At 44.2% G+C, this 144,179-nt stretch overlaps 1 protein-coding gene and 1 long non-coding RNA gene across 2 annotated transcripts; one reads left to right on the plus strand and one right to left on the minus strand.

Annotated features, from left to right (window-relative positions):
• Positions 1-16,714: 16,714 nt before the first annotated feature.
• On the minus strand, positions 16,715-111,531 carry RDX (radixin). Its single transcript, XM_074957778.1, has 14 exons — positions 111,340-111,531; positions 90,271-90,345; positions 69,369-69,452; positions 62,553-62,648; positions 49,920-50,194; positions 43,718-43,801; positions 43,120-43,266; positions 41,466-41,562; positions 40,140-40,303; positions 27,551-27,681; positions 22,344-22,504; positions 20,808-20,900; positions 20,142-20,396; positions 16,715-19,096 (listed from the first exon to the last, which is right to left on the minus strand). Exons 2-14 carry the CDS (start codon positions 90,280-90,282, stop codon positions 18,932-18,934), a joined length of 1,764 nt encoding a protein of 587 aa, XP_074813879.1. The 5' UTR covers positions 90,283-90,345; positions 111,340-111,531; the 3' UTR covers positions 16,715-18,931.
• Positions 111,532-123,805: 12,274 nt separating this feature from the next.
• On the plus strand, positions 123,806-125,958 carry LOC141981808 (uncharacterized). Its single transcript, XR_012637928.1, has 4 exons — positions 123,806-124,379; positions 125,102-125,137; positions 125,241-125,298; positions 125,856-125,958. It is a non-coding gene; the product is annotated as an uncharacterized LOC141981808 (long non-coding RNA).
• Positions 125,959-144,179: the final 18,221 nt, after the last annotated feature.

A 144,179-nucleotide genomic window follows, 5' to 3' on the forward strand; every position in this document is an offset into this window, starting at 1 on the left:
TGCAAGAAGTATCAAAGTCTGCAGGACCTCTCTTCTGCCACCCCCCCGGGCGATGGCGTAATGGACGCTGAAGGTATGCCCAGAATGCCACTACGCCACCCAGCAGATGATGTGCCAGGATACAACCACCAGGGAGGCAGAGGTGGCTGGCTGCGCCTGCATTGAGTGTGCCGTAATCTGACCAGGCGGTGTGTTGTTGGGACAACTTGTACCATGCACAGATGCAGGCAGAGACCCACTTCGAGATACAATGGGAGGAGAGGACCTGACCTCAAGATCCATCTGCAATGGATATGAATAGGGATGGAGAGGCATGAAAGACACAGGTTCCATCAAGGTAAAACACAAAAGTGTGTGGTGGATGTCGAGAGAGTGCAGGGTCCTGTCTGCAGGAGTGGCGTGCAGCTTAGGATGGGAGATCGGGAGGTGAATTGACTGGTTGAAGTAGAACTCTGAGACTACTTTCAGGAGGAATTTGGCGTGAAGGTATGTATGGGGTGGGGGTGGGGGATCATCATGACTGTCAATTTGTTGATCTGCCAAGCAGAAGTGATAGCTACGAGCAAGATGACCTTCATGGAGGGGTGGGGGAGAGAGAGCAATTGGTCAGAGGCTTGAAGGGGAGTCTGATGAGGGTGGAGACAAGATTGAGATTCTGCAGAGGGTGGGGGTTGACCAACGTTGGGAAGCTGTTCGGCAGCCCCTTCGGGAAGCGGACAGTGGTGGGGTGAGTAAATACCAAGCAGCCGTCCACAGGGTGGAGGAAGGAACTAAGCACTGGCAGGGGCCCAAGACAGAGCTGAGGGTAAGACCTGAAGTCTTAAGCTCCAGGAAGTAGTCCAGGACGGTAGGGACGGAGATGGTGTTAAGGAGGGGGTGATGGTGCTGAGACCAGGAGGTGAAATGTTTCCATTTCTCCACTCAGCATGTTCTTGTGGAGGCCTATTTACTGTGCATAAGGATGTGGTGCATTGGTGTTGAACAGGCGTTGTCTACATGCGATCCCCGTCCAAAAACCAGGATGTGAGGCAAAGAGGGCCAGGAATGGTGGACTCTGTTCTGGTTGAGGAGGTCCAGGACCACTCAGAGGCAAAGTGGGCAGCAGGCAGAGAGTCTGAGGAGATCTGCAACCCAAACTGATGGGGCCAGAACAGAGCTACCAGGATGACCGTGGCCCAGTCCCAGCAGATCTTCCAGAGGACCTGGAGAATTGGGGGGAAGGTGTAATGGAGTTTGCCCCACCAAGTCATGCCCCTTGATCCTCCGGGAACAGTAGAGTGGGAACTTGCCTTTGTTGTGTGTGACAAAAAGGTCCCAGTGCGGGGTACCCCAGGTACTGCAGATGGAGTGGAGAGCAGGATTATGGAGCTCTCACTTATGATTAAGGTACCAGGTCAGGCTGAGCACAGTGGCCAGGGAGTTTTGTGTGCCCGGGAAGTATGCTGTGTTGAGTGTGACATGGTGGTGGATACACCCGTTCCAGAGACAGATGGACTGTGCATAGAGTAACAGGGATTTGGTGCCCCTGCCTGTTGATGTAGGCCACCACTGTCATATGGTCGGAGAGGAGCTGAACATGACAGGCATGGATGAGCAGTAGGAATGTGGGGCGGGCCAAGCAAACCACCTGCAGCTCCAAGACATTGATGTGCATGTGGGCCTGGAGCTGAGTCCAAACTCCCTAGGTGTGTGCTCGTTCAGGTGATCACCCCAACTGGCAAGGGAGAGGTCCGTGGGCCAAGTGGCGGTCAGGACAGGAATGGCAAAGGGGGTGCCAATCAGCACCTTGGAAGGGTCGATCCACCAGCCAAGGGAGGCCAGAACCAAGTGGAGGACAAGCAACGTGGAGTCCAGGTGAGCATTATGGGGTCTGAATACCAACAGGAGCCATATCTGGAGGCAGCGCAGGTGCAAGCAGGCATGCAGCATCACATAGGTGAAGGCCACCATGTGCCCGAGGAGGCAGAAACAACAATGCACCATGGTGCGTGGGTTGCAGTGTAAGTCCACCACCATAGCTGTCAGGGCAGCGAAGAGATCTGCCAGGAGAAAGGCAAGAGCTGCCATGTAATCCAGGGACACGCTGATGAAGTTGATTGTCTGCGTTGGGACAAGTATTATTTCTCCTCAGTGATACAGAAATCAAGAGTGGTGAGGAGAGAGTGGAGTGCTCAAATGGCAGACATAATCTCGGCATGGGAGGGCTCAACCTTAAGCCAGTATCCAAATAAGGGAACACGGAGTACCCCAGATGCGTCAACTGTGCTGCCTCGACCATGAATACTTCTGTGAAAGCCCATGGGGCCGTTGTGATGCTGAAGGGGAGAACTCTGAACTGGTAGTGGTTGTCACTCATGTGAAAATGAAGAACCTTGTGGTGGTCTGGGTGGAAAGTTTTCATATCGAGAGCTGCACACCAGGCTCCCTGGGGAAGGGAGGGAATTGTCGATGCAAGTGTCATCATAAGGAATGTGGCCTTTCTGATGAAGGTGTTGAGGAGGTGGAGATCAAGTATAGGGCTCCTTTTCCCTTTTTCGAGATGAGAAGTACAGACAGTAGAGTCCCCTGCCAACTAAGAAGTCGAGCAGCGGTTCTACTGTGCCCTCTGCAAGGAGGGCATTCACCTCATGTTGTAGGAGTTTGCGACGGGAGAGTCCCCCAATAAGCATCCAGGGGGTGGGGTCCCCAGTGTGGAGGGAAGGTGAGAAATTGACAGAGTAACCATGCTGTATGATCTCCAGGATCCAACGGTCCATGGTGATCTTGCCCCAGTTGTGGGCAAATGGGGCAAGACGGTCCTCAAAGGTGACAGGGTGGCCAGGGATGATGACGTGTTCGGAGGCTTGCAGCTTTTGACTTGCACATCAAAACTGGGCCTTGGGTTACTGCCAGGCCAAAGAGGAAGAGGTGGCTGTGGCAGGGGCCAAAGGGGGCCCACTGAGACTGATAACGCTTCTGCAGGGGTTCCTGGTATTGGTGATAGGCGACCTGATATGGTGCATGTGACCAGGGATGGAAGGATTGCTGCTGTTTCCAATGGGGCATCGGGGTGTATATCCCGAGAGACTGAAGCATCACCCTCGAGTCCTTCAGGTAGTGAAGGGACTCAATTAGTCTTCACTGAGAAGAGCTTGTCCTCAACAAAGGGGAGGTCCCGGATAGGGTGTGGACCTCCCGTGGTAAGCCGAAGGACTGCAGCCACGAACACCTGGCTCATGATGACACCTTGTGGCAAGGGAGCTGGAAGTCGTGTCTGCGGCATCAACAGCAGCTTGGAGGCTCAACTTGGCCGCCAGGTGGCCTTCCTCCACAAGGGCTTGGAAACATAGCCGTTTGTCCTGCGGCAGGTTGCCCAGTAACTCTGCTAGCTTGGCATAGTTGTTGAAGTCATATTTTGCCAGCAGAACCTGGTAGTTGGCAATCTGAAACTGCAGCGCTGCGGAGGAGTAGACCTTATGGCCCAGGAGGTCTAGGTGTTTGGGCGCCCGATCCAGAGGGGTAGAGCTGTGCAAGTGGTGTTGCGCCCGCAGGGTAGCCAGGAGCACCACCAAGAAAGTGAGGGGAGGAAGGAGCAGGTGGGAGAAGAGAAAGTCTACCCTCTTCGAGGGGACACAATACCGGCATTCTGCCCTTTTGGGCATGGGGGCACAGGAGGCCAGCGTGTGGCAGACTGCTTGCGCAGGCTGCAGAATAATATTGTTAATGGGTAGCGTAATGTGAGATGGCCCAAGGGGCTAGAGGATATTCAACTACTGGTGGTGTTGGTCCTGTACCGCCTCCAGGGTTACGCCCAAGTCAATACCAACCCTCTGCAGCAGCTCCTGGTATTGCTTCTGATTATCCGGAGGCAAGAGGGCAGGCAGGACTCAGGTGTCACCCAGAGAAGAGGCGGCGGCCATAGGGACTGGTGGACTCATCAGTATCAGCTCCACTTCTGGGTCGGAGCTCGACAATTCTGGTGCAGGGGCCAGGACAGAAGAGTGTAAGGCCTGAGAAGCCAGGTATGTCCGGAGGTAAAGGTCCCAGGTCAGTCAGTGCAGCCAGGGGCTCAGGGCCCTGGGGGTCTGCTGGGCCTGAAGGGTACTGGTACCAAGGTGGTGGTGCGGGGGTATTCCCTGATGAGTCCAATGTCCGTGCCCGAGCCCGAGATTTGCCTGGAAATGGTAGAGAAGGATGATTCTGTCTCTGAGAAGGCATCAAAGTCTGAGGTCCAGTAGCAAGGGAGCCCTTGGTATCGGTGGTCTGCGACTGAGAGCCAGGAGAGGCAGTGCACCAGGAGAAGCAGTGTGTCCGCTAGAGTGGGGGGTTCTGGTAATGTGACCACGGAGGAGGCGGGTAGGGGTAGGTCTAGGTGTGCTGAAGGAAGGAGGGGTCAACGCATTCAGGGGAAGTCTCTAGGACAGCTGGGGGAGCACGGTGGTGTCTGTGTGCTGAGTGTGGAGACACTAGCGGTGCGTACCCTGAATCGGTCCCAATGGGAGGCTGGTGTGTTGGGCGGTGGTATCGTCACATCTCTCTCCCTCTTAGGTTTACCCTCAGAATAGGGAAGCTTAGGCAGCAGCGCAGCAGGGTCCGCACGTGATGTCTCGCCTGACCTGGTGCGGCTCAGGAATGGAACGCTGCACTTGGCGGCAGTTGCGGCTATGCTCATGAAAATGTTTGTGGCTCCCATGTTTGGGCTTGTCCTGCACAGGGGGTACCACCGGATCTGGGGCATGGGATGTGCTAAGCGGGGGTACTCACCGCCTGTGAAGGGTGATGGTCCTGGATGGACTGTACATGCAGCCAGAAAGCCCACTCCATGAGGAATTTATGGAGGTGGAGCGGACAAGCCTTGCGGGTCTGCGGTGGGAAGGATCTACAAATCTCGCAGCGAGATATACTTCCCTGAGGGAGTAAAAGCAACATTGGTGCTCGTTGCTCACTGATAATGAGCGAGGGCACAACACACAGTTGTTGAAGCCCGGAATGTGTGGCATAGTTCCCTGGGAACTGGGGGGGGGGGGGGCGGGCCCCGAGCGGGGTGAGCGGAGACTAACTACAAGAAAACAAGAACAATGAACTATGTAGAATAGACGAGAACGCTCTCGCAGCCAAGCTACAAGCATGGAGGAATGAGGGTTCTGACACCCACCACGTGATGGCAAGAGGGAACTGTGTAGTCCTACACAGCCTCATATAACCTCACCCGGAAAACAAGGCAACGAACGATGCACGTGCAGGTCAACAGACACGGCTACAGAAATCTTCTGGCTCTAGTGCATGGCGTGCTGTTAAGAGAAGATTCCTCACAGTTGTAGGTTCACTGTACAGGTTTCAAAATGAACCAGAATAAGATAGCTAGAAGGACTCTTTTCCCCACACCAGACACCACGTTTTAAAATAGAGAATGGCCTGGTGGGGCTACTTGATGATCCCTCAAAGTTATCTCCACTGATTCAAGATTGGACCTCCTTTCTCTCTCTGGGTGTGTATTGACACTTCATAGTCCTACCCAAGTGAGGGGAATTGTGACTCTCAAAAGGTGCAATTTTCTCTCTGATCCCACGTTGCTCCATGGGAGAAAGTGAGCTACTCCAGCTCTCAGGGCCATCTCTAGACATTGTGGTACCCTATGCAGCCCTCCCGTGGCAGGGGGGTGGGGGAAGCGGCTGGCCCCAGGCCTCCGCAGGGGCAGGGGGGCTGCGCCCAAGGTCTGTGGGGGGGCAGGAGAAGGTTTGGGGAAGGGCGCTCCTCCCCTGGGCCCGGCCTCCTCCCCCGGGGGTGCCACATTCTCCCCTCCCCCACCCATTGCTTCCTGCGGCTCCCCCGTAACCTTCCCCCACCCTAGCTCATCTCTGCTCCACCTGCTCCCCTGAACACGCCGCTGCTCTGCTTCTCCCCCCTCCCTCTCAGGCGAGGGAGAGGCAGCGCGTTCAGGGGAGCAGGGGGAGTGGAAGGGAGCAAGGGAGGGGAGCACAGGAAGTAACGGTGGTGAGGGGGTAGAGGAATGGCTCCCCGCCCCAGCTCGCCTCCGCTCAACCACCGCTACCTCCCCGGAGCGCGCTGCCGCTCGGCTTCTCCTCCCTCCCTGGCTTGCCGTGCCAGACAGCTGTTTGGCGCATGGCAAGCCTGGGAGGAGGGAGGGGGGAGAAGCCGGGGGGCAGGTGGATGGGAGGCGAGCTGGGGTGGCAGGGGCACATTTCTAGGGGCAGCCTGGCCGGCAGAATGCTGCCCCTAGAAATGTGCCGCCCCAAGTACCTGCTTGTCTTGTTGGTGCCTAGAGCCGGCCCTGGTCAGGGGACAGGGGACGGTTGGATGAGTTGGAGGTTTGGGCGGGAGGGGCGGTCAGGGGATGGGGAACAGGGGGCGGTTGGATAGGGCAGAGGTTCTGGAGGGGGCAGGGGATGGGGAACGGGTGAAGCAGGAGGAGGGTGGGGTCCTGGGGGGCAGTTAAGGATGGGAGTGGTCAGGGGACAGGGAGCAGGGGGTGTTGATGGGTTGCGGGTTCTGAGGGGGACAGTTAGGGGGCAGGAAGTGGGAGGGGGCAGGGGCCAGGCTGCCTGGGGAGGCACAGCCTTCCCTACCTGGCCCCCCATACAGTTTCGCACCCCGATGTGGCCCTCGGGCCAATAAGTTTGCCCACCCCTGTAGTAGGGGAAAGTCAGCTTCAACCCAGACTCATCTAAAACTTTTTCTGGAATCACTGTCATCATGTTGTTGGAGACCAATTATTAATTACAAATGTCATTTAAATGCATCTTTTTAAAAACTAAGTTTAGCACCTAGGGTGCAGTTTAAACAGATCATTTTTCCCTGGATGTTTTGCACTAAGCATCACAACTTGCATTGCTAGACAGAATCTTTTCACTAGCTTTGCCTCTGATGGATCCATAAGTCCCTTGGAATATTTCCCTCAATACTACTGACATGTTGTCACCATGCCTCGGTGGGTCACAGCTGAGGATGACATATCCTGAATATGCTGAGACTGCTGAGAAATAGGGCAGACTCACCCCAAACTGGTGGTTATTCTATCAAAAGATTATACCAAGCCAGTAACAAAACTGAACTTGTCTCTCACCACACTGGTTAACAAGAAGTCAAAATGCAGTCTCCTTAGGCATTCCAGCCCTTGGCTCACCACGCAGATACTAGACTTCATGATGAATGGTTACTGAAAAACAATTTCATCAAATATAGGGTCCTTCTAATCCCAAGGGATAAGACAGCTACGTTCCGTAACTGGTGTTGTTTGAGATGTGTTGCTCATGTCAGTTCCATTGTAGGTGTGTGTGCTCACCATATGCACCGATGCCGGAAGTTTTTCCTTAAGTGCTATCTGTAGGGGACTGGCTCTGGCACCCTCCAAAGTGGCGCACGTATGCACCAGTATAAGGGATGCCGCTGGCTCCTCCCTCCCTCAGTTTCTTCTTGCTGCAAACTCCAACAGTGGGGAAGAAGGGCGGGTCATGTTACGTAACAGTTACGTAAGGCAATTGTCTTTTCTTCTTCGAGTGCTTGCTTATGTCCGTTCCATTGTAGGTGACTTCCAAGCGGTACTGGAGGCAGGTAGGAGTTCATGGACGTATTGATTGCAACACAGCTCTTCCAAACCCAGCGTCATCTCTGGCCTGCTGAGTCATGGCAGAATGAGACATGAACGTGTGCACCGAGGACCACGTTGCAGCCCTGCATATGTCCTGGACAGGGACTTGTGCCAGGAAAGCAGCCGAAGATGCCTGCGCCCTTGTCAAATGAGCCTTCACTATCGGAGGAGGCAGAATCTGCACCATCTTGTAACAAGTACGGATGCAGGCGGTGATCCAGGTTGAAATCCTCTGTGAGGACCACCGGCAAGGCCCTTCCTCCTGTCAGCTATCGCAACAAAGAGCTGAGTCAACCTGCAGAAGGGCTTGGTGTGCTCTAAGTAGAAAGCCAGTGCATGGCTGACATCTAGCATATGCAAACACCTCTCCTTGCTGGTTGCATGAGGCTTTGGACAGAACACCAGAAGGAAAATTCCTGGCTGATATGGAAGTGCAGTACCACCTTTGGCAGAAAGGTTAGGTGGGGCTGCAGCTGCTCTTTGTCCTTATAGAACACGGTGTATGCGGGCTCCGAAGTAAGAGCTCTAATCTCGGAGACTCATCTCGCTGAGGTAATAGCTACAAAGGAATGCAACCTTCCACGACAGGTTGGGGTTGGAATAGATGACCTCCTAGCTAATACTAACACTAATACCAACACTAATCTTCTATGATTCTGTGATAGATGGGAAAGGGAACAAGAAGCCAAAGGCTCAAAGGGCAGACCTGTGAGCCTGGAGAGGACTAGGTTGAGGTCCCACTGGGGGACTGGGTCCCAGGCTGGCGGAAAGAGTCTTTCGAGGCCTTTCAGGAACTTAATCGTCATGTCATGTGAGAATACTGATCTACCCCGATGCGAGGATGGAAGGCTGATATAGCCGCCCGGTGAATCTTGATCAAAGAGAAGGTGAGACCCTGGTGCTTTAAGTGAAGCGGTAACCCAGAATGGATTGCAGAGACGACTGGGTCGGGGAGATACTCCGCTCCACTGCCCAGCAGGAGAAATGCTTCCACTTTGCCAGTTAAGTTGCTCAGGTGTAGGACTTCCTGCTCTCCAAGAGAGCCTGCTGCACCTGACTACAGCAGGCTTGTTCCTCTGGATTCAACCATGCAGCATCCAAGATGTGACATGGAGTGAGGTGAAGTTCAGGTGCAGCAGCCGACTGTGATCCTGCAAGAGCAGGTCTGGGCAGCTGGGAAGTGCCCATGGGTCTACTACAGCCAGGTCCATGAGCATGCTGAACCAATGCTGGCGAGGCCATGTTGGGGCAATCATAATGATCTGTGCCTTGTTCCTCTTGATTTTTAAGAAGACTTTGCTGATGAGTGGGATCAGTGGGAAGGCGTACATCAGGTCTCCTGACCAAGGCAGGAGAAAGGCATCTGAAAACGAGCCTCTCTTGAGCCTTGCAGGGAGCAGAACTGATGACACTTTGTTCTGTCCGGTGGTGAACAGGTCCACTTGGGAAGTTCCCCACTTCTGGAAGAGCATCCTGACAACCTCTGAGTGAAGGGACCACTTGTGGTGAGCGAATAAGGACCTGCTGAGGCAATCTTCTAGTGTGTTCTGGATGCCAGGAAGGTGTGAGGCTTCCAGGTGGATCGCTTGTCGGATGCAGAAGTCCCACAAGTGAAGGGCTTCCTGGCACAGAGCTGACGAACGAGCTCCCCCAACCTGTTGACACAGAATATGGAGGCCATGTTGTCTGTCAACACCTGCACTACCCTACCAGATAGGTGGGGAAGGAACACCGCGCAAGGTAGATGGATGGCTCTGAGCTCCCTGACATTTATATGAAGTGTGAGCTTCTCTCTCGACCATAGCCTTTGTGTTCGCAGTGTACCGAGAAGTGCTCCCCATCCAAGGTTGGACGTATCCAATATCAGGGAGATTACGGGTCGCAGGCTCACAAATGGCACTCCTTCCAACACCAACCTTGGGTCGGTCCACCATTGTAGGGAAGTAAGTACCCATGGCGGGATCATGAGGAGCTTGTCCAGGTGATGTCTGGCCAGGGAGTAGACCAATGCCAGCCACATCTGGAGGGGATGTAGTTTTAGTCTCGTGTGCCGAACAACGTATGTGCTTGCGGCCACGTGCCCCAATAGTCTGAGGCATACCCAGGCAGTGGGGAGCGGGTGGCAGTGACGCTGACAATCAGATCTGACATTGCCCTGAACCTGAGCTCTGGCAGGAAGGCTCTGGCTCGGGTAGAGTGAAGGACCGCCCTGATAAACTTGATCCTTTGAACAGGAACCAATGTTGATTTTTGTTTGTTTATCAACAGGCCCAGAGCTTGACAGCTTGACACTGTCGCGATGCTGCGCTGGACCTGTACTCTGGAGCAGCCCTTTATGAGCCAGCCGTTGAGGTATGGGTTGATCTGGATTTGCCGACATCTAAGGTAGGCTGCCACTATGGACATGCACTTTGTAAACACCCTTGGTGCCATTGCTGTTTAGCTGGTACCGGGGATGGAGATCAGCGCCAGTTGGAGGTTGGTGCCAGTGGCACACTCCACATGGAGGTTGCGGCGCTTGGAACAGAGTCTGATCTCGTCGGCTCCAAGGCCGGTGTGAGGGCCAACTCCACAAGGAACGCTCAAAGACAAATGTCCTGTTCCTTTTTGGTTTGCAGCCTGAAGTTCTTGCAAATGTGACACTTGTCACTCACGTGGGTTTCCCCTAAACACTTCAGGCAGCTTTTATGGGGTTCACTGACTAACAGGTTTTTTGCAGCAGTCACAAGGCTTGAAGCCCCAGGACCGGGGCATACCCCACCCCTAGGCTGTATGGGACTAACTAACTACTTCTAGCAACACTAAGGGAACTATTAACTATACAACTTTTAACAACTATACACAATGAATTTGCTACTAGGCACAGTTGAGATAGGAAAGCTTGCCGAGTCAAGGAGATGTTCCAGCACCGTCACTGGTGGTAAAAAGGAACTGAGGGTGGAGCCGGCAGTGCCCTTATACTGGTGCATACGTGCACCAGAGGGCACCAAAGCTCATCCCCTCGGACACCACTGAGGGAAAAACTTCCAGCACTGGTGCATGTGGCGATTGCACACACCTACAAAGGAATGGACATGAGCAAGCATTTGAACAACCACCATCATTTAGCCAGGTCCATATATAACTCTCATCTTACCCAACAATCACGCTGATGCCAATCCTTTAGTAACTAAAAACTAAAGGTTTAATAATAAAAGAAGAGAGGAAGAGAGTTATAAATGGTTAATAGATCATATACATACAAGTGACTGCAAAGTCCTTATATCACGTTTGAAGCAGTGATGGAATAAACTGCTAGCTTGCAAAAGCTTCTCTGGAATTACACAAACAGGTTGGGGGTCACCAGTTCTTGTTTAGAGCTTCCTTGTAAGAAATCCAGTCTAGAGAAATGAAGCAGGAAATGAAGACAAAATGGAGATATCTCACGTGCCTTTTTATATCCTCCTCCATGTGCATAGAATTTTACTGTTCCAAACAAAGCTCACAGCCTCGATGCCTGGAAAACTCCTGGCCCAAGATGGAGTCCAGGGTCACATGACCATATCACATGTCCTTACATAGTTTACTGAACCACAGGGGATGGCCACTGACCCCTTGGAGTCTGAGGCATCTGTAGGAAGAGCTATCTGGGTGGAATAAATTTCTTTTATAGCCCATTGTGAGAGCTAAGTGTCCTTGATGGGCCATCGATACATAGCTGTCTGTCCTTAATGTAAATACCAACTGGTGGGTATTACCCAGGAATACAGCATATGTGTAGGATGCCAGCACATAGCCAATATTCATAACTTCAGATACACAAAGATATACATACATATAAACAGGATAATCACACTTAGCAAATCAGAACTTTTCCATTCTCTTCCCATGCCACTATGGTATAACCCGTGCCTCACCATCAAGGCCAACTCCATGCTTAAAATAATTTGGATAGAAAAAGGATTAACAAAAATTAAAGCTATAATACAAGATGATAGAATTGCCTCCTTCAGTTACACGTGTAACAAATATCCACTGTCTCACAGTTTCCTTTCTTTTAGCGGCTACGCTCAAGGATTCATGCAAGGATAAGGGACAATTGGTCTGTTTCAACTCCTTCATCTCAATATGGAAAGAAAGGCACTTTAAAAATGATTTATAAGTGGCTTAATGCTGTGCATTATCCTCTCAATCTCAGTGAAAAAATGAGGGGGAAAAAACCCCCTCAGCCTTACTATCACAACAGAAACCTGGGAGGATATCTGGCTTAATGTGAATGATACTTTAAGTTCTTTATCCTTGCAATTCTTCCAGAACAAGATATTAAAAAGGTACTACTGGATTCCAGAATTTTTAAGGGTAGACTGACAACAGAGTTAATAGCGGAAATGCAAACAGCCACATGCCAACTTTTCACATATCCTCTATGTCTGTCCAAAAAAACCAAACCCAAAAACCAAACCAAACCCAAAAGCCCCCCCACCAACCATGTGTTCTGGAACACCATATTCTGTGCTCTCTCAAACACTTTAAGTGTTGCTATCTTTCCTTCTGAAGCTTGTGTATTTTAAGAGTGCTGGATTAGTTGGTATTACCAGTTAACATTAAGAAATAGATTGCAGTAACTATTTCAGTGACTAAGATTTATTTTGAGAAAATAGATATCTGCATTTCCTCCCTCATACACAAAGAGCTCTCTGCTACTGAATATTGCATTTTGTCCAGATTTCGCAAATAATGTTGAATTTTGTAAAATCGTGACTAGTATGGAAAAAGTGAAGAAGTGTTGTTTACCCTTTCACACAATACAAAAACCAGGAGTCACCCGATGAAATTAATGGTCAGCAAGTTTAATACAAACAAGAGGAAGTACTTTTTCACACAGTGCACAGCTAACCTATTGAACTTATTGCCATGGGATGTTGTGATGGCCATAAGTATAACTGGGTTCAAAAAAGAACTGCATAAGTTTGTAGAGGATAGGTCCATCAATGGCTATTATTCAAGTAAGCAAGGGACACAAGCCCATGCTCAGGGCAACTCTAAACCTCTGACTACCAGAAGCTGGGAGTGGAAAAGAGGGGTGAATCACTCCATAATTGCCCTGTTGCACTGCCCCTGAAGCACTGTTATGGGGAAACTGGACCATGGTCTGATCCAATACGGACGCTCTTCTGTTCTTAACAAGAAGGAAGAAATGAAGCAATGGAAGGAAGCATAAAGGTCAAGAACACAGGAGGTAGCAGACTTGGTCTCAGATCTTGCAACGAGTTCTGCATGCATGCATTGCTGTACCTGCTTGAGTCACATCTATGTCAGTGGTGCTGCATGTAGGTGCAAGGGTCTGCCTGGCTAGAGCTCATGAAGGATTAGGACCCTGGGTAGCTCAGAGCACAATCTGAAATAGTACAGGCTGGAATAGTTTGAAAAGCACCCTAAGCTACAGCACATCAGGAGCTCAATATTTCAGAAGAGAGGACCATGTATTTGGATGCACTTTATGGAGGGAATACTAAAGTGTTAGTTGAATTTTAACCTCATTTCACCTTTGCAACAGAGAAGGAAATCTTTCATAAATGAAAAGAAATTTGTTCATTATATCCAAAATGCATCATGAAGGATCCTAGTATCTGTTGAAAAGTGGGCTGTAGGCTTTCATAGAGCCTAGCGTCTGAAAGCTCAGATCCCAGTGAGAGCTGAGGTATAACTGGAAAAGCATGTTTAAAAGAAAAGGCAAAATGGTTATCCTACCTGTAAATTTCAAGTCTTCACATCTGAGCCACCCATTCAGAAAACAGGGATTGTTCCAAACTCTTTGCTGGCTCTCACACACAATGACCAGTCTGTGCTAGGAGCTTTTGCACTAACCAGGTCTCCTCTGTTGATGTACATTTCCATCTCCACTTGTTTCTTCTCTAGTATCTAAACACTATTCCTATGCACAAAAACACTCAGTGACATGTTATTTAATAAAGCTATTATAAACTCCACAAGGGATTCTCTGGATTAGTGGATAAAATTCCCTGTTAACTATTCCCGTTTTTCCTAATTTCTGTCTGTCTGTCTGTAGAATGTGAGCAACTTGAGTATAAACTATATCTTCCTATCTGGAAAGTGCCTAGCACATTGTAGGTGCTACATAAACAAATAAGCCTAATTATTGGATCGGACTCTCAATACCAATGAACTACACATTTCTTTCTTCACTACTACCTACCTAACACCTGGGCTTGGGCTTTAATACTAAAAAAGAAAGGGGAGTGAAGAAGCTGAAAAGAAGTCCTAAACACAGTTCTTTTGAATTACTCCACCTATAGGGTGACCAGATGTCCCGATTTTATAGGGACAGTCCCGATTTTTGGGTCGTCTTCTTATATAGGCTCCTATTATCTCCCACCCCCTGTCCCGATTTTTCACATTTGCTATCTGGTCACCCTATCCACCTATGATGTATTCCTTAAACATAGCCAGATCAAGAGGCAAATCAGTCAATAGAGATCACCAATTATCTGACAAATTTCTTCAGCTGAAACAAAGTCAGCTGAGCCACAATTCCTCTCAAAGAAGTCCAGCCTAAATATATCATTGGAAAAATAAAACTGGGCAAATTGTTTTGTTGGTTCCTCTGGAAAGTCAAATTAACAGTGGAAATTAAACTATGAACTGTAAATCAGTGTTTTATTATTCAGTATTAATCATGATTCATGTTATAAGCTGATCCACAACTGGTGTCAGGAAGAAATATTTCTCTCCCCTTCCCTATAGATTATATGCATTATGGGGGTTTTACTTCCCTGAGGCATCAGTCATTGATTACTGTTGAATATAAGATACTCGCCTTAGATACCATGATTAGAGATGCCACAAAAGCACTTAGACTATAGGTCTCATTCATCATGAAAAGTCCCATGTTTCTAAAAGATGTTTGTAAAGATATTCAACTATATGGATTGGGCTATTTCCATTTACTTCAAGGAGCCTTTGATCAGGCCTCTTGTAACGAAGTTTTAATTTTTCTATCACATTTTAAAGAGATACTGTCCCAAGGATAGATTACTTCTTTATGAAGGCTAGAAACAGCTTTAGGGGCTAAGGCTCAGTTATGTTTTTTGGTGAAGTCTCCATAAATGAAATATGAACAAAACTGCTTTAGCATTCAGAAGAGACCAGGAATTTAGCTTCTCCAAATTTGAATAGATGTGGAAAAATGTTCCTCGTGTTTTTCCTTTAGAAAACAGGTTTTGCTGATGATTTTGTTGATTTTAAGTCCAATACTTTAAATATGATTTTTAGAAAATAGAGTTTCTCCTCCTTAGAAGCTTTCAATTACTTTGAAACAAGACACTCAGAATCAGGAAACAGTTTTCTTTCTTTCATGGGTTTGAGCAAATTATTTTAAATGACTCTGGAGACCATACTTTGAGAATGAGGAGAAACCAGCTTTTAAGCTGCTGTTTCAGGGTACTATCCCTATTCAGGAAAGCACCTAAGCACTTTCCTGAAACGGGAACTTACTTCAGCACAATGCTTAAGTACTTTTCCGAACTGGGGTCTAAATATGCAGAGACATGAGCTATAGAATGATATGGTCTTGGATTTCCACCGTAATTCCATTTTGGATAAAATGAACAAAAATGCATGAATGTGTACCTGGAGAACCTGTCAACAAAAGAAAATTTATGTTTTGGAAATATAACTATGAAGGGGAGAACACTTCTGAATAAGCTGAATTTCCCTCTCCACCCAACTGGGAATCTATTAAGTCGCTATTAAGTAAATTAACTCGGTGCACTGCACAGGTGCAGACACTGTTGGTGTTCCAGGGGCTGGAGCACCACAGGGAAAAAAAAAAAAAAAAGATTGGTAGAGAGCACCCACCAGCAGCCATCCTCTCAGCACCTCCCCCTCCCCACAGTGCCTTCTGCCAGCCCTGCTGATCAGCGCCTCCCACCCACCGCGGATCAGCTGTTCCGCGGCATTCAGGAGGCACTGGGGGGGAGAGGGGAGGAGCGAGGGCAAGGCACTCTGGGGGAGGGAGCAGAGCAGCAGTGGGAAGAGGCAGGGCAGAGGAGGGGCGGGGCCTTGGGGGGACCGGGGCGGACCTGGAGGAGAGCATCCCCCGGCACATTAGAAAGTCGGCGCATATAGTGAACAGGGAGTATGGGAATGTTTCTAGCCTCCTTTTCTCTCCTCCCCATGAAAGAAAAATACCTTCAAAGCATTTGCCTCCCAATGCAACCAAAATATTCTCTGAGGTTGGCATACCTATGCGGGAGCACTCTAACAATGGGGCATTTGGAATCCAACATTTCATCAGAAAGGGCTCTAGTTAGGGGAAAGGACAAAATCAATCTACATGTATGGTAGAAAAACAAAAGCATATATTGTGTATTATATGTCCTTTCATTTATTTTAACAACTCTGACATATCTAACAGAATGGAGTGCTCTGTGTTCGAACCCATGCAAGGCCAAAGAGAAATGAGAGTCTGAACTGTATGTCAACTGAGAGGAAGCCCGATTCATGTGCAAATTCTTTAGCAGATTACTTTGTCTAGCCGTTTTTGTGGAAGAAGCCAGAAGCAGTGCATGTGCTCCACATTAGTGAAGAGGATGGTAGAAAAGGCAAGCTGGCTTATAAATAAAAAGCATCTTTAAGCATCTCTGTATTTGAAAGAACTATCCAGATAATATATGCCATGTTAATAAATAACATTAAAAATAATAAAAATGTTAAAGACAAGCCAGTGACCAATTAAACTAAACTTTACTTTGCCTGAGGCTAAGTACAGTTCAGGCAGTGATTGAAAGTTCTTACATTACCCTGCAGCTCTTATGTGGCCAAATTTGATCTTCTTGTCTCAAAAGAGCCAATTTACTCTGATGATTCATATCCTCTTGAATCAGCAATCACCAGTTTTTCCTCCCAGTTGTAGGCCGTAATTTCTGAAGCAGACTATTATTCTTTGGGGATTTAATTTAAAACCATTTTTATTTTACTTTGACCACAATGTGAAATTTTAAGACTGATGATGATCCAGAAGTTATTCACTGCTATGAAAAAAGCTATTGCAATGAGTTTAACAGATTTGCCAGGGTAAAGTACATTAAATAACAACAGTGGACCTCAAAGAAATTAACTATATCTCTTTATTGTTAACCAATTCATGTTATCCAAAATAGTAGATGTAATTGTAGCTTAATTGTACAACACAAAACATGATGCTAAGGGGAAAACATGTTGAAATTTACTTCACCAAGTACTCATTAAATGCATTCATAATAGCTCTGTATCAATAAGTGTTCCCAACTATTGGTAATAACCACTCTGGATCATTGTGAAAATCTACATTTCAAATAGTTGTTCCTGGTTATTTAGAAAAATTCACACAGCTTTATAAATGGATTAGATCCATTTTAATTCTAATCTATACATTGTAGATTTATGAACAACAAATTTAACTGGTATTTTTCAACATTGATAAACTGATGTAGTAATGTTAGTGCACACATTTCAGGAAAAACCATAAAAATCCACTGATAGCACAGTATTTCACCTGCTATGGCAAATGGTTCTAACACTTTGGAAATTCAAATGCTCATGCACGAAGCCTGAGATACACGAACTGTTTTTTCAATGCACTGCAAGTAGAAACACTAGACTTCCACCAACCCGTGTTTTGAAGTATGGGCACAACATTTGCACACCAGTCTTTTCAAGGTTAACCAGCTATTTTTAGCCCCACAACCCAAAATATATTAAATCAACTTTATACCCTTTTCCATGATATCATCCCACAGTGTGTCTAACTCAGCAAAATCAAAAAAAGCTCAGTTGAATTGTTCATAAATAACTTGAACCTATTGTCTCTGAAAAAATGTTTAATAAAATGGCATATTTTAATAGATAAGTGTAAATTTATGAGTGCATAATACCAAATGGAAGATTGCTGAACCATCCTCAGAGAAAGCAGGGCTTTTTCCAGCTAGACACTAACCAGGGTACTATAAAGTGAAGAATAATTGCAGTCCATGTTAGTTGTAAAATAATTTCTTAATTTATAAATTTCTTAAAGGAAAGACTCACTTTCTATGAACTATTTGACCCTCTAAAATTAAGAAAATTCTCTTGTTTAAATCTCCTTTTCCAGAGTTTGAGACAACTGAGCAACAATGATCAGACATCAGATACAATAACAATTACACACTGGCATCATTGAGAAATGAAGCTACAAGCCTCTTTTTTTCCCCCAATTATGGGTATTTTCATTTGGTACAGAGAAACCCATAAACACAAACACATTCCACACCCCTCCCGTAAGATAGTATACCAGTGACAGGTTACAGTTTTAATGTATATCATATCATTTTATAATTTAACTCAACAAAAAGGCAGTTAAACAGTATTGAGCACTATAAATGCTTCTTGAAGTAAAACAAAATCTTAAAAGTAAAGATTCCTATCTTTCTATAGTATCATAAGATGAAAGTCAATTTGCACACTCAAGTTTACATGGTGTTTGAAGGACCAGTCATCATGTATATAGTAGTGAGGTAGGATACTGTCCCCTCCTTGGGACTGATGTTTTCATATGCTCCCTTGCCAGAAAGGTCCAGGTTTTTCTGATTGCAATTAAAATAATAATAAAAAAACAGGATACAAGATTCTTGTATTTTGTTCTTCTTTTCTTTGCTTTATTAGAACATTTCTACACATCTAAAGTGAAAAAGTAATACTTATTTAGGCCAATCGCAGACAACTGCTGCCTACAGGTAGTGTTCCATTTTAAAATCTCTGCTGGAACCTACTACCTGCCATCTAGACCTTTGTGAACAGGTAGGCAAAGAAAACCATCAATGATGACAGGACATGAAACACCCAGAGAATTCAGCTCTGTGAAAAAATGATAAAGTCAGCAATATCAAACTCCTAAGGAGATGTGGCTACATGGGAAAATGTAATTTCAAACTGCATCACACTGAAATAGTATCTATCAGTTTTAGGTTCTGATCTAATCTCCTTTCTGACTTTGTGTTTTGGTAATACATACACACTTGACAGTCATGATAATAGTAAGTGCCAGTCTTCAAGAGAACAAGCAGCACAAACTATGAAAATGGAAAATAAAATGTAAGACAATGGAAACCTTCTGCCCCCATTCCTCTCTCCCTCCCCAAAAAAGCCAAAGATGACAGACTGCCTTATTGTTGAATGGGTTCCCCTAAATTTGTCTTTTACCACCACAGTCAAACTGGTATAAGTGCTTTGGCAAAGTGGGGTACAATCTTCAAATCTGCAAAGGCCTGCTTTTTTCTCTGTTGGTGGTTCAGCTTTACGAAGAACATATATGCAAAACAACAGCTCTCACATTGCCTCAAACTCATCAATACGCTGCTTTGTATTCCCTTGTCGGATTTGTCGAAGAGTCTTGTACTTGTCACGACCTGCTTTAACATTCTCAGCATGGAGGACATCATTTTGTGTTTTCTTGGTTTCATCTCTGGCTTGGGCCAACTCAGAACTTAGTGTCTGTGGGAATAAAATATTTGAGTTTCAGCATTTTCACTCCTCGGCACCAAGACTTAGGATTTCCTGACAACATATGATCTACAGTCTTGGACAGGGATTTGCTAAATGCCAGCTATAGGAATGCTTCCTGCTATGCTCAAGAAAGAAGTGAAAATACCTGACTGTGCTGAAGCTGTTAGATACATCATGCAGACTGAGAGGTTAACAAACCTGGAGGCAAAGGGTCTTCACATTCTAATATCCAGGAGGAAAATTCTAATAAGAGCAAGGAACATAGTCTGGTAGGAGAAGCTAGGGCTTGACTTTACTCTAGTTTCTACTTAACTGAAAGGTAGCAGCTATTTACTTCTCTGCTTGAGTACCATGACCATCAAAGCAGGAGGATATTTACACATTTCAGAAAATATTGTTTGTTGGTAAAATACTGATACTGAGAAAAAATAGGAGCTCACGTTTGTTTTAGTATCTTTATAGAAAAACGGTACCTTTATGTTGTATTAGTAAATTGTCCAATGACAGATTACTTTTTTAAAAAAGGACAGAAAAAAATGAAACATTATCTTCTAGAGTCTAACTGTTTGAATGGAGATAAAATTCTCTCCTAACAGGTTTATGTTTTTACTTTGCTTTTTACATTTCTAGATACTGTGAGTTGCTGCTGAGAAACGCAAATAATACTCACTGAACAAAACACCAGTTAGTATGGTACAACAATTTTTGGTTCAGAAATTAAAGGATTAAGTTTTAAAGATTATAGTGTACTACAGGGGAATTTACATTTTTAATATTTGATTGTAAATATTTGTGGTAGTGCAGCATCACATTTATATGTACACTTTTTAAACTATACACAGAGTATGTTATTCTACTCCAAGTCTTATTTACTCAGTTTTGTGCAGTTTAGTTACAAATCTAGTAAGTGATAAAATATGCGAAGGAAACTACACATTACAGTTTCACTTAAATGTGCTGCTTAAATACACAAGATTTTCAGCAATTAAGGAAGGCTTAATTATACCATTAATGCAACCACAACCTTCATTACCTGGAGCTGTTTCTTAACACGTTCATTTTTCTGTGTCTCTGTTACCCGTTCTTCCTCACTTCTGTGGTTCATGACACCATCAGAAGACAGTTCTGCACTAGCTTCAGCATTGTTCTCATCATGTTCATCATGCTCATTCTCTGTTGGAGGAATAACTGGTGGTGGAGGAGGTGGTGGTGGTGGTGGTGGAGGAGCAGACATTACAGTCTTCAGTTCTTCTTTGGTCTTTTCCAAATCCTCTTGGGCTGCAAAAGCCTAAATAATAATACTAGTACTTAGCATTTATATAGTTTCACCTTCAAAGTGATCTAAAAATAATCCAAGAATTAAAAAGAAAATAGTTTAAATGTCTACATATATGGTAACCACTCCTTCTGTACACTAGCAGAGTCATTTATAGACTGAAACCTGTGAGGATATAAGCCAGAGTGGAAAGGAGTTCTGATGAGAGTATTTTTCTCCACATTGATTTATCGCTCAGTATTCTGAAATTAAATAGATATTTTGTATGGTTTGAAGAAGTTGGAGGACTAGCTCTTTTGGGGTGAGATTTTCAAAGGAGCCAAAGGCAGACATGTACCCAACCTCACTAAATTTCAATGGGAATTGTGCACCTAACTCCCTTCTTTGAAAATCCCAACTTAATACACAATGAGAGTTTATTACTTTGTGCTGCCATTCTGAGGCTTCCTCTTCCTTCTTCTTCTTGGCCTCCTCTAGAAGTGCAATCTTGGCAGTGAATTCAGCAAGTTCTGCTGCCTAAAAACAAGAGAATTAAACAAGCAGAAAGATTAATTTGCTACTCTCAGGGAGTTGGAGTACCGGGGTTGACCGGAGAGCGCTCTGCTGTTGATTTAGCAGGTCTTCACTAGACCAACTAAATTGACCCCTGCTGCATCGATTGCAGCAGCGCTGATCTCATAGAATCATAGAAGATTAGGGTTGGAAGGGACCTCAGGAGTCATCTAGTCCAATCCCCTGCTCAAAGCAGGACCAACCCCAACTAAATCAAATCTAAATCTCCCAATAGTGAAGACCAGCCCTCAGTGCTATGGTAACTCTCCTTCTCACTCTCAGGCCTATCTGTTACAGATAGGGGGTCAGGGTAGGGCTGCTCCTACACTGGAGGAAATTCTCCCTGGATAACTATGGTGCCTTTATAATATAGTGTGTACAGGCCAGGGCCTGGAATCAACCTACTATATTTTCTTACTTTCTACCCTCAGTGATGGAAAAGGGAAAAAACTTACATAGTTGTAGTCAAACATAACATTTTCTTAAGCTTAATTTTTTCCCATTTAACAGAAAGATCAGCCTCTCAATGGGATGAAAATGACTGGCTATCTTACAGTGAAAGAAACTAAGGGAAGCCATTCTGGTTCTCAACCAGATGAACCTGAAATATTAGGCGGCGGTTTGTTTCAGAGTGGCTATATAGGACGTATCTGTGAGGGAAGCATACTATGGCTTTCCTGTGTCCGCCGCCAAATCTTATTTTCTGCTGTGGGTAGCAATACAGTGGGAGATAGCCATATTCTGGCAACTTCTCAACAGTGATCTCTATGATAGCAGAGTATGCTGATGTATGCCACCCATACAGGTAATTTTAGTTATTATGAAAAAATACTTCTACATTCTGGGTGGGATTTTCAAAAGCGCTCAGCACTGGCCAACTCTCCTCCCAAAAGAAGTCAGCAGGAATTTTATGATTGATTTCATTGGAAGCAGAATTAGGCAACACTGAATTTTCCTGAAAACTCACCCTGAAATTTTAATGTACAATTTCTTTAAATAATACAAGTATATTAGTGTAATATGGTCCCATAATGAGCAATCGAGCACAGCATGTTACCAGACACTAAAGGACTGCAATGGCTCCTGGAGGTGACTGTGGGAAAACCTACAAAGGATGTCACTACATGCTATGAGTAAGATATTTCACTATAAATTCTATGTACTTGTTGGCATTTTAAATTTATTATTAATAATGAACAGGTCAAACTATTGTGATTGCCACTTATGTAAAAGGTATCAATCTGCTTATCAAAGCTGGAATCTAATGGTCAACGTAACTTACAGGTACCTATGTTCCATCAAGGAAGAGTATCTGTTTCTTTCAACAAAAAGGTAATTAATGTCAAACCCCAAAAGGCTGTATTTTCAACTTATTGAAATAACTGTAACTTGATTTCAACTACTTACTAGCTGCTCCTGATTCTTCATCTGATCAGCAGCCTGTTTGGCTAGAGCAGCTTTAGCCTCTTCTGCAGCTCGACGGTCTTTTTCCAGGCGCTCTGCTTCTTCTTTTGCTCGCTTTCGTTCTTGATCCAGTTCTAGAGCTTTTCTTGTCTGTTCTTCCAGGTCTGTCCAAAGGAAGGTTCACAAAATACACTGTTCGTTGGTTTTTGTACTGATAAATATAAATGTATCAAATTTTATATTCTCTATTAAGTCAATAAATTACCCAAACTGTAAGTTATTTAAAAAGTTGGCCAAGATTTTAGGGTGACTAAGGTTCGGCTCCTAAAGTCCATATTTAAGCACCTAAATAAGTGGTCTGATTAAAGCCAATGGGAGTTGCTGAGCATTCAGCACTTTTGACATTCAGGACACATTTTTAAGGTGCGTAAAGTTAGGCTCCTGTTGTTTTTAAATCTTGGCCATTATCTTTAACTGTTCATCACATAGGACTTGATTTTCAGAAGCCCTGGCAGTTTACAACACAATTTGCAGAGAATAAGAGGTGGGGTGGCTCAGCACCTCTGAAAATTCTTTATCTCCTTATTAATAAAATAAGGCTTAAAGATACTTTCATCTCTTTGGAAAGGAAAGGCGTATATGTTAAATATTTTGCCATGGCATTTCACATAACCATTTTAATACAAAAGATAAGCGAAAAGCCATTATATCCCACTCAAATGGGTAGCAACCATTCCTTATCCACAACAGAGGAATCTGCTGGCCATTTTAAGTAAGCATCTCTACTACTAGAAGATAAGAGCAGTAAGGTTCAGAGAGCTAGTCCCTGGAAAACAGTGTTTTAACAGAATTTATGCCACAAAGTTTTCTAAATTTATTATTAAATTGATAGAGATCTCAATGCCCACTTTAATATTAGACAATAGAACAGATTCTTAGATTTTGAGAAAAATGACCAGAAGCAAAACTTAAAGTTACACATTTTAAAATTCCATAACATTTATTGGACACCTTCTTGTCTTAGTTGGCAAGGTGCAAAACTGACAATTATTGGAAGTGCGGTGGAGCTAGCGGTAATGTCTTTTGTGATTTGGCAGACAAGCAATAAGAGGACTAGGGATTTACATAACTTAAGAATATGGAGCAGCAAGTTACTAAGAAACTCCAAAATAGTTACGTATTTTCACCAATTTCAAAAATAAGATATTTAAAAATGTGTTCTATCAAACACAAAGAGGCTTCCTTTGTGAAAATGGACAAAAAGTACAGTTCCAGCTATAAAAGATTGATATATAGCATGCATATATATATGTGGCAGAAATCACTGTATATATGTGATTACTTAAAACAAAATGAAAGAAACATGCAGAACTTAGTAATATGTGAACATTTTATTTCATATTAAAAATTTCAAAAATAAAAACTGAATGTATTGTTTCAGAAGTTTGTTGGAACTTGTAATGACTTGCTGGCAGTAGGGAAGTTTGAAGTGAGGACATACTTCTTTTATTTGTATAGTTTCTCTTTCACTTTTTTTTTGCTAACTTCTTAATCAGTTTCTCCTTTCTATTTTCTTTCCTTTATGGTAGATTTCTATAGATAAATATTTATTACTATTTTTATTATTTGGCCTACCTGAATGAAATTTTTAGTTCCAAATAATTTAAGGATTATGAAGAATCAATTCTTTAAAAGAAAACTGGGAACAATAGCCACTGGGAATAATATTAGAATAGAAGCAAGACACAGTTTGGCGCAATGGTTCCAGGGTAAAAACTTATTTCTAGCAGATTATATAATTTTTAAAAATCTACTATAGTACAAAGCTAAGTGCTTTTATACTATTTAATTCCAATTAAAATTATATTTTAATTTTACAGTGTTTCAACAGTCCCTTTCAGTCACATAACTCACCTCTAAAACTTAATGTTCTTATGCCCTAATACACACTCTTGTGTACACTCCTTGTGGTAAGATCATTCAGTAAATTATCACAAAATTAGAAGGTGGGGATAGCAGCACTGCCTATTATTAAGGTGCCTGATGCTTCCCATTATAAGATCCTGTTGTCAAAGTTATATGCAACTGACAAATTTTAACTGTTCTAGCAAAATTTTCCACGCCTAGTATCTGCCTTAAGGCTGAAGTCTTTGGAGAGTTAGAGCCAAAATGGTTCAGCCATTTCTGAGAACGATGTTAGCGGCCATATTAAAAAATTGCAGTGAACTTCTATAAGAGACATTCTAGAGTCCCCATGATTTGGAGAGGGGATTTGAAGTTTGCCAGGGGGCTAGCTGTTTTGTCAGGGACGTGTTTTTTGCCATCCTGGTGAAGTTTCACCCAAATTTGGCCAACGTTTCAGTCTTTGAAAAACTGCAGTTTGCACATGCTCAGTAGACAATTATTACAGCTTCACAACTAAATTCTCCAAAGATTCCAACCACACTGTTCATGTTCCAGTCTAGGGATGCAAGGGCAAAGCAGGACTCTCCCTGCAACTGCTGCTTGTGGCTGCTTCGGGCCAGTTTGGAACTGAAAGCAGGGAGATTGTATTCCCTGAACTCTCAGTGCTCCCTTAGCTGGGCTCAGGCACCATGATGAAGGAGGCTGTGCAAACTGAATCCAGAAAGGACAAGAATCAGACCTAGTATAGGGAAAGAAGAGAGAAAATGAGACTGGGACTTTGGAGATTGGGTGGGGAGAGACTCGGACTGGCTAGGCTAAAAGACTGGCAGCCAGAGTGGGGGAGCTGGGACTAGTTGGGCAAAAGGGTTGGAACTGGGGGCGAGGAGGAAGGGGGTGCAGAGGACACTAGGGGCCAGATCTGCCAAGGAGACAGAATACAGGGGGAGAACTGGGACTAGGTGGGCAAAGAGACACGGAGCTGAGGACGAGGAGGCTGAGATTGTTGAGAAAACTCAGACAGCGAGACTGGGGACTAGCACAGGGAGAAATAAACCAAGGAGGGATGACTGGAAGCAGGAAAGAGGGGAAGATTACACATAGATCAGACTAAGAGAGACTGGGAGTGGCGAGCCTAGTGGGGTAGACTAGAACTGACTGGGCAAAGAGACTGGGATAAGGAAGAGGGGTGGGGAATAGACAGTATTGGGACAAGGACAGGTTGTAAGGGACAAGGTGGAAGAGGCAGGCTTTGAGGGAACTGGGGCAGAAGAATCTGTGACACTGGAGCACAGTCTCCTCCAGAACCTACAATGAAACCCAAGATTTCTGAATCTCACCATTCCTCTGCTGTCAGCAATACCTATGAAACCCACTGGCAGCATCTCATCCATCTTGAACACTGGTTATGTAGAGGATGATAGCCTACTACTATCAGTTACCGCTTTAGCTCAAGTGGCTGAGCTCTGTGTGGTGGTTCTAAAGGTTCTAACCCTGCAGATCAACCAGCTGGGTGTACATGATGCATTTGTTTTTTCAATTTGCTTTTTTAAAAACCTAGGTGTAATTACACACAAAATCCTACATTAAAGGAACATTAAGGTTTAAATTTGAGCACTCAAAAATGAAGACAGCCAGAATTAAGGTTGTCTGTGTAACTGTAATTCAGATCCCTGGTATGCAATGCACTATGATACAGTCTAATTATAAGATCACAGGACCTTGTCTCATTCAGTGCAGAGGATGGATGAGTAAATCAGGGTAGTGTAATGAAGGAGACTGTTGTCTAGGCCTCAGATGGTGCAGAATTTGAAGGGTATGTAATGACTCAGGCAGGGGATTGCAGGAAGAGAAAAGATGGTGTCACAGTTAAGATAGTTGAATGCTATCCTGGAAAACTGGATTCTATCTTTGCTTCTGCCACAGAGTCCCAGTGTGGTACTGGACAAGTCACTTAAACTAAACATGTCAAACGTGGTGGTAATTGTGTTCCTCATTATCTGGGTGCCCCAACTGAGATGTGAGGGGTATGATTTGCAAAAGTACTGAGTACTCTGAGCTGAAACGGAAATCAATAGGTGCTGTGCTTTCAGCATATAAAGGTAATGGTAAGTACTCTGAAAAATCAGGTCCTAGGCACCTGAAATTGGACACCCCAATTTAGTACATGCATTTGACCTTAACTTTCTCTCTGCCTCAGTTCCCCACCTGTAAAATTGAGATAATACCACCCCTTAACAGGTCTTGTGGAGATTAATGTTTGTGAAGCGCACACATACAATAGTAGTGAGCATCACAGAAAAGCCTATGAAAAAATTAATAAATCTGTCTTCAGAACAGGGTTTGAATCATGTGCAGAAAATACGGCTAAGGGCCACACTCTTATCCATGAGAATAAAACAAAATATTGAAAAATGGCTCATTCAGCGAGATAAGGCTTCATCCAGGCTGGTAGGGTTTATTCTTCTCAGACTTGAGACTAGGTCAGGATAAAACCTTAAAGATGCTGGCCTAGGAAAGACTGTGGGGCTGAGCAACTTGTCAGCTGCAGCCCAGAGAAGACAGTGACAGAGACACTAAGAAAGAGAGACAAACTGCAGCAAGCAGGCTGCCTCTCCCAGCTTAGAGATGGAGTAGCTGGGCAGAATAGAGCTTATTAAAGTTTTCAAGGAAAGGTTAGTGTTTAGGTAAGGGGAAACTTGTGTACAGAACTTTGTTCTATCCCTTTGCTCTGCGTGTTAGGTACCTTTGGGTGCATAAATAATGCTTTGTTTCATTAGGCTGTTTTTGAGTCACTTTAATCAGCTGCTGTCATAGGCTCTCAGAGAAAAAGAGCTTATGTGGTTAGTAAACAGGGGACTGCAGCCCAGAGAACCAGACTAAAAGTGGTAGGACTGCATGGTTGCACCTAGATGGGGTGAAGGTAGCGAAACCTATCTGCAAAGGGGTGTCCTTGAGAGGAACTAAAAGGGTTCTGAAGTGCATGACACAAAGCTTCTACAAATTTGCAGCTAAGAACACAGAGAATTATATGTCTTTTTAAACGAAATTATACATTGTTTTAAACAATTCAGTGGTACACAATTAAAGTAGTACATAATTCAACTTCTAAAAAATGCTGCAGTGTTTGAACTACAAGTGTCAGTGAATGTTAAAATCAAAATTGTATACAAAAAAGTGTCCATTAGTAAAAAAGTCATATTAAGTTTTGTAATTTTTATAAACAATCCTAAATTGTGGAACTAAAACTATTCAACACTTCTGCAAGGATTGAAATAAAAGGGATTACATGATGAATGAGAGTTTACCTTTTTGGGCCTTCATTGTCTGTTCTTCAATTTGTCTTAAGCGCTCCATTAATTCTTCTTTTTCACGTTCTATTCTTTCCTTTTCCTTCTCCGCTATTTCCCTTTTTTTCTTCTCATTTTCTAATTGTGCTCTAAAAACAAAAAAGAAATATATTACACAGCTGTGCACGAGTGCAAAAGGACTACATTCTGCTTTCATTTACACCAGTTAAACTCAATTGAAGTCAAGGAACTTATTCTCAGTTCACGAAGATGTGTAAGCAAGAGCAGAATTTAGTACTAAGTGTTTCAGATTCAGTTTATCCTACAGATAAGTGTCAATAACTCAGTTATAACATTATTGCAATCTGGAATGTAGAAAGACTCTTAACACAACAGAGCTACAGAACCTGGGTCAAGGCTTGGCCAAGTTACGTCCAAGGGTTTAGTGCTGTTATGGCCAAAGTTCCGGTTTAATCTTTGCTGAAAATCACAACTGTGATTTTTAAAAGGTCAGAGAAAAGCCACGTTGTAACTGGGTTGAACTTGTATTGTCAAGGGCCCTTAGAGAGACAAGTTTTAAAGAATTAAGCAAAAGAGAACAAAGATATTTAGCAACAGGAATAGCTTTGAGAAATTATTGAGCTTTCCACAAAGACAACGTTTGCATGTTGAAAAGAGAAGCTTACTCACCCTGTGCAGTAACTGTGGTTCTTCGAGATGTGTGCCCCTCTGGGAGTGCCACCCTAGGTGTGCTTGTGCCCATGCACCTCAGATTGGAGATTTTAGGGTAGCAGTGTCTGTTTGGCCCACGCACGCATCCCCCACAGCCTCGTGCCCTGCACCCTCATGCCATGCACCGATGCTATATAGAGCTGTACATGCAAACCACCCTCAGTTCCTTCTCTACCACAGAACTCGCTGAAAAGAACTCTGAAGCAGATGGGAGGAGAGTGGGTAATGGAGCACCCACAGGGACATACATCTCGAAGAACCACAGTTACAGCATAGGGTGAGTAGCCTTCTCTTTTTCTTCAGGTAGTGTCCCTATGGGTGCTCAACTCTAGAGGACTATCAAGCAGTATCCTCTACGAAGGGGTGGGGTTCACAGTTGAGTCTAGGATTGAAGACAGAACAGAAGGGCCAAATACGGCATCAGAAACTGAGGCATGAGTGATTACATAGTGTTCAACAAATGTATGAATAGTTCTCCATGTCATGGCTCTACATATTTCTGCAATGGGAATGTTCTTGTTAAATGAGTTCATACCCTAGAGGGAGATTGAAAATCATGAGATTGATAGCAGTAGGTAATGCAGACAGATATCCATCTACAAAGCCTTTGCTTGGAAATTAGAAATCCCCTACTTCTGTCTGCAATGGAGAGAAATAATCTGGGAGATTTCCTAAAGGCTTAGCTCTGTCCAAGTAAAAGATTAATGTCCTCCTGACATTGAGCGTACGTACTGTCACATCTCCTTTATCCTGGTGTGGCTTAGAGAAGAAAACTGGAAGGTGGATAGGGTTGATTTATATGGAAGTCTGAAGATAACATTGGCAGAAACTTGGGATGAGGTTGCAGCGTGACCTTATTTTTAAAGAAGGCTGTGTAAATAGCATCAGAGCCCCTATCTCACCCACTCTTTGATTAGAAGAAATGGCTACTAGAAATTCAGTTTTCAGAGACAGGTATAGAAGGGAGCAGGTGGCCATAGTGAGGCCTTGTAAGACATTTGAGTATCAAGTTGAGGTCCCATGCCGGTGTAGGGCACCTGACTTGAGGGAAGAGGTTGTCCAGTCCCTTGATAAACCTCCTTGTTAGAGGATGAGCGAAGACCAAAAAAACCCTGGAAGGCTGTTACAGCTTACTGCTCAGAGAATTCTGCACCATTGTGTGTGCGCAGAATTTATGTTCCCCACAGATTTCTTTGCTTCCCCACAGAAAAAAAAGACTTTCTGACAGGGAAGCAAAGGGAAGCTGCAAGAGCAGTCATGCACTACTCCCTAGCAGTGCAGGTACATCATTTCAGGCACCTGGAGCAGCCAGTGGAGAGGTAAATCACTGTGGGGCTGGGGACATCCCAGCCAGTGGCTCCTACTCTGAGCCGGGATCAGCTGATAGTCCTGGCTGGGCTGGAAGCAGGAGAGGACGGTACTTCCTCTTCCCCTGCAAGGAGTGGCTGGGGTTGTGTCAGACCCACTCCCAGAGACTCCCCCCAGCTGCAGGAAGCTCAGCATCCTCCCCTGCTTCCTGCCCTCATTGCTCCTCAGCTGTGGGGGGAGCAGTTGCTGTACAGTGAGCTGCTCCCCCAGCCACTCAACCCCCGTGCATCGGGACCTCCCATACCTAAACACCCCTGCCAAGCTTCACCCGGTACATCCGGAAGCCCCCTAGCCCTCCATACCCAAACCCCACCCCACTGAACTTCAAACCTTGCATCTGGAGCCCCCCTGCTTCCGGACAGCTATCCCTGCACCCCCACTGAGATCCCTGCACTCAAACCCCCACTCTGATGCCCTACCCTCTGCAATAGCCTGAGCCCGGACATCCAGACCCCATACCACTGACCCCCAAATAGCTTTATCGAGGTCGCCACCCCACTAAGCCCCGCTCCCCCAGCACCCTGCCCCCGCCACTGAGACACCCACATCCCTCCGCTGAGCCCCAACCAGATTCACCTGGAAGCCCCTGCAGACTCCCATTGCCCCTGCACCTGGAACTGCCCCCCGCATGAGCTTCTGTGCATCCAGATCCACCCATACCTAGACCCCCACACTGAGCTGCCTGCACCCAGATTGTCCCACACAGAATCCTCTCACCTCACACCTGGATCCCCCCACACTGAGCCCCTCCACACTTGTATCCTACCTGGTTGAGCCAGCCTGCCCCACACCTGGTGCGCCTCGCACAGAGGAGAAGGGTCCCAGGGTGTTTCTGGGGCAGGCCCAGGCCTTGTGCTGTGTCAGGGTTGGGTGCAGCCTCACCGCTGAGTCCGTGTTCCAGGCATGGGGGATTGGGGGGCTGCAAGACGATCTCCCACCTTCGTGCAGCCAATGGCCTGTGCTCCCCACTGCCATGCTAGAGCCTCTGTATTTATTTATTGACAAATAAAACTTGCAGAATTTTAAAATAGTGTGTGCAGAATTTTAAATTTTTTGGTACAGAATGCCCTCATGAGTAACAGCTGCCAAATGCACTTTTACAGAGCTTAAAGATAAACCTGTAATTTTTAGCTTTAAAACATAATCTAGTTCAAATGATAAAGGAGAGTATGTAGATGAAAGATGTTTTAGGTCACACCAGTGTTTGAATCTCATCCACTTTTTGGTGTATGTGTAATAAGTAGATTGTTTCCTGCTATGAAACAACACTTTCTTCATGGCTCAGAACGAGTTGTTTCTAACCACACAAACCATCTAATTAGCCATACCTTCAGCTGGAGAACTCGGAGGTTGGGGTGAATGATTTGACCATCCAAGAGAGGAGATAGGGGATGGTCTGGAAACAGCAAGCTGAGTGAGGTAAGGAAACCATGTTTGTCACAGCCATGTTGAAACTATGAGAATAACCTTGGCTTTCTTTATCTTGAACAGCACTTTGGATATCAGTGGAACTGGAGGAAATGCATACAGAATGCCTGGACTTCAACGACGTGACCCAGATCACTTCTTGAGCAGGACTGGGACCACTTCTTGGCAAAAAGGTCTATCTGTGGGATGCCACAACGTTGAAATATGTGGAGTATAGTGGGATCTATCTCCCATTCGTGATCTTGTGAGAAATGTCTGCTGAGGGCATCCACTGTGGTGTTTTGAATGCCCAAAAGGTAAGCTGCTAAGATGCTGATCTGGTTTTGTATGCAACAATTCCAAAGTCCCACTGATTTGGGGCAGAGGGAAGGTGATCTCACTCCCTCTTGGCGGTTTATATAAAACATGCATAACATGTTGTCCATCGGGATCTTTATGTATTTGCCCCTAATCAGTGGGAGGAAATGGATACAGGAATTTCTGACTGCTCTGAATTCCAACAAGTTGATGTAGGGTGTGGGGGGGTGGACTCGGGAGACCGCCATCTGCCTTGAACAGTGTTAGTGTCTAGATGAGCTCCCCATCCCAGTAAGGATGCCTCTCATTACTGATGTTGGAGATGGCTGAGCGAAGAGGACCCTTGTGAAAACATTGTGAGGGTTCTTCCACCAGTCAAGGCGTTTTTTGACTACCGAAGGCATGGAGAGTAGTTTGCTTGGTGAGTAAAGACAGTTCTGAGCTACCCCTGGATGCAGCACATGTGAAGTCTCCCATGATTTATTACAAAGGTGCCAGCCGCCATATGTCCCAATAGCTGAAGACAATTTCTGGCCAACGTTTGAGGGTTGACTTGAACTGTAGTGACTTAAGTGGCTAGGGCTATGAACCTGTAAGAAGGGAGAAATGCTTTGGCTGTTACTGCATCGAGGTAAGCTCCTACGAACTCCAGTCGTTGTACTAGGGTTAAGGTGAACTTTTGTATGTTTAATTGTAGTCCCAGTCTGAGAAATAGGTCTACAGCCCTCTGAGTGGCCATCGAAGCTTCGTTGAAGGACTGCCCTTTGAGCAAGCAATCACTGAAATATGGGAAAATCAGAGTTCCTTGTTTGCGAAGATGAGCCATTACCAGAGAAAGAACTTTTGAGAACACTCTGGTCACAGACTAGAGACCAGACGGGAGCACCATGTATTGAAAATGCTCTTGACCCAGAGTGACGCATAGCAACCTTCTGTGGGAGTGCTGGATTGCTATATGAAAGTAAAATCTTGAAGACTGAGGACCAGTCCCCTTGGTCCAATGATTGAATTATTGCTGCAAGAGTTACCATTTTGAACCTCTGAATCTTTACAAATCTGTTGAGTAATCTTAGCTCTAGAATAGGTCTCCAACTGCCATTCTTTTTTGGAATCAGGAACTACCTGGAATACAATCTCCTCCCTCTGTGTTGTGTGGGAAAATAGAGAGTTACCTTTTCATAACTGTTGTTCTTTGAGATGTGTTGCTCATGTCCATTCCATTGTAGGTGTGTGTACTTGCCACATTCACTGGTGCTGGAAGTCTCTCCTTGAGTGCTATCCGTAGGGGAGAAGCACGTATATGCACCAGTATAAAGGGTGCCACCAGCTCACCCCACTCTCAGTTCCTTCTTGCCAGAAACTACAACAGCAGGGAAGGAGGGAGGATCATGGAATGGACATGAGCAACACATTTCGAAGAACAGTTACAAAAAGGTAATTATCTTTTCTTCAAGTGCTTGCTCATGTCCATTCCTTTGTAGGTGACTCCCAAGCAGTACCACCGGAGGGAGGGAGGAGTTAATGGACACGTCGATTGCAACACAGCTCTGTCAAAGCCATCATCATCTCTGGCCTGCTGAGTGATGGCACGATGCATCGTGAATGTGTGTACTGAAGACCATGTCACGGCCCTGCATATATCCTGGATAGGGACATGTGCCAGGAAGGCACCTGAAGACGCCTGTGCCCTTGTCAAATGGGCCTTCGCTACCGGTGGAGGCACAGCTTGTGCAAACTTGTAACAAGTACAGATGCAGGTGGTGATCAAATTCGAAATTCTCTGAGAGGACACTGAAAGGCCCTTCATCCTGTCAGCTATTGGGATAAAGAGCTGGGCTGATCTGCAGAAGAGCTTGGTGCACTCCAGGTAGAACACCAGGGCACGCCTGACATCTAGAGTGTGCAGCCGCCTCTCCTCACTGATCATGTGAGGCTTTGGACAGAACACCGAGAGCAAAATATCTTGGGTTGACATGGAAGTGCGACAACACCTTAGGCAGGAAGGCCGGGTGAGGCTACAGCTGGACCTTGTCTTTGTAGAATACCGTGTATGGGGGCTCTGAAGTGAGGGCTTTAATCTTGGAGACTTGTCTCGTCAAGGTAATCACTACCAGGAATGCAACCTTCGTTGACAGGTGGGAAAGGGAACAAGAAGCCATGGGCTTGAAGGGCGGACCCGTGAGCCTGGAGAGGACTAGGTTGAGATCCCATTGGGGAACCAGATACCGGATCAGAGGAAAGAGCCTTTCAAGGGGGGACAGGAGGTTGGAAAATAACAGGGGAGCAGGATCCAGGACACAGGCTAGAAGGTCGCCCTCAAGCACACCCTCAAAATGCCTGCTTACCACCCGGCTGATTACAGGTGGAGCTTGAGTGAGCAGAGGATGCCGGCTGATGGCTTTGCTGGCACTTATAGCCCTTGTCATTCTTACAGAAGGGCTCCAGCTGAGGTTGGTTCCCAAACCTTTGGATCTGTTGTGGCTTAAACCGATTCTTTGCCAGCCCCGGCGTGTACAGCCCTAGGATGTGCAAGGTAGCCCTTGATTCTTTTAGGCCATACAATTTACTGTCTGTTTGTTCGGAAAACAGTGGCAGGCCACTGAACGGGAGGTCCTGGATGGACTGTTGAACCTCCGTCAAAAGGCCTGATGACTGCACCCAGGACACCTGCCTCATGAAATGGCCGAGGCCATGGTCCAGGCCACAGAGACTGCTGCTTTTGATGCCACTTGGAGGACTGCCCTGGCCACTGCCCTATCCTCATTGAGGATAGTCAGGAATTTCTTCCTAGGCTCCTCTGGCAGCGAGTCCATGAACTTGGCCACAGACCGCCAAATATTAAAATTGTAATTGCCAAGCAAGGCCTGATGGTTGGTTACTTTCAGCTGGAGGCTGGATGTAGAATAAATGTTTCTGCCAAAGAGCTCAAGCCTCTTTGCCTCCTTGTTCTTAGGCATCGATCTCAGTTGGCCCTGCCTATTGTGCTCATTGGCTGCCAACACAACCAGTGAGCTTGGGGCAGGGTGGGTATAAAGATACTCATACCCCTTAGCGGGGACATAGTATTTTCGTTCTGCCTTCTTGGAGATGGGGGGCAGTGAGGAGAGTGGCTGCCACAGGGCCTTAGTAATTTTTACCACTCCCTCGTGCACTGGCAATGCCACCCTGGAGGGGGCTGCTGCACTCCATACATTAAACAGGGAATCCGAGGGCTCCGCCAGCTCCTCAGCTTCCAGACCCAGGTTTGAGGTGACCCTCTTCAAGAGCACCTGGTGAGCCTTGGCATCGTCCTGGAGAACTGGGTGAGAGGGCCCCACTATCACCTCATGAGGTGAAGAGGACAAGGAGGCAGGTACAGATGGGTCTGCCAACTCCACCACTTCTGCCAGGGGAGCCTCAGCCGAGGCTGGCTCGCCCTGGGAAGCCCATTCTCATTCCATGTCTGAGTCAGGGGGCGGGCGGGAGACTGTCGCTGATCATCTGTCGGATGCCCGTGAGGCCGACCTATGCCCCTGTGACAGTTGGGGAAATCTCCAGGGGTTCCAGAGTTGCCAGGGGGCAGGCCACAGACTCTGGGGCCATGCTGCCACTGGTGGCCCAGCAGGGAATGTCACTGCCCCCGACAGATGGCCCTGGCCTGCAGGCAGGATCTCCTCCTTGCTGTTGGAGCCCAAGGAGGGCGATACTTATCTGGGGGACCAGGATGATGATGAGGCAGCCTGTCTACCCCGATCCTGTTGGCTCTGGCCCTGGACCTCATTGATGGCTTTCTGTGCCACGATCCCAGTAACCAGCGGCAGCGTTCGGTGGATCATGGACGGTACCCTTGCAATAGATGCCTTACACTTAGCGAGTGACGCTGCTCCATTGAGTGGTAGCGAGTAGACCGACGTGTCTGAGACCGTAGATGCGCCCGCGGTGAACCATGCTGGCATTCTGGCGATGGTGACTGGCGTGTCAACCCTCCGGAGTGGTGCATGAGATGGGAGAGCAGCTTGGGCGTTTCTGGCACCAGGGCTCTGTGGACCAGTGCCATGCCTCTGCGGGTCTGCACCAACCCACTGGCAATCGATGCCTCAAGCCCGAGGAATGCTGCCTGGAGTCCGGGGACCAACACTGGGAACTCTGGCAGGCAAGCCAACCCCTCAGCTGGGGACTGGTGGCGATGTTCAGGCATGTGCTGAGGGGGCACCCCCTGTGGTGGGAAGCAGTGCCGCATTGATGGGGACCGTTGAAAGGGTCCCAACGCAGGTTTACCCCGTGAACAGGGCACCTCACTGGCTGCTGTGGGTGGCACTGGGAGGGACAGAATGTCCTTAGTGGCCTGAAAGGCCTCAGGTATGGATGGCACCGCCAAGTGCCTCTGCTGCTCCCCGAGATGGCAGGCGGGTCTTGGAGTCTGCTCAACCACTCAGCAGGAGTTGGGGCCCGACCTCCATCTGGAGGGGAAGAGCTGCCCCGCATGGGTCTTTGCTCTCCTCCGGCTCTCTCCTTCCCTTTACAGGACATAGGAGAATGCCCCCTCCTGGCCTTTCTTTGCTTTTTAGCTGGTAACGGGGATGGGGATCGGCGCCAGTCTGAGACTGGTGTCGGCAGCATGCTCTGCACCGAGGCCACGGTGCTAGGAGCAGAGTCCAATCTAGTTGGCTCTGCGGCTGGTGCAAGAGTCGACTCCATAAGGAGTGCTCGGAGACAAATGTCCTGCTCCTTTTTGGTCCATGGTCTGAAGTTCTTGCAAATAAGACACTTGTTGCTAATGTGGGTTTCCCCTAAGCACTTCAGACAGCTTCTGTGGAGGATCACTGACTGGCATGGGTTTCTTGCAACAGTCACAAGATTTGAAATCCGGGGCATGCCCCATCCCTAGGCTAAGTCCCGTTTGCGACTAACAAACTATCACTAAGTCTGCACTAAGGGAACTATAAAACTAACAAATTTTTAACTAAATACAAAAATTTCACAACTAGACACAGTTGAGAGGAGTAAGCTTGCCGAAGTAAGGAGACATTCCAGCACCGTTACTGGTGGTAAGTGGTGCCCCTTATACCAGTGCATACGTGCACCACTCCAGAGGGCACCAGAGCTGATCCCCTACGGATACCACTGAGGGAAAAACTTCCAACACCAGTGCATGTGACGAGCACACACACCTACAACAGAGTGGTCATGAGCAAGAAAAATAACTGGTTCTAGAGCACCCAGATTCAGAAGAGAGTCGATTTCCTGTCACAAAAGGTGCTCATGAAAGGGGCCCTGAACAGGGACAGCAAGGGGGATGGGTTGCGGGGAGGGAAGTAAGGTGGATGGAGTATTTTGTTGAAATAATCTCCAACGCTCACTAGTCCGTAGCAATATGTTCCCAGTTCTGACAAAAATGAGAAAGGCAGTCACCGAAGTGAGGGAGACTTGCAGATTCTTGCAGCAGATAAGAATGGGGATGGTAACTCAGCACCTTGACCAATCCATGCAAAACCGTGCTCTGAAGTGTTTCTAACCTCTGTTTGCCAGAAGCAGAGAATGGGTGGTGGGGGATGGATCACTTGATGATTACCTGTTCTGTTCATTCCCTCTGAAGCACCTGGCATCGGCCACTGTCAGAAGACAGGACACTGGGCTATATGGACCATTGGTCTGGCCCAGTATGGCGGTACTTATGTTTTAATCAGTCAAATCTGGTGTTTCAAAATTGTGGGTTGTGAGGTCAATGCCTGAAAAGTAGTTGGTCTCTTCTTCTGAACTGCTGTCCCTTACATTGAGGTTCGTAACGATTCTGGGAGGAATCAGATCTCTGTGCCATTTGGGACCTACTGAACTTTCTTTTTTGTGCAGGGGTGTAAATTCCCAGAGAACGCAAGGTGGCTCTAGAGCATAGTCAGCCTGCTGTGATAATCACCTGGAATTGCTCCTTCTGGTCTGTTGGAAGATGCTCAAAAAAGGCATTTAACTTTGAATGGTTAGTATGGTTGTATTTCACCATGATGGCTTGATAACAGGCAATCCTAAATCGTAAGGAAGCCAATGTGTATGACTTACAGCCAAATAAATCAAGATGTGTTAAATCTGTATCATATCAATTTAGCATGGTGCTGTCAACCATGTTCATTCACAGCACCAACCACAAGAGAGTTGGGGGATGGGTGCGAAAAATAAAAATTCAGAGTCCTTGGAGGGAACGTAATTTTTTGTCTGCCCTCTTATGGGTGGATGGTACTGTGGTTGGAGTATGCCAAATTATTTTTGCAGGGTCTAAGAAGGCCTCACTAACAGGTAGTGCAATGCCGGCAGATGATGAAGTGTGCAGAGTATCAAGTAATTTATGTGCAATTCCTTAACCCCTACCAGTGGAATTTGCAAGGGGTCCACTATCCTTTTAATGAGGACCTGGAACAGTTTAAAATCATCAGCCAAGGACAATGGAGAAGGCATTTCAGCTTCATCTGAGGAGGAGAAAGGGCAATCTGTCCAATCTTGCTTCCTGCCCCTCAAAGATCTCCACTTGTGGATCAGGAACCTTAGAAAGAGAGGCTGGTGAGAACTGTCTGCTCTTCTCCTGGTAAGAAAAACTAGGGCCCTGGAGAATTGCTGTAAGGGTTCAAGGGTCCCAGTATGGCTACTGAGGTGGTACATAAGGCATGGGTGCAGGCACCCAAGTGTGTCCATACCAGTATGGTGGAGCACATCTCTCACAAGGATAGTCCGACACCTTAGAGGTCTCGGGATAGAAAGTTCCTTGATAATGGAAGGGAAAGCCTCAGACAGAAATGTGAGAAAATGATGAAAAGTCCCCATCCTCCTCCTCCTCACTTGGTAGAGATAGGCATAGATTCCGTCGGTACTGGGCAATCTCTGTGAACGAGAAGTGGTTGGTACCAAGAATGGGTCGGTGCCAAATAGGGGAGATTCAGGTGTTTGTTACTGCCAAGTCCCAAGAAAATCAAAACTCTTGCAGTATTGAACAGTGTACGGTATCAAAGAGGCAAGTTGGGCAGGAGTAACTGTGGCAGAAGGCACAGACAGTACCAAAGGTCTCATGCTCTCCGATGAATGACCAGTAGGTGTCGATCTGGTCTTTTGTGGAGCTGACGTGCTGGATACTGAGGACCTAGTAGACTCTGTCAGTACCAATTTAGAAGAGCAGGTCATCTACTCTCTGCCACTCCTATCACCTGATGGTACTGAGCTTCCCGAGCTGGAATCCTTAGAGTCCTTAGGCTTGCTGGTGGTCACAGTACCTGAGGAACCTGCAGCCTCGTCAGAAATCACAGACTATCAGGGTTGGAAGGGACCTCAGGAGGTCATCTAGTCCAACCCCCTGCTCAATCAGTAGGTGCCAAAGTGAGTGTCTGAATCTGATACCATCTCTTTGAGGTGGATTCTCTATCCAGAAGACCACTTTCTAGAGTCTTTTTGAGAGGATTCCATAGATTTCCTCTTCAATACTCTAGAGGCGTGCTGTGCCGAGGTTTAAGTGATAGACCTTGTCAAGGTTCCTCCCCCACTCTGAACTCTAGGGTACAGATGTGGGGACCTGCATGAAAACCTCCTAAGCTTACTTTCACCAGCTTAGGTTAAAACTTCCCCAAGGTACAAATTAATTTTATCCCTTGTCCCTGGATCTCCACTGCCACCACCAAACTCTAACTGTGTTTACTGGGAAATGTAATTTGGACACGTCTTTCCCCCCCAAAATCCTCCTAACCCTTGCACTCCTCTTCCTGGGAAAGGTTTGGTAAAAATCCTCACCAATTTGCATACGTGACCACAGACCCAAACCCTTGGATCTGAGAACAAAGAAAAAGCATTCAGTTTTCTTACAAGAAGACTTAATAGAAGTAAAGAAATCCCCTCTGTAAAATCAGGATAGTAGATACCTTACAGGGTAATTAGATTCAAAACATAGAGAATCCCTCTAGGCAAAACCTTAAGTTACAAAAAAGACACACAGACAGGAATAGTCATTCTATTCAGCACAGTTCTTTTCTCAGCCATTTAAAGAAATCATAATCTAACACATACCTAGCTAAATTACTTACTAAAAGTTCTAAGACTCAATTCCTGTTCTATCCCTGGCAAAAGCAGCATACAGACAGACACAGACCCTTTGTTTCTCTCCCTCCTCCCAGCTTTTGAAAGTATCTTGTCTCCTCATTGGTCATTTTGGTCAGGTGCCACCGAGGTTACCTTTAGCTTCTTAACCCTTTACAGGTGAGAGGATTTTTCCTCTGGCCAGGATGGATTTTAAAGGGGTTTACCCTTCCCTTTATATTTATGATAGACCTGTTCGAAGACCGTTGTATGGTGGGGTGGCCCCTGGCTGGAGCAAACCCTCCATCATAAGGAGACATAGTTTAAGTTCCTGGTTCTTTCTGGCCCTCAACTTCAATTTCAGACAGAAATTACACTTTTGGGGAACATGTGACTCCCCAAGGCAACGGACACACCGGGAGCATCTGTCACTGATTGGGACAGCCTCTCGGCACGAAAGGGAACTTTTAAACCCAGGAGAATCAGGCATACCCTCAGCATACCATAAAATCTCCTATCTGAGGCGCAAGCGCACGTAGAACAGAGCACCCATAAGAAACACTACTTGACGAAGACAAGGTTTTCTAGTAAAGCCAGATGACCCTTACCAATCCATGATCTAATTTACACATTCAGAAGTGGACAGGTAGAGTTTTACCTTCTGGGACCCCAGGTACTTTGTGATTCCATGGCCTGTTCTCACAAAATGCTTTAGATGTATTTTATTCTGGTTCACAGAAGATTGTTAATGTCATACCTTTCCAACTGTTTCTGATGTTTCTCCTCTCTAGCTTGGGCCTTCATCTGTTGCACTTCAATTGTATCAGGCTTTCTCCTCCTCATGTACAGTTCATGATTTCCCATACACAATGCCAAAATCCGCTTATTAATTCTCAGACGAGGTGCATAAAAAACAAAATCCTAGCAACAAAATATTTTAAGTTTAATTTAAGTGCAGCTCTTACAGTCTAAAAATCTAGAATTTAAGCTAAAATCAATGCATTATATGTTTGGATTTGTAAGATTAAATATAATTTTACAGCAATCTTGACATTTTATCTCTTGCCAGTCCAATGGCAGAAATCTATAGCAGTGTTCCCCAAATGATGGGTCCTGATCCCCACAATGAGTTGAAGAAAGATTGTAAAATGGGCCATGAGCCTGGCATGGAAAGGAGGCCCAGGGAATGAGGGGGAAGTGAGCCTACACCGCACTCACCCTGCAGTGGAAGCTCTTGTCCTACATGGCTGGGCCAAGCTCCCCACTTGGGGCATTGCAACCTGGTCTACAGGGTCACAGAGCCGCTCAGTTTGGTCCAGTCACCCCTCCACTGTGAAGTGAATGCGGGTTGGGCCTACTTTCCAACTCAAACCCCATGGGCCTCCCCTCTGCACTGAGCTGGGATTAGGGTTGTGGTGCCCCTTCAGAGGTACAAGGAGAAGGATGCTGGCCTATGATTTTGGAACCCCAACCCCCAAATTTGGACCCTAGGTAAATCTCTCACACACAAAAAAGATTAAAAAAGCAGTTCATGGGTCACCTTAGCAAAAAGTTTGGGAACCACTGATCTACAGGACTACCAGCTGAAAGAACTATCAATGTTATGAAAACAGTGGGAGAATATTCACTGTTTACTTTAATATTTTGGCTAATTCATGAAGTTTAATTTTGTGCCCCAACCTATACTTCAGAAGGAAGATGCTGCAGTGGTGGACAGCAGCAAAAAGTTGTAAGAAAACTGGGAAAAAGCAGAACTGTAACTTTAAGGGATACTGTACAGCAGCTGTCCAACCTGCACTAATGTATTAGTGGAAAAATATCCCAAAATCATCCAAACAATATCCAAAATGTGGATAAGACAAGAACAAGATAAAAATAGCATATTCTCTCTATACTTTAAAATGAACATTTCCTTTTGATTATGCGTTATTCCACAACTGAGAAGTCTAAGTAATTGAGAGGGGCTCTTGGTGCCATTTACACAGCAGACAAGAGCTAGTGCTTATGCAAAAGTGTCAGAGCATGTTAGATCATATTTAAAATCCTCATACATAAAGAAAAATATCCCACAGACTTTACTTACAGGGGCCTTTTTGTCAATCGGCTTTATGACAAACTTTTTGTCATTAAATGAGATGTTTCTGATTTCACTCCAAGGGAAACCAATCTTGGGTGTCAACCTTCAAAAAACAAAACAAAACCAAAAAACTATTTTTAAATCAAAGGCACAAAAATATGCATTTCCACCAAATATTTAAATCTATCTTTATTAACTTTGTATTGTTTTTTCAGTCACACTTTATATGTTATGGGTACATTACCAAACAGTTAATGAAGCAATGATAAATAGTTAACAGATGTTTTAATTAATGTTTAATTGTTACAGATAGTTAGTTACACAGTGTACGGAATCAAAAGTTTCCTTATAACTATAGCACCTTCTACTGATGTGCTCATATCCTTTAATCTTTAACACATACTATTCATGTTATAAGACTGGTACAAAAATCAATAATTTATTGCCCCTTTATAAACAATTAGAAGTATACCTGTTATAAAATGAGTGACTGTTTTCACAAAAAGAAACACTCAAAAGTCTGTCACTATAACAAAGACAGAAGTTAAATCATCTTCCTTAAGTAATTTTGCATTTTGATTAAAGTTAGTTGTGCAATTTGAGTTGCTACACTGATTCCCATAATTCAACGTAAACTTCATCCCCTGCATTGTTTTCAGTTAAACATTCGGATATAATTTTTACCAGAAATAGTTGGAACATGTGGTGCATTGCATTACATCAATGATGAATATTTTTCTCAACTGGACTAGAAGTCTTTTCCATTTACATTACAGTATCACAATTACAAACACGAGCAGCAGTTAGCAACTGAAGATGTATTTCAGATCAGAAAGAGGTATTTCTTTCTATTTCATCGCCCTAAATGAATATTTCCTCCAACTCTTAGAAGCTACAGTGCCATCTAATGGCAATTTAGGTTTGCCAGGGATACTCTCAGGGACTACATTTATTAGTTTGAAGGCAGATATTTTGAATGTAGATGGTATTGGCTATGTGATGTTGAGCTCACAATGTTTAATTTAGAAAATTCATGATGACTTTGTTTGCTAGTATCGTGATTCTAAAGAGTCGCTTTATTATATATTCTTTCTATATCTGAAATGATGGGGAAAGAGAACAAAGGAGGAATGGGGGGACAGAAAGCTTCTCTGACCTCCTAAACAGAACAAGATGTTTCAATCTATTAACAGTTTTCTTTGAATAAAAAAATTACACTTTATCCAAGTGCAGCTTTGTTCTACAAGCTCTGCTTTTAATTGTAGCTATTACAAATAAAATGCTTCCTATTTTAAGAGTACTTCCACTTCCGCCATACTAACAAGATGTCGTCCTTGTTGTTACTCTCACTGAAGAGAGTGGGAAGCACAGAGAGCATCCATACAAAAAAACAATTTGTAAGCCACTCACTCAATCTCCAAAATGTGGAAGTCCAAACTGAAACCCACAAAGTGGGAGTAAATTCCCCTTTAATTTGAGAGGAATTCAAAAACCTCCACTAGTGAACTTTTCTTCCACTTTCTCTCTCTTGTTATTTAGTCTGTAACATATTTGGGAGAAAACTGTCTCTTATTACATGTATGTACAGTGCCTAACACAATGGGGTCCTAATTTCTGTTGGGACACTATTATAATAATACACATAATAAAAACAACTTACTTGTCATCATGCTCATAAATATTCAGACCCAAAGCATCAACACCTAGCCACAATTCAGTACCCTTTTTATTCTTTATTTCAAAGTAGTTGACTCCATACATTTCCAGATCTTGTGCAATCTTGAGGTATTCCATCATAGAATCTTCCCTGATGAGAGAAGATAGGGTAACTAAGACAAACGAAAATAAATGATGTATATGAGTGGAGAAACTAAAGAATGCCTAAATTTGACACTTCAAGTTAATAATTTTATTTAATTCCTCTTGAGGAATTCACCTGGAATTCTATTTGGGTACTTATACAGCTGTCATCACCATAGTATTGAGTTCCTCACAATCATTAAATTTTATCCTCAAACACCACTGTGAGCTAGGGAAGTATTACATCCATTTTACAGATGGGGAATGGAGGCACAGGATAGATAACTAACTTGCCCAACATCACAACCCAAGTCTAGTGCCCTATCTAGGTCATCCTTCCTGTCTGATCTGGATGGGGGGGGGGGGGAAGGAGGGAGTGTTAAACAAAACCAAAATAATTTGAAATACCTCCCCACCCCCAAAACTTAAGCTACATGGGACAATTTCTGCATAATTACCTTAACATCCCTCTGTGTTCTTCATGCCAGTTCTGTATTCTTTCTTCCCACTGTTCTTTTGTCAGTTTGTGCTGTTCTAGAACACTGTCAATAAAAGAGGCTGCTATGAAATGAAACTGACAAATGATCTGATCCATAAAATACACAAATAGTTATAAGCTCTATACCTGAACTTAATACATAATATTTATGCCAAATAAAAAAGGTTAACAGATTCAGGGTAAAATATTTAACTGGCATTTTCATTAATACACACTTTATAAAATTCGATTTTCAAAGTACTCCAAGATGTCTAAAAGCGTGAAATAAATCATTTGAGGGGAAAAAACCACCCCAGTTTTAGTTTTAACAATTGTTTAAACTTTCACTGTGACACAAGCATATCCATGCATAATTTTAATTCATAGCTTCAGCCATTTAAATCTGTGGGATACAGATACTGGGTTTGAATATGAACTAGACAAAATACAGAACAGAAAACTTTCCAACTCTTATAGCATGAATTAAAGAACTCCTATACATCCACAAATACACCCAAACTTTTCAGTTTATTCCTAGAACTAAACCACCAGTTCTGCTGTTAGCTGGAAGAGAATGTGGGAGTACTTGCAAAAGAAACAAGACTAGGTTTCAGGATTTAAACTAATAATGTCACAAGCAGTTTTTAAACTTAAGGCTTGTTCATGTTAGCTACAGTCATGGACATGTGTTTCAACCTCTTAGAACATATAAGCATAATACAGCAACATGGCCTGGCACAGCAACAGCAGAAACCAAGTGCACAATATAAGGAACTGTTGTTTATTTATGTTAGTTAGTTACTAAGATTAAAAGTCTTTGTATGTCTTCTTAAAAGTTAAACCACAGAAAGTTCTCTCTCACTTTTAGTCCACATAGCTAACTTTTTTAACATTCCTGTAGAAACTGTTTTAAAGGGTGACTGGTCAGAAGAGACAGTGCAGAAGTAATCTTACTGAAGAGATCAGCTCAATTGAGTTCCAGCTCTTCCTTGTTATTGACAAAAGTAACATTTACTACTTTTTTTCTCAAAAAGAAAAGGAGTACTTGTGGCACCTTAGAGACTAACCTAACTAAGACTAACTCTAAGGTGCCACAAGTACTCCTTTTCTTTTTGCGAATACAGACTAACACGGCTGTTACTCTGAAATCTACTTTTTTTCCTCTTTCTAGCACCATTCAACGATGGGTCAGTGAACTGGATTCTGTTTTGCCTCACACACCAATAATTCAATTCATACAATACAATTCAAGTACTGACCGTTGCTGGTGACAATACAGATGTTAGAATAAAACAGAACTTGACCATCATACCCAGGGCAGAGTTTCCAGTGCTGGTTGTTAAAAAGTACATCTGAACTGAAGACAAACAGGATGTCTGAATTTTAAATTAAGCATATTTCATCTGGAGCTCACCTACAGACAAAACTGACCAAACAATCCAATTATCACAGTTACTTTTCAAAAAAAGACCACACTTTGGAGTCTGAATAGTAAGCTTGTCCAAGCTTTAATCTTGTACAAAATAAACGTCAACATACTTAAACTTGCTTTTCTTTTTGAGAAAGGCTTTCAATATTAGAATATTTAAAACTGTTAAATAAGTATGTCGCTGGGTCTCAGGTAATACTGCAATACATACACTCCAGGCCTCTACTGTGCAAGGCACCACACACACACACACACACACGCACGCAAAAAAGATTATCTCTGCCCCAAAGAGCTTTCAATTTAAGTAACAGATCTTACTATAGTGAGCACCAGTCATGGCCATTCTTATTAAGCCTGCAAGACACTTTCTGTTAAGTTTCTGGTTTTCACGTGCTGACATCAACACTAGAATTTCATGTTTAGTTCACAAGTTTTCCATCACAGTGATCTCTTCCCCAAAATAAATTTGTTCATAAAAAAATAAAGCAAAATCCAGCCACCTGATTTTGAATTATGGGTAACTGAAAGCAACTTTAGCTACTTAAAAACGATCCTTTTACTTGTTTGAGTTGGGGCTAGGGGCGGAAACTTGATTTGGAAAATAGTTCGGAGCATTTGAAAACTGAATTCTGAGCAGGTACAATATATTTTTATTAGGTCAAGAGATGAACAATTGGATGCATTGTACACAACTATTTAAAAATGCACACTTTTCAAATCTACTTAAGATGGCAGCAGTCTGATATTTCTATCTCTCAACCTACAGCTCTCCAACAACCTTCGTATCCCTACCGTTTCAAAATGTAAGTGAGGCACACAGAGATGGTTGGTTTGTTTTTTGTTTTTTTTCGTCTTTTAAAATGATCTGAAGCCATAAATGGTTTATATATCTTAAGAGTCTAAAAAGTACAGGGAGATGAGCAGTCCCTTGTCATTGTCCTTAAGTCTGGCCCTGAACTTAACACAAAAACTAGAGAAACACATTATAGTATATACATACAGAGAAGCAGCATGAAATGCCTTGACTGTGCCAATCTGGCCAAAAATATCCTGGGTAATCATTGAAATCTTATACGTGAGCAGTCCTAGTAGCTCCATATTTTCTAGGTTGAAACTACTATTTATTAAGAGTAGAAAGCCTAAAATTAGACAGACATGCTTGGTTTTGTTTCACAAGCCCAGTTCGCACTGCCCTCTCATACCATACTTCTGTTGCTTGCTCTACCAGAGTTTAAAGTTTCCACAAATTTTAATCATAGAATTCATGTAAATACCATTTGAAACTGGCTGCTCAAGAGAACAAAGCGGGCAGAGTAGAGGGATATTGAGAAATACATGTACCAGCGATAACGTCACACAAACATGTAACTGAAAATAAACCCTGGGTTGTTTGTTGATTAGCCAACTGAACTCAAATTTTTATTCACCTTACGGCTTGTAGCACTCTCCTGTCCTCCAATTTGGTGGCATGAACAGGAACATTACCTCCAAGTATACACTTGTTTACTGCATTGTTTTAAGTAGCAGTAGTAAGAATCTTCCTGTGCTACCCACACAAAGAGCACTAGCATAACTATATATTATGATTATGGGCATTAGTGTTCTAATACTTTTTGATTGCTAATATGTACAGGAAAACACAATGCTATAGACATGCTCAGAAACCATATTATAATCTCAATCTTAACAGGCCGTAAGTTTTTAGGTAGGATGCCAGGAGAAGCTCTCTTTTTTTAGAGTGTTAAACTTTGTTTAGCCTTGTGTTTTTATTAGAAAGCATTTAGATTTCTTTGGAAAAATATGTTTTTATAAAAAGTTAAGTAACTTAGCGTAAGTTACAAAAAAGGGGAAGAAGTACCAGAAAAAAATCCAAAATTTCAAGAGATGAAAAATAAATGTGAAATAAGGAATAGAGTCAGGCAAATAATTGATTTTTCAGTTCACTGGTAGTTCTGAAAAATGAGAACAAGTATTCTGTTCAGCTCAAACAATCAAACACACACTGGAAAATTTTGATGAATCAAAAACATCTGTTCTGGGGAGAATAAAACATTGTCATTCTGACTAACTATGAGGTGCCACTATGAATTACTCCTGAGGGCATTCTGCGCCAAAAAATTAAAAATTTTGCACAGAATTATTTTAAAATTCTGCAAATTTTATTTGTCAAATAAATGTGGAGACTCCACCATGGCACTGAGGAGCACAGGCCACGCAGAGGTAGGAGATCACTATGCAGCTCTCCTCCAGGACACAGACTCAGCAGTGAGGCTACCTGCCCACACCAGATGCACCAGGTGTAGACAGGCCGGCTCAGCAAGGTAGGATCCAAGTGTGGAGGGGCTTAGCATGGGGGGGGGATCCAAGTGTGGGTTAAAAGGATTCTGTGCAGGGCAATCTGGGTGCAGGTGGCTTAGTGGGGGAATCCAGGTGTGGGGGGGGATCTGGATGCACAGGTACTAGTTGGGAGGTTCTGGGTGCAACAGTAATGGGACTCTGCAGGGGAGACCAGGTGAAGGTGGTTGGGGCTCAGTGGGGGGCGGGGTCCAGATACTGGGGAAGTGGGGTGGGGATCGGGGTGGCTTGTTAGGGTGCTCCAGGTGCAGGGGGAGCAGGGCTTATTGGGAGGAGGTTCTGAATGCAGGGGGGTGAGGCTCGGCAGGACGGTCTGGGTATGAAGGGGTCAGGTGGATGGGGGAGCAGCTCCCTGTACAGGGATCCCTCCCCCTGCAGCTGAGGAGCGATGGGTGCAGGAAGCAGGGAAGAGTTTGCAGAGCATCCTGCAGCTGGGGGAGAAATCTGGGGGTGGGTCTGACCTGGCCCTGGATGCTGTGCAGAGAAAGAGGAAGTTCCGTCCTCACCAGCCCAGCCCAGCGCAAGGGTAGGAGCCACCAGCTGGGTCTTCCCCAGTCCCACCCCCTGCCCCACAGTGATTTGCCTCTGCCAGCTGCCCTGGGCACCTGAAACATACTGCTGGGGAGGGTCACATGACTGCTCTTGTGGCTTCCCTTTGCTTTCCTGTGAGAAAGTCATTTTTCTGTGGGGAAGCAAAGAAATCTGTAGGAGACAAATTCTGCACATGCGCAGCAGCGCAAAATTCCTCCAGGAGTATATGAACAACAATACAGTCAGTCACTGGACTAGGGAAAGGGTCAGAATATCTGTAAGCTGATGGTTAAGGCACTCACCAAGGATGTGAGAGAGAAGTTCACATCGCTGCTTCAAGAACTACTTAATTATTTTTAGAAAGTGAAGAAGCTTGATCAGGAGAGGCAAAGAGACCAACGCTAGCATATTCCATAGCTCAGCGGCTAGAGCACACTCCTACAATGTAGATACCCAAGTTCATATCCCTTCTCCACATCAGGCAGAGGGGGTGTTACCCGGGGTTCTTTCAACCCAAAGTTCTTGGTAACTTTTACTCTGTGTGAGGTGGTGTCAGGAAACAAATCAGGGATGCCACAGCCATCCGACCGATAGATGGCTGGCACAAACAGGACAACATGAGTGCTTTCTCTTAAAGCTAAACTTTACTTAGTCTCAAGCACTTACACACATCCACAACAGGTTAGTAAAACACCCCCAAACCATGATAATTACTGAAGCTGAGTGTGGCTCTCGAGTGGCACAGTGGCAGGTGGGGAACACAAGATGCATCCAGAGGGAGAGTCCAGTCCTGAAGTGTCACACTACCTCAAACTTTTCCCCCTTATTTATACATTAGTAATAGAATGACATATCCCTTAAAGAAAACTTGTTAAGCAAGCAGTTCCAATGGGCGAGCAAGAGGCTCCTTCTGATTACTGATTAACCAGGTGTGGGTTTTTCCAGAGTTTGCAACCTTGAGGCCCCAATAGACATTCCTGGGGCACATCCTGCTCTTCTAAAATGCATGTATCAGCAACTTCAACACAATTCTTATCAGGAAGGACATGGGGTCAAGCTGCCCTTTCTGTGGCACTCGAAACCCCCTCCCCTCTTGCCTTGGTCAAGCTGAGTTTGCTACATGGCCACTTTATGGCCTGCTGACTTGGCTGCTTTTAGCAATAAACCATAGTGGTTTCAGGCACTTTACTGGTTTGCTGACATCTCCCCGTACAGTTGGAGCTGAACACAGGTCTCCTACATCCCAGGTTAGTGCCCTAACAATTGGGCTAATAGTTATAAGGAGGGCATCACCACCACTAGTGCCCCATCAACATTTTTTGGCACATTCATGTCAAATTCACTAGTAGTTTCAGGTCTACCAAAACTGAATATTTTGGCAAATAAACTATTCAAAATATTTTGCCCAGCTCTATTAAGAAATCCCATTGATTTGCAAACTGGATGTTTCCAATATTTATTCACAGAAGGCATTGATTCCAGAGAAGAGGTAGGAAAGTGAATTATATATCACTTTAATATAAACTCATTGGAACACAGAGGAAGTTGCTCGACTAAATATGTGCAGTTACCTCAAGACATAGCTGAAGAGTTACAAAAAATTCAGTTCTCACAAGAACTGTACAATTCTGGTGCCTACTCTTCACTACTCAAAGCCAAAATGATCTCCTCCTTTACTCCTAAATTTTACCAATAAAACAAACACTCACTTCAGAGAACTACCACCACCACATGGCCTAACATTAAAGAGAAGATGAATTATATTATTGAAGAAACTGATACTCGGATTTTAAAAGCTAAAAAAATGTTTCATTAGCAAGTTTACAATTCTGCAGCATCCATAAAGCAGCTGCAGTTTCCCACTTACCGCTGAGGGAGAAGTCTGTCATTGGCCAAGTAGCCTAGTTTATGAATCTCCTTATTGTAATCTCCATACTTAGCTTGGACAGCATAGGAAGCCAGTAGAACTGCAGTTTCTGGTGGACAATAGATTTCATCATTTAAAATGGCTTCTTTGACTTGCAGGAAGAACAGTCTCTGAGTTATTTCCTGGATTAACTCCTCAGATACATCCTCAGGAAAAAACTTAGCCCTGAACTTAAACTGCAGAGGATTTTCTTTCCTTACATCTTGCTGTGTTACCTGAAAATATAAATTAAAGACTTTAAAGAAGCTCTATATTATGTTTAGTGTATTTACTTCAGTAACAATCAATTAACTGGCAATAACACCGACTAATCCAACTCTTTCTGGCAAGCCAGTTATTAGCAATGACTAAGGCTCCGTGTTTGTCCAGGAGGTCACAGATTCCGTGACCTTCCATGACCTCCGTGAATTCTGCAGCAACCCATGCGGCTGGCCCGGGAACCACCTGAGCAGCTCGGGCTCTCCCGCCCCCCAGCAACAGGAGTTTGGGGGTGGGAGGGCTCAGGGCTGGGGGTACAGGGCGGTGCTTACTTGGGGGGGCTCACCGGAAGGGCAACAGGAACTCCCCTCCCTCAGCTCCTAGCTCCACATGCTGCCTCCGCCCGCAGGCACCACCCCCGCAGCTCCCATTGGCCGTGGCTCCCAGCCAATGGGAGCTGCAGAACCAGGGCTTGGGATGGAGCACAGGCAGCACGTGGAGCTAGGAGCTGGAGCTCGCCGCTTCCAAGGAGCTGGTTAGGGAACCAGCACCAGTCCCAGCAACCTGTCCTCCCAGCACCCGCGTTCCCCACCTAAATACCCACGGCACCCCCCGACCCAACTCCCCCTTCCCCCGCCCCCGTTTGAGTCAGAGATATATAGTAAAAGTCATGGACAGGTCACAGGCTGTGAATTTTTGTTTACTGCCCATGACCTGTCCATGACTTTTACTAAAAATACCTATGACTAAACACAGCCGTAGCAATGACTTGAGAGTCACACAGCACTATGAATAATTTCAATTTAAGTAGGCAAACATGACAACTTTCAAAGACTACTTAAGGCCTCATTAAATTTACTGAAGGCTTGTGGTAATTTTAGTTTCTCACCGTGATAATCTGAAAAAAATCATGTTAGCTCTAGTAGTGCATTCAATCTTGAGCTCTGGGTGATTGCATAGTGTTTAGAGCGTTTGGTAGTGGAGACAAATAGCCTTGGGGATTTTCTGAAAGGCTCAATTCTATTGAGGTAGAACGCTAGTGCAAGTCTAATGCCCTGGGTATGTAGTCCTATGTGTTCTCATGAGGCCTGGGAAAGAATACAGGAAGGTGGATTGGTTGATTTATGTGGAAGGATGAAGATATTTTAGGTATAAATAAGATGTGGTCTTAGGGTGACCTTGTCCTTGGAAAAAAAAACGGTAGAAGGTAGGTAAGCCATGAGAGCCCCTAAGTCACCCACATGGCAGGCTGATGTAATGGCTACTAAAAATGCTATCTTCATTGACAGATGTATCAGATAGCATGCCTCTAAGGGTTCGAATGGTCCCCAGTGAGGCAGCATTATACCAGGTTCAAGGCCCATGGCACTGTGGGTGCGCGTACTTTAGGGTAAATGTTCTGTATGCCCATAAGAAAGTGCTTGGTAATCAGGTGCTCAAACAATGACATCCCATCAATCTTGTGATGGAAGGCGTTAACAGCCTTCCATCACAAGATGGACTTTGATCAAACTAGTGGATAGTCCAAGTTTTTTAACTCCAAGATGTAGTCCAATATCATGGGCAGAGTTATGGAAACTGTCTTGCTTGGCTTGGCACCATATAGCAAACCTCTTCCATTTCTGAAGGTAAGTCTGGTGTGTGGTTGACCTCCTTCTGTTCGGAACAGGTTAAAAAAGTATTACTAAACAGGTTAGTTTGACATGATGGAACCATGTAGGAGCCATGCCTTCAGGTGAAGTATTTCCGGGTTCAGATGGTGGACCTGCCAATCATTCTTCGATAGAAGGTCCGGCTGGAGCGGGAGAGTGCGTGGTGCACATAGTGCCATCCGCAACAGGTAGGAGCACCAAGTCTGTCTGCGCCACGTTGGGGCTATCAGTATGACTTTGGCTTTGTCCACTCATATCTTGTTTACTACCCTCAATAATATGGTATTGGTGGGAACGCGTATAGAAGTGGCACCTCCCATTTGAGGAGGAAGGCATCCCCCAGTGACTGGGATCCCAAACTGTTCTCGAGCAGAACCGTGGGCACTTGTAGATCTGCAATGTTGCAAAGTCGTCGATAGATGGGGGTCCCCTCTGTTGAAATAGGTTCAGCAGGACCACATCGTTTAGTTCCCATTTGTGATTGTGAGAAAATTCCCTGCTTAATGTATCCACTCTAATGTTCTGATAGCCTGGCAGGTAGGAGGCTGAGAAATTGATATTGTGTCAGATACACCAATTCCACAGTGACATGCCTTCGATGCATAGGGAGTGGGATCAGGCTGCTCCCTGTCGATTTATATAAAAAACATGCAAGCAATGTTGTCGGTCTTTACTTGTATAGTCTCGTTATCAACGGCAGGAAGGGGAGGCACGCATTGCAAACTGCACAGTGTTTTAACAGATTTATGTGTAACTACGTTTTGGAGGGAGACCACCTGTCTTGAATTGTATGGTGTTGCAGATGAACTCCCCAGCCTATCAAGGAGTGAGTATCATAGAGAGCGGATCCCGAGTAAAAGGAATCCCCATGCACAAGTTGTTGGGTTATGTCCACCAGTGTAAAGAATCTTTGACTTTGGTTGGCATCGTAAGATGTCTGTTTAGGCCATGTTTGTGTGGCATGTAGATGGTTCTGAGCCAGCCTTGAAGATCGCGCATGTGGAGATGCACATGTCGTACCACAAATGTGGTTGCAGCCATGTGGTCTAAGAGTTGAAGGCAGGTGTGTGCTGATGTGTGGACTGTTCATTACTGAAGAGATGAGGTTGGTCATAATAATAAACCTGTTGGTTGGTAATGACGCTTTTAGTAAACAGTCGTCCAGGTGGGGGGAATATTATTACTCCTTGCTTGTGCAGGTGTGCCACTACTACTGCAAGAATTTTAAAGAAAACTTGAGGCGCTGTGGAAAGGCCGAAAGGTAGGACCTCGTATTAATAATGGTCTGTTCCCAGGATAAACCTGACGAACCTCCTGTGAACAGAGTTCCGGTGTTGGTATAATCCTCATCCAGGGAAGAGGAGGAATTGTTAGTAGGTGGCATGGTGTCTTGCTCTATGCTCTCCTCCCACTGACAACTGCCTCGTTGAACTCTGCCCCCCACCACCCTAGATGCCTGCAACGTCAATCTAATCCCCTTCCTATAGGAAATGGGGAGCCTGCTGTACTGCCTTCCATAGGTGGCCTAGGGGTCCCAGTAAGGCCGTTGTGTGAGGAATGGCATGGGTGAAGCCATCCAAAAGTGCCCGTACCATGGCTGTATGTCATGCCTATAATGAGACCTCAATCACAGAGGTCAAGGGGTTGGGTCCGGTTCTATAGGTGAGGAGTGGTATGAGGAAAAAAAATCCTCTTTCTCCATGCTGGAAAATGGAGGGACTATTGGACAGATGGGTTGTTTCAGTACTGTGTGCACCACAGAGCCGTTGGTGCCGAAAAACGGTGAGTCCAGCATCACCAATACTAATAGGTCTTTCTGATGAAGGAAGTGGGGTGGTGCCATGGCTTCAGCACTGAAGATCTTGGTGCCGTCAATTTCGGTATCACAGTCGACTGTGCTGATGGGTTTGGTGGTAGAGTTGGTGGTACCAATGGCATCATTGTCGATGCACTCATCAGTCCTGAGGAAGCTGGTGGAGCAGGCATAGCCTGTGTTGGAGGTCTTGGTGTCATCTTCAGCGGTGTTGACGGTGGAGGAGGTAGGCTTGCTCTTGCCTCTGCACAGGATTGCTGGGGATTGGCAAAGGCCACTGTGCAGGCACTGCTGGAGGATCCCAGTGCTTCATAGGTACTCAGCCGTGGTGCGGTCGGTATCAAGGAGAGAGACTGAGCTGGAGATCACTTCTTTTTGGTCCGGTCTCTCTGAGGAGAAGTTGCTGCTTGTTTGCTCGTTGATTTTTTAGAGGAATGAGCCTTCCTCTGAGAAGAGGGTGAAGTCTCTGGAAATATTTTTCCAGAGGTAGACTGCTGGCTGAGGTCTGAAGCTGGGTGCAGAGACTTCTCCATTAAGATGAGCCTGAAGCACAGATCCCTGTCCCTCCGAGCTTGAGCCTTTAGGATGCTGCAGTGAGCGCATTTCTGAGGGATGTGCAACTCACCCAAGCAGCGGACACACTGCGAGTGTCCGTCTGATACCGGCATGGCGTCTTGACATGACAGGCAGCACTTAAAGCCTGGTGAACCAGGCATAACTGAAAAGATGGTGGTTCACCCCATGGGTGAACTTAGCCAGTCTAGGAAAAAAAATTTTTTTTAAACTAGGAAGAAAAATGGGGAAAAGGGTAAGTAACTGAACTGCTAAGCTTAAAAACTATGCTAAGTAAACTATTTTAACGTGAAACGAGCTAACTTTGTGACACTACTGGGAGCTCTATTTCAGGCAGAGCACAGTTGAAAAAGAACTGATGGGGTCGGGTTGTGCACGCGCTAGGTGAGATGCCAACAGCGCCACGAGAGACAGACTGCACATGCATGACCTGGACGGGCACTGCTGCTGAAATTCTCCAATCAAAGGCACAGGAATGCACCAACACTTGAAGTGGAGCACCTACAGGGCCATCACTCAAAGAAGAATTGTGGCACATTCACTCTTGAATCTACTCTTTTTTATGGCAGAGAGAGTCAGGTTCTTTTTAAAACCTTTAGTCTACTGCTATAAATGTGCCAAAAATGCTTGTTCCTGATGTCCGAGGGTATAATCTGATTCCAGCAATCACTTCATTTTGCTACAAGTCATTAACATACTATATATAATACCACCTTTCATTTCTACACAGATTTACTTTATAAACTCAATTAATAGATGCCTACTTAGCATTTTGGCAAAAGCTGTATTTCTGTGCAGAGTTTTCTGCTCCACTTGGCTCTACTTAGTGCAAACATCAGGAATCCCCAAAGGATTCAATACATCACCATCATAATCAAAATCTGTCCACTTAATGGCTGGAACCTCCTTCCCAGTATAATCTATCATGCCTTCTGGCCTGGGAGGTCTCACTACCCAGCTCCATACATAGAACAAAGGCAAAACATTGATCTATCATCATAGTTCTTGTGGGAGAAAGTAGGTTTCCCTCCAGTCTATGGCTGCTTTGGTTAAATCTACAGATTTAACTCTTCCACTTTCTGATGATGTTTCCTCCAGTGCTGCTCCCACTACCCACCTCCAGTGCTCATTCATCTGAAGCCATTGGATTTCCTAAGGTTTGCCAAGTTACCTGAATGTCACTTAACACCTGTCACCGGCCAGTCAAAGGTGGCACCGTCTACTGTCATGGTGGCAAGCATCAATGCAGCCTGACCTTCGTGGTCAAGCACTGTACTTCCTTTGGGGATGTATAGTGCCTGATATTTACACTAAGGAAAAGAATGACCTGAACCTTCATAGATAAATCATCAGAATGATGGAATGTGAGGAGTATGCATGAAGGCAATCTCACCACTTTGGCCAAATCACTGGAAAAATGTAAGATAGATATATGTGGAATCTCAGAGCTCTCATGGAATGGTATGGGTAATTTCATGACTATGGATAGATACACAGTGTACTACAGTCAGGATCTGAGAAAACGAGAGAATATGGAGTGGCACTTAACTTATCTAAGGAGACAAAGTTTGTGCTTGGATACAACCCAATCAGCGACAGAATCATCACTATTCACCTTCAAGCAAAGGCAGTCAGTATGTTGATTGTACAGGTTTAAGTTCCTATCACAGCTGCTGCTGCAGATTGCTGAATTCTACGAACGGCTGGAAGAGACACTTATTAATAGACCAAGCAAAGATATCACCCTTGTAATCGGGGACCTGAATGTGAAAGTTGGAAGTGTAGGGTCTCAAAGAAGTAATAGGAAACAATGTTTTGGTGGTCTATAAAATGAGAGGAGGACATCTAGTTGAATTGTGCTGCTCTAATTGCCTGGTCATTACAAACTCTATTTTCACCCAACATCCTAGAAGTTGATATACACGGAAGCCAGAGGGCACGACAAAGAACCAAACTGACTATATAATGATACAGCAATGCTGGAGAGTGAGTAATGGACAAAGACTTTCCCAAGTGCAGACTGAGGGTCAGATCATCAACATTAGCCTCAAACATTACATTAACATTTAAGACATTCAGCCGCTCTGATACATCTGGACTTGTCTAAAATCAACTAAAATACATGACTTCTGTCCAGAATGGGTTTGAGGCATGTCACAGGTGAAAGAACAACCCAAATGAACTTTGGAATAAAATGAAAACTATCATGCTCAAAGCATCCACAGCACACAGTCTGAAAAATCTATGTCAGACTACACCATAGTTAACCGAGAAGGCATTTGAGCTGATGAAAAAATGATGCCGAGTGAAAGAGAATGGCTTGGAGACAGAAGAACATCAGAGAGAGCGTAAGGAACTAAGCAGACAGATCCAAAAGCAGACTAGATGAGACAAGAGCAAATACATAAGGGCAAAATGCATGGAACATGAAAGTTACAAAGAGTAACAATATAAAAGGTATATTTACATTGGTCAGACTTATTAACAAAAAGTTTCCCCTACAATTGAACATAACAAATGAGCATGAAGGCAGAGTCCTCAGTGAAGATGATGTCAAATGCTAATGGAGATTACTGTGTCCATCTGTATGCCTCTTACAATACAGAGCATCAGAAAGGAGAGTACAGAGCTAGTGCCATCAATCCTACAAGAGGAAATGCTGTACACTATTATGAAAATGAAGGTTGGGAAAGAAAGAATCAGGGGTAGATAACATACCAGCAGAGCTGTTAAATCTGCAGTGATGTATGGATGACTAGAAATTGGTTGGATGTCTGGATGAAGGGAATCCTCTGGCCCTACCAAAAAAGGTGACATAACAGTGTAGTAACAATCATATTATCTCCCTGACATTGCATGTAAGCTAAGCTCTGCTCTACGTAATCCAGAATTGCATGAAATGAATGATAGGAGCAGAACTACAACCACGACAAGTTGGTTTCAGAGAAGGATGAGGCATGCATGATCAAATCGCAAACATCTGTCACGTCACTGAAAAATACAGGGAGTACAGTCACTCACTGATCATGTGTTTCACTGACTACTCAAAAGCAATTGATTCCATCCAACATGACCATCTTTGGAGGATACTGGCAGACATGGGGATTCCAAAGCACCTTACTGAACTCCTGGCAAGTCTGTACCATCAACAATAGACCATGGTGAAAGCAGCAGCAGGGAACAACTAGTTGTTTTCCACTGGGCTGGTCAGGAATCAGAGGCTGCAGCAGAGCCAGTATCCAGGCAACCTAATGAGACCAACTAGCTTGCAGTAAGCTGCCTAAGTGGCTACACCACCCGATTGGTTTGAGGAGGCAGCAGACCAGCTCTTAAGCCCAGCAGCTGCAGTAGTTAGGTGGCTCCTGAAAGATTCATTGGTGGTTATGATAGCCCCTTTGCCCACTTGTTCCCAGCCTTGCTCCCACCTTGGGCTCAACCCCAGCCTTGCCTCACTCCAAGTAACTGAATTCTGATCCTCAGCTCAAATTCCTCATGTCTGACATCTGGAATCCCACTCCCAGTTCTGACCCCTTGGCTCCAGCTCCTGCTCTAACCATGGGCTCCAATTCCTGGCTGCCGACTCCTGATCTAACCACCAGATGTGACTCCTGTTCTGATCAGTAGGCCTGACTCCTGCTCCAACCACTAGGCACTACTGTCCACATCCTGATCATGTGACAGGCAGGGTATGAGCCAAGAGTGTATTCCATCCCTAAGCCTCTTCAACATGTACGCAGAATTTTATTCTGAGACAAGCCCTGGAAGATTTTGACAAAGTGGATGGAGCTGGGATTTCCATTGATCAACACCTCTTAACTAACCTCAGATACACTGATGACCGGACGCTCTTCGCCACAACTATCAATGCAATGCAACAGAAGTTGGGAGTCTGTAAAAATAATGAGAATCATGGACTATCCCTGAATGAGGTGAAATGTAAATCCATCCACTTTGACATTATTAACAAAAAAGGATGCCAGTGGATATCACAATTAACAATCAAGTGACAGAGGCAACAGATTAATTCAGTTATCTGGGATCATACATATCCCACCAAAGAGGCTGTCCAAAGAAACTGGAAAATGACTAAGAATGGTTTGCTCAGCCATCACCTCCCTTACAAAAGTTTGGAAATAATGTGGCATCTCAAAATGTATGAAGGTTGATTGGTGAAAAGCTTAACTTTTTCCACAGTGACTAATGGATGGGAATCATTGAAAATTAAGGTGACCGACAAAAAAAAACCCTGAAGCTTTTGAGATATGGTGCTGGCAAAGACTCTTGTGTATCTCCTGGATGGAAAAGATGATGAATGCTTATGTTAAAAGTATTGTTGGAGAGACGCAGAATTTGCTCTCAGAAATCAACAGGCGCAAGCTTACGTACTTTGGTCACATCAGGCGTAGAGATGAAAATAACCCGAGAAAGTTATCATGGAATAATGGTGGTAGGTCAGCATAGAAGGGGATGACCAGAGAGAAGATGGCTATATAGTATGCAGCAGATCACTGAGAGGTCAGCTGCTGAGTGCTTGAAGCTAGCAATGGATTGAGAAGGCATAAGAAAATTTTGCTTTCATCACCAATATGACATGAATAAACTGATTTTACTTACTTTCCTTGGTCCTATTTACATTTCAATACTAACCATTGCTGAGACAAACAGGTTAAAATTAATGTAAAGTAAAATTTGCAGATGTAGCAAATGGTAATAGAAATGTTCAGAAAAAACACTGTCAAAGGCCCCAATCCTTCACGTGTAAGCACATGCTTAACTTTATGCATTGTGAGTAGTCCTGCTGAGCTCTATGGAACTACTCTTACTGCATAAAAGTTAAATGTGCTTAACTGCTTGCAGGACACGAGACAAATACGTAGATTTTCCCCTTCTCATCTCAATAAAATTCATCCCAAATTTTAAAAATATTGGGGTTTATGTTTTACAGTCCTTTTCTGAGGAATGTAAATAAGGAAATACCTAAATTATTGAGAACTATGGATCCAAAAGATGACTGCATTATGTATGCTTAAGGCCAGATGCTTGTTATGTCTACGATTTCTGTGACAAGAACCATGCTTGAGACTTTTTTGTCCACAAAAGTTATGGACTGTAATCTGTAGAACTTTTGCTATTGACTGAAATAGAGCCAGGATTTCACTCATGGTCTTTTTCATCCTGGCCTGCCTGCTCTCGAGCAAGACTTTCATTACTATCTATATTTGGCTCTGATTTGGTGTTTTACTAGATGTTAACATTTTTAATTAAAAATGCACATAATTAAAATAGTATGTCATGGTGAAAACTTTTATTTTAAGCTAAAATTATGATTTTAGCATTTTTATTTTATTATTGTTCTTATTAATTATTATTATTTACACCTACATCCAATCAACCCCATCCACATTTAACTCAAATATATATGTAGTAATTTAAAAATATTTACAATGAAATAAAATATTTCATTTGTAAAGACCAATTGTCACCCTACAAGTTCTTAGCTAAAGTTCAGTAAACTGGAGGTTGCCCAAAAGTGTGTGCAAACTGGCTTAAAAGTAAAGAGTACCCAATGGTTAAGGAAATATGTAGTCCCACCTCTTCCCTCTTCCCCCCCCACCCCCGAAGAATCTGTATGGACACTGTTTTATAAAAGAAAAAAAGTTCTAGTTCTACTACTTTGCAGTAGAATCTGCCTAATTAATATATGACAAACAAATTTAAATTTCCAACATAATAATATTATGTCCAGTCAAAGATATAGGCAATTTTCAAATATATTTTTATATTTTACTGATGAACCAGAGCCAGCTGGGGCTGGGGAACACAATGATCAAGGAGAGTCACAACATTATTTATTATTTGTAGTATGATAGTGCCTAAATGACTCAATAGGTCTTGCTTTCTAAAGTGCTCTCAGAATCAAGGGAGATAGCAGGACCGTATAAAGGCAATTATTTCATCACTGTACCAGAAATGCATCCTTCAGCTGCAGTTCTCTTCTTCAACTTTTAAGACAAAGCAAAAGGCACTGAATACGTGCTTCTAATGAAGACAGACCTGAAAAGTACTCCATTCTTAAACTGTTATGTCCACTACAAACTGAAAGTTCAGAAAGAACCACCATGACATGGGTTATCTAGAGTATTTACTTCTCATCAAGTGAGCTGACAAGAGAAAATTCTAGTAAATTGCCTATTCCAAAAGGTAAGTTGCCTCCCAAGACTATATTTTGCTTAGTTCCTACCTAGAGACAAAAATAGAACGTTGCTGCCAAGTTATCCATTAAGTCCTAGATTCCTCAAGCATTGGAAGAAAGCTACCAGAACGAACCAAAAAGAATTGTAGGCTTTAAAACAATTATTTATATGAAACTGAGCTTCTGGGAGTTTGAATCTCCTAGATAACCTTCCAGGTGAACAGATTCAGTTCATCATGCCTACCAGAATGTGGGGCAAAGGCTGAATAAATGGCAACCTCCGAGTACAGCTAGTTGGAAAAATTTTTCAACTTAACAATTTTGTGTTGGAAAATGCACACTTGTCAAACCCATGACTTTTCACAGGAACATGCCAGATTTGACTAAAGGTTTCTCACGGAACATCTACATTGAAATAAAAGATCATGGCTGCCCTGGGTCAGCTAACTCAGGGTTGTAGGGCTCTGGCTGCAGGGCTAAAAATTGCAGTGTATACATTCAGTCTCAGGCTGGATCCCCGACTCTGAAACTCCACAAGGAGAATGGGTCTCAGAACCCAAGTCCCTAGCATATGCACTATGAGCTTGAGTCAATTGACCCGGGCTCTGAGACATGGAGCCATGGGTGTTTCATTGCAGTATAGATATGCCCTCAAGGTTCAGGAGGGAATTACTGGACAAAACCATAAAGAGAAAGCCATTCCAGAATAGCCAGAGTAGGGACTTGAACTTGAGTCTCCCACATAGCAGGTGAGTGCCCCAATGGAATCAATTTTGGCTCAATGAATATTTATTTATACGACAGGAGATATGAAGAGAAAGTCACGCAGAATAGCCAATAGGCTAGTGGTTAGGACACTCACTGTAAGGATGTGAGCACTAGAACCCAGGTCTGTAGAGCCTAGCACAGCTGACATTCCCACAGTGCCATGCAGAAACACAGCCAGGGAGCACCATGGAGAGTAAGTGCCACAAGTAGTACTGCCCAAGAGAGCCAGAGTGACATTACCCTGCGTCCTCTGATTGGCCAACCACCCTATTTAACCTTGAAGGGTGCCTCAGGAAGCTGTCTAGGCAACACCACAGACTTCAGGCCTGCTGTGACTACAGAGCTTACCTCGTCTTCTGATCTCTGGCCTCTGATCCCAGCCTGATTCTGACCCTGACTCTTTCCTCCTGACACTAGCCTGATCCTACCTCTGATCTCCAGTCTCCAACCCAGGCCTGACTTTGACCCTAACTCTTGTTTATTCAGCCTGATTCTAGCGACTCCTCCAACCCCTGCTCACCTACTACCACACATTAGGGATTATCCAGCCCAGCCAGACCTCCTGCACCCCAGTCCCTTACAGCTGAATCTCCCACATCCCAAGTGAGTGTAAGTCTTTGGCCGGCATCTAATCACCAGGTTACTGGTTATTCTGGGGTGGATATCTGTCTTTCCCACTCCACCCCCAGAAAAGAAACTGGAAAGGTCTTTTTAATTCTGATGTGAACTAGGAAAATTTTTGAAATCTCAAAAAAGTTTTCATGAGATGAGCAAATCATTTCCCACCCAGCTCTACATCTGAGGATTGCTCCTAAAAAAACCAGAATCACTGCGCCGTGCAGGGCTGGCAGTTTCTCTAAAACATGAAATGAAAGGCATTCTAGGCTAAAATTAATACCAAAAGGCATTTGCCTCTGTTTGAAATAGCACCTCTGATGGAACCCATTTTTGAAAATCCTGGCCTAACATAGGTAGCAATATAAATGGGAAATTCCATAGCCATATTCATACTGCATTGCTTTTTAAAACTTATTCCTAACTTTTCTTCCCCAAAAATAAATTCTGCTGCATGAAAGGGACAGAGGAAGAAAGCTCGTGTGTGATCAAGGATAATGAAATATGAGAGTTTTTTTAATGTACAAATCGCCACAGTAACTGAAGTACAGGAAAACATATCTTCATCTGAGTCGAATAAAATGCCGATACAATTGTGCAGTAAGATTCCACTGGTTTATAACAAGTTGAGCTGAACTAACCTTTAAAGAAATCTGTCCATTAATTAGATTACAATTTGTAATATAATATGTACAAATAGCAAGTCTGCATAGAAACTATTTCAAATTGAAAGTTCATCCGAACAATCAAGAATATTTTACCTTTTTATTCAGCTTCAACCAAGTTGAATAGCCTTTGCTGTCCACATACTGCAGCCCAAAAAACCAGACTTCACGCAGACCAACTGTTTTCACCACCTAAAAGTAAGAGAGTCATTAAATCAATAACCTGAAGGGCACCTGGATTTGGGTGTAATGGTTCAAAACACAAATTCAGACTCGGATACAATATACAGCAAGATTTTGTGAGCAACCAGCTTAGGCAAATAAACCCATAAAAGATTTGTATACAAGACAGAGCAAGAAGGAATAGCTTACTCTTAATTATAGTAATATCTTCCTTCATACACAGTCAGTATGAAGTGATATGTCTCTCACTCAAGTTAAGAACATGTAGGCCAAATAACTGCTTTCTTTTAGTGCAAGACAATCCAAACAACAAGAGAAGACGACAATGGGATTAGGATGGGGAGGAAAGATGACAACAGACATGATTATTGGTAAGTAATTCATTGTTTAATGTCTCCTCTTCCTGCATCCTATAACCAATGGATATGGCTAGCAGAACTAGTGTTGGAGGAGAGCGCTCCAAGTGATGTCAGTGGCATTGTCTTACTGGCCACTTCCCAGATCTCTGCTGATGCCCTAGCCAAAAATGCAAGAAGTAGAATGTCTTAATTTTAACTAAACCAGAAGACTAATACCAGCCTTTTAGAAGCTACACAATGGAATCATCCATTTATCTAGAGACAAATACAACTGATTGCTTTCTGAAAATTTTAGATGTCAGAAGCTTTGCTTGGAGGGTAGGGATAGGGTCCAGAGTGACCTAGACAAACTGGAGGATTGGGCCAAAAGACATCTGATGAGGTTCAACAAGGACAAGTGCAGAGTCCTGCACTTAGGACAGAAGAATTCCATGCATTGCTACAGGCTGGGGACCGACTGGCTAAGCAGCAGTTCTGCAGAAAAGGAGCTGGTGATTACAGTGGATGAGAAGCTGGACATGAGTCAGCAGTGTGCCCTTGTTGCCAAGAAGGCTAATAGCATATTGGGCTGCATTCATAGGAGTATTGCCAGCAGACCGAGGGAAGTGATTATTCCCCTCTATTCGGCACTGGTGAGGCCACATCTGGAGTACTGCATCCAGTTTTGGGCCCCCCACTACAGAAAGGATGTGAACAAATTGGAGGGAGTCCACCAGAGGGCAACGAAAATGATTAGGGGGCTGGGGCACATGACTTACAAAGAGGCTGAGGGAACTGGGCTTGTTTAGTCTGCAGAAGAGGAGAGTGAGGGGGGATTTGATAGCAGCCATCGACTACCTGAAGGGGGGTTCCCAAAGAGGATGGAGCTCAGCTATTCTCAGTGGTGGCAGATGACAGAACAAGGAACAATGGTCTCAAGTTGCAGTGGGGGAGGTCTAGGTTGGATATTAGGAAACACTATTTCACTAAGAGGGTGGTAAAGCACTGGAATGGGTTACCTAGGGAGGTGGAGGAAAGTCCTTTTAAGGCCCGGCTTGACAAAGGGGAGGGGTTGGTCCTGTTTTGAGCAGGAGGTTGGATTAGATGGCCTCCTGAGGTCTCTTCCAACCCTAATTGTTTATGATTCTATGATTGGCCTAAAGAATTAAGTTACCTTGATCCAAGTTCATCCTCTGAGTGTAAGGATAACCCCGTAGGTTCATTAACCTCAATTGGGAAATAGTTTAGAACAAACTTACTATGGGACAGCTTTTCAAATCAGTGCAACAGGGAACCACAATCAACTTCCTATAAGCTAATTTAAAGGCTGGCCCACATAGATGTAAGGACCTGTAAGGACAACAGTAATCTCCAGCATTCTTGATTAGGTGGTTTATTGAAATGCAGACAGTAAAGATTCAAGTTTTGGCAGTGGTAAAGTGAAACCTATTTCACCAAGATATGAGATATTATTCATTTTGCATTCATGTCACAACTCCCCGATCATATCTCATTACTGAAGATTCACAAATTTGAGATACATGCTAGTTGCAGATCCTTGCACACACTATTGGGCTGTCATATATTTATGCTGCTAGAAGTCTGAACTTTTCCCTCTCTAGGCAAAGAAAAGATCCAGTCTCACTTGTAGCTGTGACAAATCTAAGCCAGAGCTCTGAAGCTTGAAAAATCAACTAGTGATTTTGGACATTCTCCCCATAAAGTCTTCTGCTCTGTTCTATCTGGTTCCTCATGTACTAGGGAGAGGAGTACAATGTTTAACACAACTCTCCTTCCTCAACATCTGGAGATATTTTTGACCCTATTGCCAAAGGATCAAATCAGTAAGTTCAAATAAAAAATACCCAAATGGGACTCTGGTAGCAGCCAATCTACTGCAGGAGCCTATGTTTTAAGGAAGTGTTCAGATCTGTCTGAGGTAAATAGAATTACATACATATACACAAAAAGCCCACATTCAAAGAATGTTGTTTAAGTTGCAAAATAAAACACTTGACAGTGAGATAATTCCATAATTAAGGATGCCCGTGCAACCTTACTTCTGCTCCCCTCTGCACATGCACTCTGATAAGTCTAATTATCACCATACCATTTTTTTCTATCTGACCCTGGTCAGCACACAGGATGGCCAGTGCTCAGGGAACAGAATCAGAGTTCTGTAGTAATCAAAGCTGGTGTCTGTTGGACCCTTGTCTCATTTGCTCTAGAAGCTGCGAGGTGTGTAAAGAATGAAGCAGGGTATGCAAGAAAAAAGAAGCATGGTCTTGTAAGGGTTGAATGCCACAAGTGATAACTCAGTTCTATCCCTTCCTCCGCTATAGATTTCCAATATGCTGCTCAGCAAGTAACTTAAATTAAAGTTTTGGTAGATGGCCCCTATTTGTGTGTTCTTCACTTTCTGGTTGCCAAACCTGAACCCTTTTGTCCTGATTTTAAGAAGTGCTGATAAGCACTCACAACTGCAGCTGAAGTCAATGGAAATTATACTCAGCACCTGTGCTAGTAAAGCACTGTGGTCTGGACGAATGAGTAGAGTTGGGATGCAGGAGGCTGAGTTCTAATCCTGGCTCTGCTACTGATTCAACGGTGTGGCCTCAGGCAAGTCGCTCAGTTTCCCCATCTGTAAAATGGGGTTAATAATACTTCTCTCAGTAGATTACGTATGCATGAGTATCCCTATATTCCACACCACACAGCCAAGAATAAAGGTTTGGCAGGCTTTTTCTGAAAGGAACTGTGGCTAAGTGGATGAGCTACAGGTCTGCAATGTTAGAGATCTGCACTTTAGTCCCAGCTAGTGTAATCTCTCAGTTGGTTATCAGACATGGTTAATAATAAGCATTATGCATAATACAGACTTATTAACATCAGTCAGCAGAAGATTTAAGTCTAGAACTCAGGCTGTCCTGATTTCCAGTATTTGTACTCACCTCTACCCCAGGAGTTGCTGACCTGCTCCAGGAAATAAGGGGCTCCTGCTATATGTGATGTCCCCAATGGGATTGATGGATTGTTGGGGCTGTGCTGGGCCATGGACGCTGCCAGGGTAGCCCAGCCTGGCACTCTACACCTTGAGAGATCGGCTCCTACCCCAGATGATGGCTTCACAAGAGTGATGGGTAACTGGGTCCATGCACTGAGTCGGGGGAAACCTGGCCCAGTTCTCACCCATTCCCCACTACCAGTCTGACTGCTGCCAGAGCAGCTGTGCTAAGTCTCTGTTCCCAGGGGTTCCAACTGCAGTGCATGCTGTTGCTGTTGTGGGGGCCTAGTCTGAGAATGTTCAGGGTTTTAGCCATCTGAATCCTTCCTGCTCCATCAGATCTCTTTAAGGGCACGAACAAGGCTCTGCCATCCCTCTCTATTCTGGGACACCCTTCACATGTCCTCTATTTTGTTAAGTACCATAAGTTTTCCCTCACCGAGTAGTATTCAACGAGAGATTATTTCAGACAGCCCAGTGCATGTGTTCTTCCAGCTGCCCAAAGCTTTATACATTCTGTTAAAATTAAGCAGTAACAACACATGCCATAGCAAAGAAATGGTGATTTTCATCAGCAAGTAACTCAAATAAATCTCAGTGGAATTTCATGGGATGAAGCTGGAGGCACCTCCCTGGCCCCATGGCTTTCCCTTGCAGAAGAACAAAGCCCTGCTGCAAAAATTGGATGCTAGACCTTCTCAAAAAATAGAAAATATCATAAGAATCTTTTAATAATGGGAAGCATTTAGGAATCTAAGGCCTGGTCTACATTGGGGGGTGCATGGGTGGAATCTAAGTTACGCAAATTCAGCTACATGAATAATGTGGCTGAAGTTGACGTACTTAGATGTACTTACCACAGTGAGGACACCACGGTAAGTCGACAGCTGATGCTCTCCCGTCAACTCTGCCTGAGCCTCTCGCCCTGGTGGAGTATTGGAGTCGACGGAAGAGCGCTTGGCGGTCGATTTATCGCATCTAGACTAGATGCGATAAATCGACCATCGCTGATCCAGCGGGTAATGTAGACAAGCCCTAAGTACAGAGATCGATGCCAGATCCCCCTATAACATAGGGCTTTTACAATTATTACTGTGGTTTCAGCTAATTTTTATTTCAGGCTGTAGGGACACTATTACATATTTTGACTTTTATAATGCATATTTAACAAGTGTTTAAAAAAAGCTGCTCAGAGCTATGGATTCGTACTTCAACAAATCAATACACAAAGTTTCAGAACAAGAATTCTCTATTAGGCAACCAAATAAATAGATTTCACTGGGTCTTCCCTGGGAAACTTAGTAGAGGACTTTTGAGATATTTGGCAAGGAGGATGAGGCTATAACTTGAGGAGATGGGGGTGAGTAAAACCCCAAATTTTTCCTGAATTGGGAATACACTATTTTGTCCAGGAGCTTCAGCGGTAAATTCTGAGAACTTGACAAAAATCAGTTTGTGGCTAACAAACATACTTCATGCTGTTCGGTGTCACCTATGAAGTAAGAAGTGGGGGAAAAGAAGGTTAGTTAAGGCCCACAAAATTAGCCTTTCACCTCCAGTCTGGCCTCCAAATGGATGAGACAAAAAAATCTGTGGTGATGGAGAGATGCCTGTTAAAACAGAATGATGTTGGTGGGATAAGGGAGGACTTCATTGAGCTTCGTGACAGCAGGGAGAAAGCCAGAGATGCTGAGTTCTTGGACTTCCCATTTACCAGCAGATAGGGAGAGTGAAGGGAAATGCCCTAGTCTGGAAACAAAGAGCAGCTTGGAGAAAGCATCATACTGAAGTGGGAAACAAAGCCTTCCACATTAAATCTTCCCACCATTGACTAAGAAAGGGGTTTGCTGACATCCAAACACCCTCAGGATCATCGGACAAGAAATAACGCTGTGACAAGGTACCTTGCTTTGAGCAATAACTACAAAGGACAAAATTTACTGCAGTGTACACCACATGGAGATAACCATGATGACTAATCAAGCTACCGTTAGTTTAGAATGTGTCACTTCACTTTGTTGGCAGTAATATTCACAGAGAAATATTACACCTTTTCTCTGAAAACTTCATATTTGTTTCACAGCGCAATTCAGCGATTGATTTGGGTCTATGAAGCCATGTGTGGGTTTCGGATCTGTCCAAATGATTTCTCTCCTCATGTACAGGCATGGCAAATGAACCAAGGGACTCAAGCTAACAATTTCTCAATTTAAACATCTACAGGCTAATTGTAAGAACTGCTGAGGCCACCTGAAAGCCATGCAAGGAACTGAGGCAGCTCGATGGAGAGAATCTAGTAGGTATTGAGAGAATTTGCATCTATATATTTTATCCCTTGTTCAGAGAAGCTACAGAATGTGTGAAACTGATTATCTGGGCACAAGACTTTATGCAGCAGCAGATCACCTCCACCCAATACCACATGTCAAGAGGTAGCAGAGATTGGCAGAAGAGAAGTCGCAGCTGCCTTCGCATACCAGAAGATGGCACAATTTTTACTTGTTGAGTTCTTGTTGGCAACTCACCCATACATCTTGGGGAGGAGGCCAGATGACTGCCCTGTCCCCAAAACTTTTCTGCCCCGAAACACTTGTGAACTATTGAAGAGACCATTTTAAATCACTTTTTAATTCCATTTTTTCTTTTTTCTAGAAGTCTTGTTTCCCTGATTCTCTATTCGTGAACTGGAAGAAAAAGAGAGCATGAAGGTTGAAGTATGACTCCACAAATTCCAGTACAAGTAGGCAAAAACATAAGTAAAAAAAACCAATAGATTAGGAGGGAAAGGAAGGTGCTTGCTTATACACCTACCATAAATGACAGTCTTTAACCTACTTGCTGCTTTGTGAATAAAGACATACCACTTTTTGAGCTGTCTTGGTTGTCGGAGGAGGGAAAAGAAAAGAAAACATGCAATAATTTTTATTTAAAAGTGGCTAATTAGATTCCATTCCTCAAAAAAATTGTGTCATACTCCTGCTTCCTTACTTCGATAGAAAGGAAGGTAGTCTAGTTATTTTTCAACGTTACATTTTCTACCTTAGATTTATTATTAAAGGATATTTAAAGTTATATAAACATACAATGAATACACTTAGTAATTCCTGTGTTCTTTGAGTATATGATTGAGAATATCTATAAAACATAGTATTAATTTCAAGATGGTTTGATATATGTAATTCAACTGAAGCCTGGCTGCTTATCCACTCTTGGAAAGTTGTCCTTGTATTTAATGCTTTCCTTCTAAATTGAGGAGAGGTGGCTCAAGCGGATTATTAGTATGGCTTAGATCAATATAAGATATTAATTGGAAAGCATGAACAGAAATCTATAACACTATAATGTTATCCATTTTAGCCATGATTATTACATATCATAAAGGGTTACCTGGTCAAAGAGCTGTTTGCCAGTTGTGTTGGGTTGGATGGCAAACTCCAACTCTGCATCCATTGTGGTAACTCTTACATTGATCTATGGAGAAGAAAACAAAACAAAATTCTTAGACAGTATGTGTTGTACAATGCTTTCATACAACTAATGACAAGTTTATAAGAAAAAATGTTACTATATTGGAGTCATTTACCATATTGCAAATATCACTTTCATCTTACTTGTACATAAGACATAGCAGATATACAAATGGCCAAAAGTGAACCTACAGTATAAAAAGATTTACATTCATTCAGTGTTAAACTATATATGGTGTAATATTTAAGTCAGGATTTGAAAATCAAAGGGTATAACAAAATTTAAAAATTATGCAACTGCACAGCTAAAGTAACTAGAAATAGAATATGGAGCCAGTCAGCTACTGGTCACCATTTCAGTTTGCTCGGGATGTTAGCAGTCAAATATCACCATTTGATGGATGTTTGGTGGCCTATATTAAGTGAGTTGGCAGTCTGTATTCAATATATCTTGTACTGATGCACCCGCAGTTGGGACCTTTGATGAGAGAGGCCAAGGACTGAATGGCTACAGAGACAGTACTGCCGTCTCACTCCAAGAACTGGTCTTGCTCCTAGAATTAGCACAGCAGTGTGCAGAAGCTGGCACCACCACTATTCATATTATACTTGTCTAGAGACTAACACCACTCATTTATTTATCTGACATTTTCTAGAAGCACTTACACGCACTATGAAAAGGAAATGAAAAAATCCTATATTTCTTCTAGTATCATTAAAAACTATATCTAAAAGGAGTAGCAGCTCTGAATTACAGGTGTTAAATGATGTAACTTGTGAGAAATAAAACCAAGTATGGGTTTGGAAAAAATAGTGGATATTAGAAGAAATAAAATTAAAACCTGAAAAAGCTTAAACAGTTTGAGAGATCAACTATATTTTGCTATAAATAGCAGACGAAGCAGAATTATTTCTGATTGTGTGTTTTACCATACTTAAGACATAAAAGTTTCCCTGTCCTTCACAAAATTTACAATTTTTTTGATGAGCTCCTGGAATAGAAATCCTACCACTCCACTAATTCCTATATAAACCCACTTCCATGACACATTACTCTAGTTTTGCCACTAGATGGAGTACTCTGAGAAGGAAATAAGTCAAGTCCTGGTAACCTAATATATCATTGTTTAACATCTGTACTGCAGTAGTGCCCATAGGCCCCAACCAGGATAGGGGTTCCATTGTGCTAGGTGCTGTACAAAATCATACAAAGACAAGGTTCCTACCCCGAGTAAAATTTAAGACAATATATGAATGGTGAGGAAAGAGGAGCAGGTAAAACAATGCGTTAGCTGTCCCTCTTTGCCCTCTATCTCACCAGACACCATCATTAATTGGCTAAATTTCCTAACACATACTAAAGTATAGTTGGGTCTACAGGAAGAATCTGAAGGAGACAGTAGTCTTATGGAGCTCAGGAATATAGTTCTATGCATGAAGTATAGTATGGAAGAACACACCTACACATTTGTTTTATAAACACTGACAGATGGGCAGCAGTCAAGGCATTGCTGGTAGACTGGAAGAGTCAGGGGGGTGGGTGAAATGCAGTAAGAGAAAGCTGGACAAGTAGTAAGGGGTAGGAGTTGTGAAGAGACATGAAGCTGAAGACAAGTCGTTTGAGCTTGACTAAGGGAAAGTGCGGGAACCAATAAAAGGATTCCAAGGGGGCTGACATGGTTACAGTGATGAACAAGGGAAAGTTATCTTAGCAGCTGCGTTTTGATTTATTTGGAAGAGAGATGTGGGTGTCATGAAGGAGGTTACCATAATCAGGAGAGCAAATAATGGCCTGGATGAGAGTTTTGTTTGTCCACTTCTTTCTTTTCTGTACAGACAAATCTTAAATGATATGCAGGAAGAAAATCTGGACACAGCCTGGATGTGTGAGGCAAGACAGAGAGGGAGGAAGCACAGATGACCTCTAGGTTATAGGCTTGGGTGAAAAGGTGGGGAGGGAGCGCATCTCTCAGTGGTTTGAGCATTGGCCTGCTAAACCCAGGGTTGTGAGCTCAATCCTTGAGGGGGCCATTTAGGGATCTGGGGCAAAAATTGGGGATTGGTCCTGCTTTGAGCAGGGGGTTGGACTAAATGACCTCCTGAGGTCCCGTCCAACCCTGATATTCTATGATTCTATGGTGGTTTTTTTGTCAACAGTGATAGATTAGAGGGAGTGAAGAGGATTTTGGAGAAAAGAGTTTTTATTGTAAACTCAGAACCAGTGGAGTGGATTTTTGATTGGCTTAAAAAAATTTCCTTCTTCTGGAGGGAGGTTAAAAGTAAAAGTGAACAAATCAGTTTAAAAAAAAAAAAGGCTGCTGAACTCTCAGCAGGACACATTCATCAATTTTAAGTTAAAATTTAAATCTTTCCTAAACTGCTTTATTTTTCAGATTAAATACTAAGAAGTCTACCTAACAATTTAAGTTAATAGACCTTTTATCAGTTGGACTCAGAAGGAATAAAGCTGGATCAGATTTTAGCACATAACAAATACACTTTGACATTTAATATGAAACACCACCATTATTACCAAACAAAAAGTGTCACAAAAACATCATAAAATGCAGTAGGTTATACTGTTAAGTGATCAGTTTTCTAAAATGATTCTAGAAGCTCTCTGGAGTAATAGTACTGATCTGTATACAGAAATCCTCTGTTGTGACAACCACCTGACACAAATCAAGAAGTCATTAGTCAACAGCATGCATCATCTACCAGATATAAACAATCAAAGGGACATTAAAAAAAGGGGAAAAATATACATACTGAACATCTAACTTGCATCTTCTATTTGTACAAGAGCAAGTTTTCTAATTCAGATAAAGTTTCTAATTGATAGAGGTCCAGATACGGGAGGTGTGTTGAAACAGTATCTGACACGTACAACTGGGAGAGATACAAACACACATATTAGCAGTACTAGGTCAATTAGGGTATATCTACACTGCAATTAGACACCTGTAGCTGGCCTGTGGTAGCTGAGTTGGGCTCATGGGGCTTGGGCTAAGGAGCTGTTTAACTACGATGTAGATGTTTGGGCTTGGGCTGGTGCCCAGGCTCTAGAATCCTGCGAGATGGGAGGGTCACAGAACTCAGACTGCAGCCTGAGCCCGAACATCTACACCACAATTCAACATCTTAGCCTGAGCCCTGTGAACCCAAGTCAGCTAACATGGGCCAGTCACAGGTGTCTAACTGCAGTGTAGACATACCCTTAGACACATTACACTAACCAACATAGTTTTCAGCTATTTTGTTAAAGCAACAGTCAAAGAAAAAGAATCAGCCAGCTACATTTAACATTTATGTGCTTGCCTCTGTTAACAGGAGATTCATGTTGAGTGGGAAGACATGTTCCCTTTCTTAAAATAAATTTTTTTTTTAAATAAAAGAAGAGAAATAAGAAGAGGAGTTCATTGTTAAAACGGTTTCTATTTTAAGCCTGCTGGCAGCTGGGTTGCTTTGAATGCCTTCCAAATAATTCTATTGCTAAAAAAAAAACATAACAGCTTTTAAAGGTGTATACCTACAAAATGCAATTCTTTAGGTTTGTAGAATCATAGAATCGTAGGACTGGAAGGGACCTCGGGAGATCATCTAGGCCAGTCCCCTGCACTCATGGAAGGACTAAGTATTATCTAGACTATCCCTGACAGGTGTTTGTCTAACCTGCTCTTAAAAATATCCAATAATGGAGATTCCACAACCTTCCTAGGCAACTTATTCCAGTACTTAATTACCCTGATAGTTAGGAAGTTTTTCTTAATGTCCAACCTAAACCACGCTTGCTACAATTTAAGCCCATTGCTTCTTATCCTATTCTCCAAGGTTAAGAACAATAAGTTTTCTCCCTCCTCCCTGTAACAACTTTTTACGTACTTGAAAACTGTTATGTTCCCCCTCAGTCTTCTGTTCTCCAGAATAAACAAACCAAAATTTTTCAATCTTCCCCCATAGGTCTTGTTTTCTAGACCTTTAATCATTTTTGATGCTCTTCTCTGGACTTTCTCCAATTTCTCCACATCTTTCCCGAAATGTGGCACCCAGAACTGGACACTGTACTCCAGTTGAGGCCTAATCAGCATATAGTAGAGTATCTTGCTTACAATACCCCTGCTAATACATCCCAGAATGATGTTTGCTTTTTTTTTTTTTTTTGGCGCAACAGTGTTACAATGTTGACTCACATTTCACTTGTGATCCACTATGGCCCCCAGATCCCTTTCCGCAGTACTCCTTCCTAGGCAGTCATTTCCTATTTTGTATGTGTGCAGAGCTGGATTACCCAATAGGCAGACTAAGCACGTGCTTAGGGCACCAGCAAAGCAGGGGGCACCCAAAAAACCAAGATTTTTTTTTGAAAAAAATTTGATATTTCAAAAAAAAAAAAAAAAAAAAAAAAAAAAAAGCATCAAAGTAGTCATCATGGGAAAAATCAGAACTTTGTTAGACTTCTTTACACTCCACTACACACTTTCCCCATTTTTCTGTTCTCTTTTTATTACTTATCCCCACCTAAACCAGGGGGGCATCCTACTAACGTAGATCAAAATAATGCAAGGACATCAGATCCTGTCATGTATTGCAATAAACTTATGTTTTATTATTGATATATTCTTCTGAGTTATACGTACTTGATTCGTTTTTTTTTTTTCTTCTTCTTCCTTATGAAAACACTGCCAACATGTCAGGGCATTATCAAGGAATGCACAAGAAGCTTTTAGAACAGAACAAATATGCCATATTCATACCATGTGCTGCACACTCTCTCAATCTGTATTTTCCACTGAATGCATCCGATGAAGCGAGCTGTAGCTCACGAAAGCTTATGCTCAAATAAATTTGTTAGTCTCTAAGGTGCCACAAGTACTGCTTTTCTTTTTGCGAATACAGACTAACATGGCTGCTACTCCGAAATCTCTCAATCTTGTTGGCTGCAGTGCTGTTGATTGTTGTCTGGTGGCAGTAAGTTTTTTCTCAACAGTCCAGTTACTTTATACATTTTTCTCTGCCTCAACACACCGATGGGCAGTTCTTAAAACATATTTGGGCAATGATCGTGTGTTGAAATCTCTTTCTAATACTCGCTGGCAGGCACATGCAGTGGCAACAAGTGCAATTATGGAGTCCTACTCAAAGATTGTGGATGCATTAGAAAGTATAGCTGAAGACCAATCACAAAAGGAAAAAACTATACGAGAGGCAGAAAACATTGCAAACAAGATGCAAGAACTAGAGTTTGTATTCATGTTGACCATATGGAATGAAATTTTACAAACACTTTTACCACACAAGTCAAGCTCTCCAAGAAAAAGAATTGGATTTGAAAACATGTGCAGACCACTTACACACTTTGAGGAATGATTTGAAGACATATCAAAAGATATCTTGCTTGATACTAACCACAAAGAAGCCCAGTCCTGCAAGCGAATCAGGAAAAAAAAACAAGCAAATGACAGCAGTGCAACAGAAACAGCACTGAATCCTAGAGACAAATTTCACATATCTACTTACTATGCTCTAATTGATACACTTGACGCTCATATGAAGAGAGGTGAAGTGTAGAAAGAAGTATCAAGTAGATTTTCTTTTCTAAAGAAAAAGATTTTCTTTTCTAAACGATATGGACTTATCTGACTAACAATATTCACAAGGTTCCCAAAAGCTAGTTGACTCATACCCTGTTGACTTGAACATGAATCTCTGTGGAGAAGTACAGCAGTTCCACTGTTATAGGCGCGCAAAGTTTAATGAAACAGGAAAAATGAAATTCAGTCACATTGATCTTCATGACACAATACTGAAAGACGAAATACAATGTGTATTTCCAAATGTAGAGATCTCACTACGTATTTTTCTAACATTGATAATTACTAACTGCTCTGCAGAATGCTCTCTCTCTCAGCTGAAAAGAATAAAAACCCCTCAGAGAACATTAGTGTGTCAGGACAGACTTGATTCACTTTCCCTATTGCGTATGGAAGCGGACATGCTTCGTTGAGTCAGCTTCAATGAACTTATCCAGAATTTTGCAATCAGAAAATCTAGAAAGAAGCTATTTTAATTTCAGCATACATGCAAGTTTTGTGTCATTTTGAAAAATAAAATTTTATTTTACAGTGTAGTATTGTTTTTATTTTGAATTACATATGGGGGGGCACCATAATCTTTTCAGTGCTTAGGGCCTATAAAAGTCTTAATCCAGCCCTGTATGTGTGCAACTGATTGTCCTTCCTAAATGGAGTACTTTGCATTTGTCCTTATTGAATTTCATCCTATTTACTTCAGACCATTTCTCCAATTTGTCCAGATCATTTTGAATTTTCATCCTATCCTCCAAAGCACTTGCAATCCCTCCCAGCTTGGTATCGTCCAAACACTTTGTAAGTGTACTCTCTATGCCATTATCTAAATCACTGATGAAGATATTGAACAGAACTGACCCCTATGGGACCCCACTTGATATGCCCTTCCAGCTTGATTGTGAATCACTTATACTACTCTCTGGGAACTATTTTCCAACCAGTTATGCACCCTCCTTATAGTAGCTTCATCTAGGCTGTATTTCTCCATTCTGTTTATGAGAAGATCATGTGAGACAATATCAAAAGCCTTACTAAAGTCAAGATATACCACATCTTCTGCTTCCCTCCTATCAACAAGACTTATTACCCTGTCAAAGAAAGCTATTAGGTTGGTTTGACACAATTTTTTCTTGACAAATCCATGCTGACTGTTACTTATCACCTTATTACCTTCTAGGTGTTTGCAAATTCATTGCTTCATTATTTAGTAATGAAGTTAAGCTGACTGGGTATTGAAGTTAAGATGACTGGTCTGTAACTCCCTGGATTTTTCACACCCCCTGAGAGATATTATACTGATGTAAATTCCTAGTGTAAACCAGTCCTGAGAGAGAAAAGGGGGTATTTACCAATTCTGGGACTTGATGGAAGCTAAGGTGGAAAGGCAACCAGGGAAGGAAATTAAGTTTAAAAAAAATAAATCAGGGCTCTGACAAGGAGAGGTCCCTCAGCACTGTATCTTCTCTCTTACCCAGCACCTATCAGTTTTCTTTTTTATTTCTAAAAAATGCTTTTTGTCAATGTATTGCAACAATGAATGGACAAATAGATTTAGAACACCTGATAAACGTTAGCCAATAATTACCCATCAACAATGAAACTTCTATGCACACTGAAGTTTCCCATAGCATAAAATCTTGTGTATATCTTAAAATAGCAATAAATAATTGCAATACAATTATTTTCAAGTTAAGTCATGGTTCTTTTGTCACTTATCACTTAGCCTTTAAAATAATAACCTAACAGGCTTGGCTTACCTGTCTGCCCTAAATTGCAGTATCTCACTGCTCTGCTCATATAAACTAAGCACAAAATAACTTTTTTCCCCCTAAATGCTAACACAGTAATCTAGCATAATCAGGATTTACTTATAAGTACAGCTAGCTTGCAAAAGCCAAAAAATACAGGAAGTGTGGGGAATAGATAATGGACCTGCTGATATACAGTAAATACCACTGGGCTCATCTCACCTGTTAATTTTAATATAACTAGAGAAAGCAGTAAACTTAGGGCTTTCTACACCTACAGCATTGCAGCGACACAGCTGTGCCACTTCAGCACTTAGTGAAGACACTACTGAGGCCAAATAGGAGAACTTCTCCCATTGGTGCAGATATTCCATCTTGCCAAGAGGCGGTAGCTATGTCAACAGGAGACATAGTGCTGCTTCCACTGGGGGTTAGGTCAGTATAACTACATCACTCAGTGGTGTGGATTTTCCCTTGAGTGATGTCAAAATAGCAACATAGGTTCCATGTGTAAACCAAGTCCCACTATGTGCCACACCTAATTTTGAAACATGTTTTGGACCATTTTCTATTTGCCTTCTTTGAAAAAAACATGAAAAAATGAAATAATCTTTTGAACAGCTTTACTTTGCATTTATTAGTATCTTCATTTAATAATATCTTTCTTCATGCACTTGTTTGTTTTGGAAGTCAGGTACATTAGTCTGAAAACAGGATTGATTACGTTCAACTGAAAAAGAAGATGGAGAGATTTTTGTGGGGAGGGAGGAGAGACAAGAAATGAGGGCACACAGGTGGGACAGTATATTCTCATCTCTATTAACATTTGAAATTCCAAACATGCATTCTTTAAAATTTATTTTACTGAAGGCTCCAAGGACTCAAAGTTTGGCATATAATACTACAAAGCAAAATTAAATATTGAAGATGCAATCATAACTGTATAAACCCGATAACAAATCATGATTAAGCTAGACATATTAAAAGTTATAGTTTCTTCCAGTCATTCCATCATTCTAGGTCAAATGCCAACTGCCTATAAACTGTATTGTGCATTTTAAATTATCTGAATTACAGTAGTACCCAGGGGCAGTCTCTGTACCAATATAACTAAAGACAACACATAAGTGGGTGTAACAAAAGCTGACAGAATAAGGTAAGGAAAGCATGACACAGTAAACAACAATAGCAACACTATGGTTATACAAAGTCACTGCGTGCACATTTTAAAAAATAAATCAGTCCTCTCTGGGTATGTCTACTCTGCATGTAAACCCATGCTCAGATTCAAGCCCCAAACCCCTTTCCATCTACACACAATTTTAACTCAGGCCCAGCCCCTGACCTCACATGCATGGAGTGTTTGAGAGCCCAAGTCTCATGGAGCTCCAACCCAAACTCCATCATTTTGTAGTACGGATGCAACTTGAGCCTGTGACACCGAGACTTAACATAAGAACAGCCATACTGAGTTGGACAAAAGGTCCATCTTGTCCAGTATCTTGTCTTCTGACAGTGGCCAATGCCAGGTGTCCCAGAGGGAATGAACAGAACAGGTAATCATCAAGTGATTCATTCCCAGCTTCTGGCAAGCAGAGGCTAGGGACACCATCCCTGCCCATTCTGGCTAACAGCCATTGATGGACCTATCCTCCATGAATTTATCTAGTTCTTTTTAGAACCTGGTTATAGTCTTGACTTCACAACATCCTCTGGTAAAGAGTTCCACAGGTTGACTGTGCGTTGTGTGAAGAAATACTTCCTTTGTTTGTTTTAAACCTACTGCTTATTAATTTAATTTGGTGACCCCTAGTTCTTCTGTTACAAGGAGTAAATAACACTTCCTTATTTACTTTCTCCATACCAGTCATGATCATATGCCCCCCTCCGTCATTTCTTTTCCAAGATGAAAAGTCCCAGTCTTATTAATCTCTCCTCATATGGAAGCTGTTCCAGACCCCTCATGATTTTTGTTGACCTTTTCTGTACCTTTTCCAATTCTAATATATCTTTTTTGTGATGGGGCACCACATCTGCACACAGTATTCTAGATGTGAGTGTACCCTGGATTTATAGAGGCAATAGGATATTTTCTGTCTTATTATTTAGCCCTTTCTTAATTATTCCTAACATTGTTAGCTGTTTTGATTGCCACTGCACATTGAGTGGATGTTTTCAGAGAACTATCCACAATGACTCCAAGATCTCTTTCTTGAGTGGTAACAGCTAATTTAGACCCCATCATTTTATATGGATAGTTGGGATTATGTTTTCCAATGTGCATTTCTTTGCATTTATCAACGTTGAATTTGATCTACCATTTTGTTGCGCAGTCACCCAGTGTTGTGAGATCCGTTTGTAACTCTTCAAAGTCTACTTTGGACTCAACTATCTTGAATAGTTTTGTATCATCTGCAAATTTTGCCACCTCACTGTTTACCCCCTTTTCCAGATCATTTATGAATATGTTGAACAGCACTGGTCCCGTACAGACCCCTGGGGAATACCACTGTCTCTCCATTCTGAAAACTGACCATTTATTCCTACCCTCTTTCCTATTTTTAACCAGTTACCGATTCATGAGAGGACCTTCCTCTTATCCCATGATAGTTTACTTTGCTTAAGAGCCTTTGGTGAGGGACCTTGTCAAAGGCTTTCTGAAAATCTAAGTACACTATATTCACTGAACCCCCCTTGTCCACATGCCTGTTGACCCCCTCAAAGAATTCTAGAAGATTGGTGAGACATGATTTCCCTTTACAAAAACCATGTTCAGTCTTTCCCAACAAATTATGTTCACCTATGTGTCTGACAATTCTGTTCTTGTGAACACTAACATAGCATTCTGTTGATTCCCCCATGAATTTTGACCCAATCCCGGGCATTGATAGCTGCAAAAATAATAGTCTGAAATAAGCAGCTTGAAATAAAATTTCCCTTTGCCATTCTGGAACCTCTGGGATTGTAATGTCCTCAAGAAAGTACAATGTCTGAAAGTACAGAGAAGGTTTATGTAGTAAGCTCCCCCCATGCCTCTCAAGGAGCTCAGCAATTACAAAAAAACTGTAAGCTAACTTGCCATTGACTGTGCAGTATTTTCACTGTGATTAACTGAGCTGAGGCATTCCTCTCAGAATATACTGAAGCTCAATTTTACGAAGTATCATTTTTTGGCCTTGAGATTCCACAAGGCACATTTGCCTGTGGATGGCACTGAACCTATTGTGAAGCACTGAAACAATAATGTACTGTTTGATTTCTGCTTTCCCTTCGAGCTCTTGCTGGTCCTTCAACTTTGGTAAAGTGGGCCCACTCCAGAAGGACCCTGGAATGCAGAACGGTCATGGACAGGTCCAAGCAGAAGTGTTTCCATGATGGTGGAAATTCTGGACAGGGCCAACAAGCAGGTATAGTACCAGAGGAAGAAAAACTCAGCGCAAGTGGAAGGCAAGACACTGGCTGCAGAGCAAGTGGAAGGCAAGACACTGGCTGCAGAGCAAGAGGACAGAGTTTCAGCATTTGAGGAGAGGCTTCCAGCACAGTTTCTGGAGCAGGAACATCAGCTCAGGGAGGAACCCAGAAGAAAGACCTGTTCAAGATGCTGATAATGCCTATAGCCCCCAGAGTACTACAGGCTCCTGCTGAACCTGTCCTGAGTCCCCTCCATGGTTCGATATCCTGCAGATCAATTCTATGGTTGGGCTGCCTGTGCAATTGGGACTTAGCAGCAGCTGGACATGGCAAATCTGTCCCATGCAGTCCTCCAACCCCATGCCAATCTCCCTTCCCCTGCAAGCTTCCACTCCTGTGCAGACAAAGCTCCACCTCGTGACCAACTCCAACCCCTGGAAGTGGCACCAAATAGGAAGGAACACAAACAGATGGCCAGGAGACACACAACAGTAAGGGGGTTTATTGTATGAAACTGTTTGCCCTCTTCATGCACTTTGTTAAGGGTTTTGGTGTTGGTTTTGGTTTATTACTATTGTTTTCATGTGCTAATGGCACCTGACCTACCTGGCAATGACTTAATACTGTACTTTTCTAATATATGTTCAAAAATAAGGTTTTTATTTTGCTAAGAAATTTTATTGCCATCAATGCATCACATTACGTAATGTATGCTTCAAATAATTAAGGTAAACACATGATGAGAGACAACTGGGAAGTTATATGCAAACACTATTTCTCAATATATTTCTCTACATCCTCCCGTAAATCCAGTCCCTGCCAGTTTAGAAGCACTCATGTCATTCATAATTACAACGCATAGCAATCTACCCCTTCCCCAACATTTCATTGCATGATGTGATCGCACCTCATTTACTGTAAGGACTGTACAATCACACTCAAATGTACTATTCTCCCTATTTCATTGGCCCATGAAAATCCATAATATAGGAGTACAGAGCATTCCTGACTTATACTGCCCAGATGCATCCTGCCCTAGCTGTGGCAGGTGCACTTTCTGTCTGAGTGTACAAGTTCAGCAATCCATTACTGTCATAGCTCTCCATTCAGGGGCAAATGGTTCACCTTTGGCTTCACAGATTATGAAGAGCACAGCAAACCACAATAATGGCATTGATGACACAGGCATCCAAACGGGTCTGTAAACAGCACCACAGACTCAGACTTTAAGGTCAGAAAGAAGGGACCACTGTGATAATTGAGTTTGACTTTCTGTGCACATCACAGGCCACAGAACCTCACTGACTCACTCCTGTGATAGACCTATAACCTCTGGCTGAGTTCAGAAGTCCTCAAATCATGATTTACAGACTTCAAGGCCATCCACCATTTACTCTAGTTTAAACCAGCTTAGTGACCTGTGCCCCATGCTGCAGAAGGAGGAAAAAAACCCAGGGTCTCTGCCTCTGACCTGGGGGAAAACTCCTTTCTGATCCCAAACATGATGCTTGGTTAGATCCTGAGCGTGTCGGCAAAACCCACCAGTCAGACATCTGCGAAAGAATTAACTGTAGTAGCTCAGAGACTTTCCCATCTCTGGCTATTGTGGATATTTGCTACTACCAGCTGCAGATGGGCCATATGTCATTGTAGGCAATCTCCTCAACCCATCCCCTCCAGCAGGACATTCAATCACCATTATGCACCTGCTGAAAGCCTAATTGAACCTTCTTTTGCCAGGCCTGCTGAGATCAGTATGTGTGTCAGTAGCCAAGGCAAAAGGGAGCATGCAGGGACCCCATGTTAACAGTATGAACAGTATCTCCATTTATAACAATATCATTTAGTGGGAATAGTGTCCCAGCCTGTCCATGAATGTAGACTCCCAATCATCAGAAAACCTTGGCATCATGGACTTTTCCAGTGCAGCCCATGTTGGTGTCCATAAATCTGCCTGTGTGGTCCACAAGGGTCTACACAGTAAAGGAGTAGTACCCTTTGCAGTTTATGTACTCTTGGGCAAGAAGTGGCCAAACTATGAGCACGAATCCTATCAACGGCCCCAGTATCATTTGGAAACCCCATTCCTCAAAACCAGCAGTTACTTCAGGGATATTGTTTATGCCCACCACTTTTGTGGAAATCACATGCCTGACTGCCTTAGAAACCTCCACAACCATTTTACCCTTGCTTGACTTTCCAGCGTCAAACGAGTTTGCAACGGACCTGTAGACGTTTGAGGTAGCCAGTTTACACACAGTTACAGCAACCTGCTTCTGGCCATTTGGGATGCCCTCATGAATGTCATATAATGCTGGAGGGTTGGGGCATGCTGCTCACAAAGCTCCAGAAATGTAGCTTTCTTCATGGGAAAGTCTGGGATTCACTGCTGGCCATCCCAGGTCCACTATGTGTTTGTGGCCCTGCACCAGAAGTGCTGGTCTACGTAGGTGGCATCAGAGGCTACACAAAAAGAGTCATGAGCAGCATCAGTCAGCTCCATTTTTCTGTATCCTGTATCTCCCTCCTCCTCCAACAGGTGCCTTCGGTAGGTCAGAAACTGCTGCAGGAATGTCCGCCTCATCTCATGGCTGCTCTGCCCATTTGCTGGAGTAAAAGTGCAAGCAAAAGAAGCTCTTCAAATGGTGACTCCTCCCTGCTGCTTGCTCCAATTGCTGGGAGTGTACAGACCCAAAATACAGCTCGGCAGGATCTGCTGAGAACCTGGCAGGCTGTGATAACCTCCTGTAACATGCAGGGTGGACAGTCAAATTTTCCCACACTGCACCACGAACCAGGGGCTAGAGCAACCACAGCTGTGGAAGGCACTAGGAAGCCTGACATAAACTGCTTTGATTCAGTCTGCGTACTGCAGTGTGGATGCTGAAGCCTTGGGCTAAAGCCTCTGGGCCAGAAATTCCAAACCTATGGTCAATATGCAGTGTGGAAGCTTAAAGCACTGGGCTTGCAAACCCAGGGTTTGTGGACTCAAATCTCACTAACCCCTGGCTTACACTGCAGTGTACACCATACCCTCTGTTGGCCACCTGTATATCCATTTATACTGTGAAAATAAATGCCAAATAAATCTATTTGAATTGTAATTTAGCTACCCATAACAGGGTAGCTGGCCCGTTAAATGGAACTGGTCTCAATTCTCCTTTTCCAGTCCAGGTGCTCCCAGCTGAACCAATCAAATCAGACAGGGCAGCACCTGGGGGCTAGAAAAGGTCAGTCAGAAGAAGGGCCCGAGGAGATAAGAACTACCAGAGACAAAGTGGTTCCTGCAAGAAGGCTGAAGGCAGGAGAGCAGAAAAAGGGATTTTACTGGCTTATGTCCCCCAAGCCAGAGAGCAGAGGGAGATGCCTGCTGGCTCTATGCTGGAGCACCCGAGCCCAGGGACAGAGAAGGCAAAAGGAAGGAGCAGCAGTGGAGGGGCTTATCCACTGACATCTCCTTGCTTGAGAGTTGGACCCCAAGGAACAGTGAGAAGGGCCAGGGGGTGTTTGAGGAATGCTTTCCTCATAAGAATCGTCCTGGCAGAGAGGCAGTGGGAGTTCCCACCGGGAACAGCTGGGTTGCAACCCCAGGTGGAAGGACTGTGGATGGCTGTCCTGGAAGATGGATGGAAGAGGACAGATAAGGAACCTTGCTGTGATGGAAGACACTGGGGTATGGTGACAGCAAGGAGTGTATGTTCGGAGGGGATATGGATGTGTTGGGACTTGTTAGAGATTATTGCACAATATTTTGTAATAAATTGGACCCCGGGAGGGGTGATATTTAAGTAAGAGCCTAAAGTGGAGTCCTTTAGATTACTCACAAAGGAAACCTGAGGTGAGGGGCCACTTGCAGGGCGGTCCTGAGGTCACAAGGCCTACCACATAACAGGAAAGTAAATGTGAAAGGTTTTCCTATGAAAGTGATATAACTAAATCTTATATAGCCAAAAAAAGTAAACTTACAGTATATTCAATTCAAGCGTCAAATTTAAATACTAATTATTAAAATTCACTATAATCTTCCAAAATTTAAGATAATTAAGAAAATGTTAGGATGTCAACATTGTTCTACAATCTGAAGTCTACTGCTTTTCAGGTATTCTATACTTGAAAAGATCTAAAAAAGATATGCTAAATTACACTCCCTTCCAGCGTAGATTTTTATTTTGTTGCATCTACACTATTTACCGTCATTAGGTGTCCTATGTAGTGTCATCCTCTCTCTTCTAGGGCTTTGCACATACTCCAAAGTCTGACCAAAAATAGCTGGTGGGGAAAAAAATTGTAGAAGCCCTCTTACTCTCTGTAAATGCTACAGTCAATTAAACCTAATCATCTTAGGCTATGAAATGATTAACAGTTATGTAACTATATCTAATTTTAGTCTCAATGCTTCTACTTTAGGTGAAGATCTGGGAAAATGGCATACAGTTAAAAATGATGTTGATTCAGTTTTTTGGGAAGAACATGCTGGAAAAAACAACAAACAAATATTCTACTCTTTCAGGCTGTTGAGGTAACTAAACCTTTCAATGGTCATACATCCATTGATAATAATTATCTTTTGTGATCAGAGTTAAGGGCCTGATGCAACTCCCATTGAAATCACTAGAAGATTACAATGGAAACTGGATCTGGAGCTAAATTCCATGATGCCCAATAGAGTTGAGAATGTAGAAGAGTACAGGCAATGCTAAATAAATAGCCTATGAGAAATAGCCTAAATGGATCCCAAATATAGCCTCAGTGGAAAAAGTATGCTACATTAATTATCAATCCTAGATATTTCTAGAGTATTCATCACTTTAATATCTTTAAAAGTCCTAACTCCAATTTTTCATTCCAACTATTTGGCCTAATAATGTATAAGTGATCAAACACTCCCACCTTTTAAATAATGGCTTTCTAGTACCACTCAAAAGATCTCATTCACAGTCGCATGAACATGATCCCAGAAGGAGACTTAGTATTGAGAAAGTCTTAAGAATTATGAAGCTAGGTTTTGTTATTAAATTCATCTGTGATACAAAACTGCCAACTGGATTCTGTGTTCAACATTTCAGCCAACTTGATCTATTTTCCATCTAAACACAAATAGTGAAACTGAGATCCTCTCTCGATTTCACTGTGATCTGCAGCTGTGTTAGAGGTAGCAGTGAAATATAAAATACTTCTTTATAGCAGGCTAATACACTGAAGCCAAACACAGTTTGGCATAGGTCTTTGCTACTAAGTCTTTCAAAGTTGAAACAATGTATATGAGCTTCATGATGATTCCAAAAATCAAAAGGTAAAATTTATTCTACACTGGTATGAAGGTTCACCTAAAAAAGGAAATCAATGAATGTGTTATATTGCCCAGGCTCACACTTTACAAGAATTTGTCAGATCATCTGAATTCTACACATTAGACCACTCACATTCCAACCAAGACATTATAAAAAAAGACAACAGCTAGAACAGTCATAGTAATACAGGTAAAAAGAGAGCTATAGCATCGTATTATCAAAGTGCTCTCTCATTATAACATTAAGTGCCAACCCATGAGATGCGCTACAGCAGGGGTCTCAAACATGCGGCCCGCATGCTATTTCCTGTGGCCCGCCACAGGCGCCGACTTCCCTCCCGCCCCTCACCCCCCGCCTGACCGCGCCACATCCCCGCTTCTCCGCCTACCTCCCAGCACTTCCCACCGCCAAACAGCTGTTTGGCAGTGCTTAGGACTTTCCAGGAGGGAGGGGAGAGGAGCAGGGCCTTGGCATGCTCAGGGGAGGAGGCGGAGCCAGGACAGGGATTTGGGGAAGGGGTTGAAATAGGGGCAGGGAGGGGGCGGAGTTGGGGCAGAGACTTTCAGGAAGGGGTTGGAATGGGGTTGGGGAAGAGGTGGGGCCTCATGGAAGGGGTGGAGTGGGAGTGGGGCCGTGGGCAGAGGGGGGGCTTTTGTATCTTTGTATTAAAAGGGGTCAGTGATGCAGCCCTAGGGCCAATGTACTAGTCCTCATGTGGCCCTCATGGTGATTTGATTTTGAGATCCCTGCTCTACAGTAATTAAGGCACCAGTCACAGCTTAGAGTTAAGTCTAAAATACATTACAACTAAAAATCAACAAATACAGAACAGATAAAAAGTTAGAGTAGCCATTACACGAAAAAAAGAGGTCCATACAAGGATTTAATTCACAATGAACTTGGGAAAAAAAAAAAGAGTTATTTGGCTGTTAGTTGGCTGTTTTTAAATTGAGAGATGAGATGAGGCAGATGCCCAGAGAGAGGGAGAGAGAGAGACATACAGACAGTCCTTCCACTGCTTAGGACTGGCCACAGGGAAACACACAAATCACATTCTAACCCCAGGCACAACAGGTGGACTCCTAGAAGGAAGTAGATGTCACAGTATATATTTTCATAAAGACAAGTCTTGAACATAACCACTGTTTAGGCCAGTCAGGCCGTTAAAAAAAAAAAAGGACCAACTAAAAAGAAGTCCATCCGCCACTTCAAAAGCAGCCAGTGTGGTCCTGCATTCTGCATTACTTATTAACAGTAGGTGCAGTTGATGGCATTTATAGAAGGTAATGCCAGTGGATTTCTCCAAAATACAATCATGTACAGTAACTCCTCACTTAAAGTCATCGCAGTTAATGTTGTTTCATTGTTACGTTGCTGATCAATTAGAGAACATGCTCGTTTAAAGTTGTGCAATGCTCCCTTATAATGTTTTTTGGCAGCCACCTGTTATGTCCACTGCTTACAGGAAGAGCAACCCATTGGAGCTAGCTGGTGGGGGCTTGGAACCAGGGTGGACCTGCAGCCCCCCTAAGTTCCCTGTTCAGCAGCCACCCAGCCGGCCATCAACTGCCAGGCAGTTCAGCTGTCCTTCCCCTCACAGCCATATGCTGCTCCTGCCCTCTGCCTTGGAGCTGATCCTGGGAACCTCCTGCTTGCTGTGCAAGGGGGTGGGGGAAGAGGGGTGCTAATATCAGGGTGTTCCCCTCTCCCCGTTCCTTTACCCCATCTCTACAGAGTGGGGGAGGGGAAGAACACGACAGGGCTCACAAAGGAGGGAGCTTGCTGGCAGCAGCTGCTGTCTCAACTTGCTGATCTACTTAAAAAGGCAGTGTACTTAGAGTGGGGTCAGCGTACTTTAAGGGGCAATGCGCGTCTCTCTCCCACATACTCGGTGTGTGTGTCTGTCTCTCTCTGCCATGCTGTCTCCCCTCTCTCCATCCCTGCTGCCTTGTAGAGCATGAGGCTACATTAACAACGTGTTAACCCTTGAGGGCTCAGCCGAGGGCTAGTTCATCATCTAGCAGTAAGGCATTCCCTGGAAAATATGCCACCCTCTTCCACCCTGACTTGACCACCTCAACCAAGCTTCCCAATCATCATTGCTTTTATATTTTTTTATTTATATTATATATGTCTTTTGTCTGGCAAAAAAATTTTCCATGGAGCCTAACCCTCCCCTATTTACATTAATTCTTATGGGGAAACTGGATTCACTTAACATCATTTCACCTAAAGTAGCATTTTTCAGGAACATAACTACAACGTTAAGCGAGGAGTTACTGTAACTCCCTTCCCTAATGTGTTTATTTCACTTGGTATTCCTCTATGGATTTCACATTCTCCCCAGAGGTCAGCTGGCAAAGGCCAAGACAATAAATTGAGAAGTTTTGTATAAAAGTTCCCATAAAACAATTGCACCCCTCCCTAACAGGAGTCCAGATTCTTCTCTGTGATCTGGTATTCAAATTCTCCTGGTCTCCAAGAGAGAGTGCCAGCACTTCTAACTCGCTCCAGTCTCAGCTATGAGGGAAGAAAGCAGTTTCTAGCCTACTTCCTCCCAGCAGCCCTGGGACTATACTGCCCAGGATTCTCTCTGGTTAGCCAAGGTAGAAGGGAGCCTTGCCCACCCAAAACTTCAAGGTTCTGGTCTCAGGCCCCAGACAGAGGTAGCAGCCTGGGTTCTCCTCAAGCCACTTTCCTCCCAGTTGCGTTAGTTGTTCCATGGATCTGGGTTTGCATAAAAATCCCTGTAATGCAGTAGGATGGCCCCAGAGACTTCCCTCCTCAGGCTTAAAGGACCAGTAAAACCCCCACCACCCAGTTGGGAAGCTCTACTGAAAGCCCTATTAAGAGAATCAAGCCTCACTGGGTCACAGGTCCGTGCGTTGTGGCATTTTCCTACATTTAACACACAGATTCCAATGGAAAGGGTGTAGCCGTAAAAGAAAACAAACAATCTCCTTATACTGACGAGTCTGAACCAACAGAAAAATTTCTTATAGAGCTACTGAACAACAGAGATACATAAGGGCTAGGTATTACCAAAATTATTTATTCCAATGGCTGAGTACAAGGCAGAAATAGCATTCAAGCTCCCATTAAATACAGAGAACAAGCAAACAGGCCATTCCATGTCAATGAAACTTGGAGGATGAAGGGACAACTAGAAGCCACTTTATGGATGGTAGAGGAGAGTCTTACGGTCCTACTAAAGCTCTGGCAAAGTGATTCAGTGGCTTAGTAATATTCTCCCAATAATATTCTCTTCAAATAATATTGGAACCTTTCTGGAAGCAGAAGTTTAAGGGTTAACCAGTTTGTGTCCCTCATCTCAGCAGGAACATGGATGAGACCTGCCTCAATGCAAATGAGGCGCTAATCAGACTATGAAAAGTGTGCGCTTTGTCTTCCTCTCGCATTTACAGTCCCAAACCACAAATAAGATCCAAGTTATTTCCACCAAGGAGTCAAGCCAAAAGACATCCAGGCCAGTCCCATGGTGCAGTGGAGGCCATGGCATTCTAAATTGACACAAGTTTCATTACATTGTTACTCATCACTCCCCCCACCCCCGACCATAGGGACTGTTATCACTGCTCAGCTAAGCAAGCCTTTCCCTGCAAGCCCCCACACAGGGTCAATCCAATACACATTAAGACAGTGGAAGTACTTCCACTGACTTAAACAGGCAATGAATCAGATGCATGAAGTGCATCTCTGCAGCCACTTTTCACCATTATGTTTCACCTGAAATACAGAAACTCCAGAAGCACAATTCCTCCTAACACAGTGCTGCAATGTTAGTTCAGTATTGTCAGAGAGTAGGGCCTCCCAAAATTAAATGCTAATCACCACTTTTTGAAGTGCCTAGATTTTTTACCTTGGACGCTTGCCCATATACAAGTATTAAATAGACCCAACCTTGATTATTAGTTTATGAGATCTGACAAGATCACAGTCCAGGGAGCAGGTTTTAGAGTGGTAGCTGTGTTAGTCTGTATCAGCAAAAAGAACAAGGACGACTTGTGGCACCTTAGAGACTAACAAATTTATTTGGGCTAACAAATTTCATAGGCTAAAACTCACTTCATTGAATGCATACGGTGGAAAATACAGTAGAAAGATATATATACACACACACACACAGAGAACATGAAAAAAATGGGTGTTGCCATACACACTATAATGAGAGTGATCAATTAAGGTGAGCTATTAGCAGCAGGAGAAAAATAACTTCTGTATGGATAATCAGGATGGCCCATTTCGAACAGTTGACAAGAAGGTGTGAGTAACAGTAGGGGAAAAAATTAGCATGGGGAAATAGTTTTTACTTTGTGTAATGACCCATCCACTTCCAGTCTCTATTCAAGCCTAAGTTAATTGTATCCAGTTTGCAAATTAATTCCAATTCAGCAGTCTCTGGTTGGAGTCTGTTTTTGAAGTTTTTTTGTCGAAGAATTGCAACTTTTAGGTCTGTAATTGAGTGACCAGGGAGGTTGAAGTGTTCTCAGACTGGTTTTTGAATGTTATAATTCTTGACATATGATTTGTGTCCATTTATTCTTTTGCGTAGACCCCGTCCGGTTTGGCCAAGGTTCTCTGTGTATCTATCTATCTTCCTACTGTATTTTCCACCGCAAGCATCCAATGAAGTGGGTTTTAGCCCACGAAATCTTATGCCCAAATACATTTGTTAGTCTCTAAGGTGCCACAAGTACTCCTAGTCCAGGGAGCGTTATGGCTATTACGTCAAATTCTAGAAGAGCAAGGAGGCATCCACTTACTGGTTTCGGCATTTTCTCTCCTTCCTTGAATATCTTGTTCAGTCAAAAATCTTCTGCAAATTATTTTGTCCCCTTCTGTTAAAGACAAAGACAAAGACAAATATAGTACAGTTGTTTTGCAATTAATCATAGTAGAGTTCATGTACATCATAGCAAATAGTACAAATTCCAACCGAGATAAACAAATAAGTAGTCTACCTGCCCAAAACACACTTCACTCCATGGTTGCATAAAAGCAATTGGGACATCTGGTAAAAGCAGCAATGTCCTTTTACCAGAACTAAAAGAGCAGAGTGCAAGCAAATTAGATTCATTTTATTAGTTTTCTGCAGCTGCACTTTAAATGAATAAAGAGACAACGGTGATCTAAAATGCTTTAGCACTCCTTTAACAACTTTGATATCACAGACTTTTTAATACTAAGGATTCTAAAGATTAGCCACTCTTTAAAAATTTCTTTAAAGTTGAAGAGTGCTGCATAAGAGTTAAGTATACCTGGGCCACCAAAATTTGCACACTGAATTCCTATGCTATAATTTAATTTGTTCACCCTAATCAAGCTTTAACAGTACGCAAACATGAAGAGAGCCAAACAGGATCTTTAAAATTAAGATATCCTTTTAAAATCTATTTAAGGAGGAGTACCCTGTTAATTTTGTAACCAATCAGGTGCACTAATTCAAGGATTCCCTTTTTCCAAACAAAATGAAATGTACATAAGTTCAGGTAAAAAGTGAAATAATGCAGAGCAAGCAAAATCTGCTCTCTGAATTTTACTTCAGAGCATCAAAGTAATGAATAGTGCCACTTGCTTAAAAAAAAAAAAAGCTTTTCACTCTCGTATAGACATAACTGCAAAAACATTTACTTTTACTGTGTTCTAGAATTTAAATTTAATTCTTCTGTACCACAAGAAACTTGCCTGCATTATAGCATTAGATCAGATAGCATTATTATCTAGTCACCTTCTCCCCTTTGGATATATCATCATTTGTTAAAGTTAGTCGTTGCTATGACCGTTTTGTACAGGTTGCCAGGGAGTAAGGCATCATCCACAAAAACAACATTCATTTTCAGTGCAGTCGTACTCTGAAAAGTGACTAAGAATGTGCTCACCAGAACTGAATGCAGTGACTTGTCTCGGCAGCAGGAGAGAGAGAAAAAAAAAAAAAAAAAAAAAAGAGGACAAGGTTCCTTTAAAGGTCCCTACTGCATCTGGGGTACAAGGGAGGCAGAAGTGCGATGGACTTACCTGAGTGGAGTGGAACAGGACATGGCTGGACCAGGGAGGGACACTGACCCACCATATGCACCAAAAGGAACTCTCAAACACTGATCAGCAGCTCTCCCTCCCACACATGGGAGCAGAGTAGAACCAGGTTTTATGATCTGCTGTGGGTTTGTGCTAGTCACCTTGGGGGGGGGAGGGGGGAGGAGGCTGGGAAAGAATATTTCCCTCACTCGCAAACTGGTTGAGGAGGGTTGGGATTTTTGCCTTCTCTACAGCAGGTCATGGACCAAGTGAAGTAGGTAAGGAGGTTAGATTAAGATGTCGCAATTCAGAAGGTAGCAGGCTTGTCACATGTCCAATGCAGATACTCATTACAGAAAAGATAGAGCTCCCTGATAAACAGGAATTGTAAGTGAATTTAGGGGGAGGCATCCCCTCAGGAATCCAGAAGGTGGCTTGGGGGTCCTAACATCTGCTACATAGGGAGACAACCCCCTTTATTTCCAGTCCCCCTTAACTCTAGTATAGTGAGGTGCAGGGTTCCAGCAACAGGATGGTTGGGAAGGAGGAGGGACAAACTAAAAATGAAAGTTTTTCCAGATTTCATAAAACCCCCAGAAAATTAATAAAAACAATTTTTTCATACAAGTTTTAGTTTTTAAAGGAAAAAGACCCATTTCTCATTTGAATAATTTTAGATAGTTCTGGTAATGATAAAACAGAAAGTTATTTCATTTTAAGCTAAGGAAGGCTTCTAATGTGGTACTGCTGGAACCAGTCTTATTTAACATATTCATTTATAATATGGTAGAAGGTATCAACCGCACATTACTGAAAATCACAGAGAAGAGTTCATAGACTTTAAGGCTACCAGGGACCATCATGATCATCTAGTTCAGTGGTTCTCAACCTATTTACCACTGTGGGCCACATATGCAGTTGTGTGTGTCCTGTGGGCCACATCCACACAGTATATACACTATTTGTATGGCCCTGAGGATGTCATATGGGCCGCACATGTGTTGATCAGGCTGCTGGCTGAGAACCACTGACTAGTCTGACCTCCTGAACATTGCAGACCACAGAACCTGACCTACACACTCCTGTATCATAGAATATCAGGGTTGGAAGGGACCTCAGGAGGTCATCTAGTCCAACACCCTGCTCAAAACAGGACCAATCCCCAACTGTAGCATGCCCATAACCTCTGGTTGAGCTACTGAAGTCCTCAAATCTTGATTTAAAGACTTCACGTTAAAAAGAATCCTCCATTTATTCTACTTCAAACCAGAAAGTGACCTGTGCCCCATGCTCCAGAGGAAGACAAAAAACCCAGGATCTCCGCCAGTCTGACCTGAAGGAAAATTACTTCCTCACCCCAAGCTGACTGAGTGGAGTTGCAAACACCATGAAGAAATAATTTATGGAGGTCCTAGACAGATCAGAAACAGGAGCAAGAAAATAAAGGGCAGAAGACGGGGGCAAAAAATAATTGCTTGTGGATTGTATTCATTTCTCAGATTCACATGATCGAAGGGCATGGCTACACCTGTGAGTTAGAGCACATTAAAGCAGCCCCGTGCGCCCAAACTCACAATGCGTCCACACCAGCAAGGCACGTAGAGCACCCTGACTCCACGGCTGGAGCGCTCCTGGTAATCCACCTCCGTGAGAGGCGGAAAGCTTGGTGCGCACTGGTGGGAGCGCCGCAGCACCACTGTGGATGCCCTGGTCTGCTAATGCGCTCTGATCAGCCTCCATAAGTGTCCCACAATGCCTGTTCTAGCCACTCTGGTCATCACTTTGAACTCTACTGCCCTCCCCTCAGGTGACCAACCGTCAGACCCGCCCTTTAAATTCTCTGGGAATTTTGAAAATCCCCTTCCTGTTTGCTCATCGAGGGGTGGAGTGCTCTCAGCGGATCTTTCCAGGTGACAATGCCTCCACGCGCCAGGCGATCCCCAGCATCGAGCAATGGCAAGGTGCTGGACCTCATCAGTGTTTGGGGGAAGGAAGCTAGTCCCAGCTGTGCTCCAGCCGTAGGAATTATGATACCTTTGGGCAGATATGAAGGGACATGATGGAAAGGGGCCACGACCGGGACACACTGCAGTGCAGGGTTAAAGTGAAGGAGCTGTGGAATGCCTACTGCAAAGCACTAGAGGCAAACTGCCACTCCGGTGCTGTCCCTGCAACCTGCCGTTTCCTCAAAGAGCTGGACGCAATACTGGGGGGCGACCCCACCTCCACTCCAAGGACCACCATGGACACTTCAGAGTCCAGTTCAACAAGGCAGGAAGAGGAGAAGGAGGAAAGTGGGAGCAAGGGTGCTGACAAGGAAGAGGACACCCTGGCATCCCTAGATGCATGCAGCCATGAGCTGTTCTCAAGCCAGGAGGAAGGTAGCCAGTCGCAGTGGCCGGTGCTTGGGGAAGGACAAACACCAGAGGAGGTGCCCGGTAAGTGGCTTTTATTTTGGGAAGGAAGTTATTCGGTTCGGGTTCTTGGGGCAAGGAGGGTTAGGGCTCCATGCATGCCTAGATGCGGAATAGGACGTTGATGTGCTCTCTCACATCGCAGTAATCGGCCTCAGTGATCTCTTCAAAGGTCTCATGCAGAAGCTGTGCAGTACGCTTGTGCAGGTTCCTTGGGAGCGCTACTGTACTCCTTGTCCCAGTCAGGCTAACATGTCCGCGCCACTATGCGGTGAGGGGTGGGGGAACCATTGCTGCACACAGGCAAGCTGCATATGGGCCAGGGCGGAAGCCACATTATAGTAGAATCATAGAATATCAGGGTTGGAAGGGACCTCAGGAGGTCATCTAGTCCAACCCCCTGCTCAAAACAGGACCAATCCCCAATTTTTGCCCCAGATCTCCAAATGGCCCCCTCAAGGATTGAACTCACAACCCTGGGTTTAGCAGGCCAGTGATCAAACCACTGAGCTATCCCTCCCCCCAGAAGACCTTCCCTTGCTTCCCAGGTCACCCTCAGCAGCGAGATATCTTCCAGGACAAGCTCCTGTAGAAAATGTGGGGACAGTGTTCAATATAGGGACCCCTGCAGCTGTTGGCTCTCCCCAAGGCACAGAACCCCAAAAGACAGTACGACAGTGAAACAATCAGTCCCCCTCGACCCTGTGCTTATTCACCATTTTGGGGCTCCTCTGGGTTGTGTGCGCTCGCTTTGGGAGAGGCAAATTCTGCTATTGTTTAGACTGTGCTTGTTTTAAGTATGGGCGAATCATTGCTCTGTCTGGTGTGAACAATGCTGCCTCTATTAAGTGCTGCATTTTGCCTTTACAGCTGCAACCTTGAGATCTCAGCGGTCTGTGTTATCACCGGCCGAAAGACTCCAAAGAATTAGGAAGAGGCCATGTAGAAGCAAAGAAGACATGCTGCATGATGTAATGCAGCAGTCCCTTGACGAAAATCAAGAAGTGCAGGAGTGGAGGGGGAGTGAAAGGAGGTTCCGCCAGCAGAATGCAGAGCGCCGGCACCAAAGCGCGGAGCGGCTGATAAGCATTATGGAACGCCAAGCGGACTCAATCCAGGCACTCATAGCCATGCAGGCGGAGCACTACCACGCCTTCCCCCCCCAGCCCTTGTCCCAAAACTCTTTCCCTTGTGCCCCCATGTCACCTCCAACCCACTTTCCCCAACATCCGGGTTCCTATTGCCACCAGCTGCCTCCAACATCTATAGATTAACCACTACAACCCTTACCCACTGCACTCAACCCCCATCACCATGCATTTTAGCCAGCCTGAAGTGCAGCACTCATTGCACAGCACTCCAGACAGGAAGGCTGAGTATGAGAACAGGACATACGCAAATCTTGAACCGTTCCCCATCCCACCCCCTTGCCCTGTTTCCCAAGCAGTTGTGTTTCTTTTCAATAAATTAATTTTCTTTTAATAAATCACTTTTTTGGCTTTGAAAACAAATCTTTATTATTGCATTAAGTAAAAGATACCTTAGCCCAGGAAAGCAACAGGCACTGCAAGCCAGTGTAGCAAGCACAGATTCCTAATAACATCGGAACCACTGTACTTCACTCCTATGTAGGGCACCAAACATTACTGGTGGCTTTCAGCCTCATATTGTTCCCTCAAGGCATCCCTAATCCTTGCAGCCTCGCGCTGGGCCCCTCTAATAGCCCTGCTCTCTGGCTGTTCAAATTCAGCCTCCAGGTGTTGAACCTCAGAGTTCCATGTCTGAGTGACTCATTCACCCTTTCCTTCACAAATGTTATAGAGGGTACAGCACGCGGATATAACCATGGGGATGCTGTCATAGGCCAGGTCCAGCTTCCCATACAAACAGCACCAGTGGCCCTTTAAACGGCCAAAAGCACGCCCCATAGTCATTCTGCACTGACTCAGCCTGTTGTTGAACCACTCCTTGCTGCTGTCAAGGCTCCCTGTGTAGGGTTTCATGAGCCACGGCATTAAAGGATAAGCAGGATCTCCAAAGATCACAGTGGGCATGTCAACTTGCCCTACGGTGATCTTCTGGTCTGGGAAAAAAGTCCTGGCTTGCAGTTTCCTGAACAAGTCAGTGTTCTGAAAGACGTGCGAGTCATGCACCTTTCCAGGCCAGCCTGCGTTAATGTCAATCAAATGCCCACGGTGATCCACAAGCACCTGGAGAACCACAGAGAAATACCCCTTCCAATTAACGTACTCAGAGGCTAGGTGGGCTGGTGCCAGATTTGGAATATGCGCCCCATCTATCACCCCTCAGCAGTTAGGGAAACCCATTTGTGCAAAGCCAGCCACGATGTCATGCACGTTACTCAGAGTCACCATTCTTCTGAGGAGGATGTGATTAACAGCTTGGCAAACTTGCATCAACACGATTCCAACGGTCGACTTTCCCACTCCAAACTGGTTAGCGACCGATCGGTAGCTGTCTGGAGTTGCAAGCTTCCAGATTGCAATAACCACCCACTTCTCCACTGGCAGGGCAGCTCTCAATCTTGTGTCTTTGCACTGCAGGGTGGGGGCGAGCTCATCACACCTTCCCATGAAAGCGGATTTTCTCATCCGAAAGTTCTGCAGCCACTGCTCATCATCCCAGACTTGCATGACGATGTGATCCCACCACTCAGTGCTTGTTTCCCGAGCCCAAAAGCGGCGTTCCATGATGTTGAGCATGTCTGTGAATGCCACAAGCAATCTCGTATCATATGCGTTACGCGAGGCGATATCATCAGATTCCTCACAGTCACTTTGTAGCTTAAGGAGTAACTCTACTGCCAAACGTGACATGCTGGCGAGACCCATCAGCATATTCCTCAGCACTTCAGGATCCATTCCCGCAGAACGAAAGGAAAGACAGAGCGTGCAGTACAAAAAACGTTGAAAGATGGCAGCAAACGTGGACCGAATCACAGGGATTGCTGGGATGCGAAGCAATGCATCACAGGGCGTTGGGACAGGACCCAGAATGCCCTGCACCCTTCCCACAAGCCACAGCGCCAGAATGGGACGAGGTGCTCTGTGGGATAGCTGCCCATAATGCACCGCTCCCAATGCCACTGCACGTGCTGCAAATGTGGCCACACCTGTGCGCTTGCAGCTGACAATGTGGACAGACTGCAGTGCTTTCCCTACTGCGCTCTCCGAGGGCTGGTTTAACTCACAGTGCTCTACATCCGCAAGTGCTCTGCCCTAAGAGGTTGACAAAATTGAGGGAGTTCAGATAAGAGCAACAAAAGAATTAAGGGGCTGAAAGGACTGATTTACCAGTAAATAACCTTACTCTTTATATTTAGCTAAAACAACAACTAAGTCCTTGATACAGAAAAGCAGTTACGCGCATATGCGTTAACTCCCATTGATTTCAATGAGACTTTAAAATGTGCTTAAATGGTTTGCTGAATTGGGATCTAAAAGGAGAAGACACAGTAACACCAAGTAGGGAGATGAATTCAGTATGATACATGGTGAAAAAAGAGAAAAAGAAAACTAAAAGTTAAGATTACTGATATTAGTTTAACCTGGTCTCCAAGGAAGACATGCATGATAATGCCTGCCAATGAAGGTTTGTTCCTTACACCATGTTTACTAGTCATCTAATCCAATTTTTAAAGTCCCAAATTATGAGATTTCCACTACCTCCCTAAAAATACTATGCCACAGCAGAAACACATTTCACTATTGGCAAGTTTTTTCTCATAAACAGCCTAAATTTTTGCTCTTGTTTTTTGTCTGTACATCTTTTTAGGCTCCTTTGTATCATACTAATAATCTAAAAGATTATTGAAAGTTTTGAACAGGAGACCTGCCAAGAGAATCTCTTGCACTGGAATTTGTCATCTCATCCAATCATAATTAAAGCTGCAAGTCTGTCATGGAAGTCACGGATTCCGTGACTTTCCAGGAGCTCCGTGACATCTGCAGCGGCTGGCCTAGGGGCCACCTGAGCAGCTCGGGCAGCCCTTGGGCCAGCTGCATCAGCCACTGCTGGGGCAGTCTCAGGCCACCTCACCCCCCGACCCAGCAGCAGCAGGATTTTGGATGTGGGAGAGGGCTCTGGGCTGGGGCAGGAGGTTGGGGCATGGGAGTGGGTGAGGGCTCCGGGCGGCACTTACCTCAGGGGGCTCCCCAGAAGCGGCAACATGTCCCTCTGCTCCTAGGCAGAGGCATGGCCAGGCAGCTTTGCGCACTGCCCGCCCATAGATGTTGCGAAGCCAGCACTCGGGGCAGGGGCAGCACATGGAGAAACCCTGGCTGTGCCTCCATCTAGGAGCCAAGGAACATGTCGCTGCTTCCGGGGAGCCACGTGGAGTGAGGTAGGGAGCCTTCCAGCCCCCGAACCACCCTCCCCCAACAGCAGCGGGGGTCCCAGGCCACATGCTGCTGCCCGGCGCTCTCCTGCCCCCCACCCCCATCAGCAGCTGTGGTGCCACCGGGCCCCACACACACACACACACACAGTCCCCCATCCAGAGCACCCACGGTGCCCCTGAGCCGCTCCCTGTCCCAGAGCACCCAAGATTTAGTCAGGAGTATATAGTACAAAGTCATGGACAGATCATGGGTCATGAATTTTTATTTACTGCCCATGACCTGTACCAAAAATACCCATGACTAAAAGGTAGCCTTAATCATAACTAAGCAGTACATAATTTAACAAAGTGATTATTTATCAATCGTTTCTATTGCAGTAGGACACAGAAGCTTCAGTCAGGTCAGGGTCCCATTGTGCTAGCTGGAAACTGTAGGTTAATGACAGTCCCTGCCCCACAGAGCTTTTGAACCTGGTTAACTGTGCAGAGTACACAAGTGACAAAGGCAAACAGTGTTAAAACTCTTTTACGCATTTCTTCTTTAAATAGTATACTGCAAACATCTAAAGTCACAAAACTAGTCATTGCAGTTTTTCTTTAAATTTGATACCTTCAAAGTTGATTTCAATCTCTGTTGTCAACAATATGCTTAAGAGAACTTTGATTAAATATTTCTAAAATCTTTTTTATCTGCTTCAATATCTTCATAAAACTGTGGAGGGCTGCAATGACTCTTTGTATTACATTGTAAATTTCTCTTTCAAATTTCATTAGAGACTGAGACCAGGTCTACAATACAAACTTTTGATAGCATAACTATGTTAATCAGGGGTGTGAAGAGATGTGATCTCTAACCACCATTAAGCCCCTAGTTTAGATGCAGTTATACCAGAAAACTGTGCTTTTGTCCATACAGCTTATTTCATTTGGAGGAGAGGGGCAGGCTGCAATAAGTTATACTGACAAAAGTATAGTTTTGCCAGTACAAATTAATCCACAACACTATCAGCGGATTGCCAGTATTGCTGTAATCGCATAGCTCTACCAGTAAAAATGCTTCTAGCGTAGATCTTGCCTCAGGGTAACATTTTCAAAAATGCCTAAATGACTTAGGAGTTCATTTTCCAAAGTGAGTTAAGCACTTTTGAAAATTTTACCCTAATGGTTCCTGTACTTTGTAAGTCATAGCAATATTTTCCTGGAAATGTTTGGCTGACCGCACCACATGTAAGTAATCTTTGTATTAATTCCTTCTCTTAAAACAAAGAAGCCAGATCTGGATTAACGTTTACACATTTAATGAGGGTCATACCTTTGTAAAGATTTTGAATCCAACACAAGCCACGAGAAAACCCACTGATTTATTACCACATTTTAATAAAATGCTATAATAAATTAGATGTGGTTCTGTAACTGTGTAATATAACCATGATATTATAATGCTATGTAAAACTCAGATACTATGGCAAGGGCCATGTACCTAGACATTCATTTTTATAAGATCTGATATCAGACCGTGTCTTCCTTTAACATGTTCATAAAATGTTTCAATTAACCTTTGCTAATTACCATCATAATAATGGAAGAAAGAAGGCACACACACACACTACATGATGATGTAGTTAGCTGGAATTTTATTTTACATTTAAAAACAAAACAACAAAACAACTTGGGATCAGATCATCACTTCTCATGGAAGTTATTCAGGGGTGAAAGTAACATTTAAAACGTACCAGTTCCGGGGGCCGGCTCCCTTCCCTGCTCCCCCACCCCCCGGAAGGGGCAGGGCTGGGGGGTTAGCGTCCCCCAGCCAACCCTTCCACGCTGCTTGGCCCGTGCCGCCCAGGGCTCCTGTGGTGATTTAAAGGGCCTGGGGCTCTGGCCGCTGCTGTGGCAGCAGTGGCCGCAGCCCTGGGCCCTTTTAAATCACTGGCCCCAGGGCAGCTGCTCCTTTTTCTCCCCTCCCCACTGTTGGCAGCCTTACGGGGGGAGGGGAGGAGCAAAAGGGGCAGCGACAATAAAGTGCTGCCCCTTTTGCGCTCCCCTGTCAGCGGCCCTGCCGCTAGGGACCCGGCAAGGCCGCCGACGGGGCATGCAAAAGCGACAGCGACATTAAAGCGCTGCTGCAGCAGCGCTTTTAAGTAAGGCGGTAGGGGCTGGTACTGGCGGCCACCTTTTACCAGTATGCCCTATCGGCCTGTACCTCCTTACTTTCACCCCGACGTTATTACAGGAATGGGCCAGAAGGAAAAGACTATAACGTTACATTTGCAGAGTTGCTGACATGTTATTCCTTCAGAAACCAGGTAGGGGACTTAATCTTTGAAATGCAATGAGCTCCCCAGGAACATCTCAAAAGGATCCACTGAGAACAAGAGCAGCAGGGGACTTCAGAGCTTGCTCAGAGACATGCGGCCTTTTTGCCCATGTGTGTCTGCTCAAGCTCCAGGAAGCACCGGGCTCCTTCTCCTGGAGCCTGGCAACACAGCCCTAAGAGAATCATCCCCTTTCCCCCAATCACCGAAAGTGGAGGGGTTTTCCACACTCAGGCTAAATGTTTCCACACCAGATTCCCCATGGAATTGGCCAAGGGCTCTAAACACTGCTCTATCTCCAAGTCTCCCCATCCCACACGTAGACACCCAAACTCCATGATCTCATAACTGAGCAGAATATTAAGAAATATTTATGCTTTAAAATTGTGTTAGAGTGATCAAATAAGCAGTCGTTCAATAAAGTGCATCCTGTCCAATTACTGACACTAATTATTGTTACAATAAAGCAAATACCATGCAAATATTTGGACAAAGAAAATTTAGCATCCGTGCCATACAGCATATTAGATGGCAAAATGGGATTTCTACTCTAAGTGTTTCCAAAAATATCACATTTAGTGTAAATAAACATTTCAGTTTTATCAAATAAAATACTTAGGCTTTGGAACAATTTATTAATTCCATGTACTTGCTTATAAGTTCTCTAAACATCCATGTCACACTGAATTGCAAAATCCCTGAGAAGGGTCAGAAGAGGCCAAATTATTATCTATTTGGATTTCCTGCACTTCGCAAACTATTCATTACCTTAATCCAAAAAAGGCTCATCATCTACGTTTCTCAATCTTGACTTGAAAGAGGCACCTTTAAGATGAAGGGATAGTTCATGCTCCATGACTATTTAATCCTTCAGTCCTTCAAAACCATACTCTACACCAGTCATTTGGACCTTCTGCAAAACTGTCAAAATTGTCAGCTGTGTCTACATCACAAAATCAACCATCTGAGAATTCTCCAAGAATGCAGGCTCTTGATTAAGAAAGGACGTCTAATTACAACTCAGTCAGATTTTAAGTTATTAGCATGTACCAAAGTTCCTACTGTAGCCAACAAAAAATGTATTTATCAAAAGCTGACGAATAAAGGTTTCTTTGTAAAACGGCAGCATATAAAATGCTTGATGCCAAATTCTGTCATCACATATTTTATGCAGCAGCTAGTTTCCAAAGGAAACTTTTATATACACAGCTAAAAGCCTGGGGAAAGAAGAAGTGGGAGACTTGAATAGGATGCCTGCTTGGAAGATTAGATAACATGCCTTATTGTGAGGGACTCATCGAGCTTTACCTATTTAGTTTAACAAAGAGAAGGTTACAGGGAGACTTGATTACCATCTCTAGGTATCTACATGGGGAACAAATATTTAATAATGGGCTCTTCAATGTAGCAGAGAAAGGTATAACAGGATTTAATAGTTGGAAGTTGAAGCTAGACAAATTTAGACTGGAAATAAAGTATCAGAGAACCAAAGAGGAGACTTATGTAAGGGAACTCACAAGAAGTGCCTGGATGCCCAAGCTGCAGCCAGGTAATAATTAAAACATACACCTAGTTGGTGACAAGGGACTGTATGCAACTGAACCAAAAACTTTTCATTTCATTTAAAACAATTAAGAGTAGCTTTCCTGGCTTTAAAACGTGGATGAAGACAGATTAAGCTTTATGTAGTGACCCATTTGTCACTCTTAAGTTTCTAATTTTTTTTTTTTTTTTAATAGAAATTCCCAAGCAAAAACCCTTTTTGGAGTAAGGTTGCTGATTTTTATGCAAGATACATAATTACAATAGTACCATTAAGATTCTTATGCGTTAAAAGATTAAGTGCTGTATGTAGTTATGTATATACATTGAAAGAATTTGAAAATGTGAGTCTTCTGACCTACAGCTAATGTTACTGGAAGGTATAAAATAAATTTCCACTTACCAATAAAGTAGTCAATACTAATTAACTATAATGGTAGCAGAACATTAATGCAATTTAGCTTTATGTGTAATTTTCTGGGGATTTTTTGTTTGTTTGTTTTTTTAACAGCCGTGTTATGTATTTTGCATAAAGTTTATTTTAGTAAGGTTAACCAGTTACCCCGGTGTTAATTTGGGTTTTTTTTGTTTAGAGTAGCTACAACTTTTGAAAATTTCACAGCAGAACAAAAAGCAACATAACCTCACAATATATTTGTCTTATATAAGAGCCAATATTTAAAATAAATGTAGAAATTGACAAAGATGACTGATCTAAATGTTCACATTTCAATATGAAGTGATATAATGTTCATTGCCAACACTGTTTTTAAAGAGATAACAACAAAGTTGTAAAATTGGATACATTTCATTTCAGACCTGATTATTTTCCTTTCCAAATAGCAGTTTAGTCTTTTAGAAATACTTTATTTTATGCTTGGATTGAAGTCATGGTAAGCCTCTGAATATTAATCTGCATTATAACAATTCTATCCATCTCTATATATTATGGGTTAGGTTTCTTAAATCATAATATGTTAGTATAGAACACTCATTACCCCTTTAGTCCTAGCACTTTAGACTAAGGCCAATGCATGGTTTGTTTTCCCCCTGTACTATAGGATATCGTGACAGATGTGAAAAAAAACAAACAACTTGGACTCACTTCATGAAATGATCAATTAGTTTCTAAGGCTATGTCTTCACTACCCACCGGATCGGCGGGTAGCGATCGATCTATCAGGGATCGATTTATCGCATCTTGTCTAGACGCGATAAATCGATCCCCGAATTGGCGCCCGTACGCCACCTCAGCAAGCGGAGTAAACGGAGTCGACGGGGGAGCTGCCACAGTCAACTCACCACCATGACGACAGCCAGGTAAGTCGAACTAAGATACTTCGACTTCAGCTACGCGAATAGCGTAGCTGAAGTTGCGTATCTTAGTTCGAACCCCTCCCCCCCCAGTGAAGCCCAGGCCTCTGTAAAGGAGAGCAGTAGTTTTGGATCATGAAACAAAATTCATACTCCTGAGCTTATTGACGATAAAATTAACCAGTAGTACAATACCGATAAGGAATAAGATGCTTGGAGAGAAACTTGTATATAAAGTCAGGTTTCAGAGTAGCAGCCGTGTTAGTCTGTATTCGCAAAAAGAAAAGGAGTACTAGTGGCACCTTAGAGACTAACCAATTTATTTGAGCATAAGCTTTCGTGAGCTACAGCTCACTTCATCGGATGCATTTAGTGTAGCTCACGAAAGCTTATGCTCAAATAAATTGGCTAGTCTCTAAGGTGCCACTAGTACTCCTTTTCTTTTTGTATATAAAGTATACTCATTCAGCCTGCAAGAGAGACTATATTAAGATACATATGCATCCTTCCAATAATCAGAAGGTTTTCCAAAAATCTTGTGGCAATCAGACAATATTTTAGTTTATACAAACAGTCTTGAAAGGCCTCCCCTTCATGCACCCACACACTTTCAACCCAAGATGATACCAAGAAAAGTTTTCTGTGCTTAAAATGTACAATACAAAAAAGTAATGCCTTGAACAACTTCCACCACGATATGTCAGCAATCAGAGCCTGCAGCAGAGCTAATATCCAGACATCCTCATCAGTACAGGGCCAGCAGACCAGCTCTTAAGCCAGTAGCTCTTAAGCATTGCTGGCTGCTCAATGCTTATGCCCACCACTGCACCTGCTCTTGCACTATCTTGTTCTTGCTTCCCGTCTTGAACTCAGGCTTGCCTCTGTCCTGCCGCTGCTTTGAAACCCACCATTCCTGCAACGACCCTCCAGTTCGACCTTTAGTTTCTGACTCTGGCTTAACCCTCGGCTCTGGTTTGACTCTCAGCTCCTGCTTCCAACTACCGACTCCAGTTCTGACCCTAGTCCTTGGTTCCCGATACCTGCTCCAATCACTAGTCTAGATTGCTCTTGTACCAGCTGTCTGACAGATTGAGCAACCCCTAAAATTAGAGCCAGGTGTCCTTGGCACAAGCATGGACCCTACTAAGGTCCCAGTGGAACTGGCAGATGCTGTCCAGAAACCTGCAGGTGCAAGTACCCATCCTTCAATCACAGAATGTGGTCCTGCAGGTGCAGGTTTCTCTGTTGGCTCCTCCTACCCAGCTCTTCCTGGAGCCAAAGATTCCTTCACCTGACAAATTTGACAAGTGACAAGTGTTGGGGGGTTCTGAACCAGTATCAGTTCCTGCTCCTACTACACCCTCGCTCATTCCCCACAGGCCATAGTGAGCACACCAGGACCCCCAAGTCAGTTTGCAATGCAACTCTAAACACCTGTATTGATTTGACTACTGGTAAGCGCCAAGATCCATATAGGAGCCTTAGTCAACCCGGGGGCCTCAAGTAACTTTATGGACTTGAACTTTCCTAAGATCCATGTGTTTCCAACCATATGCAAGGATTCAGCAGACCTGGTCAAGACTATTTATGGGCCTCTTCTTTCCTTAGGACCAGTAACCCACCAGACCTGCAGAAACAGTTACCCTGCAGGGGCACCAGAAAAACCTTCAGTTTGGATTAATCCAGGCCCTCAGGCTCCCATCATCCTAGCTATGCCCTGGCTTACAACCCATGACCCCCACATTTGCTGGTATTGTCAACTATCCAGTGTCTCAGGCATCAAGAATCAGACCAGTATGCTCTGCAGTTCACATCAGCCACTGGAAGACCCCCGACCCTCAGTGTCCTCACAGCTTCTCCTGCTGTGGCCAAGATCACCCACAAATACCGAGACTTTGCAGATGTTTTTGACATGGAGAGGTGCCCTCTCTGAACCCACATTTCAGGTTCTCCACCTGTACATGCAGGAGGATCTTCAGAAGGGTTTAATTTACCCATCCACATCCCCAACGTTTGCACCAATCTTTTTTGTCAAGAAGCAGGATGGCTCTCTGCAGCCGTGTATTGTCTGTCTGACCTTGAACAAGGTGACCATATGAAACCGCTACGTGCTCCCTATTATCAACGAGCTCAGACTGGCTAGGCACAGTCTGTATTTTCACAAAGTTAAATCTGTGTGGGGCCTATAACCTGGTGCGCGTATATGAAGGAGACGAGTGGATGACCACTTTTCATACTTGACACAGCCACCATGAATATCTAGTCATGCTGATTGGCCTATGCAACGCTTCATAAAGTGTTGAAAGAGTGCTGAACGATATATTTTGAGATATGCTGGACCACTTTGTCATTATCAACCTTGTTGATATTCTGATTTTCCACAAAGACCCAGCTTTTCATGACCAGCAGGTGTGTAGCGTTATTGAAAGACTACTCCTGAATCATCTATATGCCAAGCTGGAGAAATGCAAGTTTGACCTTAAATTTCTTGGGTGAGATGATATAATCCAAGGGACTGGCAGTGGACCCCTGCAAAGTGATGACCATCACAGATCAGGTGGCACCGAAGGATGTCTGCGGAATCCAATGCTTCTTGGGTTTTGCTGATTTTTAGAGATGATTTATCCCAGGATTTTCTGTGCTCACCAGTCCTCTCACAGCAAAGCTGTGAAAGGGATTTGGTTCTCATGGTCCTCAGAGGCACAAGTTGCCTTTGATAATTTGAAACAGAAATTTGCAGACACTCCAAACTTTGCATTAGGGACAGTTCTTGCCCAACCTACTGCTCCCGATGATTGAATTCATCAATGTGCTTTTTACTTATGAAAACTCACTCCTGCTGAGATGAATTATGACAACTTGGACAAAGAATTGCTGGATATCAAAGCAGCCTACGCAGAATGGCACAATCTTCTGGAAGGTCCTAGGCTCCACTCCAAGTTCTGACATCATAAAAACTTGTAATACCTAAAAACGGCCAGGAACCTGAATCAGCAGAAGACATGCTGATCCCTCTTCTTGTGCAATTCAAGTTTGGGGCCACCTACCAGCCAGGAACAAGGACAAGGAAAGCAGAAGCATAGTCCCAAAAGAATGAGTACTACAAACCTGGTGAGGAGACTATGTCCATGATTCTCAAGCCCTCAAACTTCATTTCTGGCATCACAGCCCACGACCTGTTATCCTCCATCCACTCTCAGTTATCTAGAGATCTCTTTGCCATCCAAACTCATCAAGCCTGAGATCCCAAAGAGGACCAGACTGCTGCAGGCTTCATGTTGCAGGACAGAAGTCTATACCATGAGGAATGCATGTGTGCCCCCAAAGGGGCCACCTGGCTTCACGTCCTACAACCCTGCCACAATGCTCCCCTAGCAAGCCACATCAGCCATTCTAAGACCCAAGACCTAGTTTCCAGGGACTTTTGGTGGCCTGCCATACGCACCTCTGTTGCATCCTGCACATATGCTTCCTAAACTATCATCAAGATGATTGGCTTTCCTTGATCTGTCATGCTGAGTTTTCTTAAAACAAATGCCACACATGCATCCATCAAGAAAACACCTTTCTTTATTAACTATGGTTTCCATCTTCATGCTCATTGATTGTTTGGAGGCAATCTCTGGATGCCTGCTGTTACCAAACTCACAGCCCACATATAGCAGGTACACCAAGAACTCTAGAGGCAGTTAGAAGGCACCAAAGCAACCTACATACAAGTATGCCCAGTGGTCCCACCAGCAAAAACCTGGCTTCAGGACAGGGAATAAGGTGTGGCTGTCCACCCAGAATCTCTGATCAACTCGCCCCCCCATGAATCTGGACCGTAAGTATCTAGTACCTTTCCAGATTACAAAACAGATTAACCAGGTTACATTCAAGTTACAGCTAACAGATTCCCTCAAGATTCACTCAGCCTTCCATGTCTCTCTTCTAACGCCATTAATCAAGAATCCCTTCCCACTCCATACTACTCCCCCTCCTTCACAGATAAATATTCAGAGCCAAGAAGAATATGTGGTTCGGCAGATTCTAGTCAGGTCTGAGAGAAACTACAATATCTAAATGACTGGGATGGGTACAGCCTGAATCTCCTGTGCATCTTTCACCATACTTACCCTGAGAAACCAGGCCCCAAGGTCTCTAGATGGCACTCTCAAGGGACAGTACTGTCAGGAACTAGGGCCTGTAGCAGAACTAATCTCCAGGCAGCCTCATCAGTACAGCTGGTCTGCAGCAGACTGCCTGATTGGCTGTACGAGGCAGCAAGCCAGCTCTTAAGCCACCAGCAGTAGCAGTAATTCATTGTCTGCTGTATGCTCATGCACACCACTGTGCCTGTACCTGTGTTACCCTGTTCCTGCTGCCCTTGCCTTGCACCCAGTCTTGCTTCTGTCCTGACACTGCCTTGAATCCCTCCTTGTCTGCTCTTCTGCTCGCTCAAGTTTGAACACTGGCTTTGGCTTCTGATTACTGACTCTGGGCTTGACCCTTGACTCTGGTATCCAGTTCCTGCCCTCAGCTTTGACCTCTGACTACTGACCCTACTTCTTGGTTGCCAATTCCTGATCAGACCACTCAGCCTGACACCCACTCTGAACACTAGGCTAGACTCTCCTCATCCCAATCAGCAGATGCCATCCCTGCACACAAACAAAAAATCCTGGGGAACAGTAAAAGATCATGTCATTAAAAATGTCTAGGTGTCAGACTGTATATCTGAAGAAACCTCATTTACTTCATTCCCAAAGAAATACTGCTTACTGTCACAGTTACCAGGTGGACTGCACCTCTGACCCCCTCCTGGTCTCTCTGAGTGTAACCTCTTCAGGTCTGTCTCATGCCTCTAGCTGTCACCTCTGTCTCAGGGTGGAATCAAACAGTTCTCCCACTCTCAGACTGGGCCTTGGCTGCAGTGCTCTGTTTATCAGCCATGATTATCTCAGCAGGTCTAACTTATGTCCAGACCCGGCAATTCTCAATTCTCAGCTCCACATTGGTCATGCTTACACTGCATATTTTCTATTTCATATTTCTATAGCACCAATTGTACGATTTAAGGACTGATGGTTACATTTGGCATTTAGGGCTAAATCCCCGAAAGGGATTTAGGTGTCCAAGTCCAAAATGTAGATCCCCAAAGCCCCTGCTCAGCTGCTGCTTTACCCTGTAAATACCTAAGTATCAACCGATAAAATCCTATAGACCCCTAAAAATCTGCCACTGGGCATACACACCACCACCGCAGTCCAGGCAACCAGGCATCTAACTCACCTAAACTCCAGCAGAATCCTCAAACTATGCAATGCCCTGCCTATCTCACCTGTGTGGCCTGATCTGATAGACATGCTCAGTGGTTTCCGAATAGATCATGCCCTGTACAAAATGCCAGAAGTGGAGGTGGTGCCCCCTTTGTATGTTTTAGCCTAGTGGTTAGAGCACTCACTCAGGATGTGGGAATCCCAGATTCAATTCCTCCCTCTGCCAGATGTGGAGCAGGAATTTAAACCCTTGTCTCCACCTTTCAGGAGATTTAGCCCAGAAGTTAGGGCTAAAGATATTCTGGGGCTGTTCCCTCTCAACCTCTCCTGTTTAAATTGTTCCACTTCTTATAAACAAACACTCTCTGGAAAGAGTGAGAAGAACAACTATAAACCAGTGGTTTGGGGACTCACCTAAAACATGGGAGTCCCAAGTTCAAGCCCATGCCAATGACTACCCAAGGTGAGTGCTCTATCAGTCAGGCTAAAAATTTAAGGGGGGGAGCACCTCCACCTTGTTTTTTGTAAGAAAGGTCTTAGGGCTCGTCTACACTTAAAATGCTATGCTACCTATGCTGTCGGCGTAGGTAACCCACCTCCCCAAGAGATGGTAGCTAGGTAAGTTGACAGAAAAAGGACTTCCCTCGACCTACCACTGTCTAGCTTAGGTGGCTCCCTGCTCAGCTTGCTCATTTTTGTGGATCCCATTCTTAGACACCTCTCCCCAGGCATTGTATAGGGGAGTCTGTATACTTAATGTGGGGCTATGAATTCCATTAGGCAATAGGGCACCTGAATGTTGGACATTACAAGACTGACTCTAAGCCCCTTTGTGGATCTGCCCTTATGTACCACTTTGAATACATATACTGCATTCCTGTGACACAGGTAGGGAGGCAAATACCTGCAACTGATCAATACAGAAAATGAGGCATAGCAAGGTGAACTGGACTTGCCTAAAGCTACACAGCATTACACCTCAGGACTTTGTCTCCCAACCCTGCACTTGTTGATTCACACTAATAAACGGCTGTCAACAAACATGTACTGTACGTAGTAATATCAAATCCTCCATCAGTACGATATAGTCTGACAAATGCAACTTCACACTTTGTTAAATAAAATTAGTGTAATCAGTTACATTAGCACTAAGACAAAGTGGTATTTTTAAACATCCAGGCTGATAAAACCAACAAGGACAAGGGAATTATCTAGCTAAGAAATATATTTTCATGCTTTAAATTTCCTTGATTTAGCTAGTTTTTAATGGTAAGTTTGAAAACAAAGATTTGCATTATCTGTATCAGACATTTATCCAACTTAACATAACGTACAATGGCTCAGGCTGTTGCAACCATTATGTAGATCAGTATTTAGAGATTATAAAATATACATTTGTTGTAAACAATAGCAACAGATGCTTCATTGCACTTGTTTATGAAGTAATTCCTTATTATTTTTCCATATCTGTACATTCATTGATCCAAGCTGATGTTTTACAAGAACATCAAGAGTTAAAAAGCCTTAGGATATTGTTAGTGAAGAGCAGGCTCCCCCCCGACTGCTTTACGGACTAAGTCACTTTCAACTTTTATTTTCAAACTGAGGAGTGAGCTCTAGTTTCAAGCTGGAGCGATTTACAAATTCAAAGCTCCCCCCAACTCTCAAAAAGCCCTGGAGGCGGCGCGGGAATGTAGCTGAACCTGACGCGCCCGCAAACCTCTCAGCAATCCTCGTCGGGCTGGTACCGCGGCCGCCTCCTGCTCCTGGGCTCTGGAGGGCAGAGGGGTGGGTGGGTGTTTTGTTTTTGACCTGAGGAATGTGTTACAAAGTACCGTCCTCGTTGCAACAAGTAGCCGAGGGGCCTTACCGAGTTGCACTTTCGCTCAACCCCCTCCCCGCAACGTAGGGCTTTGAGCAAGTCGGGTTTATGCGCCGGCTCCGGGAACCGAGAACCAAGATTAGATGGCAGCGGACGAGACGGAGCTAGCAGAAGAAAAGCATCAACTCCCATCCCGCCTCGCAGCGGCTTGAGCCCCGTCGCAGCCCCCCAAACCCCTTCTCCCCATAACCAGCCGGCCCCTTCCCGCAGTCTCCGAAGGGAGCGGGCAGAGAGGAGGCTGGGGGCGGACCGCCCAGTGTGGAAGGGGGCCGAGAGGAGCACAGGGTGAAGGGACAGCACTGGGAGAGGGGGGCGAGCAGCGTGGCGGTAGCAGGGAGGGACACAGCCCGGGGGGAGAGAGACACAGCGCTGGAGGGACACAGGGCTCCAGAGGAATTACGCGGCGCGGGGGGAAACAGCCCTAGGGGCGGGGCCGCGGGGGGACACACGCGGCCCTGAGGGGCCACGGGGGGGGGAGGGGGCACAGACACATAGGCCAGAGGGGAACACGAGCCAGACAGCCCCGGGGAAGGGGGGAGGAAGGACCAGGCAGGCAGCCCCCGGTCATCTGATAACGGGCTCTGACAGCTACTCGCTCCCGAGACCCCGGCCCCAGGCTGGCGGGAAGCAGCGGAGATGGGGGCGGGCCGAATGCGGCCTGGTAGGCGGCGGGTCCGGCACGGCGCAGACACCAACCCCCTCCCCAGTTCTTCCCCGCGTCCCCCTCACCTGCGGCTCCGCTCCCCGGCGCGGGGCTCTGCCGGGGGACTCGCTCCCACCGGGTCTCCGATGCGCGCTCGGTGGTCCGCTGTGGCCGGGCCCCCGCGCAGGCCCCTCCGCGGCCGGGCAGCAGTCGCTGGGGGCCGCCCTGGGCTGTTCACTGGTGGGTCAAGGCAGGAGACGCGCAACGCGCCGCTGACAGCTACGCAATATGGCGGCGGCTGCCGCCGTTTAGATTTTCCTCCTCGTTGTTACGGAGCATGCGCGAGAGGTGGGAGCATGCGCACTAGCCACGGCGAAGCCACTGCCCTCAGCTCCCCGCCGCGGGGGGCTAAGAGCGCGCGACCGTGAGGAGCCTCGGTGTGAAAGAGGGTTCGCGGGAGGGTTGTCGGTAAGAGGGACTGGGGGCTGCGTAGGGGGAGAGGTGAGGAGCACGGAGGGACCCGGCGTGCAAATACACAGCGGCGGAGGGGGTCTCGCTCCTGAGAAGTAGTGTTGGGGGGAGGGCAGGAGGTGGCGTGTTATGCCCTTGCTGGGACCAGACCCAGTGTGACCCCTCATTCCTCTCCTCCTGTCTATCCAGATGGCTCTTGGCACGTGTAGACGCCGCTCACATAGGTGATGTAAGGCTAATTTTTCACGTCTAATGCACGTGTCCAGAGGTGCTGGGGCACTTGCCAGTGCCACACCCCCCTGGTTTGAAGTGGTTTCCGTCATATACAGGGTTTACGGTTTGGTTGAATGGCCCTGAGCACCCCCACTGTACAAATTTTTCCTGCACTCCTGCAACTGTCATACATACACTGGCTGCATGGGTGGTTCCCGAGAGCTGCGTTTGGCCCTGGATTTTAGAGAGACAAGGTGGGGGAGGTAATTTCTCTGATTGGACCAACTTCTGTTGGTTAGAGAGACAAAGCTTTCAAGCTATTGGGCCCTGAAGAAGAACTTGGTGTAGTTTGAAAGCTTGTGTCTTTCACCAACAGATTAGTCCGGTAAAAGATCTTGCCCACCTTTCCTCTCTAATAGGTGCACCTTGACAAACCTGCTTCATTAGTGAAATCTTCTTGAGTGCTCCATTTGGCAGCACTCTGTCACACTAAAGCTTATTACAAGTGTCCCTTTATTTTTTGTTGGTTTCAGAGTAGCAGCCGTGTTAGTCTGTATCCGCAAAAAGAAAAGGAGTACTTGTGGCACCTTAGAGACTAACCAATTTATTTGAGCATGAGCTTTCGTGAGCTACAGCTTTGTATTACTCCTTAGGAGCCCATGCCTGTCCTGCACTGTGCAGACAGACACCCCTCCACACACACACAGTTTGAAAGGAATGGGGCTCTGCAGAGTTTCAGCTGGAGTTACTTGGGGAAGCTGATTCAGTCACATAGGCTGTTGCCTCTAAGGCTGGGACTTCAAGAAGAGGGTGGCATAGGCGCCGACTCCATGCGTGTTCTGGGGCTGGAACACCCACGGAAAAAAATAGTGGGTGCTCAGCACCCACTGGCGGGCCCTGCCAATCAGCTCCTCCTCCTCCCCCCCCCCCCCCCAGCACCTGCCGCTTGCCAGCGGGCCCTGCCAATCAGTTCCTTCCTCTCCCTCCCAGCGCCTCCCACCTATCATGGATCAGCTGTTCAGCGGTGGGCAGGAGGTGCTGGGGGAGGGGGTGGAGCAAGGGCAGGGCGCACTTGAGGGTGGGGGCAGAATGGAGTGGGAAGAAGCAGAGTGGGGGCAGGAAGGGGTGGAGTGGGGGTCAAGCAACCCTGGGGAAATGAGAAATTCAGCACCTGTGGAGGGTGGTATGAAGCCAAAGATCCCTATGGGTTGTACAGGAGGGGCATTGCTAACACTCTTAGACCCTGCTTTTAAAAGACTCAGGTCTTTAAGCACTGTGGGTGGAATCCACAAAGAGTCTTAGGTGTTGCAAAGCTGAGTGTTATAGGGCCTAACTTTTAGGTACCTAGAAAATCACAGGAACAACACTGCAACCCACAAAACCCTAGGCTCCTAGCCAATGAATGGGAGAGATAGGTGACTAAGAAAGCAATCCACAAAATCTAGCTCACTATCAGGGAACCACCTATGCTAAGTACGCTCACCCATGGGAGATACCAAACAGGGGTTTGGTCTGAGCATCCCCTCTCTGAGATAGGGGCAAAAGTCCAGGCTCTTGGGAGACACATACTTTGGCTTAGTGATCCATGAACAGGCACCTACCACGCGAAGACAGACATCTTAGGTGCCTACAGCATTTCTTGTCCACTGGTTCCCTAGACACCTTTAAGGAGTAGTGGGCGCTCTCCAAGGTTCTCTGCTCAGTGTCCCCTTCCAGATCCCTGATTTTGTTCCTGTGGCCCTCATTCCTGACCCTGTTATTTTTTCATTATCCCCTGTAATTATTTGAATCCCAGGTTCAGTAATTCCTCCCCTTAGGCTGCGGGAGGGTCATTCAGACACCTGCCTGCCTCCCAGACTTCAATAGGTATAACATTTCTTGTGGGAATGAATTAGGTACCTGCCTTACTCCACACAAAACAGCCGGAGGTGATGCCCATTTTATAACTTAGCCCAGTGGTTAGAGCAGTCTCCTGGCATATGAGAGACTCACATTCAATTCCCCCTCTCTTATCAACAGTTATGATTGTGAAAATGATTGATTAAGGTATAGCTAAGCAGGAGTCAAGTTTAACTATATAAACTGGGGTCCAAAAGGAAGCTTTGGAACCTAACTCCAGGACACAACCCAATATCAGAGCTGCCAGACCTCAATGCTCTGCCAACTATATCATGCAGAAGCTGGAGCCCCAGATGACCTGATCCTGACTGGCCACGAGTAAAAATTCGTCTGCTTTATTGGGAGTGGTGAGCATTGTATGCTTAGCATGTGTATTCTGTTTTGGTAACTGTTAATAGATAACGGTTAAGGATATTACTGTGTAAGGCTTTTTCACTGATAAAAGGACCTGTGGTGCAAAGCCGCAAAAGATTACACTCTGAGCCCTAGGAAATGGGTACATGTGGGTACTTAAATTAACCAGGTTACAGTCTGAACCCTAGGAACTGAGTATGGCTGGCCCTGAGCCCTAAGAACTGGGTATGGGTAGGTGCCTTCACCCAGAGCTCTAGGAACTGGGAAAGGGTGGGAGTGCGTAAATTAACTGGGTTATGCCTTGAACTCATGGAAGGGTAAAGGTGGAGTGCCCTAGAGTGTGCAGGTAACAGAAGAAGTTCCACATTAAACTAGCCCATAACTCTGTGGTTAGAACATCCTCATGAGAGGTGGAAGACCCTTATTCAAATCTTTTCTTCCCCCTCTGGCAGAGAGGGGATTTGAACATGAGTCTCCCACATGCCAGGAGATGAGACTAAACATTATAAGGTGAGCACTACCTCCTCTCCTCCAGCTGGCAATTTTGAATGGCAGTCGATCCTGTAGGTGCACTCTGAGCACACCTATCAGATTGGGCTCTGCACACAAGTTAGGCAGCGGAATGCTTGTCTTCCCCTGGTTTGTGGATCTCTCTGGGCAGGGCTGGCTCTACCGTTTTTGCCGCCCCAAGCAGGACGTCTGAAGACAGAAGCTGCCGCCGAATTGCCGCCACGGCACAGCCTGCAGACTAAAGCTGCCACCGAATTGCCACTGCAGCAGCCTGAGGAAAGAAGCTGCCGCCGAATTGCTGCTGCCACGGAAAGACGAGACACCGCTCTGACGGCACACAGACTGCTGCCCCTTTTACAGTGCCACCCCAAGCACCTGCTTGGAATGCTGGTGCCTGGAGCTGGTCCTGGCTCTGGGGCTTAGGCAGGAGATAGGCAGCAGTGTGTATGCTCAGAGGCAGAAATGCAGGCTTAGAGGGAACTTTTTCTCTGAAAAATTAGGCCATTAGTGAGTTTAGGGGCTTACAGGGTTCATCAGGAGTTTTGAGGATCAAAACTGGACATTAGCAGATACTAAATCTGGCGTCTAGGTGTTCAAGTACCTTTGTGGTTCACACTTCATGAGTAAAAACAATGAGGAGTCCTTGTGGCACCTTAGAGACTAACAAATTTATTTGGGCATAAGCTTTCGTGGGTTAAAACCCACTTCATCAGATGCATGGAGTGGAAAATACAGTAGCAGGTATATGTATACCCATTGATTTCAGTATGAAGTTAGGCCTGAGCGTCTTCGTAGGGCACAGCTATTCTGTTGATCACATGCAAACACATGAATGCAAATTCTTTTGGCTTCTAGAAAAAATGTAAAATTGTGGTCTCAACAAAATACATTTCATATCCTTATTTTAGTATTTTTCTCTTTCCACCATATTTTATGCATTGTTAACAATCATGCCTGATTAGTTTCTCATAGGAAGCTCTAGCTTCACTTCACACCATCATCTATTTGAAGTCACTGCCTTAAAAAAGGCATAGGCCCAATGGTACTTTATTCACCTGGGTAGTATCATCAAAGTCATGCACGTGCATAAGTATTTGCTGAATTAGGGCCATGATATGTGCCTCTGTAAATCATGTGACTCTGTTCAACATGAAATGTTTTGAAACAGAAAATAATTTCTTCCTAGTCACTAAACTGAAACTCATGCTAGTAACCATATCTGAAAGGAGTAATTACAATGAAAATACTATATAAATAAGGCAAGGTTACTATCCTGAGTAAGCATTGTGCAAGACAATGGAAGATTACAAAGGAAAGTGAGATTTAAGGGCACAGGGGAAGAATAGAATGTTAACACCTCCTAAACCAGGGGACAATTGGCAGGCCAATAATTTCTGTTAGAAAACATATTACACAGACAGCATAGACAGATGAGAGAAGAATTATAAATAAGGTTATGATTTACTAGGTTATTTTTCGTAAAAGTCATGGACAGGTTACAGGCAATAAACAAAAATTCATTGCCCGTGACCTGTCCATGACTTATACTAAAAATAACAGAGAAAATCTTGGGGGGGAAAGAGGGGTACCTAGGGCCAGCAGCACCAGCTGCAGGGGTCTGCCCAAGCAGTGGCTGGTGTGGCTGTCCCTGTGCCCACCTGAGCAGCTGACCCCGGGGTCAGCTACACTGGCCGCTGCAGAAATCATGGAGATTGCATGATAGACACAGAGCCCTAATTATAAATAACTTACTTGGGGTGGGGGGAGGAAAGGCAGCCATTTGACACAGATTTCTCCTGTTAAAAATTGCTTCACTGGACCAAGACAGAGAAAGTTACGTATTTTGATGACTAAATAACGAGTGTGAGGATTCTGACACTACACTCCAGCCATCCCCTTACCTCCAAAGTGCACTAGCCTCAGCCAGCACCCACAGGCCCAATAAGGACTTTAACCCCATGGTCTGGTTAGTGTTGCCCACCATAAAAGGAGGTGGTTGCTCTAGGACATCATCCCTCTTGGAGAAAGGGAAGGTTCAGAAAGCAAACACGGAGGTTAAGAACACTACAGTTCCAAGGTCACACTGGCTCTGTCCTCCTATCCCCTCCCTTGCCACATGTGAACACACACGTGCAAAAGGGGCTAAGATGCTGCTTCACACATTCTGGGATTTTTGTGGTGTGGGGGAAGAAAAGGAATGCTCGGGCTCTGACTACTTTTCTGTCACTCATGAGGTATGGAGGAGAGACTCAGACTGTCCTCAAGTAGGGATGTGGATTGTTGAATATTATTCTTCATATAAAATTCCTCCTTCCATGGTGGGTGGAGGGAGTAGTAACAAAAAGAGAATTCTGGAGGAAAAATGGGAATAAAAATACTGAGGGAGACCCAGCTGCTTCTCTGTTTTGCTGTTTTATTTTAGTTGTTTGATAGGAAAGGTGCTCTCTCTTAGAGCGACAATATAGCCAGGGACACCAACCAGCAGATCTCTGTATGAAGGGATCCACTTGAGTTAACAACTCTGAGTCATGCAGCAGCTATTAATATACCTTGACCTCTGGCTGTCTGATAAAGAAAGAAAGGTTGGAGGAAGAACAGAGAGGAATTTCTAATTAAAGCTGCTGCTTCAAAGAGTAGTAAGAAAAAAAATAAGCTTTCAAAAAAACCCAAACAAACAAAAAAGAAGCAGCAGAAAGCTGCTTCCTGACAGTGAAATCATGTGGAATAATCTCCCTGAGGGAAATTATGGAAGCCGCATCATTTAAGTCATTTAAAGTTAGTCTGGACAAAACAGCTATTATGTAAAGAATATTCCTGTATGCTGAGAGGGATATGCATTAGATCAGTGGCTCTCAACCATTCCAGACTACTTTTCCCCTTTCAGGAGTTTGATTTGTCTTGTGTACCCCCAAGTTACAACTCACTTTAAAACTACTTGCTTACAAAATCAGACATAAAAATACAAAAATGTCACAGCACTCTATCACTGGAAAATTGCTTACTCTCTCATTTTTACTATATAATTGTAAAACAAATCAGTTGGAATATAAATATTGTACTTACATTTCAGTGTATAGTTTATAGAGCAATATAAACAAGTCATTGTGTATATGAAATTTTAGTTTGTACTGACTTCACTAGAGCTTTTTATATAGCCTGTTGTAAAACTAGCCAAATATCTAGATGAATTGATGTACCTCCTAGAAGACCTCTGTGTATCCCGAGGTGTACATGGACCTCTGATTGAGAACCACTGTATTAGATCAGTGGTTCTCAATCTTTTCCTTTCTGAGGTCCCCCAAACATGCTATAAAAACTTCATGGCCCACCTGTGCCACAATACCTGGTTTTCTGCATACAAAAGCCGGGGCTGGCGTTAAGGGGTGGGTAGAAAGCAGGACAATTGCCCAAGGCCCCATGCCACAGGGGGCACCGTTAAGCTAAGTTGCTCAGGCTTCTGCTTCAGCCCTAGGTGGCAGGGCTCAGGGCCCCACGCTTCATCCCTATGCAGTGGGACTTCAGCTTTCTACCCTGCACCCCAGCAAGTCCAATGCTGGTCCTGCTTGGTGGAGCCCCTGAAACCTGTTCGCGGCCCCCAAGGGACCATGGTTGAGAACCACAGTATTAGATAGTTCAATAGGTCTCTTCCATCCAGTTTCTGTGAGAGAATAATGTTGTAGAGTCCAGGTGGTAAAAGGGTTGAGCCCACACAGTTTTTAATAGGCATTTTAGATTACATATTTTGTATAGCTATTTCTCTGGAACTCAATGCCATAGAATGTGAGCCCCTCACACTATAAAAAGTACATTAAATTACCTCTAGAAGGCTGAAGTCTCTTTCCTGTCGCCCCCCCCACGCCCTTTTTTTTTTGGAGCCAGTTCATTACAGTGAAAGAATAAGGGTGGTCAGTTTCTCCAGTATCTGATGTCATTACTGCACTAATATTTAGAGTAATGCTGGGCTTCTGCAGAACCATGGTCCAAAATCATTGGCCTTTCACGAATCTTCCTTATCTTTAGTCACCACAATACAAGATCTGCTCCCCACTCCCCCATCCATTGAAGTGTCCTTGCTGAGTACAGCAGGTATGATGGGGAGCATAAAGAGATGGAATCTTACCTATCCAGACCCTAGCATATTCAGGATTTTGGGGGCAAGAAGCTTGAACTGGACCAAAATTTGACTGTCACCCAATACAGACAACAGCACACAGGTGTAGTGTGTTCATTCTGGTTGGCTGTTGTAGAGACAGGACACTGTATCAAATGCTGCTTCCAGGTAGCCCATTGAGCCAGCCCCAAGTATTGAATTAGTTGCAGTTGGTCATTACAAGCATTAATAGAGAGTGGTGGTGGTAGGTTCCTCTAAAAACAGATACATTCGTTTATAATTTTTTTATTTTACATTATACTTTACATCCTGTCTGATTACAGAACGTATTTTTATAGCTGTATTACCCGTCAATAAAAGATAAACAAGGTATATAAAGTAGTTTTATCTACATTGTAAACATGATAGTGACTTCCCCCACCCTCCAGGGCTGTAAAATTGCATTCATATCTCTATCAAAACAGTTTACAGTCAATAATGCATTAGAAGTGTAGTCAGATTGCATTCATCCTAGAGGTAGAAGTGAAACTACTAGAAGGGCTATGGTTACTGCATGTTATTTTTTTTTACAGAAAGCTTTCAGAGATATATGTCTAATTACACAATTCTTAAGAGGTAGGTTATAAAGATAACGTTACAACTACTAACAGAAGCTACTGTACTATAATTGAACAATAAAGATAATAGGAAACACACTTGGTTTTTAACTGTGGAAAGACTGTATAAAATGGATTTGGAGGATTCTTGCCCAATCAGAGCTGCTAGTATAGACCCCCTGTACCCATACAGAGACCCAGTGATTTCAAGGAGGTTCTGCTCAAGCATAACAGTTGGTCCATGCAGATTATTGCAGAATTGGGACCTAATATGGCTAAAACTAAATATATTCATCTGACATTTTACTGTATGATCTGAGGCTCAATGAGGGAAATTGGATAGAGCATTTTGGAGATGACTGCTTTTGTGAAGGGTTAAACTTTTTGTAGTGTTTCCTAGATTTGTCATATTCAAAAATGGTTGTGTACAATTTCAAGTTTATTTTATCCTGTTATCCAAGATTTATGCCTTTGGCTAGTATGGGAATGTTTACTGTGTTAATAGTTTAGGCCTTGACCCTGCCACTCTGTGAATAAAGTCTCAGATATGCTTGAATATTTGCAAGATGGAGTCCTAGCTGTTCATCCTGGGAATATTTATCCACATGACTAAATTTATATACAGAGATCTATTAATGTGCTTAATATTTGCAGGAATCGACCCATAGTCATGTAAAACTATTGCAATACCAGTGTTAGAATACCATTAGCAATGCCATGCTTTAAAACTAAAGTGTTTTATTCAAATGTTAAAAGAGTCATAAAATGTTTAAATTAATAGGCCCTTGGCCTGGTTTATATTTTCTACAAGGAAAAAAAGATTACTTTTAAAAAAATTCCAGAAGACAACAGAAATACAGGGATGGTGATTGTCAGATGGCTATTAAGAAGGTTCTCCTGTTCTAATAGTATCCACCATCACCAGATAAAGAAACAGATCTTTAAAGAAAACCTTGTTTCATAGCATTCTGTCTGGCAAGGAATCACTTACCAACAATTGTGATTGTGAAATCTATACCGCTATTGTTTTGTCTTTATTGTCCCCACTTCTCTATTATTTATCTGAATATTCTCTATTTCTTTAATTGTTATGCAACAAGCAAAAACTAATTTTGCAAGATTTAAATCAACTAAGGTGGTGGGGTTGATGAAAAATACTGGTTTTTAGTACTTTAATTTAAAATGATCAGTTAAGGTATATATCAGCAGGATTAAAGTTTAACTATATAAACTGGGGTCCAAAAGGAAGTTCTTTGGAACCTATCTCCAGGACACAGCCCAAGATCAGAGCTGCCAGACCTCAACGTCCTGCCAGCTATATCTTGCAGAAGCTGGAGTCCCCAGACGATCTAATCTTGACTGACCACCAGTAAAAATTCATCTGCCTTATTTGGAGTTTGTGTGCTTAGTGTGGGTATTCCATTTTAGTAACTGTTAATAGATAAAAGTAGTATAAGGGCCCTACTGTCAATCAAACCCTAACCCCGCCCCTTGACCCTTTAGCCCAGCCCCAGCTCAAGGGGGCCCTACTGTCAATCAAACCCTAACCCCACCCCTTGCCTGGAAGTCCCGCCCCCATTTGGGATTTTACTTCCGGGGTCAAGGCTGCCACATGACCAGAAGCAAGGTGTGTCATGTGACCCCCCAACCCAACCCCTTAGCCCCACCCCTTGACCCCTGCCCCCCCTTCACCGGAAGTCCCATCCCATGGGGGTATTACTTCCAGGGTCAAGGCTGCCACATGCCCGGAAGCAAGGTATGTCATGTGACCCCTCTAACAACTCCTCCCACTGCCCTCTACCAATCAGGATGGGTTTTGTCCCTATAGGACCAGCCCCAAGAGGAGATTTGACCAATCAGGATGAGTTCCGGGGCGGGGTGACCTGTCCGGAAATGATTCGTGTGACCCCTCTAACAACTCCTCCCACCAACCTCTACCAATCAGGCCACTCCGAGAGCAGATTTGACCAAAATAGGGCAGGTTCTGGGATGGGGTGAACCGCCCAGAAGAGGGGCGTGTGGCCCCTCTGCCAATCAGAGCACAGCACCATCACCCCATAAGTCCCAGTGTCGGGCAGAAGAGGCTGTCTTTTACCAAGAGCGTGTGTTTTACAAATCGTGGAAACATGGATTCCTTTACCACCCCCATGAGAACTTCAGACTTTGTTTTAGCCCCGAGGGCCTTCGACAAACCACAGACAAAGCACTACATCAGCGACAGTTCCAAGGAGGAGGAGGGGGCGATTGAGGGGAGCCCTTTGGCCCAGCCATTGATGGATACACCGGACCCTGAAACCCTATCAGCCGCTTGTGGGACCCCGCGATGAACGTGATGGCCTCTTGTTGTCCACCCCCCTGGAGGAGGAAGGTGATCACACTCAGGGAAGTCACTAGTGGACAAGATGAACGGAAGAGACAACGCTCAGGTAAATGAATGCTTAAGAGGTGACGGTCGAGGTTGGGGGTGTAACGGGGCTAGGAACCAGGGATTGTGTAAATCAAAAACCAAGCAGTGCGGTGCTTATGCTGTTTCTTTTCTAAAAAAAAAAATAAATCTCTCGACAGTTCGACGATGCCTTTCTAGAGGACGCGGAGACCCTGGACAGCGTTGCACCAAGCAGCGAAGATGAACCGGGCCCACCTTGTTTTTGCTCAACGCCAATACAAAATGTTGAAGAGGACTCCGAGGATGACAGCTATGAGGAGTTTAGGAGGAGGCTTGGCATGGAACTGACTGAGCCAGTGCCACGTCGTGAGCGTAAAAAAGTCATGCGGACTATTGTACGCGTTGTTGTTTATTCTGTTCTTAATCACTGTCTTACGGAAAAGCTTTTTGAAGATTGTGAGGGCTGTGTCATAGATGCACCAGGCCAGCGGCACCATGACTGTGTGACTTGGACTTCAGTGGATATAAACTGCAAGCTCCGGGGCCTGTGTGCTGAGCTGTGTTTGGAAAGCTTATTAAACACTGTTATTGCCATAGGTTATGCTATTCAATGTCTGTGCCTAACCCAAGAACATTTAGCACAAAGGGTGACCTTGATAAATGCTGTGCAATTCAGTGGAGACCCTGACCATGTTTTAAAGAAAAAGACCAAACCGGAAGATGTCTGCTTAGAGCATTATATTGACCGTCTGGTCCGCACAAAAAGTTACAGAACCCTGCTTAAGAAAAAGGCTATTTGTAAGAAATCTAAAAGGATTAAGTTAGAAAATGGTGAGGGGCCAAACATGCGATATAAAACTTGGTAGCTGTAAATTTAAAAAAAAAAATCTATTGAAAAGGGCTTTGTGACTATCTGTATTTCTGTTAAAAGGTCTCTGGCCCTTAAGGGAGCTTATAGTTTTTTTTTTTCTTTCTTTTTTTAATGGAGCATCTTGGTTTGTTTTCAAGGAGCTGTATGTCTTAAATAAAAAAAAATTGTTTGTGAGAACCTAGCTCTTGTGTCTTTTGTGTAAGAGAGACCCATTTACAGCAAAAAAAAAAAAAAAAACCCTGAAATGTATGTTGTGGGAGGGGGAAAAATATCCTAAAAATGTGTTTACAATAAAACAAACAGGGATAGTTCAGACATGTGGTTGAGTACAATAGAGCTGACTTATTCTGTTGAACTGAACGGGTTTAACCACCCCCCTCACTGAATAGCCAGGGTGCCTGTGATTACTCACCCTTGTTGCCATAGGGTTAATTTTGATGGGGGTGCACCCATAGTAAGGGAGGTAGGTGGGTGAGGATGGTGAGTTCTGATTAATATGAAATGAAATAAAACCTCAGGAGTTCGCAGATGCTATTGGACAGTTTAAATATAACCCCTGGAGTTGGTGGAACGCCATAGGCCAGTTTAAATATGGCCCAGGAGTTGGTTGAAGGCTACGGGGCACTTTTTCTAGAAAGCACCCCCGCCCCACCAAACTTTAAGCATGAAAGAAACATGTTTTTAAAAACAAAAACAAGCCCCAAGACATTCATTGATATCTGCAAAGGGCCCCTCACTTGAAATGGTTACTGTGATGTAAGCGGAGTCAGGATGGGCTCCACCCTGACATCTGGTGGTGAGGTGTGGCAAGTAGTGGAAAAGAACTTCAGGGGCTGATCTCAATTTGCATAGGCACACCCACCCCGCCTAGAATGAGGCCATAACTGCCCAAATGGTCACTTTGGCTGTTGTGGGATCCCCAGTGTCTTTGTTATTGGGGCGGGAAGAGTAAATTGTTATTACCCTGATTATGGGAACTGTGCTTGGAACTGTACTTGGCCTTTTGTTATGATGGAGGGACTCACCATCAACTGAGTAGCACTCGCTAGGCAAGGGACATGGGTTCCAAAACTCTATGAAGGGAGAGAGACTTGAGACAGGTATTAGTACCTAGTGGTGTGGGCCCCTTGGTGAGGGCCTGAAGCACCAATTGTACCTCTGTCTCTCTCTCCCCTGTGGAATGTCAGAGCTAATTTTGGGTCTATTAAGAGTCTTGCTACAGGTACTGTGCTGCATTCACTTTGGCCTTATGGTGCACCAGCACTAAGGCCCCCACTACTATGAGCTGAAATCACTGAGCACTATGTCAAGTAGTGGGGAGCCGGAAGATCTAGAGTGCAGTGGTGCTGTTCGTGGATAGGCTGGCAGAGCGGCGCTGTTTGTGAGACAGCGGTGTGTTCATGAGACGGCGAGCTGAGCAGAGCTGTTCGTGAGACAGCGAGCTGTGCAGAGCAGAGCCGGTCGTGGTGGAGCGGAGCCGTTCGTGAGACAGCGGTGTGTTTGTGAGACGGCGAGCTGTGCAGAGCGGAGCCGTTCATGAGACAGCGAGCTGTGCAGAGCAGAGCCGGTCGTGGTGGAGCGGAGCCGTTCGTGAGACAGCAGTGTGTTCGTGAGACGGCGAGCTGTGCAGAGCGGAGCCGGTCGTGGTGGAGCAGAGCCGTTCGTGAGACAGCATAGCAGAGCAGAGCCCTGTGGGGCAGCCAGCTTCAGGACACGTAAGGTGCCCCTTACCCCTTTCCCCCACACACAGGCACATTTTAGCCAAACTGGGGAGTAACACTATGCAGATGAACTTTTGAACTCTGGGGCTGGACTTTTTGGACTTTGGGTGATTTGTGGATTGCTGGACTCAAGAGACGTTTGGGTGCTGGGACTCAAGAACCCGAGGGAAAGGGGCATGCCCCAATTTGCTTGGGGTGGGTTTTTTTTGCTCATGGGTTGTGTTATGAATCCTGTTGGTGGTGTCTCCCCAACATAATGCCACATTGTTTCTCTCTGTTATTAAAAGGCTTTTTGCTACACTCAGACTATGTGCTTGCGAGAGGGGAAGTATTGCCTCTTGAAGGCGCCCAGCGGGGGTGGTATATATTTGTCCCAGGTCACTGGGTGGGGGCTCGAGCCGGTTTGCATTGTGTTATTGGAATGGATCCCCTAGATATTGAACCCGGCCCTTGTTGCTGCCAACTCTGATGGGCAGAAGGGTTACAGTAAGAAGGCCCTACCGGGGGGGGGGGGGGGACAAAAAGTATTTGAACTTAAAAAGAAAAAAAAGAAAAGGAGCCCAATTGTGCAGAAAACTTATTCCCCACCCCCGATCACAAAAGGGAATGCTAGGGAGGGGTGATCTAATCAACCTGCTAACTATTTTGAAACAAAAGAGTTAGGATGGTGTAAAAAGAAAAACCTCAGCTAGCTTGGAGACTGTCTCTTTCAACAGAAACTCTCTAGAATTGCTGCTGGACTGCAAGTGGAGGTATGTTCCCTGTTTTTTTAACTCTGAAAAAATATATATATTATATAATGCCATTCTTTGGCCATGCTGTCTTAGTAAATAATGGTGCATATCTTTATTGCAGTGTGATCTGTTTAGCATGGAGCCAGTAACTTTAAGTTGCAGTTCATCACCAGGCCAAGGTAAAAACCATTTTTAACTGGAGTTGTACTTAATAACTTCAGGTATTACATAGGTTGAATAGGGATTTGGGAGCTAATACTAACTAACATTTTGGCTTGTTTTTTACCCCAAAGACCCCAAGCACACATGCCTGGGGCGGGGCGGGGGACAGAACAACCAGGGGTCTTTTTAAAAGCATGTGGGTTTATTGAAAAGTATTTTGTTGCAAACAGTGTTTTAAACTCTCTGTGTGTGTGTATGTGTGTGTGTAAAACATAGGTGGTTTTTAAAAAGTATATGTCTACAAACTGATGGTGATGGTGTGTTTCCAATTAACAGGGTTTTTACTTTGCAAAATGAGATGTATATTTTAAAAAAAATATTTGTGGGGGTTGTTTTCGAAGTGATAGAAATAAACTCAAAACCTGTGTTTGTTGTACAGCCTGAAATGGATTATTTTGTTTTAAAGCTATGACTTTTTTAAATAGAAAAAACACCCTAATGGATATTTTTTATTTTATTTTAAAGTTTACTAGACAGTTTCATGTGTTTTATTAGAATGTTGTTTGCTTTACAGCACGGTCAAAACATGAGCAGGTAAAAATGCTCAAAAGAAAAAGGAAAGAGACAACTGAAAAGAAAAATTCACAAGTATCAGTGACAGATGGATGGATGAAGCCGGGTAAATATATTTTGCTTATTAGTCTGGTTAATTTTGCAATGTTGACATACCCTAGATGTCAGAAGCCAGTGTCTCATCAGGGAGGGGGTTCCTCCTCAGCTGATGGAATTCTGGGGAAACTGAATGAGCTATAAGGCCCTGAAAAGAGCTATCAACAAGGATCATTGGGCTAGTGCATCACCCTCCCTTGGCATCAGCTTGTGATGGATCTGAAGGGTAAAAATCACCACATCCCAGTAACCCCTTGGGAGGCTGATGGCTGGGGTTCTGTATTCAACACTCTCTCCTTCCCCACACCCAAGCTGCAACTGGGGCTGGTGGAGGAAAATGAGTCATAGGACTTGAGTAACCTCCCCAACCCCAGCAGAGGCGAGTGAGTAAGGCCCCACATATGTCCTTTGTGCTCTTTAAGATAAGCTCCTTGCTTCCTTGTGAAGATGTATGGCTGCTGACCAAGGAGAAGAAGCAAATCTGATCACCTCCCTCATTCTCTTTTGCACTAGGCTTGGTGGGGATACCAGCAGGATGAAATCTCAGCAACTCATGCTTGAATAAAGTCACCTTTTTAGTATTACCAGTAAAGGGAAGAAAAAACTGACTGATATAAATTATCAATAGCCAGATCATATCCTCCATGGGTCAAACCTCCACAAGAGACACTTGCACAATTTGATATAATAGGCATCACAGAAACCTGGTGTAGTGAGGATAATCAATGGGACACAATCATTCCGGGGTACAAAATATATCGGAAGGACAGAACAGGTCATGAGGGGGCCAGGGGGGTGGGGGAAGTAGCACTATCTGTGAAAGAAAATGTAGCATCAAATGAAATAAAAATCTTAATTGAATCCATATGTTCCATAGAATCTCTATGGATAGTAATTCCATGTTCTAATAAGAATATAACCATAGGAATCTATTATCGACCACCAGACCAGGACAGTGATAGTGATGATGAAATGCTAAGGGAGATTAGAGAGGCTAAGAAAATCAAATAACTCAATATTCGTGGGGGATTTCAATTATCCCCATATTGACTGGGTACATGTCACCTCAGGATGAAATGCAGAGACAGAATTTCTCTATACTTTAAATGACTGTTTCTTGGAGCAGCTGGTACAGGAACCCACAAGGGGAGAGGCAACTCTCGATCTAGTCCTGAGTGGAGTGCAGGATCTGGTCCAAGAGGTAACTATAACAGGACAATTTTTTTTTTATTTAAGACATACAGCTCCTTGAAAACAAACCAAGATGCTCCATTAAAAAAAGAAAGGAAAAAAAAAACTTTAAGCTCCCTTAAGGGCCAGAGACCTTTTAACAGAAATACAGATAGTCACAAAGCCCTTTTCAATAGATTTTTTTTTTTAAATTTACAGCTACCAAGTTTTATATCGCATGTTTGGCCCCTCACCATTTTCTAACTTAATCCTTTTAGATTTCTTACAAATAGCCTTTTTCTTAAGCAGGGTTCTGTAACTTTTTGTGCGGACCAGACGGTCAATATAATGCTCTAAGCAGACATCTTCCGGTTTGGTCTTTTTCTTTAAAACATGGTCAGGGTCTCCACTGAATTGCACAGCATTTATCAAGGTCACCCCTTGTGCTAAATGTTCTTGGGTTAGGCACAGACATTGCATAGCATAACCTATGGCAATAACAGTGTTTAATAAGCTTTCCAAACACAGCTCAACACACAGGCCCCGGAGCTTGCAGTTTATATCCACTGAAGTCCAAGTCACACAGTCATGGTGCCGCTGGCCTGGTGCATCTATGACACAGCCCTCACAATCTTCAAAAAGCTTTTCCCTAAGACAATGATTAAGAACAGAATAAACAACAACGCGTACAATAGTCCGCATGACTTTTTTACGCTCACGACGTGGCACTGGCTCAGTCAGTTCCATGCCAAGCCTCCTCCTAAACTCCTCATAGCTGTCATCCTTGGAGTCCTCTTCAACATTTTGTATTGGCGTTGAGCAAAAACAAGGTGGGCCCGGTTCATCTTCGCTGCTTGGTGCAACGCTGTCCAGGGTCTCCGCGTCCTCTAGAAAGACATCGTCGAACTGTCGAGAGATTTATTTTTTTTTTTTAGAAAAGAAACAGCATAAGCACCGCACTGCTTGGTTTTTGATTTACACAATCCCTGGTTCCTAGCCCCGTTACACCCCCAACCTCGACCGTCACCTCTTAAGCATTCATTTACCTGAGCGTTGTCTCTTCCGTTCATCTTGTCCACTAGTGACTTCCCCGAGTGTGATCACCTTCCTCCTCCAGGGGGGTGGACAACAAGAGGCCATCACGCTCATTGCGGGGCCTCACAAGCGGCTGGGTTTCAGGGTCCGGGGTATCCATCAATGGCTGGGCCAAAGGGCTCCCCTCAATCGCCCCCTCCTCCTCCTTGGAACTGTCGCTGATGTAGTGCTTTGTCTGTGGTTTGTCGAAGGCCCTCGGGGCTAAAACAAAGTCTGAAGTTCTCACAGGGGTGGTAAAGGAGTCCATGTTTCTACGATTTGTAAAACACGCGCTCTTGGTAAAAGACAGCCTCTTCTGCCCGACACTGGGACTTATGGGGTGATGGTGCTGTGCTCTGATTGGCAGAGGGGCCACACGCCCCTCTTCTGGGCGGTTCACCCCATCCCAGAACCTGCCCTATTTTGGTCAAATCTGCTCTCGGGGCGGCCTGATTGGTAGAGGTTGGTGGGAGGAGTTGTTAGAGGGGTCACACGAATCATTTCCGGATGGGTCACCCCGCCTCGGAACTCATCCTGATTGGTCAAATCTCCTCTTGGGGCCGGTCCTATAGGGACAAAACCCATCCTGATTGGTAGAGGGTTGTGGTGGAGTTGTTAGAGGGGTCACAAGACCCACTTCCGGACGTGTCACCCCCGCCCCGGAACTCTCCCTGATTGGTCAAATCTCCTCTCTGGGTGGTCCTACAGGGGCGAAACCCATCCTGATTAGTAAAGGGCAGTGGGAGGAGTTGTTAGAGGGGTCACATGACACACCTTGCTTCCAGGCATGTGGCAGCCTTGACCCCGGAAGTAATACCCCCATGGGACGGGACTTCTGGTGAAGGGGGGGCAGGGGTCAAGGGGTGGGGCTAAGGGGCGGGGTTGGGGGTCACATGACACACCTCGCTTCCGGTCATGTGGCACCTTGACCCCGGAAGTAAAACCCCAGATGGGGGCGGGACTTCCGGGCAAGGGGGTGGCGTCAAGGGGTGGGGTTAGGGTTTGATTGATGGTAGGGCCCCCTTGAGCTGGGGGCGGGGCTAAGGGGTGGGGTCAAGGGGTGGGGTTAGGGTTTGATTGACAGTAGGGCCCTTATACTACTATTCCACACAAAGATGGACTACAAGCCGTCAAGAACACTATCCCCGATAATGTCATGGCTAATCTGGTGGCTGAACTTTGTGACTTTGTCCTTACCCATAACTATTTTACATTTGGGGACAATGTATACCTTCAAATCAGCGGCACTGCTATGGGTACCCGCATGGCCCCACAGTATGCCAACATTTTTATGGCTGACTTAGAACAATGCTTCCTCAGCTCTCGTCCCCTAACGCCCCTACTCTACTTGCGCTATATTGATGACATCTTCATCATCTGGACCCATGGAAAAGAAGCCCTTGAGGAATTCCACCATGATTTCAACAATTTCCATCCCACCATCAACCTCAGCCTGGTCCAGTCCACACAAGAGATCCACTTCCTAGACACTACAGTGCTAATAAACGATGGTCACATAAACACCACCCTATACCGGAAACCTACTGACTGCTATTCCTACCTACATGCCTCCAGCTTTCACCCTGACCACACCACACGATCCATTGTCTATAGCCAAGCTCTGCAATACAACCGCATTTGCTCCAACCCCTCAGACAGAGACAAACACCTATAAGATCTCTATCAAGTATTCTTACAACTACAATACCCACCTGCGGAAGTGAAGAAACAGATTGATAGAGCCAGAAGAGTTCCCAGAAGTCACCTACTACAGGACAGGCCTAAACAGAACGCCACTAGCCGTCACCTTCAGCCCCCAACTAAAACCCCTCCAATGCATTATTAAGGATCTACAACCTATCCTGAAGGATGACCCAACGCTCTCACAAATCTTGGGAGACAGGCCAGTCCTTGCCTACAGACAGCCCCCCAACCTGAAGCGAATACTCACCAGCAACCACATACCACACAACAGAACCACTAACCCAGGAACCTATCCTTGCAACAAAGCCCGTTGCCAACTGTGCCCACGTATCTATTCAGGGGACACCATCACAGGGCCTAATAACACGAGCCACACTATCAGAGGCTCGTTCACCTGCACATCCACCAATGTGATATACGCCGTCATGTGCCAGCAATGTCCCTCTGCCATGTACATTGGTCAAACTGGACAGTCTCTATGTAAAAGAATAAATGGACACAAATCAGATGTCAAGAATTATAACATTCATAAACCAGTCGGAGAACACTTCAATCTCTCTGGTCACGCGATTACAGACATGAAAGTTGCGATATTACAACAAAAAAACTTCAAAACCAGACTCCAGCAAGAGACTGTTGAATTGGAATTCATTTGCAAATTGGATACAATTAACTTAGGCTTGAATAGAGACTGGGAGTGGCTAAGTCATTATGCAAGGTAACCTATTTCCCCTTGTTTTTTCCTAACCCCCCCCCCCCCCCCGACGTTCTTGTTAAACCCTGGATTTGTGCTGGAAATGGCCCACCTTGATTATCATACACATTGTAAGGAGAGTGATCACTTTAGATAAGCTATTACCAACAGGAGAGTGGGTTTGTGTGTGTGTGGGGGGGAAGAAAACCTGGATTTGTGCTGGAAATGGCCCAACTTGATTATCATACACATTGTAAGGAGAGTGATCACTTTAGATAAGCTATTACCGCAGGAGAGTGGGGTGGGGGGAGAGAAAACCTTTTGTAGTGGTAAACGCCATTTTTTCATGCTTTGTGTGTAAAAATATCTTCTATACTTTCCACAGTATGCATCCGATGAAGTGAGCTGTAGCTCACGAAAGCTTATGCTCAAATAAATTGGTTAGTCTCTAAGGTGTCACAAGTACTCCTTTTCTTTTTAATTCAGGAAGTATACTCTTTGGAGGAGGCTACTTTCTTAGACGAGGAAAGGAATAATCATGTGAATGAGTTGCTAGTGTATCCTTTTCAAGCTCCAATACAAAATCCTTATAGGAAATGCACAGTTTGCCTGCCCAGGCACACATGATAGCATTATAAATGGGACAAAATCTTTGTGAGTAAGCAAAGGCATCTTTAAAAAAGAAAACATCACTTCACTCCTTTACAGTGAGTCAGTCAAGATATGAGCATAGGACTGAAGTGCTTAAAGGTCTTGACTCCTGTAAATATTCTGGGAGGCAGAATCACGTATATAGAGTCCAAAAAACAAAGGGAAAGTGCAAGAAAGCCCACCTATAAATAATTTCTGGTTTTCAGCCAGGGCATATTGCGCAAGGCTTTGTCTGGATCTCTTTATTCCTCTGAGAAAGTATGTGTCAGAACCCACCGGGATTCCCAAAATGAGAGAATCAGCCACCTTTGCCTTCCCCACTCTTCCTGAGTCGAGTAGTCAAAAAATCCACGTGCATGCACTCACACCTCTACACCTTGTTTTAGTTGAAAAGCCATTTTTAGTTCATAAAAATCCCCCCAGAAGTATTTGACAATTTCCCCTCACTAGTTTCAGTCCTGAGCTGCACCAAGCGCAGCACAGGATCTGCCCCATGAACACACAAAGCTGCTCTGAAGAATACAGCTGCAGTCTGCAGAACAAAAAAGATCCCAGCATGAACACTTGCTTTATATTAAGAAACAAATAAGTAAACTTAGGGTACCCAACTCTTCCGATGTAGTATGGCTTTTTACACCTGTGTAAGTCCATTGATTTCAGTGGAATAACTTCTGATTACTGCTGGGGAAATTCTGTGCCACTGCACGTGTGCAGAATTTATGTCCCCGGGAGATTTCTTTCTGCAGATGACTTTCTGACAGGGAAGCAAAGGGAAGCTGCAAGAGCAGTCACGCACCACTCCCTAGCAGCACAGGTACATCATTTCAGGCACCCAGAGCAGCCGGCAGAGAGATGAATCACAGTGGGGCTAAGAACACCTCAGCCACTGGCTCCTACCCTGAGCCAGGATCAGCTGCTAGTCCTGCCTAGGCTTGAGCCAGGAGAGGACGGGACTTCCTCTTCCCCTGCAAGGAGTGACTGCGGCTGTGTTAGACCCACCTCCAGAAACCTCCCCCAGCTGCAGGAAGCTCAATATCCTCCCCTGCTTCCTGCCCCCATCACTCCTCAGCTGTGTGGGTAGGGGTCACTGTACGGGGAGCTGCTCCCCCCATCCGCCCAACCCCCATGCATCTGAACATCCCATATCCAGACACCCCTGCCAAGCCTCACCCCATACACCAGAATCCCCCTAGCCCTCTGTGACGTTATGAGTGTAATATCATACCTCATTGAAAGGTGATGGGGCCAGAAAGAGTTAATTAACTCACAGACTGACCTGACCCATGGCCGAACTTTAAAGACTGGTTAGGAAGATATGTAATTGAATAGAGCTTTGAAACGCAAGTCTGCATTGTTAGAGGTAGAAGGGTAGATGTTTGCTCAGGTCTTGTGATGTAAGCAAACAAGTCTTGTCTATTGCTATAGCTTTGATTCAAGATCAAAAAAGGAATATTAACATTTAGGAAGACACTTGAGTGAAATACTATTATTGTCTATGTCTCTTTGAAGGTTGTGATAACCTGTATCTGAACTGTTTAATGGATAAATTATCCTGTGCTAATTGCCATGATGTTTGGAAGAAGGAAAGTTAAGCCTATCATCTTCTCAGGAAACCGTAAACCATAAGGATTGAAATCCCCAGTCACTGACTGGAGTCACCCTGAATATGGACTATAACCTATGGACTATTTCTAAAAGGACTTTTGGCAACTACAAGCTGAGCTCTGCTATGTATCTGAACCTCAAGAACTGAATTCAAGTCTGTATGTGTATTGATCTTTTAACCAACACTCTCTCTTTTTTCTTTTTTAATAAATTTTAGTTTAGTTAATAAGAATTGACTTTAAGTGTATATTTTGGGTAAGATCTGAGTTATCAATTGACCTGGGTCTGGGGCTTGGTCCTTTGGGATCAGGAGAACCTTTTCTTTTATATGATGAAATAAGATTTTCAAAATTTATCATCATATGTTTGACATGTGTGTCTGGATGGAGGCCTGGGGCTGGGTACTTTAAGGAAACTGCATTATTTGGACTTCTCAGTAACCAGTGAGGTACTATAGAAGCTGTTTTGTGCTGGCATGGTAAATCTAAGTATCGGAATATCCACCAGCGTTTGGGGTTTGTCTGCCCTGTTCTGTTTGCAGTTCACCCTGATTGAGTGACCTTAGCTGGCTCCCACAGGCAGCACTGTCACACCCTCCATACCCAAACCCCACCCCACTGAAACTCAACCCCTGCATCTGGAGCTCCCCTGCACCCAGACCCCCTGCCTCCAGACCCTGACTCCTGCACCCAGACTACTCCCTACTGAGCTCCCTGCACTCAAACCCCCAACCTGATGGCCCACCCCCTGCACCACCCTGAGCCCCCACATCCAGACCCCAATCCCACCAAGCCCCACTCCCCCAGCACCCAGACCTCCCACACCCAGACCGCTCCGCTGAGCCCCAACCACCTTCACCTGGAAGCCCCTATAGAATCCCATTGCCCCTGCACCTGGAACCCGCCCCCACAATGAGCCTCTGTGCATCCAGATCCCCCCACACCTAGAACTCCCACTGAGTTGCCTGCACCCAGATCGTCCCGCACAGAATCCTCTCACCCCACACCTGGATCCCCCCACACTGAGCCCCTCCACACTTGGATCCTGCCTGGTTGAGGCTGTCTGCCCCATACCTGGTGCACCTGTCTCAGAGGGGCATTGGCCACAGGGTGTGTCTGCGGCATGCCCAGGCTTTGTGCTGTGTCAGGGTCGGGTGCAGCCTCACTGCTGAGTCCATGTCCAAGGGGTCGGGGGGCTGCAGGGTGATCTCCCACCTTCTTGCAGCCAATGGCCTGTACTCCCCACCGCAATGCTGGTGCCTCTGCATTTATTTATTGACACTTGCAGAATTTTAAAATATTGTGTGCAGAAATTTTAATTTTTTGGTGTAGAATACCCTCAGGAGTATCTGTTGTATACTAGTGAAGATTAAAAACCTTAAAAGATTAAGTCATCAAGCCTGGGTGGTATTCCTCCAAGAGTTCTGAAGGAATTTATCAATGAAGTGGCTGAGTTGCTAACAAAAGTATGTGTTCTCACATTAAAATCAGCTATTATGCTATTACTGAAGTGAATGCCCACATCCTTTTTAACTTCATGAGCATTGTAGGAGAGAGGTGTACCCAGAGATTTCTTTTAGAGGGGCTTGATTAATCCTACAAATTTGTCTTATGCTGTGTGATCTTTTACATATCTGTATGCATCCAGTTTTAGGACTGGAGCTTGAGAAAATAATTTAGCTTTACATAAGGCATGTGTTCACGTGTCAGTTGTCAATGTGTTGCAATTTTACATTATCAGAGTGGATCATCCTTGATCAAAGTTCAGTGGAAGAGAAAAAACAGCAGTGGGGGAAATGGTAATACAGTTTGCTGTAAGAGAGTAAAAAAAAAAAAAAGCAGCCTTTCCCCCCTTCATGTTGTATAAAGAAGGCCTGAAAGCTCATCTTTTTACTTTTTTTAAAAAATCAGATTTTTTTTAAAAGTTAAAAGTTCAGATCTTTCCTATCCTGCAGGAGTGTAGATGGCTGAAGAACCAGTAGGATTGGGATATAAAATTACCAAAGTAGTGAAACCAGATTAACTTGATAGGGAAGTTTTTATTTAGACTGTTTAAAACTCTGGGATGTTAACAAAAAACCCTCCCCGTTAAGGTTCGATTATATATATCAGAGGCCCTCAAAGATTTCTGCAGCAAGGGCATGGAAGGCCAGACTTGCCATTCCTGATAGTTCTGAGATGTAACTTTTTGTTGTGTTTTAAGAGTCTGAAAAAATATTTAAAGTAGTCCCTCTTTAAATCATAAAGCAGCAATAGAAGTACAAAGAAGATACAGCCTTTCCTATCCATCCACACAGCTAGAACACTCATCATATTGTGTCTCAGTGACTGCAACATCTTTCTCTCTGGCCTTGACAAATGCAATCTTTCCCTGCTTATACCCATTCAGAATGCTGCTGCAAAGATCATCCTCCCAACATGTTCCTTTGACCACATCACACCTCTCTTTGCATCTCTCCAATGGCTCCCCTTCTCTATCCTATCAAACATAAAATGCTTGTCTTCATTTTCAAGGCCCTTCATGACCTATCCCCATCCCACCTGTGATCTCTCATTCACTATCAAGATATCTACTCCCACCTCCAGCCGGTGATTTCAGCCTTCATGCCACATTTCAGGAAATCTTGTTATTATAGAAAGCCACACCTTCTAATCCATTTATGCTTCAACAGTTAGTTTATATAATAAACAATTTCAAGTGTTATTATACAACTGACAGAGCTTGGACCCATGTTTCAGAAAACCTTGTTAGATATGCCAAAATACTGCAAACTTGGAAAAATTTATTTGAATCCAAACTTGCAACTCTACTTCATAATTAATTGCGTCACAAAGTTCGAAGCTTTACCGGCTCTTATGCTCCTCAAAGAACTCTTGCCATTCTTTATGGAAGGGCCCTATCAGAACTCTAGCTAGGGTTGTTTAAAGTTAACCATATTTGAGAAGATAGTTTTCATTCTCCCAGCCAGAGATATCGGAAGAGTTAAAAGCCTACATTCAGCCTCAAGAAGCAGTTATAAATACATCAGAGACTGAAAGAAAGTCACAGATAGATACTGATTTACAAAATAACCCATATAAGTGGTAGTTGAGGTCCATGTTGTGCCTTCTTATATCCTGTTTAGGGTGTTCTGCTGGAAAAATATAGATGGCACAATAGGCCATGAATAATATTTTTGTAATTTGTCTGTTTGTTTCTGTAGCGGTACAGAAAGCGGTAAGGAATATTAAATATAAATTAACTTAATATACACATCAAATGATCAAATTCCTTAGACACACATGCTAGGCCTTTAGATTGTAAGCCCTTTGGTCCAGATACTATCATTTCTCTATATGCAGCATCTAATGGAGTCTTTACCTGGTTGACTCTAGCAACTACTGCAATATGTGTTAATACCACACCTTTGCACAATAACCATCAGCTTTCACTCATTTTTGTTCTGACATCAAATAGGAAAACAACTTTCACAAAAATATTGCGCGCGCACACACACACGATAGGCTCTTTTAGGAATGCCTCAGCCAGTGAGTTTTTGTAAGGCATGCAACAACTCACTTGCATGCCTTAGGCAGTCCAAAATGGCATCCTCCATGCAGCATGACCATGCACGTTCTACAAAATGGCATCCTCCATGGGGGACAGAAAGAATTATCTCATGGGCCAGATCTGGCCCACGGGGCCACCAGTTGGACAACACACAACTGGTCAAGAACGCAATGCATGCCTTGTATACACAGACGGCATGCGACCGACTAAGGCCCAATACTCGTATCATATATGTTGGCATAACTATTGGCTTAGGTGCCATTATTCCAGATGTATATCTGTGCAAATAAGAGGAGAATAAAGCGTTTTAAGGTAGTAGGTTGTTTTTTCAGCAGTCGTGTAGTTATATTAGTGCTATTAATGGTGAAAAACTAGACACTGGCATTTTTCCACAATGTCTTATTAGTATTGTGGTAACCCCAGTTATGGATCAGGGCCATACTGTGCTAGACATGATACAAAACAAAACAAAACAAAAAACAGAGGCTGTCCCAAACTTGGATTGTAGCCTCTTCCCAAAGTGGCTATAATCCAAGTCATTTCACGTGCTCTATTCAGAGCAGGTTTAAAAGTAGTAAAAATCCTCACTTTCAGTCTGGATTAGAGCTCCCATTATTGATTGTGTGATGCAGCTGTACTGTTGAGAAGAACTGCCAGTAAGAAAATTCCTCATCTAGACAAGACCCCAGGAAGTCACCCTAAACAAAGAGGACAAGCCTCTGTTCCAGGTGTTATGATGTCCCAGGCAATTTGTCAGAGCCCCCTAAATAAGACTTTAATTTTGGTAACATTTTACTCTATATTTCTGTTAACAAGATCATCCGGGACCTGCAAACTTGGATCTAAACTTATCCAGCACAGTCACAAAACTACTAGCTAGCCAGAAGCCATTTGTACAGCACCTAGCGCAAGCTAATCTTGATGGGCCTCTAGGCACTAATGCAATACAAATACAATACTCTGAGAGTTCAATCCTGCATACCCTTAAACCACACAAGTAGTCCCATTAGTTTCAATCAGATTTACTCATTGACTAAATATTGCTGAAGTGAATTATGATTGTAGGACTGACAGCCTAGTTCTTAGAGGTTTAGTTTGAATTCAAGATATTTAACCGGTATTCAAGCTATTTTTTAAATTCCTGTATGTAGTTACACACTGAAACTTTGTATATACTGTATAGATGACTCAGAGAACCTGCTGGTCAAAGCAGTTATAACAAATCTTAGTTTATTTTTCTTATCCCTATCTAAAGAAAAGGTTCTCTTTGTGCAAATAAGATTAACGTAATATAATATTAAGAGTACACTTAATCTGTGGTCAACAATATGTGATTAAAATAACATCTCTGATAAAATTTAAGCACTCAGAGTTCCACTGAGCCAATGGAAGATCTGGGAACAGAACCCAGGATTCCCAACCATTAGACCTACAAAGCTCTGCTTCCTACAAAGCAGAAAGTCTGATTTTAGGCCCTGCGCCCACAAACAATGATGCATGTGAGTAACTTTACTAATGAGTAGTCCCATCTTCTGTTGCACCATCTAATTAAAACATAAAATCCTGAAAATTAAAGCAAGCCTTGTTTTAATATTTGCATCAACCACTGTATGATAATATCTCACAATCAAAGTGATTGTCCAGGTCATCTGGCTTTTCACACAATGGAACTAGTCATGTGAGTAAAGTTGTTCACATGCTTAAGCGTTTGCAGCATCAAAGACTTTGGCCTTTTCTACACACAAGGGTTTGTACCAATTTAACTACATTGGACCAATTTATGAAAGGATGTGATGAAAGGATGATGTTGACCTTGGCACAAGCATAGTTTTATTGGCTTCAGAAGAAAAAGAAGATAATCCGAGTAGTGACATGCCTACTATTTTATCCCTCACCAATATCTATCCTTTATCATACGGGGCAGAAGATTAACCTCTACTTTAGTTCCCAAGAAGAGGAGTTCTTAATGCTTGATCCTCAGCTGATGTAAGTCAGCACAGCTCCATTGATTTCATGAGGATTGTGCTGAATCTTGTGCCCGCTAGGAACTAGCGCACACTGAAGTATTATGTACTGAGAACCTGAGGGCAATTTCTAGTAAGCAGACATTTTGGGGGGACAAGCAATGGCTAGGATACCTGTAGAAGACACACAGCAAGATAATCCAGCGTGCAGTCTCTAATTATGCATCACTTGCTATCACACCCTGAAGTTAGTTTTACTGTTGCCTTTAGACACGTAGGAAGAGAGACTGACAATATGTTCTTATGTTGGTTTGAAGTAGTGTTCGCTGTCCACATTTACTGCCCATAGCATTCCAATCTATCAAATACTGGTATTGTTAATCTGGAACATATGGACATTATGTTTCTTCATCTGTCTTTATGATTTAGCAATTGGAGACAAGGGAAGAGATCTAGCAGCAGGTGAACTAGCCAACTCTCTACAGACCACAGGCAAGTGCTCTACAGCAGCGGTTCTCAACCAGGGATCTGCGGCGCCCTGGGGTTCCGCGAGCCCTTTCAGGGAGGCCACGGAGCCCCGCGGCTGAAACCCGGTGCCCCGAGCCCCAGCGCCCCCCACGCTGAAGCTGGAAGCCGCACTGGGAGCTGCCCCTGCCCATACACAGCCCCTAGCTACCCCCTGCCTGCACCCTGAGTGACTCCCCTGCCTGCACACAGCCCCTAGCTACCCCCTGCCTGCACCCTGAGTGACTCCCCTGCCTGCACACAGCCCCTAGGTACCCCCTCCCTGCACCCTGAGTGACTCCCCTGCCTGCACACAGTCCCTAGGTACCCCCTCCCTGCACCCTGAGTGACTCCCCTCACTTCACACAGCCCCTAGCTACCCCCTCCCTGCACCCTAAGCGGTTTTCAAACTTTTTGAACTGAGTCCCCCCCTTTGAGTTATATTTTTTGGTTGCATCCCTCCACAGCCCAGACAGATTGGGTGGCCTCCTGAGTGAGTCAGGGGGTGAAAGTGGCGCTCCCTCCTTGGACTCTGCTGTGCGGAGCTGGCTCAAGCCCCATCAGGCCTTGCCCCCCAAATAGAAGTAAAACTATGCCTATGCCCAAGGGTCCCTCCCAGCCCAGAGCCCCAAGTTCCCTCCCCACCTCTGCTGGGCCCTGGCATTTTTATAGCACGTTGAGGGGGCCTTAGAAAGAAAAAGGTTGAGAACCCCTGCTCTACAGGCCACAACAGATCGCTGGTGCCTCCCCATACTTAGGGAGGGGATGGGGGCACAAACTAAAGGGGAGGACATGTGACCACCCCACATATCTCCCCTGCCCAGCGACCCCTCCTGCCCTGCACCCAGGGCCACAGCGCTCTCCCCACCCCATGTTACCTGCAGGGAGGGAGAGGGGCTCTGTCCATCTCTCCCTGCAGCTCCCCCCGAGCATGTTTGGCTGCTCTCCCTGGCAGCCGGATGGGGAGCGGGATGGAGCCACTTCTGCCTGAGAGAGCCTGGCTGGGAGGGAGAGCTCTCTGAGGCAGAAGTGGCGCCATCCCACTTTCCCTTCCACCCCCATCCTGGCTGCCAGCTGAGCGGCACAGCATGCCAGGGGAGAGGCGCAGGGAGAGAAGGACAGAGCCCCTCTCTCTTCCCACCCCCAGCAAGCCAATCTGGGGGGGGTCACTTGACCCCCCCCCCGATGCCCTCTGTTTGAAAATCCACTGCTTTAATCTAGTTATGATCAAGCCTTTGGCCTGGTGCAAATACTCCTGTTGATTTCTACAGAGACAAGTCAGAGAGACAGACATCTGTGGAAGATCTTCACAGACATGTTGCAAATGTCCTGGAGAGTAACTGAACAAAATGAAGATTTTGCCAGCCCAGTAACCCAGCACAAAGATATGGAAGGAAACTAATCCACTATTAATGCCATACTTAACTTTTTGCAATATTAGGTTTCCACTGCCAGGTTGACAGTGGGAGCCCCGGATGCCCTGGGGCTGAGAGCAGGAGCCCCTACTGTCAGCTGCAGGCAGCCGCTGTCAACCTGGGTGGCCAACAGCAGGAGCTGTTGCGTTCCCACTGTCAGCCCTGGGCCCCTGCTCTCAGCCCTGAGCGGCTGATAGCAGGGGCTCCCACTCTCAGCCCCAGTTGGACAGTGTCAGCCTTGGGCGGCCGACAGCGTCAACCCTGCTCTCAGCCCTGTGTTCCTGCTCTCAGCCCCAAGTCCCTGCTCTGAGCCCTGGGCAGCTGACAGCAGAAAAGTAATAATGGACTTTATTACTGCAAATAATAAGGTTCAATAGTACTTTTCTGCAATTTTCCATAGTTTGTTTGCAACTCGGCTGCAATTTTTTGATAATCATCCTGCAATTCAAGTAGGACCTTACCCACTATTCAAAATCCACACAGCCAAACAGATACGTTTAGCGGTCTACACCCTAATAAATCATAAAGAGATACTCAAGGTGAAATGAGATGAGAAACATATAGAAATGCTGGCTGACAACAAAAATAGCTGTGATCTGATTTCTGGAAATACCTTTAACTTCTTCATTGCATAACTGAAAAGTTAAGGATTCTTTCCACCCTAATAAGATACCACTCTACTCATAAGAGCTCTTAAGTACCATAGTTTCTCACAAAACTGGGTGATTGGGCAACAAAGTGGCAGATGAAATTCAATGTTGATAAATGCAAAGTAATCCAGATTGGAAACATAATCCCAACTATACACATAAAACGATGGGGTCTAAATTAGCGGTTACCACTCAAGAAAAAGATCTTGTAGTCACTGTGGATAGTTCTCTGAAAATATCCACTCAATGTGCAGCGGCCGTCAAAAAAGTGAACAGAATGTTGAGGATCATTAAGAAAGGGACAGATAATAAGACAGAAAATATAGTATTGTCTCTATATAAATCCATGTTTCACCCACATCTTGAATACTGCATGCAGATGTGATCGCCCCATCTCAGAAAAGATATATTGGAATTGAAAAAGGTTCAGAAAAGGGCAACAAAAATGATTAGGAGTATGGAACAGCTTCCGTATGAGGAGAGATTAATAAGACTGGGACTTTTCAGGTTAGAAAAGAGATGACTAAGGGGGGATATGATAGAGGTCTATAAAATCATGACTGGTGTGGAGAAAGTAAGGAAGTGTTATTTACTCCTTCTCATAACATAAGAACTAGGGGTCACCAAATTAAATTAATAGGCAGCAGGTTTAAAACAAACAAAAGGAAGTATTTCTTCACACAACGCACAGTCAACCTGTGGAACTCCTTGCCAGAGGATGTTGTGAAGGCCAAGACTACAACAGGGTTCAAAAAAGAACTAGATAAATTCATGGAAGATAGGTCCATAAATGGCTATTAGCCAGGATAGGAAGGGATGGTTTCCCTAGCCTCTGTTTGCCAGAAGCTGGGAATAGGCAACAGGGGATGGATCACTTGGTGATTACCTGTTCTGTTCATTCCCTTTGGGGTACCTGGTATTGGCCACTGTTGGAAGACAGAATGCTGGGTTCGATGGACCTTTGGTCTGACTCAGTATGGCTGTTCTTACATTCACAGACACCCTATGTAAAATCCTGGCCCCAGGAAGTCAATGGGAGTATTACTGGGTTTTACTGCAAGTCCCTATACAGTAATACAGTTTTCTGACCACACAAGCCACTAAACAATACATTACACTCAAATATATAGGAATTTGACGTAAGTACTAGAAGTTCAGTTGTTTCTTTTATGTATACAGAGTGTAGAGATATTAGACCAAGTTTTCTGTTAGTAACGGGGCATGGCTCCATTGACTTCAGTAGAGTTATACAAGTTTGAAATAGAATTTGGCTAGTTTTAAGACTAGAATACTGCATGATTTTGTTACGACTGCTTCTCTGTACGGAAGAACAAAGTCAGAAGAATAAAGTAATAAAATAGATTGCTGCCTCAGCCGTTTTGGGATTGCAGTAATACTTCTGTGGCTTTCTAAATTCAAAGTGGTGCCAACATATTGGCAGAGAGCCCTAAAATGGTGCAAAGAATACCCAGGGTGTCACAGATATTTACAAATGCATTTCTCTACCTCTACATGAGAACTGTGACAAAGCAAATGCAATAAATTTACAGCATTGTTTTACCACTGTCTGGGGGATTGCCGAATAGTTGAGAAATATTAGAAGCAGCTGCTGGAATGCTCCAGCAGGATGAGATGTGCTGCAGAGGTTGGGCCCACACAGTGTCAGCTTGGCATAGATCAATCGACATCACACGTAAATGCTAGAGAGAAATAAAAAATGTGACAAAGTCAGACCAGACGCTATAAGAGTTGTGGAAGTCAAGCATATCAGTCCTAGAATGGTGCAGGCCCTTTTCCTATTAACGGAAAATAGGTTATCTTAGGTCAGCGAGCGGCAACTGAGTCCAATTAAGGGCTGCCTGTGACCTTTAAACCCCCCTCACCCCCTGGCAACAGGGAGGAGAGATGAGACACAAGTAGCAGTAGGGAAAAAAGGCTCCTCTTCTCCGTATAGGGGAAGCTACTAAGCTCACTGACTGGGGAAGGACTGGCTTCCAGAAGCTAGCATGACAAAGCAACACCCTACAGAGGGGGTAGGGAGAAGACTATTTTCCTTTCTGTGTTATGAATTTGTTTCTTTTGTTTGGTTGAAGAGTACTGCTTGAGCTTACCCTGAGGCCCACCTTGTCAATATTGAAAAATAAATACAAGGGAGAAATAGAAAAAAAATTTCTGGAGTGGGACTGATTGACTCCAGGCCCTCCCGCTGCTAGAGGAAGAAATGCTGGACCCAGTGAGGTAAAGGAAGTGCAGTGCCACAAGAACAAATTTGCTTCAAATGCCAAGATGCAGTTCTCAGTCTGAGTTTCCAATAGAGGGCTCAGACAGGCATGAGACAGCCTGTCTTGTATTGCAAGGGGCATACCCCTCAGGTGTTCTTAATCTTGCCCTAAATGGAGGGGGTTTGGGTAAAGCCAAGAGCCAAATACAGTACTGCCAACTCCAAGCGTTCAAAAATCATGAGTCAGGCCCCAGAAAGTCATGCTTTAAAAAATCATTACATTTTAAAAACAGACTTTAAGTTCTCTTTACTTGGCTTCTGGTTTGAGCCTGTAGGGTTCACATTTTCAAGCTTTTTTACCCACAGCCATTAGAGCTGAAAGCTACTTTTCTTTAAACGGTTAAAGTTCTCACATGATCCCAGACTCCACGAGCTGGAGCGTTAAGAAAACATACACCAGATGTTGCAAGAATTGGCAGCACAGCAAGAACCACCATTTAATATGCTGATACCGTTTGCATGATCCCAAGATGGTAGAGGGAAGGAGCCAACTCCGAGTTACCTCCTGTTCCAATTACATCACTGATGGGACTGTAAACTGCAGGACTGTACAGTGTCCCAAGTGTCTGTGTACTTAGTGCTGACCCTTCAGTTGGTTTTATAAATTTTTATTAGAGTATCCACAATTAGGTAGTTACGGGTGTATTGTTTTGAATGGATCTTCAGACACTTGAGTGCTTCATAAATGAGCTCTATTGCTGAAAATATACATACATTGGGTTATGTAATGATAGCATTTTTGTTTCCAACATAGCTTTTGTGACTTTATTCACTAATAAATAACCATAAAAGTGCTGGATTTTTTTAATTCACAAGTAGTCGCTTCTGACCAGCTATATTAATGGCAATGGGTTGGAATATGCCAGAGTGACATTTCCACTAGATGCAGGCTGTATTCCTTGAAGGAGATTTTCTTGCCAGTTCTCTCCACCCATAGTTCTCTTATGAAAAAATATACTATTTAATGA

Source organism: Natator depressus, chromosome 1 (genome assembly GCF_965152275.1).
Source record: "Natator depressus isolate rNatDep1 chromosome 1, rNatDep2.hap1, whole genome shotgun sequence".
In the NCBI taxonomy this organism is placed as follows: domain Eukaryota; kingdom Metazoa; phylum Chordata; order Testudines; family Cheloniidae; genus Natator; species Natator depressus.

What these genes read in the sequence shown, in the direction of transcription:
- RDX (XM_074957778.1), bottom strand. An exon ending in GGTTGAAGCTGAATAAAAAG is followed by an intron (nt 50,195 to 62,552) that starts GTAAAATATTCT and finishes TTATATTTTCAG; the next exon opens with GTAACACAGCAAGATGTAAG. An exon ending in GTGTTAAGAAACAGCTCCAG is followed by an intron (nt 19,097 to 20,141) that starts GTAATGAAGGTT and finishes TTATTCCCACAG; the next exon opens with ACACTAAGTTCTGAGTTGGC.